The 122,245-nt window shown below is 53.0% G+C and overlaps 4 protein-coding genes and 1 pseudogene across 21 annotated transcripts in view; 3 read left to right on the forward strand and 2 right to left on the reverse strand.

Moving 5' to 3' along the window:
* LOC308241354 (kinesin-like protein KIF7) overlaps positions 1 to 2,367 on the forward strand; it is a 20,707-nt pseudogene extending 18,340 nt beyond the window's left edge. The window contains exon 4 of the transcript in view: positions 1 to 2,367. This exon is cut by the window's left edge and continues 1,039 nt beyond it. The product of the transcript in view is annotated as a kinesin-like protein KIF7 (transcript).
* A 6,903-nt stretch (positions 2,368 to 9,270) lies between these two features.
* On the reverse strand, positions 9,271 to 71,789 carry MAP3K7CL (MAP3K7 C-terminal like). 8 transcript variants are annotated; one of them, XM_080655487.1, is made up of 5 exons: positions 41,176 to 41,340; positions 39,140 to 39,248; positions 28,458 to 28,516; positions 16,652 to 16,767; positions 9,271 to 10,272 (listed from the first exon to the last, which is right to left on the reverse strand). In XM_080655487.1, exons 2-5 carry the CDS (start codon positions 39,207 to 39,209, stop codon positions 10,092 to 10,094), a joined length of 426 nt encoding a protein of 141 aa, XP_080511613.1. In that variant the 5' UTR covers positions 39,210 to 39,248; positions 41,176 to 41,340; the 3' UTR covers positions 9,271 to 10,091. The 8 variants fall into 8 exon arrangements, 1 of the variants encoding a protein (XP_080511613.1); XR_013959893.1 differs by lacking the exons at positions 9,271 to 10,272; positions 16,652 to 16,767; positions 28,458 to 28,516; positions 39,140 to 39,248; positions 41,176 to 41,340 and adding exons at positions 63,798 to 64,320; positions 67,941 to 68,102; positions 70,729 to 70,924; positions 71,459 to 71,789; XR_013959894.1 differs by lacking the exons at positions 9,271 to 10,272; positions 16,652 to 16,767; positions 28,458 to 28,516; positions 39,140 to 39,248; positions 41,176 to 41,340 and adding exons at positions 63,798 to 64,320; positions 67,941 to 68,102; positions 70,729 to 70,901; positions 71,480 to 71,772.
* Positions 71,790 to 71,848: 59 nt separating this feature from the next.
* On the forward strand, positions 71,849 to 86,063 carry CCT8 (chaperonin containing TCP1 subunit 8). The gene is made up of 15 exons (XM_080655290.1): positions 71,849 to 72,005; positions 73,700 to 73,790; positions 74,402 to 74,481; positions 76,419 to 76,568; positions 77,026 to 77,206; positions 77,298 to 77,359; positions 78,395 to 78,532; positions 79,428 to 79,606; positions 80,190 to 80,256; positions 80,331 to 80,418; positions 80,500 to 80,615; positions 81,006 to 81,077; positions 81,154 to 81,318; positions 81,518 to 81,637; positions 84,662 to 86,063. The coding sequence occupies exons 1-15, from the start codon at positions 71,946 to 71,948 to the stop codon at positions 84,737 to 84,739; spliced, it is 1,647 nt and encodes a 548-aa protein (XP_080511416.1). The 5' UTR covers positions 71,849 to 71,945; the 3' UTR covers positions 84,740 to 86,063.
* On the reverse strand, positions 86,036 to 111,427 carry USP16 (ubiquitin specific peptidase 16). 9 transcript variants are annotated; one of them, XM_080655281.1, is made up of 19 exons: positions 111,249 to 111,427; positions 110,453 to 110,657; positions 107,236 to 107,337; positions 105,415 to 105,593; positions 101,972 to 102,075; positions 101,000 to 101,103; positions 99,673 to 99,857; positions 99,091 to 99,186; positions 98,414 to 98,544; positions 98,022 to 98,109; positions 96,817 to 96,895; positions 95,468 to 95,559; positions 95,133 to 95,189; positions 94,122 to 94,298; positions 91,016 to 91,682; positions 89,970 to 90,064; positions 89,329 to 89,415; positions 86,537 to 86,693; positions 86,036 to 86,435 (listed from the first exon to the last, which is right to left on the reverse strand). In XM_080655281.1, the coding sequence occupies exons 3-19, from the start codon at positions 107,294 to 107,296 to the stop codon at positions 86,314 to 86,316; spliced, it is 2,481 nt and encodes an 826-aa protein (XP_080511407.1). In that variant the 5' UTR covers positions 107,297 to 107,337; positions 110,453 to 110,657; positions 111,249 to 111,427; the 3' UTR covers positions 86,036 to 86,313. The 9 variants fall into 9 exon arrangements, with proteins under 9 accessions (XP_080511407.1, XP_080511410.1, XP_080511411.1 ...); XM_080655284.1 differs by having other exon boundaries at positions 99,673 to 99,854; positions 111,249 to 111,390; XM_080655285.1 differs by having other exon boundaries at positions 99,673 to 99,854; positions 110,412 to 110,657; positions 111,249 to 111,390.
* A 145-nt stretch (positions 111,428 to 111,572) lies between these two features.
* RWDD2B (RWD domain containing 2B) lies at positions 111,573 to 119,361 on the forward strand. 2 transcript variants are annotated; one of them, XM_080655292.1, is made up of 5 exons: positions 111,573 to 111,704; positions 115,773 to 115,999; positions 116,079 to 116,146; positions 116,266 to 116,628; positions 117,161 to 119,361. In XM_080655292.1, exons 2-5 carry the CDS (start codon positions 115,793 to 115,795, stop codon positions 117,393 to 117,395), a joined length of 873 nt encoding a protein of 290 aa, XP_080511418.1. In that variant the 5' UTR covers positions 111,573 to 111,704; positions 115,773 to 115,792; the 3' UTR covers positions 117,396 to 119,361. The 2 variants fall into 2 exon arrangements, with proteins under 2 accessions (XP_080511418.1, XP_080511417.1); XM_080655291.1 differs by lacking the exon at positions 111,573 to 111,704 and adding an exon at positions 111,727 to 112,320.
* The last annotated feature ends 2,884 nt before the right edge of the window (positions 119,362 to 122,245 follow it).

Below are 122,245 nucleotides of genomic sequence, written 5' to 3' on the forward strand. Positions count from 1 at the left end.
GCCCCACCGCTGCCACCGCCGTGGCCACCTGGGCGCCGAGTGCACACGCTACTGGCCCGCACTGACGCCGCCTACAGCCTCCTGCAGGCCGAGCCCGGGCTGCCCTGGGCCACTGCCCACAAGGTGTGCGACTGGCTGAGCGCCATCAAGGGCGAGCACAGCGCCCTGAGCTCCGCCTCCGGGCCAGACAGCGGCATCGAGAGCACCACTCAGGGACCCGGTGGCAGAAAGGACGACGAGGGGGCGCTGCTGGCCATGCAGAGCCAGGTGGCCTGCCTGGAGGAGGAGAACCGAGACTTCCTGGCCGCCCTGGAGGACGCCATGGAGCAATACAGACTGCAGAGCGACCGGCTGCGTGAGCAGCAGGAGGACATGGCAGGGCTGCGGCTGGAGCTGCGGCTGGAGCTGGTGCGGCCAGGCTGGGGGGCCCGGGGCTCCTGCAGGGCCTGCCTCCAGGGTCCTTTGTGCCCGGCCTCACACAGCCCCCCTGGCGGGTGCCCACTCCCACGTGCTGGGCATGGTGCCCCCGCGTGCCTTCAGGAGATGAAGTTGGCCCGGAGAACTGGGGAGAGGTGCCCCATGGCGGGGAGGACGAGGAGGACAAGGAGGAGGGGAGGGGGACAGGGAGGAGCCGCCCCGAGGACCCTGCCCCTGCGCAGAAACGGGATCAGCAAGTGCAACCAGAGGGTGGAGGCCCGCCCAGGGAGTCTCCCCGCCCCACCCCCCCAGCAGCAAGGGCCCAGAGCTTCGCCCTGAGGAGCTGGGTGCAGCCGTCCTGGAGCCCAGAGGTGAGCTCGGGGGGACAGTGGCCCAGGGGAGCAAGGCCCAGGCCCAGCAGAAGATCCGGGAACTGGCCATCAACATCTGCATGAAGGAGGGGCTCATCGGTGGCAGCGAGCTGGTCCTCACGGAGAAGGCAGCCCAGGCCCTGAACCGCCAGCACAGCCATCGCATCGGGAGCTGGAGCAGGAGGCCGCGCGGGTGCGGGACCTGGAGGGCAGGGAGCCCAGGCCCGGGCGAGCGGTCCCGGCTGCAGGAGTTCCGCAGGCGGGTGGCTGCGCCCAGAGCCAGGTGCAGGTGCTGAGGGAGAAGAAGCAGGCGACCGAGCAGCTGGCGTCGCTGTCGGCCCAGAGCGAGAAGCGGCTGCGGGAGCTGGAGCGGAACGTGCGCTCATGCGGCAGCAGCAGGGCCAGCTGCAGCGGCGGCTGCGGGAGGAGACGGAGAGGAGCAAGCGGCAGCCCCGGGTCAAGGAGCTGGAGCTGAGGCACGAGCAGCAACAGAAGATCCTGCGCATCAAGACGGAGGAGATCGCGCGTTCCAGAGGAAGTGGCGCAGCGGCAGCAGCGGCTCGGTGTTCACCCTGGAGCAGCAGCAGCAGATCGAGGAGCAGAAGAAGTGGCCGGACCAGGAGATGGAGAAGGTCCCGCAGCAGCGGCGGGCGCAGGAGGAGCGGGGGGAGGGGCTGCGCAAGCGGGCGGCCATCCTGGCCAAGAAGGAGCCCCTGGTGCAGGAGAAGAGGGGGCTGGCGGGCCCTGACCGAGGACGGCGTGCGCGTGTCCAGCCGCTGGAGCCCCTGGAGAGGGAGCTGTCGGAGAAGAGCGGGCAGCTGTGCCGGGGCAGTGCCCAGAGCCGGCAGCAGATCCGCGGGGAGGTCGACGCCTGTGCCAGGAGAAGGACTCGCTGAAGCAGCGCCTGGAGATCGACGGCAAGCTGCGGCAGGGCAGCCTGCTCCCGCCCGAGGAGGAGCGGACGCTGTTCCAGCTGGACGAGGCCATGGAGGCCCTGGATGCGGCCATCGAGTACAGAACGAGGCCATCGCCTCCTGGCGGCGGGTGCTGCGGGCCTCAGCCTCAGCCTCGCTGCTGTCGCAGTGCGAGATGAACCTGTAATTAATGAAAGATCACGTAAGCCTAGTCAGAGCTTTCTAGAATGAACTACAATATCTTTTTAAAACCAGTAACACTTCCTGCACTGCTGAGTCCCATCTTATCAGAAGGGGAGGTGATCTTGTCAGTCCCTCCTCCAGCACAGCCTCCCCCGGGAACCAGCCCTGTCCACAGACAGACAGACAGACGGACGGACGGGCGCTCCTGCCTTCTGTCCCCACAGGGCACGTGCATGGGGGGGAGGAACCGTCGCTCACCTGTGGGTCGTTATCTGTAAGTGTGGAATGAGGGAAAGCACAGGCATGTGGGAGTCAAGTCAGCTTTGAACTTCAGAGTAACTAATTGCTGGTTGGGTGATCATAGATGAGCAAATAAACACAAACTTCAGCAAGACTCGCATAATTGTTCTGGTGTTATTGTATCTACGTGTGTGTGTGCAACTAGAGGCCCGGTGCACGGATTTGCGCACTGGTGGGGGCGTGGCCGGTGGGGATGGGCCCTCTGTGGGAGCACCGCTCATCCCGGTCAGCCAAGCCGCTGTGGACCTGCCCTCTGAGCAGCTGCTCCCCCTGGGGGAGCACATTGACCACCAGGGGGCAGCTCCTGCATTGAGCACCTGCCCCCTGGTGGTCAGTGCGCGTCATAGCGGCTGGTCGGCTGGTCGTTCTGATTGTTCCGCCATTTGGTCGCTGGGCTTTTAATAGATAGTGTCCTCATATTGTTGTATCTAACATGTATACAGTACTGTGCTAGTGTTACTTTATCTGCTTGCCGGAAACCAATCATTCTACCACTGATGGAAGGATGTGGCCAGGAAACTGGGAAGGCTGGTCAACAACCTTAATTGTTTTGATCACTCACTGTTTAGTTGAAACATTGTTAGCTGAAGCAGCCTCCACCTCTGTTTCTCCCATGTAAATTTCTGTTATTGGAATTTCCTGCCTAAAGGTTATGGGCGTATCCCATAGTCTCAATAAAAGGGATTGCAAGGCCAGAGCAAGGGGTAGTCCTCCCACTAGAGGTGGGCTCCCGCCTGGCCCCCAATATTCCCAAATTAATACTTTTCCGAGTCTCTTTTCATTTGTGTGCGGCCTTCTCCAGAACCCGAACCCTGAACCGGAACCCTGAACCACGCGGGACGTGAAAGGGGTTCCCACATCTGCTTGTGTGCACAGCCGTATTTCTGTAACGTCGAGATTAAGGGACCTTACATAGGGAGCAGAGTAACATATGGTATAAGTATTCCCACCTCTTTCCTTATCGTAAATAAGAAAATTCTGTCTATTTCAGTATATATTTACTATGAACTGCCAAATAGAAAACTGGAAAAACCTAAACTTGCAGACGTTAGTGTCTCCCACGCACCCCGTCTTGTCTGGATAACTCGTCATCAGTGTTCGCTTTTTTCTCAACTTGGTAGAGATGCCGTTTTGACACCAGTATTATGGGGGCGGGGGGGGGGGGGGGGTGGCGGGGGGACGCCCACGGGTGAGCGATTCATGATTCCTGCAAAACGTTCCTGGTGTTTTCGCTCCATTATTTACTCAGAGAGACTGATATCCACCTGCTCCACTGGGAAAATGAAGCCGCTGCCCAGACAGACAGACAGACAGACAGACCATCCTGCCCGTCCACAGCCTGGCGCAGGCGAGGGGCGGGGCGAGGCTCCCACAGGCGGGGTCGCAGGCCCTGCCCCTCCACCTCTCTGGGTCTCTCTCCTCCTCCCCCACCCCCTCACCGCTCACACCTCCTGGGGGAGCCAGGTTCCCCGTCCCCCTGCCACTGCCTCCCAGGTGTCGCCATCAGAACGGCGTCGCTCACGTTTGGGGTTTGCATCCTTCACCACTGAACGCAGTCCCCTCGCCCAGGCGTGTTCACTGAGTCACTTCCTGTTCCCCTCACGCCTGGAAACCAGAAACCCCTCCTCCTGGGCCGCGCTCCTCCCTCGGAGGGCTGATAGCATAGAGGAGGCCCAGTCAACCTCCATTTCAATCAGCAACTAAACGTTTAGCACTAGCCCGTCCCGGCAGCTCCAGCCGTGTCTGTGCCCGAAGTCCTTTACGTGGAACCAGACGGTTGGGCCCCGTGTGTGCATTTATCGCAGCGGCAGCGCCGGGCTCCTGCCTTTGCCGCAGCGTCGCCTGGTGGTCAGCGGTGCTACCGGGCAGCTGGCTCCGGAGGCCAGGAACTGTGTCCTCGCCCCCAAGACCCCCACTCTGAGCCCTACACACCCCAGACACCCCGCTCTGAGCTCTACACACCCCAGACACCCTGCTCTGAGCCCTAAACACCCCAGACACCCCACTCTGAGCCCCAAACACCCCGAACACCCCACTCTGAGCCCTAAACACCCCAGACACCCCGCTCTGAGCCCTAAACATCCCGGACACCCTACCCTGGGCCCTAAACACCCCAGACACCCCACTCTGAGCCCTACACACCCCAGACACCCTGCTCTGAGCCCTATACACCCCAGACACCCCGCTCTGAGCCCTATACACCCCAGACACCCCGCTCTGAGCCCTATACACCCCAGACACCCCGCTCTGAGCCCTATACACCCCAGACACCCCGCTCTGAGCCCTAAACACCCCAGACACCCCGCTCTGAGCCCTATACACCCCAGACACCCCGCTCTGAGCCCTAAACACCCCAGACACCCCGCTCTGAGCCCTATACACCCCAGACACCCCGCTCTGAGCCCTACACACCCCAGACACCCCGCTCTGAGCCCTACACACCCCAGACACCCCGCTCTGAGCACTACACCCCGGACACCCCTCTCTGGGCCCTATACACCCCAGACACCCCGCTCTGAGCCCTACACACCACAGACACCCCGCCCTGAGCCCTACACACCCCAGACACCCCGCTCTGAGCCCTAAACACCCCAGACACCCTGCTCTGAGCCCTACACACCCCGGACACCCCTCTCTGGGCCCTAAACACCCCGGACACCCTGCTCTGAGCCCTACACACCCCAGACACCCTGCTCTGAGCCCTATACACCCCAGACACCCCGCTCTGAGCCCCAAACACTCCGGACACCCCGCTCTGGGTCCTATACACCCCGGACACCCCACCTTGAGCCCTAAACACCCCAGACAGCCCGCTCTGAGCCCTAAACACCCCGGACACCCTGCTCTGAGCCCTACACACCCCGGACACCCCTCTCTGGGCCCTAAACACCCCGGACACCCTGCTCTGAGCCCTACACACCCCAGACACCCTGCTCTGAGCCCTATACACCCCAGACACCCCGCTCTGAGCCCCAAACACTCCGGACACCCCGCTCTGGGTCCTATACACCCCGGACACCCCACCTTGAGCCCTAAACACCCCGGACACCCCGCTCTGAGCCCTACACACCCCGGGAGCAGGAGCAGGATGGGGTGTTGAGGACTCGCTCCTTCCTTCCCTCGGGAGCCAACAGCTGTGACGCTCGGCCGGGCCCTGACGTCCGTCCTGAAGACCCAGCTTTAAAGGAGCCGCAGCCCCTGTCGCCAAGGAGCTTCCTGCTCAAAGGGAGCCGGGCGGTCACAGCGGGTGCAGGGGTGTGAGGAGGCCCGCAGGCGAGGTGGGAGGCAGGGGCAGGCACAGAGGCCGGGGCCGCAGCTCGGAGTGACGGCCCCATAGCCGCCGTCGTACACCCGGTGACAGTCACCAATGCTGCTCGCCAGGCGCCAGCCGTGGGCCGCCGGGCAGAGAGAACGGCGTGAGCAAAGCCCGGTGCCCCGCTCTGACGTTCCTCGGGGAACCGAGCCTGCCGGAGGTCACGTGTGCTCTGACCGCGGACAGTCCTCGAGGCTCAGCCTCCCGCTCAGCCTTCCTCAGGCTGGTCCTCTCACCGTCTGCGTCCCTCCGTCCGTCCGTCCGTCCGTCCGTCCGTGCCGGGTGGTCTCACCCCCGCTTCCTGGGAGGCAGGGCTGCACTCTCACCCGCCCACCCGCCAGGCTCTCTCTGCTCATGAGTCCCTTTCCCGTGTCCCCGCCACCCACCATCCCACTGAAATGACACCGAGCCTCGGAGTCCTTCCAATGCCACTCACCCCTCAGCCTGGCTTCCTTGCCCGGGACAGCGGCAACGCCCACACCGGGGGCCCCCCCGGCCAGAACGTACAAACGGGAAACCACTCCTCGCCTTAGGGGCAGGGTGGAGGCAGGGCCAGGTGAGACCGTTCCAGGGGTCCTGCTGCCCAGCTGGTCCTCCCGGGTCTCTGGCTCCGCGCATGAGGCCGGATCCCCGAGCGGCCACCGGGCTCCGGTTCAGCGCCCGCCACCTGGCGAGGGCAGCGCTGGCGCAGGGGCAGGGCAGCCGCTGTCTGTCCCAGGCAAAGGCGGACGGAGGGCCACCCGAGTGGTGGGTCACGTCTGCAGCAGACGGGCTGGGCCCAGGGGCCCGGGTCCCTGGTCAGACGTTATTCTGGTGCTTTTGGGGGGATTCGGAGGTGAGAGAGGATTTAAATCGGGGACTGAGCGCAGCAGGGAGCCCTCCTGAATTCTGACCCCCCGGAAGCGAGGAGGGCTCCTCCGGCCGGAAAGCCGCCGAGTGAGACCAGCCCCTCGGCTCTCAGCGGGAAGGACGCTCCGTCCCGGGTCTCCAGCCTCCGGACCCACCTGGGCATCTTGGAAGCCAGCCTTCCCGCCCTGCGAGCGCCGGCTGTGACGGACAGAGACCCTGCTCCTCGAGAGCCTGAGACAGCGTCCCAGGAACACGGCCACGGAGCCTGCAGAGGAGGGACCTGTCCGAGGAGGAACCTGCCAGAGGGGGAACCTGCAGGAGGGGAACCTGCCTGGAGGGGGAACCTGCCAGAGGGGGAACCTGCCCGGAGGGGGAACTTGCCAGAGGGGGAACCTGTGGGAAAGGGAACCTGCCCCAAAGGAACCTGCCCGGAGGGGGAACCTGTGGGAGGGGGAACCTGCCCGGAGGGGGGACCTGCCCGGAGGGGGAACCTGCAGGAGGGGGAACCTGCCCAGAGGGGGAGCCTGTTCAGAGGGGAACCTGTGGGAGGGGGAACCTGCCCAGAGGGGAACCTGCCCGGAGGGGGACCTGCCAGAGGGGGAACCTGCCCCAGGGGGAACCTGCCCGGAGGGGGAACCTGCCCAGAGGGGGAGCCTGTTCAGAGGGGAACCTGCCCAGAGGGGGAGCCTGTTCAGAGGGGAACCTGTGGGAGGGGGAACCTGCCCAGAGGGGGAACCTGCAGGAGGGGGACCTGCCCAGAGGGGGAACCTGCAGGAGGGGAACCTGCCCTGAGGGGGAACCTGCCCAGAGGGGGACCCTGCCCAGAGGGGGACCTGCCCAGAGGGGGACCCTGCCCAGAGGGGGAACCTGCAGGAGGGGAACCTGCCCTGAGGGGGAACCTGCCCAGAGGGGGAGCCTGTTCAGAGGGGAGCCTGTGGGAGGGGGAACCTGTAGGAGGGGGACCTGCCCAGAGGGGGAACCTGTGGGAGGGGGAACCTGTAGGAGGGGAACCTGCCCAGAGGGGGAACCTGCAGGAGGGGGACCTGCCCAGAGGGGGACCTGCCAGAGGGGGAACCTGCCCAGAGGGGGAACCTGTGGGAGGGGGAACCAGCCCCGAGGGGGACCTGCAGGAGGGGGACCTCACTTTGCTTCAGAACCCTCAGAACCAGGGGCGGCCCCTCCCCAGCCACTAGCTGGGCCGCGGCCATTGGAGCTCTGGGTGGGAGCTGGTCTGCCACTGGCAGCTATTTGCAGCCCGCCCCGCCCCGCCCCCTCCTCGGTCTCCCCTTCCACGCCACAGGACGGGGCGGGATCGGGCTGCAGGTGAGCGAAAACACCTGTGACTAGAAGGAGGCGAACCCCAAGGCCCCGTAGCCCCGCTGGACCGGCGGGTGCTGATAAAACTGCCGGGCGCAGACACTGCATTCATTTCCAGACGCACCTGCCAGACAGCGGCCCGCGGCAAAGTCAGGTCATCGGTGTCTCTCTGAGGAGATCAGGACTGTCCCTGTTGACAGGGCGATTGGGTTTGAATTGAATCTTTTTTTTTTAACCCTCACCTGAGGATGCTTTTCCATTGATTTTCAGAGAAAGCAGAAGAGAGAGGGGAAGACAGAAACATCGATGGGAGAAACACCTCTATCAGCTGCCTCCTGCACGCGCCCCGACCAGGGCCCAGGCCGGGGAGGAGCCTGCAACTGAGGTCCATGCCCTTGACCGGAATCGAACCCGGGACCCTTCAGTCCGCAGGCCGACGCTCTACCCGTTGAGCCACACCAGATAGGGCCAAAGATATATTTAAATACATCATTTCCAAGGGCCTGAATTATACTAACATTGGTAATAGCATTTTACATCTCAGTTGATATTGACTTATTAAAAATACTTTTGTCTCAAAAGTATCTTCAGATCATTTGGCAGTTTCTTTTTTTTAAAATATATTTTATTGATATTTTACAGAGAGGAAGGGAGAGGGATAGAGAGTTAGAAACATCGATGAGAGAGAAACATGGATCAGCTGCCTCCTGCACACCTCCCACTGGGGATGTGCCCGCAACCAAGGTACATGCCCTTGACCGGAATCGAACCCGGGACCCTTCAGTCCGCAGGCCGCCGCTCTATCCACTGAGCCAAACCGGTTAGGGAATCATTTGGCGTTTTCCTTACAGGGCAAAAGAGATTCTTCGTATTAAGCTAAGCAAACCCGTGCAGGATGAGTGGACAGTCACACGTTTTATTAGCTAGAAGGTATCGTTTTAAACCCTCTGTGTAAATGCAAGTTACGCCTTCAAGCAAGATATGGTGGTAAAATTCTGTTTGACGCGACAGACACCAACATGGCTTTGCTAAATGTAGTGATTCCGGTGGACTCTGATGGTCACCGTGGAACAGAGGCGTCAGCGGTGAGGGTCCAGCAAAGACCCTTGTGGGCGTCACAAAGCATCTCAGGGTTTGTCCACACCAGGGGTCCTGTGGCTGGGGGAGCTCTCTTGATTTCACCGATTCGGAAGGGAGAGGCAGAGAGAGACAGAGACATCCATGACGAGAGAGAATCATGGACCGGCTGCCCCCCGCACGCCCCACCCTGGGGATCGCAACCCGGACATGTGCCCTGACCGGGAATGGAACCGTGACCTCCTGGTTCATAGGTCAATGCTCCACCACGGAGCCACACCGGCCGGGCCGCCGTGTTATTCCAATCAGCTCCACCCCGTACGTTTCCCCGGAAATACCATCAGACATGCGTGCATCCGACTCGCTCCAGCCCTGGGTTGCTCACCGAGAAGCCATGGCTTTGCAAGGAAGGGGGTTTGCTGCTCTTTGGCACTGGCCGCCCCCACGCAGAGCAGATTCGGACGAGCGTCACCAACCTGACCCCGAGCTCGAGGTCGGTGAGGAAAGGGACAGGAGGCAGGCGGGCAGTTTTGATCGTGTTTAATGAAAAAGAAGTTACATGAATAGAAATGGACATAAAACAAAGAGATCAATGGGGGGCAGATGGTGGTAAGCAGAACGCGGGAAACTCGCGTTAACCCTGAATTTACGCATATATTTCCATTCCTTATTACTGACCCCGAACGCCTTGTTAAATCCACAACAGAGCAGTGGTCATCATCTTACTGATGTTTTCCTGAGAACTCCCCAACATCATGTCTAAACGATCCCCTTCCGTTCCCTGGGGCCCCCAGAACACACTTGAGGGGGACATGTCCCCGGGGGCCCGTGCGGCGTGAAGAAACGCGCCTTCATCCGCTCGCCTCAGGCCAGCAGCAGGTCGGCACTGCCAGTGAGCTTTGGCACAAACCGCTTCTAACATTTCCACGAAGAAGCACCGATGCTACGCGACCGTTTATTCCGGGTACATCCTCGCCGAGGGGCTGACCCTAAGGACACGAGCACATCCGGGGAGGCCTCTGCTTGGCCACAGGGGAACACTAATGACGTGGATTTAAAAACGTGCAGGCAAACGGCAGAGAGCGTCTGGCTGGCCTGTCTCCTGGCTTAATCCCGCTGGAGTGGAGTCCGTCAATATTCTACTCTGTCCTATCGTCCTAAACGAGAAGAGATACGTTGGGAGCAAACTGTGAAACACACAGACACACAGAGCAGGAGGTGCGTTTAACGTGAAATCTCCCTCCCGGGCGGGCCAGACCCCGCCGTGCCAGCTCAGGGAGAAGGCAGCATGTGGGTGGTGGGGGGACGGTGGGGGGAGGCGGGGGGGCGGGGTGCAGGGGCCGGCCCACGCTAGGACGAGCCCTGCCTCTTCTGGTACTGGATCCGGAGTTTCTCCAGCTGCTCCGCGCACTGGGCCTGCGCCAGCTTCAAGGCGCGGTTCTCCTCCGTCAGCGCCTCGAACTCGCGGGCCAGCTGGGCGGCATCCACCTTCTCCTCCTCCGCCTGCGCCAGCTTAGCAAGGAGCTCCTTCCTGCAGGCGGAGCGGGAGAGCACACGCTGAAATGCACGCATGTAAATGCACACGCACAAATGCACACGCACAAATGCACGCATGTAAATGCACAGAGGAGCCCGCTCTTCCACATCGCACCCTCTGCCCGGCCCGGCCTCCCCAGCCTCAGATCCCTTATTTGTTATATATTTTTAATAGTTTTTTTGGAGAGAGAGGAAGGGGGAAGGATACAGCGGTAGAAACATGGATGAGAGAGACTTTATCCGTCAGCTGCCTCCTGCACGCCCCCCACAGAGGGTCAAGCCTGCAACCCGGGCCGGTGCCCTGACCCGGAATCGAACCGGGAATCGAACCCGTGGCCTCTTGGTTCCTGGCTTGTTGCTCAACCGCAGAGCTACACCGGCCGGGCCCAGGTCGCAGACGCTCTCGGTCCTGGCACCTCTGCTGAGGCACCCAAACCAGAAAACGCTCCCCGAACCCTGCGGCCGTCAGGATTCTGACCTTTTAAGGGTGCAGCAAAGAATGACAACTAGTTGGGGGGACCCAGGAAGCCTGCTTACGATTAAGACGCTGCCCAGTGTCCGTGGCGGAGCGCAGTGCTTACCCTTAGTCTTCCCTCCAAACGCAGGCCCCGGCCTGGTCTCCTTTCCGAGTTGAACAAATCGGCACTAGTTCCTGGACTAAGAATTCCACCTCCTCCCGCAGCTTTCCCTGACCCTCACGTCCATCCTGCAGCCTGGTTTACAAAACAGCGTCTGTCCGTTTTTCGCAGGTAGAGAACCAGGAAGTGGCTCGAGGTCCTGGAGGGACGTGCAGGGACTAACAGCTCAGTTCTCAGTGTCTATAAACAACGCAGTGAGCCCGGCCGGCATGGCTCAGTGGATGAGCGTCGACCTATGAACCTGGAGGTCACGGTTCGATCCCAGTCAAGGGCACATACCTCGGTTGTGGGCTCGATCCCCAGGGCGGGGCGTGCAGGAGACAGCGGTCAGTGATTCTCTCGCATCATTGATGTTTCTCTCTCTCTCCCTCTCCCTTCCTCTCTGAAATCAATAAAAATATATTTTTAAAAAATAAATAAACATATATGATCTTAAAGAAATTGATCAGCGCAGCACAGGACATTAGTCAATAACGTTGTAACAACTATGGAAGGTGCCGGTGGGCACTGGGAATATCGGGGGTGGGGGGAGCCCCTCTGTCAAGTACGTGATCGTCTAGCCCCGTGGTTCCCAACCTTGTTTTGGCCACGCCCACCTAAGCATCTCTAACTTCCTGGTCCCCCACCCACGTAGAATCCTTATGGTTCAACAAGTGACTCCCCTTCACAGGGAGGAAGCCGAAAAGGCCATGAACTTGGTCTAAACAAGCTTCCGAAGAACCTGGCAGCCATGAAAGAGAAAAACAAAAGGACGAAAGGACCGTGGGGGTCCTGAGGAAGACGTCACTAAGAAACTGTTAAAAAAAAAAAATAATAAGCCCTAACCGGTTTGGCTCAGTGGATAGAGCGTCGGCCTGCGGACTCAAGGGTCCCAGGTTCGATTCCGGTCAAGGGCATGTACCTTGGTTGCGGGCACATCCCCAGTAGGAGGTGTGCAAGAGGCAGCTGATCCATGTTTCTCTCTCATCGATGTTTCTAACTCTCTATCCCTCTCCCTTCCTCTCTGTAAAATATCAATAAAAAATATTTTAAAAATAATAATAATATGAAGTGACATGAAAAAATAAAGTTTCAAAACATATAATAGAGAACTGAAATGCATAAATGTCACAATTCTATTTACATGCTGTCTATGAGGCCCTAGAATCACAAGAAATGCAAAGCATTCCCTGTTAACAACTCGTTCTCGAATCGCCCCCCTAAACATCACATTGCCCCCCTGGGGCGTGTGCCCACCTGGGAACCGCTGGTGTGACCAGTACGCTGTGTACCTGACATCATACAGAGCAATGTGCCATGTAAACTGCGATGAAAGGGATATTTTTCAGAAGTTGATTAGTAAAACGTACACAAGTAAGAAACGTGCTCCTGCCGAAACCGGTGTGGCTCAGTGGATAGAGCGTCGGCCTGCGGACTGAAGGGTCCCAGGTTCGATTCCGGTCAAGGGCATGTACCTTGGTTGCGGGCACATCCCCAGTGGGGGGCGTGCAGGAGGCAGCTGATTGATGTCTCTCTCTCATTGATGTTTCTAACTTTCTATCCCTCTCCCTTCCTCTCTGTAAAAAATCAATAAAATATATTTAAAAAAAAAAAAAGAAAGAAACATGCTTCTAAACCCTGCATACGGTCGGGGTCACGTTAGATCATCCAGACCTCCGTTAGCTCATCGTTCCTGGTCCCTGTTCTCCTTCCAGTCAACTGCCCCACAGATAACTCAGGTTAAGGTAGAGTCTTGTTTTCGAATCGCAGGGTTGGGAAGTCCTGGCTTGGGCTGTGGCCGCTGTCCTGCTTCCATGTCCGACTCGTGTACAATCCCTGGAACATCCGCGAGTCGTTTTGACCAGCAGAGAAAATAACTCACAGGTCTTACCACTAAAGGGGATGGTCGGGACTGTCTCGTCTAATCTTCCTGAGCAGAGAATGTCGACAATAATGTCTTCGTTACTAGACTCAGGAGGACTTTATTGATAGGTTTCTAAATTAGTGTGGTGCATTTGCTAAGCAGTTATGCATGTAGTCAATGATCCTGTCAAAACGTCAATCATCTCCAGTCCAAGCCGGTTAATGCAGACTATTTACGCCCGTCCATTAGCGAGTCCTGATTAATCCGACACAGCCAGCGTCTAAGTAAGGAACAAATCAGCTCCACCGGCGGGAGGGAGGCCCCCTGGAGAGCGGCCCCTTCAGGGACCGGCTGTGGGGTAGAGAGCACCCAGATGGATGGACGGACGTCAGCACAGGCCGATTGCACGCATGTGCCCACACAAGACCTTGTACATAGATGCGTGTCTGTCCCAGCATCCCGAAGCGCACACAGCTCGAATGTCCATCCGCAGATGAAATGGATCAATAAGGTCCGGTCTATCCACACAGCGGAATACTATTCAGCAATCAAAAGGAATGAAGTGCGATGCAGGATGCGTGGACGAACCTGCAAACATCGTGCTCCATAAAGAAGCCATTCTCAGCGGGCACGGAGGGTCTGATGGCATCTGGACGTCCGGGGGCGGGGGGGCCCACAGGGGCCGAGGGCAGGGAGCGGTGCCAGGGGCTGGCAGGAGGACGGGGAGCTGCCGGGAGGACGGGGAGCTGCCGGCTGCTCTTTCCCTCCTTTTTCCCTCCCCTTCCCGAGAGGACTCAGCCCTGCCAGTGGAGGGTGCTGCCCCTCTGCGAGCACCCTGAACCCCTGAGCCGCTTTAATTCTGGAACCGTCTCCACCCTGACCTCACACAACGGATCGATCCCTGACCTTCTAAGTCTGTCTTTAAACGGTGTTTCCTGGCCAAGTGGTTCTCCTCTGAATAAGATAAAATGCTCTCTCTGGGGCAAAGGGACCTTTACTAATTGCAAATCTGACGGCAGAGCCGATGGTTGTTTAAAGATGTACATTAAACACTTCCTGTCAAACAGCTCAGGGACAGCTTTCAAGTCAAAAACGTCTATGTCTCACTTCCACGTGTTCCCATTACAGATACAGCACGGTGTGTGAAAACTTACACTAGTTACTAAAAAAGCATGTGCACAGTTCATGTCACTGCATGTGCAATTATATAAAAATATCACATGCAAAAAGCCTAGAAATAAAAAAATTCAGGAATTGTGTAAAGATGTAAGAATGCTTAGTAATTGTTTAAAAAGCTTTCAGTAAAATTGCCCTTTTTGCCCAACTGAAAAGAAAGAAAAATGCCAATAAAAGTAAAAGCAGGCTCTTCTCAGGTGAGTGGTGAATAGGCCAGAAGTAATTATTTAAAGTCTCTCTGTGCTGAGTTTACAATTCTAAAAAAAGTTTTCCTACTCAATACCAGGACTTAGTAGCTACAACCAGCTCCTCCCGGCTCTGCAGTCTCCCAAATGTGACCCCGGGCGACCCCCGCTGGAGACGGGAGGAAGCTCAGCCTAACCCGCAGCGACGCCCCAGGAGCTCCTCTGAGGACCAGGGCCCACGCCCTGTGCCCGCTGACACGCACCAGTCACCGGGGGCACCCTGGGCAGCCACACTTCGGGAAGTGACGGGAAGACACTCTCATCCAAACCATCAGCAAACAAAGCCACTTCCTCAGTGACCCTTGCAGGACCCACTGCCTTGTTATCTCCTAAGGTGTAACCACGCTTCCTGCCCAATAATTTATCTTCGCCTTTACTGCTGATGTCAACTCCGTATTTTAAATACAGACCACAGAAATTCCAGATAAAATGTGTACACAGAGGATGTTACCGTCTCCCATAAGCACTATAAATAACCACTCTAAATCTCACACACACACACAGGAAACACACACACACACACATACTAACACAGTGATACACATTCACACACACACACACACTAACACAGTGATACACACTCACACACACACACTAACACAGTGATACACACACACTAACACAGTGATACACACTCACATACACACTCAGTGATACACACACACACTCACACACACACACATACTAACACAGTCATACACACACACACACACACATACTAACACAGTCATACACACACACTCACACTCACACACACGTACTAACACAGTCATACACACTCACACACACACATACTAACACAGTCATACACACTCACGCACACACGCATACACATACTAACACAGTCACACACACATACTAACACAGTCACACACACACACACTAACACAGTCATGCGCACACACATACTAACACAGTCATACACACACACACATACTAACAGTCATACACACTCACACACACACACATACTAACACAGTCATACACACTCACACACACACACCCTGAGCGCAGCGCCCACTGGGTGGTTGGGATTCGAATCTGCAGGAAGCAGACCTGCAGAGGGTAACTATTGATGGCAACCAGCTACCAAAGTGCCAGAAATAGCCCAGACGGCGTGGCCCAGGGGTTGAGCATCGTCCTATGAACCAGGAGGTCAGGGTTTGATTCCAGGTCAGGGCACAGGCCTGGTTGTGGCTCCATCCCCAGTTGGGGCGTGCAGGAGGCAGCCGATCCATGATTGCCTCTCATCATTGATGTTTCTGTCTCTCCCTCTCCCTTCCTCCCTGAAATCGATAAAAATATACATTCACACACACACACACACACACACACACACACACACACAGTGCCAGAAGTCTCGTTCCTGTGAGCTTTCCTCTCTCGGGAACAGAGCTGATCCCTGATCCCTGCGGAAAGTGGGGCAGGGGCTAGCTAAGCCTTCCTCCGAGGGGGGGCTCGGAGGCAGAGGAGGAGGTGCCAGCGCAGCAGAGGCAGAAGGAGGGGTCAGTGTCCTCGAAGGCGAGGGGTGAGGAGACCCACAGAAGCACGCAGGCCACCTGGAGGTCTGAGTGAGGCCACGGCCTGGGCATGCTTCCCAGGCCAGCCAGCCAGCCATATTGCAGCGCCAAAGGCAGAAGCAGGAATGAAGGAAAAGGAAGTTGAGAGACTTTATGAAAAGGAGTTCGGCCTTCGCCGCACACCCAGCCTGTGACTGAGGAAGGCCTGTGAGGGGCTGCGCTGGGGTTTGGCCAACATTTCTGTGGTTTGGCGGGTTGTGTGGAGCCGGTGCCCAGGCCCCGGGCCACCCGCTCTCCCAGGCTCTGCCTCTGGTAGTCGCCTCTCGCTGGGCGCCACGCAGCCACCGCTCTAAGCAGGAGCAGCGGGAGCAGCGGGAGCAGCGGGAGCAGCGGGAGCAGCGGGAGCAGCGGGAGCAGCGGGAGCAGCGGGAACAGCGGGAGCAGGGTTCCCTCACACACCAGATGCGCCACACGCACGCTGCTGTCCTGGTGGACTTTTTAAATGCAACAGACGAACACATAGACATACAGATCCTTCCAGCTCAGCCTGGTCCCGCCCCCAGCTCAGCATGGCCCAGCCCACTCAGCCTGGCCCCGCCCATCTCAGCCTGGTCCTGCCCCCAGCTCAGCCTGGCCCCGCCCCTCCAGCTCAGCCTGGCCCCGCCCAGCTCAGCCTGGCCCCCCACCCCTCCCAGCTCAGCATGACCCCGCCCAGCTCAGCCTGGCCCCGCCCCTCCAGCTCAGCCTGGCCCCACCCAGCTCAGCCTGGTCCCGCCCCTCCAGCTCAGCATGGTCCTGCCCCCAGCTCAGCATGACCCCGCCCAGCTCAGCCTGGCCCCGCCCCTCCAGCTCAGCCTGGCCCCGCCCAGCTCAGCCTGGCCCCGCCCCTCCAGCTCAGTCTGGCCTCCCCCCAACCCCCTCTCGCCCAGCAGCCGGGACCCATGGCACCTACTTCCTCTCCTCGAGCAGCGCGATCTCCTTGCGGACCTCGTGGTACTCCTCGGCGATCTGGCAGTGCTGCTTGAAGACCTGCATGGACTCCAGGGAGTCATGGCGGGGCGGCAGCGGCTTGGGGAGCAACAACAAGAAATCAGCCCACGTTCTCGCCTCAGAAGAAAGAACCAGCCTCTGCTCTCCGGACGTTCTTAGGGGGTGGGCGTGAGAACAGCAGTGCCAGCAGCATCCTGCTGATTCTAGTGGACGGAACAGAGGTGGAGCGACAGCCCACACGCACCTTCCAGAGCCAGTCACGCATCCCCAGGCCTGAGCCGGAGACCCCACACGTCATTCACCCACGGGCGGTTCCGGGTCTGTTTGCGTGGGCCCGGGCTTTCCGGTCCCGCAGCCCAGGTGGCATCTCCGCTCCCGGAGCAGCCCGACCGGGAAGGCTCTCTGAGAAAGGCACCCGAACTGCAGCGAGGATCCGGGCCAGGGAAGTGTCTGCAAGGACTGGGGGGCCACGCGGAAGACCAGCCCGAGGAGAGGGAAGAGGAGCGGGGAGGCCGAGGACCAGCCCCAGCAGAGGGAGGAGGAGCGGGGAGGCCCAGGACCAGCCCCAGCAGTGGGAGGAGGAGCGGGGAGGCTGAGGACCAGCCCCAGAAGAGGAAGGAGGAGCGGGGAGGCCGAGGACCAGCCCCAGGAGAGGAAGGAGGAGCGGGGAGGCCGAGGACCAGCCCCAGGAGAGGGAGGAGGAGCGGGGAGGCCGAGGAGGGCCGAGTTCCTTCGCTCTCCTCCGTCCACGAGGCGCAGGCGGCATGGCCACCTCACTCCCCAACTCGTGGACAAGCCTCTCTTTCCTGAGGTTATAATTCGGATTTCTAGTTAGCAACAGGTTATTAAAATCGTTATTTTTAGAAACTCCCGTTAGTGGTCTTTTAAAGAGCTTCTTAAATCACCGCTTTCAATTATTTATAGAAAAAACGTTATATGATAGCTGAGAAATAGGAACTCCTTGTTAGCTCTTCTGTCTAACCACGGCCTATGCGTGTGAGCTGTGTCTGACTGGTCGTGTGCTCACCTTTTCTGTGTTGGTAACTTGAGAACGAGTGAACTTACTGCTGCGCCTCTCACTACATTCTGCAAGAACACGGCCTTTTTTGGGGGTCAGAGTTAGGGACCCCACTAGGCACAGTGGACATTCTATACAGTTTATTGTCTGGTTGATGAATGAGATGACCCTCCTCATTTATCCTGAGGCCTCTGAGTAGAGATCTTTTTTTAAAAAATAGGTTTGGAGGAAATGTACCTTCCTGGGGAACATCTGTTGTGTCCTAATTAATGGAAAATCTAATAAAAATTACATTATGGAGCATCTTTCCCTGTCGCCCATGAACACACTCCCAGCATGAGCGTAGGCTGTTGGGACAACCCCTTTCTATCTATGTTATAAAAGGCTGTGGCCCTGATGCCGCAGCGACCAAAGACCGCGTGCGTGGGCAGGGCCACGCAATCTCGCGCACCGGGCTCTAGTACAGCCATAAATTGGAAAGTCGGACCGGGCAGTCCTACAGCACAACTCACCCTGCCAGACAAAGCAAGCTGTCGCCAGAGGAATTCGGAACGCCTGGCCCTCCAAGTCTGCCCTTGAACTCACCAGCTCATCAATTCTCACCTGTTCCACTGGCAAATTACCAGGGATAACAGTGAGGAGAATGAAAGCAATTTACTCTGGGCAGCTGAGCTGCGCGTAAGGGCCCAGGCCTTATAGGGGTAGCATGTTGGGAGGCCTGAGACGCCGTGTATCTGTGTCCTGGCCTCGTGAAACTCGCAGACCACACCCGGCTCAGAGATCATCATCATCGCCACTTCGGTCAGTAACTCGCCACGTGTAGGGGCGTCAGCAGTTACCTATGTGATGGCAAAAGATTCCAGGGCTCTGCAGCAACTCATGTGCACTAGAGGCGACAGACGAGAGCAGCCACAATAAAGGGGGAACTGTCCTTTGCTGCCACAATGTAAAAGGAAAACTGAAAATTAGACATAATTTTCTTAAGAAGAGAAAGGGCCCCCCCCCCCCCGCTTAGCTTTTTATTAACTGGAATTTTTTCACGGGTTCTGCTATATATATACATCCACATGTATGTGCATATATATATATGTAATTTTTAATTGATTTCAGAGAGGAAGGGAGAGGGAGAGATAGAAACATCAATGATGAGAGAGAATCATTGATCGGCTGCCTCTTGCACTCCCCTCACTGGGGATCAAGCCCGCAACCCAGGCCTGTGCCCTTGACCGGAATCAAACCCGGGACCCTTCAGTCTGCAGGCTAATGCTCTATCCACTGAGCCAAACCAGCCAAGGTCCACGGGTTCTTTTTTTATTAGCGCTTCTTAATTGTGGAAAATTCCAAGACGTAATTATGCACAGGTAGTGGGACCCTACTGCTAAGGGTATTGAGGAGAGGGGACGTCTCAGGATATTCCGTGTCCTCGTGTGCCCTTAGCAGCGTGGCCATGCCACTAATACATAATCGTGTTTTAAGGAGTTCCCACAGGCCAATTTTAAAAGCACAGACCAAACACGCTCAGCGCTCCGGGGAGCTCAGGTGCTGGGTCCCCTACGCGCTCCGTCTTCACCCCAACCTGACCCGTAAACGCCGCACTGCACCGCACCGAGGCCTCCCAATCTGCAGGAGAGCCCTGGAGAGCAAGATGGGTTTTCAAAGAGAGGACGGACATTATCTTGCACAACGCACCACGACATGGTAAAATGGTGGTGGGGTTGCGAGGGGCTGGGCAGGGAGGAGTTGCTGTGGAATGGGGAGCGTGTCGGTCTGCAAGACAGAAAGGTCTGCAGACGGCCCACGACAGTGTGATGTGCTCACGCCGCGGAGGGCACACCCAGAAGTGGCACAGGTGGTAGCATTACGATACGTGTTTTTTACCAGAACAAAAAAAGTTAATGCAGCTGGCCGGCGTGGCTCAGCGGTGGAGCGTCAACCTATGAACCAGGAGGTCGTGGTTCGATTTCTAGTCGGGGCACAGGCCTGGGTTGCGGGCTCGATCCCCAGTGGGGGGCGTGCAGGAGGCAGCTGATCAATGACTCTCCCATCATTGGTATTTCTCTCTTTCCCTTCCTTCCTCTCTGAAACCAATAAAATTTAATGCAAAAAAGAATTATCATTAAATCTTCCTGCTACCCAGCCCATCTTCCAAACTCTGCTGCAGGGATGCCCGGCCCGAGGCTCACCTCCTGTGCACCCGACCTTGCTCCCCGGGAACTTGAACATCGGGAGCCAATAACCCCATGGCTGCCGGACAAGCGCAAGCACCTCGGTCAGCAGGACCCGCTGTGCTCAGAAGGCGTCCACATCACCGGACACTCGCTCCAGCCGGGAGACTTACCAAAGAATTTTTAAACACACGTGTTCTTATCCCAGTAGGAATTCTGGTGAATAACAGTAGTAAGATATTTAGGTTTCATGCCTGAAATGCAAAGTAGAACCATGGAGTAATGGAAGGTGATGCTCTGTATGACATGGGACATGCATTGCTTTGTGTATGATGTGTTTGTGTGTATGTATGTGTTTGTGTGTTTATGTGTAGCATCTTAGATCCTCTCTGACAGTGACTCTCTCTTACCTTCTTATAACCCCTCAGAATAGGAGACACTACACTGAGTGGCGATTATGATGATCTCTGAACGCATAATAATCTGGCCACTCAGTGTGTGTATGTGTATATGTATGTATATATATATATATATATATTAGAGGCCCAGTGCATGAATTCGTGCATGGGTGGGGTCCGGCCAGCCTAGCCAGGGGGAGGGGACATGGCCAGTTGGCTGGCCTGCCTGCTGGTCGAACTCCTGGTCAAGAGGACAATTTGCATATTAGCGTTTTATTCTATAGGATAGACACTGAGTGGCCAGATACTTATGCGTTCAGAGGTCATCATCATCTGGCCACTCCGTGTATATGGCCAACAGTGTCCATGGCCAGATTTGCCTGAGGAAACAGATCCTGGAATTCAAGCACCAGAATCAAGTTTCCACTTTGCAAGCAGAGCGACCAGTAAGCTTCGTCATGTGACGTACAGAACACGGGCATGCGGGAGCTAACGGGCCCCGTGCGTTTAAAAGTATCTTAGCAGAAAGCCCGTGGTAAGCGGTTGAAATGGTCGGTTAACTTCGTGGAAGAAGAATTAACACTTTTATTTTTGCTTCGGTTCTCATTGCTTAATTTTAACTATTCTCATCCAAAGAGGTCTTTGTAGTTATTTCCGGGCTGGGAGCGCACGAGCAATAAATAAACTCTCCGCGGGGATGACAATGTCTTGTTGCCTGAGGAGGAGAACAAGTTCTTACTTTCTCCACAATCATGCCCCATCCTCCCACACGCTTGCCTGAAGAGTGAAATGTTGCATCCCAAGGAGGAGGACCCCGAAGATCCTTCACTGGAGGAGGAAGCGGCGGAGGCGCCCCTCAGGGACAAGCGCGCACACCGCGGACCATGGACACTGTGCAGACCCGCCCAGGCCCCGCAGGGCACCTGTTCTCCTCGCACACGTCCGGTTCTAAGAAGGTTAAATTAAGACGTTCTCCTAACGGCGTCTCAAGCCAACTCCGAGACACTTTTCCAAGACACAGCCCGGGGTTTGCATGAGGTCAGAGCCCAGGAGGGCACTTCCTCCTGCCCTCCCCGCCCCCGCCTCCCCAGCTGCTAGGACGAGCTTCCAAGGGCTTTAATTACACGCAGTGGGGTGAGCCCCACCCACTCATCGGACCGATTTAACGAGATGAAGTAACTGAGAAACCGCAGGCTCCCGGCCCAGGAGTGCCAGGCCAGCCATGCCACCCGCGCTGTCCGCCGGCCACGCTGTGGGGCAAGCTCCTCCCGAAATGGCCCCGGTCCCTGGACGGGGCCCCATGGGACAGGCCCCGGCCAAACCTCTCTCCACAGGGCAGAGCCAGCTTAAGCGTTTCCGTTTTCTCCTTGGCTCCTTCAAGTACTACGGGCCCATCCGCCTTGAAAATGTAAGCAGTTAATTCTCCTCTCCGGCTTCCCACACCCGAGATTATATTTAGGAAGCTAAATATTCTATGGTTGCCGAGCAGACTTTGTATTTATTCCTTAATTCTCGATGTTACCTTTCCTTTGCGGGGGAGGGGGCAGAGTGGTTTAAAGTTATGTTGCACTTTATTTTTTTTTTAATGTATTTTTATTGGTTTCAGAGAGGAATGGAGAGGGAGAGAGAGACTGAAACATCAGTGATGAGAGAGAATCATGGATCAGCTGCCTCCTGCACGCCCCCTACTGGGGATCAAGCCATTGACCAGAATCAAACCCGGGACCCGTCAGTCCGCAGGCCGGTGCTCTAGCCACTGAGCAACACTGGCTAGGGCTATGTTGCACTTTAATGACCCCAAATTAACAAGCATAATTTGTTAAAACTAAATGGAAAAAAATACTCAGCACTAATTGCTATATTTGAAAATGCTGTTATCTAGAATTTTAAGTATTTTCAAGCATTTTAAGAACTGACATTTGATAGTATCTACATGATGGTCAACGTCAGCACTAGTAAGTGTGCAGCGTCCCTTATATAACATGGGAACGAAGAATATTTACGTCATTCCTGTTGACATAAGCAATACCAAAGGGTGATAACTCAAGAGCGTCTCAAACTTTTCCTACAAGGCATATCCTACTGACCACTGGGTTTCTCAAGGACAAAAGGTACCATTCTAGAGCTCCAAAGATCTCTATTTTCTCTGTGGTCACAGCAGCCTGAGACACTGTAAGATACCGTTCCACATGTTTGAGAGGGAAAAGCAGCCGTGTCCGCTGGACGGTGGAGAACCCTGGAAGGCTGACTTCCTTTCCGTTTCCTAGCTTCCTGCCCCAGCCAACGGCATCTATTGATGCAAGACCTAAAAGAAGTTTCTGGAGGGACTGCTCGGATAACAGGATATTATGGTCCACAACTCGAGCTGCGCTGTTTATTTGTGGAGGTGACCTCAGCTTCTGGACTGACCAGACACTGTCTGAGGAGAGGCCAGTTCAGTGTGTACCGCGACACCTGCCACTTCTTCTCAGAGTCGACGGGAGCCTTGGGGTGGGAGAGGGAGGGGTGATGCTATTGCTCAATTTGCCTTAAAAAAAAGTCACCTTGTTTTTCAAGTTCCTTAACTTCCTGAAAACAAACCTCTATCCCAACTCCAAACTCCAAAGAGATGCTCCTCTTATTTCACTGGACACATGACCGTGCTTTCTTCAATGCTTCACTCGGTAAGCGATTCATTGGGGAAGAGGATTCACGTGAACTGAGCGACGGTCCTGCCAAGCACTGGGCCAGCGCTGCTCCTCCTCACAGTCGGTCCCCAGCACAGTAACGCGGGCGAGGTACTATCTCCACGCTGCAGCTCAGAGAAGCGAGGCTTAGAGAGAGTAAATAGCGCTCATTCCCCGGATCACAGAACTAGCGGGTGTGGAGCCGAGCGCCAATCCCTGCCAGTCCCGTGCCAAGCCTGCTTCCTGTGATTTCCGTCAGCATCCACTCGTGAGCTTAGCCAATGCCCGATTGTAAAAACAGATTCCGCATTCCAGGGCTAATCGTCAAGACCACGTTGCAGCTGAGCTTTGGAGCGTCCATAGGCCATTCCGTGGTCTCCAAAACATAGCAGCGTTGCTAGATTTGAAGGCAAATTCGGGCCTGACCCCGTTCAATTCCTGTCCCGTCTTTCCAAAGAGAGAGGAGGTCAGCCGTGACCTTTTTCGCACGGAAGGACAGGGGCCTGACGATGCTTCATTCATTCTTAGGAGTGGACATAACGGCCCTGCATGGTCTAAACGTGCTCGCCCCCCCGCAGCCTCTGAGGGGCATGGAGAATTTAGAAACCCATTTCCAGGAAAGGAATCCGCACAAAATAGAACCCAGCTACCACCTGCCCCTGGGCCGAGGCCCGTGGCCCGTAAATGAACGTCGTGAAGGGATGTTCGTTTTCACACCCACCCTGCCCCACACTCTCTTGCCCAACACCCTGCATTAATAGAGACATCAAGAGCAGTGTTGGTCACGGCTATTCTCGCCCGGGGCTGTTTCGGGCGTCTGTGAAAATAGAAGCACCACCAAGTTCATGCTCAAACATGTCCACATTCTTGGCAAAGCAACAGAAAAACGCTGGGGGTCAAATGGTGGTAGAGGATCCACCACATGGATATTTTAGAGCCGCGTTTTGTAAGTGACTACGGAATGTGTACGCTATCGGGAAGTCAGGACAGATTTTAGGAGCTTGTTCTGTGACCACACTATGACAACCTTGCAAACCAGAAACTAAAAAATCGTACATCTATCGAAGCGACGTAAGCTGACCACAGGCTCCGCAGCAGCGTCGGGAAGGAGGAGGGGGAGAGAGAGAAGCATCAGCGTGAGAGAGACATGATTGGCTGCCTCCCGCACACCCCGACCGGGGCTGGGGATCGAACCTGCAACCCAGGTACCTGCCCTTGACCGGGAATTGAACCACAACCCTCTGGTCCAGGGGCCAATGCTTCTAACCACTGAGAAACACCAGCCGGCCCATAAAATGGCTTTGGGTGACCGTGAACTGAAGCAGAAAAGACTGACGGGGACGAGGAGATAGTTGTTATCTTGCCTTCCCAGCCAGAGGCCCAGCAGGAGCACGTGCCGTGTGAGCACGCGGGTGGAAACGCAGGCAGAGCCGGTGTGAAGAGAGAGGAATGGGGGGATGTGTGGGCACCAGGAGGCAGGGGCGGGCAGCAGATCCCGCAGGGGACGAGGAGGAGAGGGAGGCGGGCGCTGGGGGTTCAGGGGACACTCAATAGAACAGAGAAGTCTTCTGACAGCGAATGTGCCTGGTGTGACCCCCATGTCCTGGGAAACCTTCGGCATCTCTACCCCCGACACCGCTCTGCTGAGCGGCTTCCAGCTGGGACAGGGGCAGGGGCAGGGTTAGGCCCGGGCTGGGCTGGGAGGGTGAGGTCCTCCAGGCCACCCGCAGGGCACCGCCAGCGTCCAGGTTTCCAGCTCTGGGCACAGGCTCCGAGGTAAGAACTGGCCGAGAAAGCGGACACCAGCGTGGGTGGCACCGGGCCATCCTTGTTCTTCCTGCCTGCCGAGGGCTCTGGGTCCCCAACTCCAGAGCCTCCAGGGACCAGGCCCAGCCACAGTGGGGACGGCGCTGGGTGCGAGGAGCACCGGGTCTGCTGGGAACTGGAGGTTGCAGCCCCTCCGAGGGCTTTCAGACGCGATTTTTAGAGAAAATACGTGGTGACTGAACAGACATCCACGCACAGGACGTGAGCCTGGGGCAGCCTCGTGATGACCTGTGACCTGTGCAATGACCTGTGACCCACGTAATGACCTCAACCTGTGTAATGACCTCGACCTGTGCAATGACCTGCGGCCTATGCAATGACCTGTGACCTATGTAATGACCTTCAACCCAAGTAATGACCTTGACCTGTGTAATGACCTTGACCTGTGCAGTGACCTCAACCTGTGCAATGACCTGTGACCTGTGCAATGACCTCGTCCTGTGCAATGACCTGTGACCTGTGTAATGACCTGAAACCTTCGTAATGACCCGCAACCTGTGCAATGACCTGTGACCTGTGCAATGACCTTGTCCTGTGCAATGACCTGTGACCTGTGTAATGACCTGAAACCTTTGTAATGACCTGTGACCTGTGCAATGACCTGTGACCTGTGTTGTGACCTGCAACGTGGACGTCTGGCTGAGGCCAGTGCCCAGGCTTTCAGGCTGGACCTTGTCCCAGGGCCGAGCTTGCCCAGAGTCACCCCGTCTTCCAGAGAGAAGCAAGCGCCCTCAGTCGGCGCCTTCCCAACCACTGGGCGCCTTGACCTGGGCGTCTTCGATGGACCCCCCACGACGGTGCTCACGACTTCGTCCTCACGGTCACACCAGACGGGACTCGAAAGGCTTCGCTCAGAGTAACGCTGTTCTGTGGGAAGCCGTCAGAGACCCGGGAAGGTGGGGGGCCGAGCACGGACAGGGACACAGAGGTCGCCTCCTCTGCACCGTCGTTCACTAAGTCACCAGCCCAGCCAGGCCGCTGCGTGGCCCAAAGGGGAGTGGACGCTGTGTGGTCCAGACAAAGGGAGTGGACGCTGCGTGGTCCAGACAAAGGGAGTGGATGCTGCGTGGCCCAGACAAAGGGAGTGGACGCTGTGTGGTCCAGACAAAGGGAGTGGACGCTGTGTGGTCCAGACAAAGGGAGTGGACGCTGTGTGGTCCAGACAAAGGGAGTGGACGCTGCGTGGCCAAAGGGAGTGGACGCTGTGTGGCCCTGACAAAGGGGAGTGGACGTTGTGTGGTCCAGACAAAGGGAGTGGACGCTGCGTGGTCCAGACAAAGGGAGTGGATGCTGCGTGGTCCAGACAAAGGGAGTGGACGCTGCGTGGTCCAGACAAAGGGAGTGGATGCTGCGTGGCCCAGACAAAGGGAGTGGACGCTGTGTGGTCCAGACAAAGGGAGTGGATGCTGCGTGGTCCAGACAAAGGGAGTGGACGCTGCGTGGCCCTGACAAAGGGGAGTGGACGCTGCGTGGTCCAAAGGGGAGTGGACGCTGCGTGGTCCAGACAAAGGGGAGTGGACGCTGCGTGGCCAAAGGGAGTGGACGCTGCGTGGCCCTGACAAAGGGGAGTGGACGCTGCGTGGTCCAAAGGGGAGTGGACGCTGCGTGGTCCAGACAAAGGGGAGTGGACGTTGTGTGGCCAAAGGGAGTGGACGCTGTGTGGCCCTGACAAAGGGGAGTGGACGCTGCGTGGCCAAAGGGAGTGGACGCTGTGTGGCCCTGACAAAGGGGAGTGGACGTTGTGTGGTCCAGACAAAGGGGAGTGGACGCTGCGTGGTCCAGACAAAGGGGAGTGGACGCTGCGTGGCCCTGACAAAGGGGAGTGGACGCTGCGTGGTCCAAAGGGGAGTGGACGCTGCGTGGCCCTGACAAAGGGGAGTGGACGCTGCGTGGCCCTGACAAAGGGGAGTGGACGCTGCGTGGCCAAAGGGAGTGGACGCTGTGTGGCCCTGACAAAGGGGAGTGGACGTTGTGTGGTCCAGACAAAGGGAGTGGACGCTGCGTGGTCCAGACAAAGGGAGTGGACGCTGCGTGGTCCAGACAAAGGGGAGTGGACGCTGCGTGGTCCAGACAAAGGGAGTGGACGCTGCGTGGTCCAGACAAAGGGAGTGGATGCTGCGTGGTCCAGACAAAGGGAGTGGATGCTGCGTGGCCCAGACAAAGGGAGTGGACGCTGTGTGGTCCAGACAAAGGGAGTGGATGCTGCGTGGCCAAAGGGAGTGGACGCTGTGTGGCCCTGACAAAGGGGAGTGGACGCTGTGTGGTCCAGACAAAGGGAGTGGATGCTGCGTGGCCAAAGGGAGTGGACGCTGTGTGGCCCTGACAAAGGGGAGTGGACGTTGCGTGGTCCAGACAAAGGGAGTGGACGCTGCGTGGTCCAGACAAAGGGAGTGGATGCTGCGTGGTCCAGACAAAGGGAGTGGACGCTGCGTGGTCCAGACAAAGGGAGTGGACGCTGCGTGGTCCAGACAAAGGGGAGTGGACGCTGCGTGGTCCAGACAAAGGGAGTGGACGCTGCGTGGTCCAGACAAAGGGAGTGGATGCTGCGTGGCCCAGACAAAGGGAGTGGACGCTGTGTGGTCCAGACAAAGGGAGTGGACGCTGCGTGGTCCAGACAAAGGGAGTGGACGCTGCGTGGTCCAGACAAAGGGAGTGGACGCTGCGTGGTCCAGACAAAGGGAGTGGATGCTGCGTGGTCCAGACAAAGGGAGTGGATGCTGCGTGGCCCAGACAAAGGGGAGTGGACGCTGCGTGGTCCAGACAAAGGGGAGTGGACGCTGCGTGGTCCAGACAAAGGGAGTGGACGCTGCGTGGTCCAGACAAAGGGAGTGGACGCTGCGTGGTCCAGACAAAGGGGAGTGGACGCTGCGTGGTCCAGACAAAGGGAGTGGACGCTGCGTGGTCCAGACAAAGGGAGTGGATGCTGCGTGGCCCAGACAAAGGGAGTGGACGCTGTGTGGTCCAGACAAAGGGAGTGGACGCTGCGTGGTCCAGACAAAGGGAGTGGACGCTGCGTGGTCCAGACAAAGGGAGTGGACGCTGCGTGGTCCAGACAAAGGGAGTGGATGCTGCGTGGTCCAGACAAAGGGAGTGGATGCTGCGTGGCCCAGACAAAGGGGAGTGGACGCTGCGTGGTCCAGACAAAGGGGAGTGGACGCTGCGTGGTCCAGACAAAGGGGAGTGGACGCTGCGTGGTCCAGACAAAGGGGAGTGGATGCTGTGTGGTCCAGACAAAGGGAGTGGATGCTGTGTGGTCCAGACAAAGGGAGTGGATGCTGCGTGGCCCAGACAAAGGGAGTGGACGCTGTGTGGTCCAGACAAAGGGAGTGGACGCTGCGTGGTCCAGACAAAGGGAGTGGACGCTGTGTGGTCCAGACAAAGGGAGTGGACGCTGCGTGGTCCAGACAAAGGGAGTGGATGCTGCGTGGCCCAATGGGGAGTGGACGCTGCATGGTCCAGACAAAGGGAGTGGACGCTTGTGGCCCAACAAAGGTAGTGGACGGCGCGTCCCAGCCCAGGGCCCCTCTTCTCCTCCCCACACCGGAGCCGGCCCCTCTGCACGTCCCGACCGGCTGGTGCTGAGGGCAAAGGCAGGGCCGTGTGCCAGGGCCTGGCCCTCTGTCTGCCTCCCAGCCCGCTGCCCAGCTCTGGGCGGTGAAGCCGAGAAGGAAGGGGGATGCAGGAGAGCCCTCACCTGCAGCTGCTGGTCTAGGTCCGGGAAGAGCAGCGTGGGGTCCTCCGGAGGGGCGCCATCTGCAAGGGAAGATCAGACTTTCACTCTGGACCCTTTCTCCCCAGCGGCTGAGCCATCGGCACCGACGCCCGCTGGTCCATCCCTCTCGCTGGAGACGGACCGGACGCAGCGGACAGCAGCACTGAGGATCAACGCAGACAGAGGGTCCGAGCCAAGGTGGCCGAGACCAGCATTTTGCCAACATCTCTGGCTGTTCTGCAGTGAAGAAGGGCTCTGGCCCTGGCTGGATGCTCAGTGGTTAGTGTCAGCCAGGGTGGGGGAGAGGGGGTTCAGTTCCCGGTCAAGCACGCGTACCTGGGTGGCAGGTTTGATGCCAGGCCCGGAAAAGCAGCCAATCAATGTGTCTCTCTCATATCAATGGTTTTCTCTCTTCCCCTCCCTCCTTCCCTTTCACACTCTCTAAAAAAATCAATTGAAAAAATATCCTCTGATGAGGATTAACACAAAAGAACAGCTCAGCTGGTGCGGCTCCGTGGCTGAGCATCCACCTAGGAACCAGGAGGTCTCGGTTCGATTCCTGGTCAGGGCTCATGCCAGGACTGTGGGCTCCATCCCCAGGGGGGAGCGTGCAGGAGGCAGCTGACCAAGGATTCTCTCTCCTCAATGTTTTTATCTCCCCCCACCTCTCTCTCTCTCTCTCTCTCTCTCACTCTCTAAAAGAACAGAAAAATCAATAAAAACATTTCGGGGGGAAAAAGAATTCACTTTTATAGCCAAGTAAATAGAGATTCCCAGTGTGACCCAGAATCGTCGAAGCTCCGGCAGAAATCTACATCATGATTTAGTCACCGCACACACGAGCCCATGGATGTGACCACGCTGACCATCTTGCAGGCAAGCAACAGCTCAACCTCGAGTTGCTAGGGAAGCCTGATTAGTTGACGTAGAAATAAGGAGAGAATGGTATTTTACAAGCAAAATAAATGTAAGGCTTTGGTTTCAAAGGCGAATCAAGTTGCATTAATCCAAGCAGGAAGTGGCAGCGGCAACGAGAAAACCACAGACAGATGTGAGGAGGCCAGCCAGCCCCGGTGCCTCCCGGGCCATCTGCTGCCTTGGCCCCCGGCCGCCAGCAGCGCCAGGGCCTGGAGCCGCTCGCTGCGCCCCACGGGGACGTGCGGCCTGTTTACGTTCAAACAGTGGCTGTCTTCTCCAACCGGTTTTAAAAATAGGCGGACAGGCTAAAAGCGGAACGGTGAGTCACGGCCGGGCCAGCAGGGAAGAGGGAGGTGACTCAGCCCGGGGACACAGCTGTGCGGACGCTTGGCCGAGCTCGGGGAGACCTTGGCGGGCGGCGCTGGACCGGCTCCTGAGAGCGCGAGCCTGGTCGGCGATGCCGGAAGCCAAGGTGGCCTGTACAGTAGCGACGCCGGAGCCGCCCCCACCCCCGGCCGATGGCCCTTTTTTAAAAAGAAAACCAGCCCAGGTTTGTTTAGAATGTAACAGAATCGGGTGCAAGCACATTTGATTAAAATTTACTTATTTACCTGATTCTCATCATTGACGTTTCTCTCCCTCTCTCCCTCTCCCTTCCTCTCTGAAATCAATAAAAACATTTTTTTAAATTTTTTTATTTACCAAACATTCATTGAATGCCGCGACAAGGGCTCTAGGCTAAATCGGCAAATCGCTTTATCGTGTTTTAACGTATTGAGGAAAGAATTCCTAGGCTTCCTTTTCAAAAGGGTGCAGTGGGCTTGCTAGACATGCCGGCGGGGCGGGGTGGGGGGGGTGGGGGCGGGGGAGAACACCACTGAGGATGAAACTCGACGGAGAGACTTAAAGAGGAGTGTTTACAAGCAGATGGCCGCTGCCTGCAGAGCAGGCGTGATATGACCAAGTCAGCGGCACTTAAAATAGAGCTTGCTTGTTGCACCCGCCACGCCACGTTCCGCCCTGCGCCCAGGACTTTGTCTCAGCCCGCTGAGCAGCTGCCGGCTGTTCTGACCCTTTTTTAAAAAAATATATTTTATTGATTTTTACAGAGAGGAAGGGAGAGGGAGAGAGAGTTAGAAACATCGATTAGAGAGAAACATCGATCAGCTGCCTCCTGCACACCCCCTACTGGGGATGTGCCCGCAACCAAGGTAGGTGCCCTTGACCGGAATCGAACCCGGGACCCTTCAGTCCGCAGGCCGACGCTCTATCCACGGAGCCACACCGGTCAGGGCTGTTCTGTCCCTTAAACAACTGTCCTCGTTGCGTTCCTCCCTGAACCGAGTAAGTGGGGCCGCGGCGTCTGTCACCCGGATCCTGCGGCTCCGCAGTAACTGGACCCGCACGCTGGGAGGCGCCGAGCGGTGTCTGGACCAGCCTCTGGGTGCAGAGGCAGGGGTGTCCCGCCCGGGGCTCTCGCCGCGCCTCTGCCTTCCTCCCTCTGGTCCATGACCCCACGGCACACGCGCTCGGAGCCCCAGCAGTTCCCCCAACCCTGGGAACGGTGTCGTCGGCACCCTCAGCACAGAGAGCACCCTAACACCCCATTCACAAGCAGCTGAGCCTCGGCCAGGAGAGAGCCCGCTGATCGGGCAAATGTACTTCGCAGATAAAAACAAACCCCCCCGAGAAGTCCTCGCTGCTGTGTCCTCGTTTCCTGTTTTACATCCGAGGTGAAAACTCTGCCCAAACCGACCAGGTGTGCACAGCGTCTGCGCCCCTGTTCTGCACGACATCCCGGCCGGACTCCCCCCACGGGGTCCCCACCCCCGGCACAATCGGGGGCCAGGAAACCCAGTCCTCACGGAGGAGACCCCGGGGGAGCCGGCTCAGGGGACAGCCCACCTCCTTCCCTCCCAGCCAGGAGCCTGAGGGCCACCTGCTCCTCCCGCGGGGGCAGCCGCCCGGGGCCTCCCGCACGGGCCCTTCGGCCAGGGGGCCCAGACAGGTGACACGCTCCGCCACAGAGTCTGCAGACCCCACCACCTCTGACCAGGACAGGTGACACGCTCAGCCACAGAGTCTGCAGACCCCACCACCTCTGACCAGGAGCCCCCGCCCCAGGCCCTGCAGCTGGGCCCGAGCTGGTGTCCCGGAGACCGTCCTTCAGGGGCACACACACTCGCCGGATAAGCGAGTGAGGGCCCGGTGCGTGCCCAGGCTCACGCAAACACGTTCCTGGGGCCGTTCGCCTCTGAAGGCCCCGACCACAGCGCGTCACGCAGCGTGCCGTGGACAGGCCTTTCCGGTGGTGAATGTGGAGAATCGACGGGACCTCTCTGAGACACAGTTTTCTCCTCTGCTAAGTGGGCATGACCCTCCCTGTCTCAGGACCAGATACTAGTGAAGGAGTGCAGACATCCATCATTTACCCCACGGCTGGTGCCTAGGAGATAACCAGTAACAATAATAACAGTCAATGCTTAATGTCATCGAGTTTAGTTCCCATTCCCTTTCACCGTGAGTCGGACCAGAAGGGGTAATGGGGGGGGAGTGTCTGCGCCCGCGGCCCGCGGTGGGCTGACGTTACCCTTATTCCTCATCCCGGTAACAGAGAGAACAAGCCCTGCCTCCTCGGCTCCCCGGCCACTGAAGGGGCATTGCCCTGGTCCTGGGGTTCACTCTTTTCATTTAAATCTCAACGTGGAACCGTCTCCCTGGCACTCTCCTATCAGAGCAAACACTTTCTATAGGAAATATGGCCCCAAATTTCACTGATGCGCAAAAGAGCTTCGAGCAGTTTCGTTTTAAACCTAAATGGAGATGAATGTTTTATTTACAGAAATAAAATAAGTGCTGTAAGGCTGCCAACCCACGTTAATAATGTATCCAACGGCTTTTTTTAAAGGTCTGGAGACCTGGCTCCTCCGGAGAGCACCACACCGCTTTGAAACACATCAAAAGCCTTTTTAATCTGCTTCCTGCTCACTAAGCATTAGAGGCGTGAATTCCTTAATGCACACGGGGTTCCAGGTGCATGGAATCAAAGGCACAGACACAGATATAAACAGGCTCCCGGTATGGACAGAGATCGGGATACAGGAGAGACTCGGCATGACCCTTGGCAGACTGCCAGTTCTTCCTCATTAATATTAATGTTAACATCAACCGTCACGTGACCTCAGCCAGCACCTGGCACTATCAGGCCAACAAGGTCGAGGTCAAACAGACGGCGGCGTTCCCCACCGGAACCGGACCTGGCTGGAGGCGGTTTTCCGTTTCTTAGGAACGGTCCTCCGGTCGCCGTCATTGCTGCCATCGTTCTGTGACTTATCCATCTACCCTCTTGTAAGGATATTTTCACTAATTTAGCTTAGCACACACTTGCCCAGAATCACCTACTTCCAAAAGAGTCCCTTGGGAGTCGTTTACCATCAGATAAAATGCGCCCCCACCTCCCTCCTTTCTTCCTCTGACACCTCAGAACGGATCTTCCTCCGTCACTGCCCCCGCCACCTGTGCCCTGCTCCCAGCAGCATGCGTGCTTCTCTCTTACTTTTCTAAATGTTTGTACTGACGCCGGAGAGGAGGGGGGAGGGAGAGACGGAGAGAAGCATCGGTGATGAGGGAGGACCATGGACCGGCTCCTCCTGCACGCCCCACACCGGGGACGAGCCCGCAGCCCGGGCCTGTGCTCTGACGGGAATCGCACCGTCACCGCCTGGCTCACAGGTCGATGCTCAGCCCCGGAGCCCCGCCGGCCCGGCCAGGCTTCTCTTTCATGACGCGGCCCCACCTCCAAACGGGCTGAATCCCTTTCCAATGCTGTTTGTTGGCTGCCACTGGAGGCACGTTACTCCCTCCCTGCGCCCACGGCCCGTCTGTAAAATGGGTGCCACGTCCTGCCCGGTCGGAGAGGCAGGGGAACGGCAGGGCACTCCCCACACCCAGGCCTCGCCCCGGGGACGAGGGTTTCAGTGTTTATGGAACACGTCCTGCTCTTCCTGGCTCAGGTTTGCTTATGCTTTGTGTTTGGAGGGAAAGGGAAGACTGGTTAAAAGACGAAGAGGCCCCTCTTTCACCTGCTGCCCGACTGGCACCGTTCCTGCACTGCCTCCCAGTGCCCTCCCTGCCTCCGAGCCCCAGCGACGTCCACATCTCCCAGAGGCGCTGCACCTGCTCTGCATCACAGACCGCCCCAGCGCTCTCTGCCTTGAGACACCCCGAGGGCGAGTCATGCCGTGCCCTCTTCTGCCACCGCGCCCGCCTCGCCCGCCTCGCCCACCGCGCCCGCCTTGCCCACCTCGCCCACCGCGCCCGCCTCGCCCACCTGAGTCTGGGAGCATAGAAACGAGTAAAGGTCAGACCAGGGACAAGGGGCGCAGGGACACCACAGCCCCCAGCTGGCTAACTGGTCCCTAAATTATCACGGTCACTTGCACTGTGACTCTGTCTTGACGGCGAGTACACGTGTGAGAGGCAGGCAGGTCAGGGACAGCTGAGAACGTACTCTGTGAGAAGCACCCTGGCCACTGCCTCACCTGCACAGGGTTAAAGCGAGTCTTACAACTCTGTCAACCACCTCACACATCTCACCAAACACTGCAGTTCAGCAAAGTGTAGCGACTTAGGCTAAATCATCAAAATTGTGATGGAAAGGTGTCTAGAAGCTGTGCCTTGCTGACGCTAGAGCCTATGTTCTTAATCTCTATCCCAATTCATCTCAGAGAAATATGGAGGAGAAGAGGAGCAGGAGGAGGAGGAGGGGGAGGAGGAGGAGGGGGAGGGGAAGGAGGAGGAGAAAGAAGAGGAGGGGGAAGAGGAGGAGGGGGAGGGGGAGGAGGAAGAGGAGGAGGGGGAGAGGAAGGAAGAAGAGGAGGGGGAGGAGGAGGAGGAGGGGGAGGAAGAAGAGGAGGGGGAAGAGAAGGAGGGGGGGAGGGGGAGGAGGAAGAGGAGGAGGGGGAGAGGGAGGAAGAAGAGGAGGGGAAGGAGGAGGAGGAGGGAGAGGAGGGGGAGGAAGAAGAGGAGGGGAAGGAGGAGGAGGAGGGAGAGGAGGAGGAGGGGGAGGGGAAGGAGGAGGAGAAAGAAGAGGAGGGGGAAGAGGAGGAGGGGGAGGGGGAGGAGGAAGAGGAGGAGGGGGAGAGGAAGGAAGAAGAGGAGGGGGAAGAGAAGGAGGGGGAGGGAGAGGAGGGGGAGGAAGGGGAGGGGGAGGAGGAGGAGGGGGAGGAGGGGAAGGAAGAAGAGGAGGAGGAAGAGGAGGAGGGGAAGGAGGAGGGGGAGGGAAAGGAGGAGGAGGAAGGGGAGAGGGAGGAGGAAGAGGAGGAGGGGGAGGGGGAGGAGGAGGAGGAGGAGAAAGTAGAAAAACAGACCTCACACGGCTGAGGGAATGAGCCCCGTATTATGCTCCTAAGACATGGACAAGTCAGCATTCACAGGCAAAAAGGAGCCCTTTCCTCATGGACTGTTTATCCTCAACAATCAATTCGAGGCCATGAAGTTGCTCCCAAGGCCCACCTTGGCTGCCCCGTCCTGTGGAAGTGTGGGTGCTCCCCTGACCGCGGGCTGTGTCCGCACACGCACTGGAATCCAAAGGGCAGCCAGTGTGAGGAGGGCAGAGCGGCCCGCGTGCCGCACACCCCGACCCGGGAGCCCCAGGGGGCGCCCCCACTATGCGCACGCCAGGCCCTGCGCACGCCAAGTGCAGACGCCGCTTCCATCCGGGCACCTGTTTGAGGAAAGGAGGGCGAACGCCAGCTCCCGCCTGGTGCCGAGTCAGCAGGTGCCCCTTCCTAGAGACAGGAGCCGCGGGTCAGGGCCGTCGCGGGCCCAGCTCCCTGCGCGGCTTCGTTGGGGATGAACCTGTCCCTTTCGGCCATTCACGGTCACAGGAGCACCCGCGTGGGCACCGAGGGAAGGAGGGAGAGGTGACGGGGAGAGGACAGGTAGATGGATGGAAAGACAGAGGAACCAGCCCTCAAAAGACAGGTCTCGGTGGCCATGCTGTTTGCACATATGCTTACATATTATACATGTGTGTACACATGTACAGGTGTGTGCATACATGCACACCATATACACCACATACAAAGTGTCCCCCAGAATGTACACACACTTTCTCAGCTGATAGCTCAGTTTTGAGAATGAAGTGTATTTTAATAAACTGCCTTTAGAATTATTCCAAGTGTGTACCGTTTGGGGGACGCCCTATGGATGACATGCACAGATACGACACTGGCTGAGGCGACAGATGACGCACGTGGACATGCAAGCCTCCCTTGTCACCGCCGTGACACCCCGAGGTCCGGCCAAAGGGTGCGATTCCAGGTGTGAAGTGTCCCTGAGGGCGGCGTGACGCGGGCTCTGCACAGGCGGCCTCCTCACCCTCCCCCTGGAGAAGGCCCCGTGCCTGCCCACACAGCACCCGCCTCACCTGTCCATGCACCACCCCCCTCACCTGTCTACGCACCCCCCCTCCCCTGACCACATACCACCCCCCTCACCTGCCCACACAGCACCCGCCTCACCCCCCTCACCTGTCCATGCACCACCCCCCTCACCTGTCTACGCACCCCCCCTCACCTGTCCACATACCACCCCCCTCACCTGCCCACACAGCACCCGCCTCACCCCGCCTCACCTGTCCATGCACCACCCCCCTCACCTGTCTACGCACCCCCCCTCACCTGTCCACATACCACCCCCCTCACCTGCCCACACAGCACCTGCCTCACCTGCCCACACACCACCCGCCTCACCTGCCCACACAGCACCTGCCTCACCTGTCCATGCACCACCCCCCTCACCTGCCCACACACCACCTGCCTCACCTGTCCATGCACCACCCCCCTCACCTGTCTACGCACCCCCCCTCACCTGTCCACATACCACCCCCCTCACCTGCCCACACACCACCCGCCTCACCTGTCCATGCACCAACCCCCTCACCTGCCCACACAGCACCTGCCTCACCTGCCCACACACCACCCGCCTCACCTGCCCACACAGCACCTGCCTCACCTGTCCATGCACCACCCCCCTCACCTGCCCACACACCACCTGCCTCACCTGTCCATGCACCACCCCCCCTCACCTGTCTACGCACCCCCCCTCACCTGTCCACATACCACCCCCCTCACCTGTCCACACACCACCCGCCTCACCCCCCTCACCTGCCCACACACCACCCGCCTCACCCCGCCTCACCTGTCCATGCACCACCCCCCTCACCTGTCTACGCACCCCCCCTCACCTGTCCACATACCACCCCTCACCTGTCTACGCACCCCCCCTCACCTGTCTACGCACCCCCCCTCACCTGTCTACATACCACCCCCCTCACCTGTCCACACAGCACCCGCCTCACCCCCCTCACCTGCCCACACAGCACCCCCCTCACCTGTCTACACACCCCCCCTCACCTGTCTACACACCACCCCCCTCACCTGTCCACACAGCACCCGCCTCACCCCCCTCACCTGCCCACACAGCACCCGCCTCACCCCCCTCACCTGTCCATGCACCACCCCCCTCACCTGTCTACGCACCCCCCCTCACCTGTCTACACACCACCCCCCTCACCTGCCCACACAGCACCTGCCTCACCTGTCCACACACCATCCCCCTCACCTGCCCACATACCACCTGCCTCACCCCGCCTCACCTGCCCACACAGCACCAGCCTCACCTGTCCATGCACCACCCCCCTCACCTGTCTACGCACCCCCCTCACCTGTCCACATACCACCCCCCTCACCTGCCCACATACCACCTGCCTCACCCCGCCTCACCTGCCCACATAGCACCAGCCTCACCTGTCCACGCACCACCCGCCTCACCTGTCTACACACCACCCCCCCTCACCTGTCTACACACCACCCCCCCTCACCTGCCCACGCACCACCTGCCTCACACCCTCACCTCCCACCCATCACTCCACATGGGAAGTGAGGGGACCGCCCAGCAGCTCAGCGGCAAGAGACGCTGCTAGAGAGACAGCGTATTTTGACGCCCCCCGACCGCCAGCTCTCAACAAACTCGGCGACGACCTGCTTTGTCGGAAAGTTAGCCCACGACCCTCATAACAAAAGAAAGCTGACGTGGGGAAGGAAGAGGAGAGAATGGACTAAAATGACAAACAAATGAGAGACGGGGAAGGTCCCGCCTTTAGAGGCGTCAAGGAAGCCACCCAGCTGGGACCTGACAGAGGTCAGGAGGTCAAGGTCAGCCGGCAGCACCTGCAGGAGCCCGCCCTGAGGTCAAGGTCAGCCAGCACACTGCACAACCGCGGGGGCGCGCAGGGAGGGGGGCGCAGGGAGGGGGCGCAGGGAGGGGGCGCAGGGAGGGGGCGCAGGGAGGGGGGCGCAGGGAGGGGGCGCAGGGAGGGGGCGCAGGGAGGGGGCGCGTGCAGGGGCGCAGGGAGGGGGCGCAGGGAGGGGGCGCAGGGAGGGGGCGCAGGGAGGGGGCGCAGGGAGGGGGGCGCAGGGAGGGGGCGCAGCGAGGGGGGCGCAGCGAGGGGGGCGCAGGGAGGGGGCGCAGGGAGGGGGGCGCAGGGAGGGGGCGCAGGGAGGGGGCGCAGGGAGGGGGCGCAGCGAGGGGGGCGCAGCGAGGGGGGCGCAGGGAGGGGGCGCAGGGAGGGGGCGCAGGGAGGGGGCGCAGGGAGGGGGCGCAGGGACGGGGCGCAGGGAGGGGTCGCAGGGAGGGGTCGCAGGGAGGGGTCGCAGCGAGGGGGGCGCAGGGAGGGGGCGCAGGGAGGGGGCGCAGGGAGGGGGCGCAGGGAGGGGGCGCAGCGAGGGGGGCGCAGGGAGGGGGCGCAGGGAGGGGGGCGCAGGGAGGGGGGCGCAGGGAGGGGGCGCAGCGAGGGGGGCGCAGGGAGGGGGCGCAGGGAGGGGGCGCAGGGACGGGGCGCAGGGAGGGGTCGCAGGGAGGGGTCGCAGGGAGGGGGCGCAGGGAGGGGGGCGCAGGGAGGGGGCGCAGCGAGGGGGGCGCAGGGAGGGGGCGCAGGGAGGGGGCGCAGGGACGGGGCGCAGGGAGGGGGCGCAGGGAGGGGGCGCAGGGAGGGGGCGCAGGGAGGGGGCGCAGGGAGGGGGGCGCAGGGAGGGGGCGCAGGGAGGGGGGCGCAGGGAGGGGGGCGCAGGGAGGGGGCGCAGCGAGGGGGGCGCAGGGAGGGGGCGCAGGGAGGGGGCGCAGGGACGGGGCGCAGGGAGGGGTCGCAGGGAGGGGTCGCAGGGAGGGGTCGCAGCGAGGGGGGCGCAGGGAGGGGGCGCAGGGAGGGGGCGCAGGGAGGGGGCGCAGGGAGGGGGCGCAGCGAGGGGGGCGCAGGGAGGGGGCGCAGGGAGGGGGCGCAGGGAGGGGGCGCAGGGAGGGGGGCGCAGGGAGGGGGCGCAGGGAGGGGGCGCAGCGAGGGGGGCGCAGGGAGGGGGCGCAGGGAGGGGGGCGCAGGGAGGGGGCGCAGGGAGGGGGGCGCAGCGAGGGGGGCGCAGGGAGGGGGCGCAGGGAGGGGGCGCAGGGAGGGGGCGCAGCGAGGGGGGCGCAGGGAGGGGGCGCAGGGAGGGGGCGCAGGGAGGGGGGCGCAGGGAGGGGGCGCAGGGAGGGGGGCGCAGGGAGGGGGCGCAGGGAGGGGGGCGCAGCGAGGGGGGCGCAGGGAGGGGGCGCAGGGAGGGGGCGCAGGGAGGGGGCGCAGGGAGGGGGGCGCAGGGAGGGGGCGCAGGGAGGGGGCGCAGGGAGGGGGCGCAGGGAGGGGGGCGCACCTGAGGCCTGGCCGAGGCTGAAGGCGATGCGCACGGGCCGGTCCGCAGGAACCCTGGCGGTGCTGAGCATGTGGGCGCCGGAGCCTCGGCCTTCCCCCGGGTCTTCCAGCTGCAGGGACAAGAGGCGTCGTCACTCCGAGTCTGCAACCCGCGGGGCCTTGGCGGGGCAGGTGCGGGGGCGGGGGGGGGGGGGAGGGCGTGGGGAGGCGTCGCTCTCTTACTGTGAAGATGCCCCCAGTCCCTGGCCTTCCTTCCCTGCATCCAGTGTCCCCGGCCCCATTTAAAGTCCCTTTTTCTGACACAAAGATGTTGCTTTGGAAACATGCATCTGGAGTGAAATATACTGGACGGTGTCGCAGACTTTCACCCTGACCAGCACAACCTGGCCCCTCGGGGTCTGACAGCTCATTGTTAATCGAGGGGACGGAGAAGTCCTAGGGCACGGGGGGGGGGGGGGCGGGCAGCTGCGCACCCTTAGACGATGTGGTAACGTGGTTTCAAAACAAACTGTAATGATTGTCATTAGACTGGGCTCGCTTCCCGTGCTCGAAGGGCTACGGGGTGTGAATTACTGATCAGGTGGCAAAGGATAAGCACCAGGGAATCCTTTGAAAAAGAACAAGGACTGTTTTTAAAATATCCCATGGGTACACTACGAACCGTCTGTGCGTTAAACACCGGACGCCCTCCCTGTGAACCCGCCAGCATCGCTGAGGTTGCCTGTCTTACCTGCACGACACAAAACAGACACCCTGCAGACACCCTCCCGAGGCTCCGCCTCACCCATTCAATCACCATTTAATTCACAAACCAGAGCGGGCGAATGGGAAAATACCCTACAGACGAGATGGGCTCGGGCGGGCGCGTACCTTTGTTACAGTAAGACGATTCAGCCCAGATACGTCTAAACCAGGATGTGTGATCATTTTTGTTTGCTGGCACCAGGAAAAGATAGTGTTATAAATATCTTTTCTCCTTAAATACATATATTTAACGTCTCTATTTTTAGTCATGTTTCTCCTAAACCCTCTACTTTCCTTCCCATGTAGACAGCGAACCAAAAAACGCTGAAGGGTATTTTAAGGAAAATGTCTCCAAAGACGGCAAAATATAAATCATCGTCCGGCCATCCTCCGCGGGGTTGTGGGAACCACTTCGGCAGAGCATTTTCTCACAGGAAGGGCCCTGAGTCTTTCCCATAACTTTTCTCCACCTAAAAATAGTGCCCAGAACATTGGGTTTTGTTTTCACGATTATTTATAGAGCCAACGCGAAGGCATATATGTGTACGTGTGTACGAGACGTAATGTGCACGGAATCATCCCGCCCGGAATGTGGACAGAAAACGGGCTTTTTCCACCTTGTTCAGCTTTGGGGGCGGGGGCGGGGGGTGGGGGGAGAAACAGCGACTGCTTATCGCCAAGTTAGAACCACGTTTGGCCCATCCATTTCGCACTCCTGATGGCGAGGACTCCGGGGACACCCCACCCCGTCCTCTCAGTTAGAACAGGGGGGGGACACGGAACATCCAGCTTGGAGACAGGCTGGAAGAAACCGCGGTTTCTCTGCCCAGGAGTGTCTCCTCTTAGCCCCGTCTGCTCAGGATCCAGTGTCCTGTGGGCCACCTGCTCCTGGGAATAGAACAGACTCGTCTCCGATTTAACAGAACAAACTGCAAAACCCCCTGGACCTTGTGGCTAAAAGGAAAACGTCACGGTCCGCAAACCACGTTATCACAACGTCTGAGGATGCGCAGCGCGGCTCCCTCCCGGCCGGGGCTCCCGGCGCGCCCTGTACCAGGGAGCACGCCAGCGCTGTGCTTCCGGAGGTGGCAGGGAGGCGGCACACAGGCACCCCGGATTCTCCCCGCACGCACCACGGAGACATCTGTGCCTCCAGGGCGGCGGCCGCCAAGTCGGGACGCGGAATGGAGCACAGGGGCCAGAAGCAGATGTCTCCCCATCCCTCCTGGGCCGGCCGAGCGGGGCCAGGCGGCGTGCCCCGCCCGGTGAGCGGCGGGCACACCTGTTCCTTACCTCACTCGGCGGGGAGTGCGCCCTCGTGTAGTCCAGGGCAGCGCTGCGGGCCGCCGGCGCCTCTGTGCGCAGAGCCCTGCACCTGCCACGGCCACTGGCGGTCTGAACAGCAGTGACAGCTGCCTGCCGCTCCGCTACCTGCTGTCCCAGACCCGTGTCCCCGGGGCCCCCTGTTCCGCTCCCGCTGCCACCCCTCCTGCCCTCGCCTCCCCGACAGCCGGGATGTGGTCATGCTTCTAGAAAAAGCAGGGCGGGCGCAGCCCTCCTCCTGTCAGAGGCATTGATGAACAGCGACGGCGGAGGGGCCAAATGCTCTCATTAGTCCTGGCAAACCTAAAATACAGCAGGCTTGCATCACACGGCAGGAATGTCTTCAGCGTGACCCAATCGGGGCTGGCTGTGCCCGCGGACTGGCACACACCGCCTGACCCCAGTCGGCAGGAATGCCCTCGGGCAGCGCCAGGCACCCAGCCCACTCGCGGCCACGGGCCCACGCTCGGATGGCGACAGCCAGGAGCCCCGTTCAGGAAGCGAGGTTTGAGCCCGGCCGGCGTGGCTCAGGGGCTGAGCGCCGACCTAGGAACCAGGAGGTCACGGTTGGATTCCCGGTCGGGGCACAGGCCCGGGTTGCAGGCTCCATCCCCAGTGGGGGGCGTGCAGGAGGCCGCCCGTCCCTGATTCTCTCTCACCGTCGATGTTCCTCTCTCTCTCCCTCTCCCTTCCTCTCTGAGATCAACAACAAAAACAAATTTTAAAAAACAAACAGACCAGGAGGCCTGCACACCTGTTAGGGAGGCTGAACTCCGGAGCACGACCCGCCCCCTGCTGGGGGGATGTGGGGCAGCAGGAATGCGCGATCCCGGGTGGGGGTGCAGGTGGCACTGACCCTAAGACGCTCCGTGGTTTCTCAGGACCAAACCCTGTGACCGCGGGGCCCAGCGGCCATGCTCCGGCCGCTCCCCCAGAAGAGCTGAACGCGCAGGAGCTCACAGCCCCGCCCGGGAGCCCGCGCCGCGGCCCTCACAACAGCCGCCCCGGAGGCAGCCTGCCCTCCGCGGGTGGCGGGCGCGTCGCCGTGGTCCGTGCGTGCCGGGGAAGATGATTCAGCCGTGGGAAGTGAGCTCTCCAGCCACCAGCAGGCATGGAGGACGCTGGTGAACGTGACTAAGTGAACGAAGCCGGGGTCAAAGGGCTCCACGCTGTTCACCAGTTAACGGCCACGCGTCCAAGACGGAAACCATCCCCACACGCCACGATATGGCGTACAGAGGGATGAGATCCCAGCTGTAGAACGTTCTGGAAAAGGCAAAACTAGGGAGGCAGGAGAAGCTCAGTGGCTGCCAGCGGTCCAGGCAGAGGGACGGAGGGGCGAGCAGGTGGCGTGCAGGGTGTTTTAGGGCCGTGGGACGACTCGGTGTGGTGCGGCAGGGTGGACACGTCACCACACATTTGCCAAAGCCCATGGACTGGACACCCCCAAGCGTGACCCCGCTGTCAGCCTCGGGACGTAGGGGACGGCGGTGAGTCGGCACTGGCTCCGAGGTACCCCGTGCACCGCCCTAACGCAGCGTCCATGATGGGAACATTTGGGGAGGGATGTACGAGAACTCCGACTGCCACGCCCTTTTAACCTGCAAGCCTGGCCATGCGCACTCAGGCTCGGCCGGTGAGGGAGCAGACTTGGCAGGCTCCGTGACCGGTGAACGGAGGCCGCTTCGTGCTGCACCGCAGGCAGCGTCGGCGCGGACCCGGAGAGCGTTCCCAGGGAAACCGCTCTGCGCTGCGCACTGCAGACCCTCCCAGGCATTGTCACCGCGATGGTTTCACTTGGCAGTTCCCATCGCCTCACGGGATGCAGTGTAATTCATCAAAAGCGCCTCATTCACTGTCTCTCCCTCGGTAAAATAACGCCGGCCCGTCGCGTCATCCCTGGTGACAGAGGAGCAAACGGACTCAGACAATCGGGTGACAGCTCTCGCTGTTCCCACCAACCAGACGCGGTCTGTGTGAACGATTTAACGGAACTGTTTCATTAACAAGCCCGGCCCGGCCGGCGTGGCTCAGGGTCGACTGATGAGCCAGGAGGTCAGGGTTCGATTCCCGGTCAGGGCACATGCCTGGGTTGCGGGCTTGGTCCCCAGTGTCAGGGTGGGGGGGGGGGGGGGCGGGCAGGAGGCAGCTGATCCATGATTCTCTCTCATCATGGATGTTTCTCTCCCTCTCCCTTCCTCTCTGAAATCGATAAAAACAAATAAAATTTTAAAAAAAAGCCTGCGCCCTAGCTGGTTTGGCTCAATGGATAGAGCATCGACCTGCAGACTGAAGGGTCCCAGGTTCAATTCCGGCCAAGGGCACATGCCTGGGTTGTGGGCTCGATCCCCAGTAGGCAGCCAGTCAGTGATTCTCTCTCATCATTGATGTTTCTATCTCTCTTTCCCTCTCCCTTCCCCTTTGAAATCAATAAAAACAAATTAAAAAAAAAAAGCCTGGCTCTCGGCTCTTGGCTCGGAGCAGACAAAGGTGTGACTCTCTCCAAAGGCCTCACATCCAGGCTCGTCTGGCACCAGCGTCTTCAGGATAGACCCCGTGGGAGTCAAAGCCGTGCATCTGACATGTGCTGATGAGGAAGCAGATACCACCTCTGCACGGCTCCAAATCGGCTCCCGGGCCCGGCGCCATCGCCATCGCCATCGCCATGGCAGTCAGTGACGGGAGCACCTGGATTCCATGACCACTGGCCCCTCGGAACGGGAAGACCTGGAATGAGTAGCCCTCCCTCCTCCCCCGGGCCCATCTTCCTGATGGAGAGACTGGGGCTTGGGGGCTGACGTGCCTGGCCTGGCCGAGGCCCTAGGGGAGCCGCCCCGGGTCGGAAAGGGGCAGCTGCACACGGGACCCGATGGGAAAGGTCACCTGCCGACACTGTCGGGGCGACTGACAGATTCCGCCCAGAGCTTCACCCGGAGCCCACGCCGGGACGGACCCAGGACTGCCGGGCACGGCTGTGTCCGCACTGCAGCCTCCGGACCGCAGAGACAGCGTCGGAGGCCCAGCAGGTGCAGAGCCACCAAGGAAAAGGTGTCCTTCAAGGACAGTCTGACAAGGAAGAGACAAAAGAAGGCCTCTACACAGGCTAGGTGTGCTCCGTCCAAGTCTATCGTACACGTCCAGGACTCTCAGATACCAGTACTAGCGGATACTCCCACGTCCTCCCATTCCCGGAGGAGCCACGGAGTATCTTCTTGGCCCTTTAGCGAAACGTGTCCGGGAAAGTGACAAGTCTGCACCCCAAGGGGAATCGCTTTCCGGAACCGGAACCAGAAAGAACCTCGTGGCAGTTTGAGAATTCAATGAAATTACAGTCACTCCACCCAGAGAGGCGTGTGTGCGCGTCAGCACATTAGCACGCGGACCGAAGGCTCTGGGAGGAAGCAGGGCGTGTGATCTGGACTGTGTCCTTGTCTCCACAACTAAGGTTCCCTGTGATGCAGGACGTGGTGTGTAATGGGATTGGAGGAGCTTCTCGGAGGCTGAGCCCTAGGCTTGCTTTGAGGGACGGCCTATCAGACCCACAGCAGCTCCTGTACGATGGTGGCCTCAATGAACGAGACTCCGTTTGCTCCAGGCTGGCCTTTCCCAAACCTGCCTCAGTCCTGGCTTCACGCCTTTGACGACGGCCAGGCCCTGCCAGGCAGAGGCTCCACAGAGCTGGGCAGGCCTGCGGTTTCTCCACTTGCACAGTTCACATCCAAACACGCCTCTCCGAGGCAGCGTTTGGAGGAGGGTCTAAAGACGCCTTCTCGGGCTTTAACGTTCGCTCCAGGCTCTGTGACCTGTGCAGCCCGCTGTCTCCGAGGAAGAGGTGTCTCACCCTGGTGACACGGTCAGCAGTGCCAGCACCACCAGGCCCTGCTCTGGAAAGGGCCGTTCACACTTCACGGGCTGCTGCGGGCTCGTGGGCACTGCTCATCTCGGCCCTCCTGGCAGCCACAGAGGAGACGCCTTTGAATGGTTGGGCTCCGACTTTATTGACAAAGACAGGAAACAAGTGGGCGTGATGTGTCCCAACAAAACTTTATTTATTTATTGTCAATCCTCTCTTGAGGACATTTTTTCACTGATTTTTAGAGAGAGTGGAAGAGAGAGGGAAAGACAGAGAGAAACATGGACGTGAGAGAAACACATCGATTGGCTGCCTCCGGCTCGAGCCCTGACCAGGGCCCAGGAAGGGGAGGAGCCTGCAACCCAGGTCCGTGCCCTTGACCGACATTGACCCCAGAGGCCAATGCTCTGTCCACTGAACCACACCATCTGGGGCAAAACTTTATCTACAAACACGAACAGCTGCCTGGATTCAGCCTCTGGCCCGCATTTACCAGCTCCTGCCTCACCCCAACCTGAACAGGGAGGTTAAATGATTTAATACAAGGAAAGTACTTACAATAACAGGGAGGACAATAAGCACTTTATAAGTAAAACTAGTGGCCCGGTGCATGAAATTCGTGCTCATTAAAAGGGGATTAATTAGAGGAAATATTTTAATATTGCTATTTGCCCTTTCTCTATAATAGAAGTGTCAGAGATGAAAGAAAATTAGTAAAATGTATATGAAAATCTCCCTCCTGTCAGAGTCTAGGGCGTACCATGGGACCCAGAGTCAAGTCCCCGCCAACCTGTGCGCGCCTCGAAATCGTGCGAGACCCAGACCTGACCGGCCCACCCCTGTCAAGCCCTGCAGGGCGGGGGGCGCAGCCTCAGGTCCCTTGGCCTGGCCTCAGGTTCCCTGGCCCCGGCGTACGGCGTGATGGCGTGACGGCCATTTGCATAGTGGCTCTTTATTATTTGGGATTATTCTTTCAAAGGGGCAAAAATATAGGGGAAACCATACCCAAAGGCATTCGACACATTAGAAAACCTCAGTTTGAACTATGATTCTGCTTCCAAATGCTGTACAAGTTAGACCAGACACGTCAACCCTCTGCGCCTCAATCTGTCCATCAGGAAGATGGGTCAGCAAACTTTTCTGTAAATATTTTAGGTTTTCCAGGCCATAAGTCTCCCTCACAATTACTCATCTCTGCGATTCCTATTGTTAAACACAGCAATATACACTATATAAGTGGATGGGTGGGCGCCAATAAAATTGCTTTTGTGTAAATATATTTTACTAGAGGCCCAGTGCATGAAATTCGTGCGGGGGGGGGGGTTGTCCCTCAGCCCAGCCTGAACTCTCTCCAATCTGGGACATCCCTCTCACAGTCCAGGATTGCTGGCTCCCAACCGCTCACCTGCCTGCCTGCCTGATTGCCCTTAACTGCTTCTGCCTGCCAGCCTGATTACCCCCTAACCACTCCTCTGCCAGCCTGATCAACACCTAACTGCCCTCCCCTGCCAGCCCGATTGCCCCTAACTGTCCTCCCCTGCAGGCCTGGTTGCCCCCAACTGCCCTCCCCTGCTGGCCTGGTCACTCCTAACTGCCCTCCCCTGCCAGCCTGGTTGCCCCCAACTGCCCTCCCCTGCCGGCCATCTTGTGGTGGCCATCTTGTGTCCACATGGCGGTGGTCATCTTTGACCACATGGGGGAGGCCATCTTGTGTGTTGGAGTGATGGTCAATTTGCATATTACCTCTTTATTATATAGGATTTTTCCATTAAATACTCTCTCTGCTTTGGAGCGGATATTCACTCGTGCATTCCACAGTCACTGGCCAAGCATGCGCGCCGTGTCTACTCTACGAGCAAGACTAGAGGTGCTCGGACACTTGAGGCCTGCACGGTGCACCCATAAAGGGGGGTGGGTGCAGGGCCTCGGCCAGTGGCAGTATCACCAGGCCTGGAGGGCGTGTGAGTGTGCAGCCCCGGCCAGTGGTAGTATCACCAGGCCTGGAGGGCGTGTGAGTGTGCAGCCTTTGTTTCCACCAGTACTTTAGGAGCTCAAGCACCACACCCCAGACCCACCCTCCTCCTGTGCAGAGCTTCCGGGCAAGATGGAGCGTCACTTTTCCCATTTCTAAAACCCTAGGAAGCGCTGACAAAGCGCGGCGGTTGAGTTGTGCTATTTGTGTTTTTGTTGGTTGGCTTTGCTCGCAGGCGCCGACCCGTAAGACGGCAACGGGGCAAGGACTCAACAGGAACACGAGGGCGTGGGCCGGGGGGGCAGGTGAACGCGTGGACGCGGCGATCACGGGCTGAGAGAGCGGAACAAACAACGCAGGGGAAGCAGGGAATCTAAGCAGGTTCCACGCCTCACGGGAGGAGAGAACACAACGGCGCAGTCGTCAGCGGTGTCGGCGTTCCCAGTAACCACACTGGAAACCAGGAGAGGGGCTGTTGACTGTGCCAAAGAAGACGTATTCCCACCTGGAGTGCCCCACCTGGGCACCCTACCGACCGAGCCTGAGGATCAAGGTCTTAGAAAAACATCTACCTCCCGTGTACTGTTCTCAGAAAGCGACGGGAACCGGGAAGAGGGAGTCCTGGGCACAGGCAGCGGTGACTCACCAGAGCGGCTGAAGGGCCCTCCAGGCGGCATGAGGGGGGCCACTGGGTGCCTGGGCAGCAGGAGGGGCAGCCACCTTGGTCCCCACAGAGGCAGGTCGGCGGCCACAGCAGTGGCTCCGGAGGGCTGTCAGGGGATGGACTTCACTGGGCTGAATGGGAGGAGGTTTAGACAGTCAGTCCGCAGAAGAGCAAAGACGAGAACGTGAAACAGAAAGCAAACACACACACACTTGGGCTCCGGGGCAGCGGCCGCAAAGGGACAGTAATGGCGGGGACTCCGCTTGGCTGCGACTGGCATCTGCATGGCCTTGGTGCTGTCAGTGCTGAACGTGGATCTCACTGGAATTCAGGACTGAAGGGGGGGGGTCGGGGGGAGGGGGGAGGGGGGAGGAAGAGGTCCGTGCAGGGAGAAAGGGCCGAATCCCCGTCCTCCAGGGAGGACGGCAACAGGCAGTGGCCCAGACGGGAAAAGCAGGAAGTGGCAATGCAGACCATCCTGGCAAGGACCTGCCTGGAGGGGCGGCCTCTGGAGTGAAGAAGGCGGGAGGGGGGCACCTCCAGCCCAGTGGGGCCGCCTTTTCTGGCCACGCCCACCGGAGCCTCTCTAACATCCTGGTGCCCCTGTGACACAGAATCCTTGTTGTTCAGAAGGTGACTCCCAGTCCCGTGGAGAAAGCCTGGAAGGCCATGAACTTCAAGCTCCCAAAGAACCTGGAAGCCATGGAAGAGAAAAACAAAAGGACGAAAGGTCCCGAGGAAGACGTCACTAAGAAACTGTTAAAAAACAATAATAATGTGAAGTGACGTGAAAAAATAGCAAATAAAGGTTCAAAACATAGAGAACTGAAATGCATAAAGATGCCACAATTCTATTTACATGCTGTCTATGAGGCCCCTAGAACCACAAATGCAAAAACGTCACTGTTCATAACGCATTCTGGAATCGCCCCCTTAAACATCACATTGCCCTCCCACCCCCGGGCGTGTGTCCACGTGGGAACCGCTGCTCCAGTGTGTGAGCGGGTCCAGGGTGTGAGCGGGTCCAGGGTGTGAGCGGGTCCAGTGTGTGAGCTGCTCCAGTGTGTGAGCGGGTCCAGGGTGTGAGCAGGTCCAGTGAGTGAGCGTGTCCAGGGTGTGAGCGGGTCCAGGGTGTGAGCAGGTCCAGTGAGTGAGCGTGTCCAGGGTGTGAGCGGGTCCAGGGTGTGAGCGGGTCCAGTGAGTGAGCGTGTCCAGGGTGTGAGCGGGTCCAGGGTGTGAAGGGTCCAGGGTGTGAGGGGTCCAGGGTGTGAGCGTGTCCAGGGTGTGAGGGGTCCAGGGTGTGAGCGGGTCCAGGGTGTGAGGGGTCCAGGGTGTGAGCGGGTCCAGGGTGTGAGCGGGTCCAGGGTGTGAGCATGTCCAGGGTGTGAGGGGTCCAGGGTGTGAGGGTGTCCAGGGTGTGAGGGGTCCAGGGTGTGAGGGGTCCAGGGTGTGAGCGGGCCCAGGGTGTGAGCGGGCCCAGGGTGTGAGCGGGTCCAGGGTGTGAGCGTGTCCAGGGTGTGAGCGGGCCCAGGGTGTGAGCGGGCCCAGGGTGTGAGCGGGAAGACCTCCAACACAGACCCGCGTGCGGATGCCCTCGACCCAGAGGGGAGGGAGCGAGCATTCGAAGCCGCCACAGTATGCGCTGCTCTCCCGTCCTGTCCTTGGCGGGGGCCACCCTGACCTCCGCCCAGGCCCTCGGTCGGCAGCGGGACTTGGGGCCGGTCAGCTCTGTCCCTTTGCAGATCAGGCCGCTGCTGTCACCGCCTCGGGAGCTGCCCGCGTGGCGCTCCAGACGCCCTTGCTCCTCTTCCGTCGAGCTCCTGGCAGCGTGAGGTATTTCTCCCATCGCTTTAAGGTGGACCCTCCCCGAGGAACCCCTGAGCACAGACAGGAGCACCGCCGGGCCCCCAGCCGGAGCTAAGCGGACCACGGATGAGAGCGTGCAGCGGGGAAGGACACACGGATGCCGGGGGATGCGGACTACGTTAGGAGACATGGGTTTACCGCTCTGGTTAGACCTGGCTGCACGTCAACCTTCGACTCTCCATCTGTTTTTGTGAAGAATTGGTAGCCAAAAAGCCACGGGTTTTTCATGGGGGTTTTTGTTGTTGTTGTTCTGTTAATCCTCACCCCAGGATATTTTTCCATGATTTTTTAGGGAGAGTGGAAGAGAGAGGGAAAGACAGAGAGAAACATCGGTAAGAGAGAGACACATCGATTGGTTGCCTCCTGCACGCACCCTGACCAGGGCCCGGGCCGGGGAGGAGCCTGTGACCGAAGTACGTGCCCTTGACTGGAATCAAACCTGGGACCCTTTGGTCCGCAGGCCGATGCTCTATCCACTGAACCACACCAGCCAGGGCTGAATTTTACTTTTTATCCCAGAGATTCCCTGCTTCGCTTCCTCCTCCCCCTGCGTCTGCCACCCCTGCCCTGCATGTCCCTCCTCACTATACGCAATGATTCTCAGGCATAAAGTAACCCCGAAGCGGCCATTCCTCCAACCACTGTCTCCGCCGTTGGCGATGCTGCTCCCGGGACTGGGCCCTGAGCCTGGGCTCAGACAAGCGCTTCGGAACGTTCTCCGGGTTTGGAGCTTCTCCCTGGACGCTGCTGCGGACGCCTGCTGGTGACGGCGATGGCATCCAACCCACCGCGTACCGACTCGAACCTCTGGATGGAGGATCCGTTTCCGTGTAGCCGGTATTTTCAGACGTTGGGTCCAAGGTCAAGGACACAGAGTGGGGGCTGGCACACCGCTTAGCAAGTCACCTTCTTGTGAAAAAGTCAACACAAAAACGCAGGAACGCGGCCGCGCGTTCCGGGAAGGGCACGGGCAGCCGAGAAACCTTGTCGTCCTGGTTCCAGCTCTCTCGGCCGCGTCCACACCGGCCCCTCTCCTCTGCCGCCGTTCCTCACCGGGAAGGCAGAGCTCTAACACAGGTGCCCTCGCCCGGCGGGCGCGGCTCGGTGCTTGAGCGACGACCTGTGAACCAGGAGGTCACGGTTCGATTCCTGGTTGTGGGCTCGATCCCCAGTGTGGGGTGTACAGGAGGCAGCCGATCCATGATTCTCTCTCATCATTGATGTTTCTTTCTCTCTCTCCTTCTCCCTTCCTCTCTGAAATAAATAAAAACATTTTTTTAAAAATCCTATATAATGAAAGCTCAGCAACTGAAACAGTGGAACAACCACAACAACCAGAAACTGGAATGACCGTGGCCCCTCCCACCGGCCAGCCCTGCCCCCCAGTGGGGACCCCCACCAGGGCAGGCCGGCCAGCCCCCACCCGTGCACTGGGCCTCTATTCTCCTATATAACAAAAGGGCAATATGCAAATTGACCCTAACAGCGGAACGACTGCTCGACCAGTCACGGTGAGGCGCACTGACCACCTCTTGGTCCCTTTCCTGGGCCCAGGCTCCCGTCGCTCGATGGCGAATGGGGAACCGGGGGTGGGTGGCGGCGGGGGGCGGGGCTGGCTGCCGGCAGCCGAGGAAGATGGCCCTGATCGCAGGCCAGGCCTTGGTACCGTACCTGCACACGAATTTCACACACCGGGCCTCTAGTAAATAAACAAATAAGATTCCTTAGAATCTACATCCCTTCCTCTTAGGGGGTGGAGCAGCCCCCGAATGAAAAAAGAATTATCTCAGGACTCCTTCCCTGGTTTTGATTCGGCGAAGAGTCCACGGGTTTGTAAGAAACCAAAAATACACTGGACAGCCATGGGCAGGACAAGAAGGAAGAGAATCCCTCGTCCTCTTCCCCGTGGAGCCCGTTACCAGCGCCACCAACGAGGTTCCCCAAGCCTCTGGGTCACCGGCTGCTCCTGCCCAAGCAGAGCCCATTCGGTCGGTGACACCGGGGGCCCAGGACACCCAGACCATGGCAGGGAGAGATGGTGGTTTGTTCATCCAAACATTTCTCGAATTAAGCCATCACGTCCCAAAATAGCGGCGCAGCATCGCCGCGAGCCTCCTCCTGAAAGCCCGGAATGCGGCCGCGTGTGGAGGGGTCACCCTCGGTGCAGACACGGGTGACTGATGGCCGGGCCTCGGGGACACCTGTCCGCTTCCCGTTTTTAGCCGCGCGGACTCGCCTGCACAGACGCGGTCGATGACAGCCACGTGTGCCAGAGCAGTGGTCGCACTCGGACTAAAGCGGAGCCTCAGATGCGTCCCCTGCTCCTTAAAAATACACTTAAAAGTCGCGGTATCGGCCCCAAGCGAGTGGCTGCCGCGCCTCTCAAGGGAGACACGGGAATAGGGTGTGAGCTCCACAGAGGGCGGCCGTCCACCGGGGCCCCAGCCAAGTGGGAGGAAGGCTTCCTGGAAGAGGCGGCGGATAGACCCGACCTTGTCCTGCGGCAGAGAACCCAGCGAAGGTCGGGGCCTCTCCTCTGCGCTTTTTTTATTATTTTTTTTAGCATGTTTATATTGAATTTTTTTTTAAATCCTCACCCGAGGATATTTTTCCATTGATTTTTAGAGAGAGTGGAAGAGAGAGGGAAAGACAGAGAAACGTTGATGTGAGAGAAACACATCAATTGGTTGCCTCCTGCATATGCCCTGACCAGGGCCCCGACCAGGGCCCCAACCAGGGCCCCAACCAGGGCCAGGGAGGAGCCTGCAACTCAGGTACATGCCCTTGACTGGAATCGAACCCAGGACCCTTTGGTCCACAGGCCGACGCTCTATTCACTGAGCCACGCTGAGTGTGGCTATATTGATTTTTGAGAGAAAGGGAAGGAGAAAGATAGAAACATCAATGAGAGAGAATCATGGACCGGCTGCCTCCTGCAGACCCCCTACTGGGTGGAGACGGATCCCGAAACCCAGGCCTGTGCCCTAACCGAAATCAAACCCATGACCTCCTGGGTCAACGCTCCACCACGTTGCCACATCGGCGGGGCCTCCCGTGAGCTTTGAGAATGCATTACATCCACCAGCAGTTAGGGCTTCATGAACCAGAAGGAGCCTCCCTCGGGTGCACGTGACCGAAATTCGCGTGCAGGTACGGCACCAACTTAATCTCACCGTTTGCCAATTTAAGCCAAGTCACTCAAATTAGACCCGTCTATGCCCAGTGCCCGTCAGGGCCGAGGCCCATGACATGGAAGCTGTTTGTCTATCAGGAAAACATTCCTGCCCACGAAAAAAGGCGTATTGCTTTAGAAGACCTTCGGGACTAACGACAGTGAATTCATACTCTGAATGCTACAATTATGTATATATTCAGAATCTTAAAGAACTCTCTGCAGAGCCCAATTAGCGCGCCTTTAGAATTCTATTCCCAAATTTAGATTCTGAAATTCACAATGAACAAGAATGACATTCCCTTTTTACCAAGAAAAAAAGTAAATGAAGATACAGACAGTATTGTGTACTCCATTTAGGTTTTTCAAACAAAGATTTCAAGAAAATTGTATCTATCCCTGACCTGAGATGTTTCTGACGAGTCTCTTCGGGGACAGGTTAAGAACTAAAGCTCGAGAAGCTTTAAGCAGGTCTCCTGGTTGTGCCCACAAGTGACAATGAATCGGGGCCCCTGGGGTTACATTACAAATACTCAAACCAGAAGACTGCTTTTAAATCACCCCTGGTTGAGCCCCTGGGGAAACTTGTGCATCATTTATACTTACATTTATCTTCTAAAAATGATTTACACTCGTACGTTTCGTTCGTTTTTGATGACAAGATCCCACTGTCATTTACTCGACTCTTCTAAACTCACGTGGCTTAATCACGTGGCTTCATCACGTGGCTTAATCACGTGGCCGCCCAGTACATGTCCAGGTCTGGTCTGGAGTCGTATAGATAAAAGTAAATAACATACCAAGCTCACAAGGCACCGCCACTGCCCAGGGCTGTGCGTGGGACATTAGAGGCATCAGAGAGCCGGCCGGCCGGACGACAGGCCTTCCTGAAGCAAGCACAGGGTGACCACATGGGAGTGAACGGGGAGGGGCCACCCTCGCCTCCCACCCACCCCTCCCTCCCTGAGCCATGACTGTGTCTTCAGTTCCCAGATTCGCTAACCGTTTCTGTATTTGTATTGTTTTACTAGTGGCCCCGTGCACGAAATTCGTGCACATTAAAAGGGGGACCCAGAGTCAAGTCCCCGCCCACCCACATGTGCCTCAAAATCATGTGAGACCCAGACCCGTCTGCCCCCCTCATTGGGGTAGATCCAGACCCGGCCGGTCCCACACTTCTTAAGCCCCGCTGGGCAGGGGGCGCAGCCTCAGGCCCCCATCAAGCCCCGCTGGGCGGGGGGTGTGGCCTGAGTTCCCCCGACCCAGCACTGGGGGTGCACCTTGAGGTCCTCTGTCAAACCCTGCTGGGTGGGGAGCACGGCCTGAGGTCCCCTGTCAAGCCCCGCCAGGCAGCGGGGGGGGACAGCCTCAGGTCCCCTGGCCCGGTGCTGGGGTGGGGGGTGTGGCCTAAGGTCCCCCGGCATGGTGCCAGGGTGGGGGGCACGGCCTGAAGTCCTCTGTCAAGTCCCACCTGGTGGGGGCACAGCCTGAGGTCCCCTGTCAAGCCCTGCCGGGTGGGGGCGTGGCCTGCGGTCCCCTGTCAAGCCTCACGGGGGCGGGGGAGGGTGTAGCCTCAGGTCCCTGCTGATTGCTCATTAAGACTCCTTAAGGGAACTTGGCTTCAGTTGGGGTGCAGTCATCTTTGTGATGGAGTGATGGTCAATTAGCATATTCCTCTTTATTAGATAGGATTGATTTCAGAGAGGAAGGGAAAGCGAGAAACATCCATGATGGGAGAGAATCATGGAACTGCTGCCTCCTGCACGCCCCTCACTGGGGATGAAGCCCACCACCCGGGCAGGGGTCCCGACGGGGAATCGAACCATGACCTCCCGGCTCCTAGTTGACGCTCAGCCCCTGAGCCCCGCCGGCTGGCCCCAGCTGTTTCTTTTTCAGTTTCCACTGACATTCACCTGGATCCCGCCTGTGCCAGGGCTACACCACGGGCTTTACATACAAGGATTCACCTCATCCCCACGACGGTCCTGCGACCAGGGCCAGCTTCCCGGGCCCAGGCACTGGGCCCCGCACCCAGGAGGGCCTCACGCTTGGATCGACAATCTAGTGTCGTCACCTCGAAACTGGGACGGGGGGGGGGGGGGCAGCATGGTCATTTCACCGAAACCTGAACAAGGGGCTCTGCACACGTCGTCACTAGTCCTGCCTGTGAGGTCAGCACTGCCATCACTCCCACTTTACAGACGTGGAAACTGAGGCCAGGGCAGGCGAGTCACTTGCCAGGGTCCAACAGCGAGTCACGGGCGCCAGGACCCAGTGCACACCTCTGTGCCCACCGGGAGCCGTGGGGACCACGTGCTCCACTCCTGCGGGTCCTGCGGTTCCCGCTGGGGTCACTTATTACAGGAATGTTGAGTCCACGCCCGCCTCCTGCGTCGGAGCTGTTTATAGATGCCCGTTGCAGTGGGTGAAGAAAGGGAGGTTTTGCGTTCAGAAATAAGCCGGGTGTGAAAGAACTGCTGAGCTGACTGAAAGACGAGAGGCCGGACGGCCGTGGCCGGGGCTCAGCTATTTAAGTGACAAGCAAGCGAGGTCCCGCTGAGCTGTTCCAGCTCCGGTCCCCAAATTAGAGCTTCTAGGGATGGGCCCAGAGGGCGACGCGAAAAGACCAAGTTAGCAGCCACGGCAATGGCACCGCGGAAGGCACGCGTCTGAGGTGCTCTGCTCGCTGCCTTTTATAGACAGAACCCCGAACAGCCCTGTGCAAGGGGCAACGGAAATAAAAGGCTTGCATCAGCGAGGATCAAACACTAAAATAAAAACCCAGCTTTCCCGAGGGCCATGAGTCAAAGGTCACGTCCCCCGTGGAGAGAAGCACTGCCCTCAGGCTCCTGCACCCCTCCCACCTGCCACGGCGCGTGGTTCCCAGCTTCTGGCCACGCCCCCCGCCCCCCCCCCCCATAAGCATCTCTAACATCCTGGTCCCCCCCGCCCACCCCCGGGAGCATCTCTAACATCCGGCCCCCACCCCCACCGTGAGCATCTCTAACATCCTGGTCCCCCCCGCTCCCCTGTGACACAGAATCCTTGTTCAAAAAGTGACTTCCAGTCACGGGAGGAAGCCTGAAAGGCCATGAACTTGGTCTAAACAAGCTTCCAAAGAACCTGGCAGCCATGGAAGAGAAAAATAAAAGGACGAAAGGACCGTGGGAGTCCTGAGGAAGAAATCACTAAGAAATAGTTAAAAACATAATAATAATATGAAGTGACATGAAAAAATAAAGTTTCAGCCCTAGCTGGTTTGGCTCAGTGGATAGAGCGTCGGCCTGCGGACTGAAGGGTCCCAGGTTCGATTCCGGTCAAGGGCATGTACCTGGGTTGCGGGCATGTCCCCAGTAGGGGGGGTGCAGGAGGCAGCTGATCGATGTTTCTCTCTCATCGATGTTTCTAACGCTCTATCCCTCTCCCTTCCTCTCTATAAAAAATCAATAAAATATATTTTTAAAAAAAGAAAAAATAAAGTTTCAAAACATATAATAGAGAACTGAGATGTATAAATGTCACAATATGTATTTATATGCTGTATTTGAGGCCCCTAGGACCATAAGAAATGCAGAACATTCACTGTTAACAACTCATTCTGGGATCGCCCCCCTTAAACATCACATTGGCCCCCTGGGGCGTGTGCCCCACGTAGGGAACCGCTGATTAAAGGTAACAGTGGGGGTGTCCCTTTGACTAAAACGTAGGCATAAGGACATTGCTTGCCACGTTGTTGGACAAAACAGTACGTCTCTGAACTTCCGTTTCCTCACGTCCACAAAGAGCGAGAACAGCGTTCATCTCATGCAGCAGCCATGGCCACAGACTCGAGCTCAGCCTGGAGAAGAGGCGTTTCCCTGTCAGCCAAGTCATCGCCATTAGCCATGAACAGACCACGCGACAAATGTCTTCACCGACGGACAGCACCCTCCCGAGAACCCACAGTCTGAAGCAGGACCGGCTCACTCACAGCTCCGCACAGCCAGGGCTCCCCGAGTTTCCCTGCTGTTCTCGTACCTCTATGGCCTCCTGGCCTCGCCATGGCTGCCGCGGCCCCACGCACCACAGCCCCACACGCCACCTTCCAAAGGGGGGGGTAGGGTGGGGGAGGAAACCATCCCCGAAGCTCGCAGCGGGTTTCCCCGGAACTGGGTCAATGTGCGAAGGAGGTAGGATGTTTCTGAATCGCGTGGGCCCCTGCTCTACCTGCACAGAGCAGTGCGGGGAGAGGAGACGGCTGCTGCCTTGGCCATGGGCAGTCTCTAGAACAGGGGTGGGCAAACTTTTTGACTCGAGGGCCACAATGGGTTCTTAAACTGGACCGGAGGGCCGGAACAAAAGCATGGATGGAGTGTTTGTGTGAACTAATATAAATTCAAAGTAAACATCAGTACATAAAAGGGTACGGTCTTTTTTTTTTTAATTTCAATAGTTTTATTCATTTCAAACATTTTAACAAGAAGAATGTAAACACTAATTATTATAATTTGAAACTTCAACAAATGGAGGAATCATAGCACAATAACATACCTTCTATTGAAGATGGCAAAGGCAAAATAAAATTGCCTAACAAAGGAAAGGTACAAAAGCCTTTCAAATTAAACTTAAATATAATAAAATAACTTAAAACTAAAACAAATAGAAAAGAACAAAATGTGTAAACAGTAAATTAAACATTTTCTTTAGTGCAACTTCCAAATTATGCCCGGGACGTAGATGTAGATGGCAATGTAGACTGGGTTGAAAGGTTTTTGGTCTTTAAAACATCACCTTCAGTGGGAACAGTGTTGTTGGTCTCCTTTTTAGCTAATGCTCTGACACTGTGCTCTCCAGGGGCGTGTCTCCCTACATCACCACGATAACGTGTCTCCGCATTCCCAGGGTGATGTCGGGGGACGCGTCCGCGGGCATTACAAGGAGCCTCTGGAAGATGGAGAGGTTGTTCCTTCTACTGAATGGGGATATAAATCCGCCCACTCAGAAGAAGGAGCTGCGGCCGTGTTTCCCGACGTTGCCATGTTAACACTGCTGCTGGCGAAGGAGCGGAGGGGAGAGCAAGAGAACCCTCCGCTCTTTCGGCTCCGCGGGCCGGATAGAACAGCCGAACGGGCCGGATCCGGCCCGTGGGCCGTAGTTTGCCCACGGCTGCTCTAGACGGTTCCCTCCTAGTCCTGGGAGCTCACCCTCAGACCACGGCCATTTCCGTAAGCAGAGTGTGTCACATCCCAGAAGGTCAACGCCAGCCCCAAAGCCCACACAGGCCGGCCTCTCTCCTGCCACAGCCACAGCGTGGGGAGGACAGGTCAGAGCAGCAAGGAAGCACCAGGCGGGGCCCTGCGCCAGGAGGGCAGTGTGTGTGGGCTGAGTGTCGACCTATGAACCAGGAAGTCATGACTCAATTCCAGGTCAGGGCACATGCCCAGGTTGCAGGCTGATCCCCAGTGCAGTGGGGGGGGGGGGGGGGGGGGGTGCGTGCAGGAGGCAGCCGATCCACGATTCTCTCTCACCATTGATGTTTCTCTCTCTCTCTCCCTCTCCCTTCCTCTGAAACCGATAAAAATAATCTATAAAAACAGCTCAATCACACACACTCGGGAAGGCCTTTCTCCTCTGAACCAGCCCCGGGGAGAAAGTGAGCAGAATGGGAACGTGAACGTGAGAGACAGGAGCCCAGACCTCCTCGGGGCCACGAGCCAGGGAGCCCTCCGCTCTGACCGCACCTTCCAGGGCGGGTCCCAGGCACCCCGAGGTGAGCGGGGATTCCAAGGCGCAGAGACAGCGTTGGCCTCAGCGTGACCCCCAGCCCGGCAGTGACCGTGGCCTCTGCTGGCCCTCCACGAGGCTGCAGGGCCTGAAACTGAAATCCTAAGTATAGACCAAGGCCACGTCACAGTCAGGAGGAGGCAAGTGACCCCAAGCAAACCTTCTGATGTCCGTTTTTTTTTTTTATCTTTATCTGAGAAGAATCTGAAACCTCCCGCCTCCTCTTTAGAGAGAGAGGATCGTTAATGGCCTGTGAACCGGAGTTTGTTTGTTTTTTAAATTTTTTTAAATATATTTTATTGCTTTTTTACAGAAAGGAAGGGAGAGGGATAGAGAGCTAGAAACATCCATCAGCTGCCTCCTGCACACCTCCCACCGGGGATGTGCCCACAACCAAGGCACATGCCCTTGACCGGAATCGAACCTGGGACCCTTCAGTCCGCAGGCCGACGCTCTATCCACTGAGCCAAACCGGTTAGGGCTGAACCGGAGTTTAAATCCGGAAACACTTCCTCATCAGAAGGCCCCGGTTCTGGTCTTGGAAACTCAACGGAGAGAGAAACCCCTCAGCCCCCGGCCTCAGGGGTGGGTTTCTTTGTTCCTGTGAAATGGAGAGACCTGCTGACAGCATCTCCCACAAGCAGAATTCTGCTCTTCACCGGCATCCTCACCTTGTGGCTCACAAGCCCACAGCTTGGGAAACACGGCGCATAAAGTCAAAGGAGCCACCATCAGGAGTCCCGAGACCCAGCGTGGAAGCCCTGCTCTGCGGGGACACTCCCTGACCCGCGCATCCTCAAGGTTAAACAGAGGTCATAACAGCACCCCACACGAAGTGGAGACACCTGGGTGAGCAGCTGTCACATGGTCCTTGGCCTGCAGGAGGCAAGGCTACATGGTATTCTCATGACCCTCGGAAAACACCGAGGGCGGGTTCAGCATCCCTCCCTCCCGCTGAAACAGAGGGGGTCAGAGCCGCTGGAAAGTGGGCGCTGAGAAATATCACTGACCTTCCACTGACAAGGCCTCAGAAGGAGCGGTGACAGTCTCCCCCAGGAACACGCGTCGCTTCCCGGTTCTCCCGTGCGACCCGAATCAGCAGACGACTCGACACGGGCGCCGCCACGGAGCACCTGGTGGGAGCCCTGGTTTCTGCGGCTTCGCTGGTGGGGAGTGTGGCTGGAGGGCAGTGTGGCTGGAGGAGGAGGGGAGAGCTGTGTGCAGGTCAGCAGGCCCTGGCCGCACGGACACGTGCCAGAGGGCGAGGGCCACACCAGACTCGGGGACTTGGTGCCACAAGAGGAAAGTAAAACACGGCACGGATGTCGTTCTATGGGCGGTACATTAAAATGATAGAGTTTGAGAAGTTGGAGTAAAGAGGGTCTATTTTAAAATGGATTGACCTGTTTCTTTTTACTTGTTTAATGTTGTCTGCTAAAAAACTTTGAAACGACATATACAGCGTGCGTTATAGACAAGGCTGATATTGAAAGAGGAAGACACACACACACACGCACACACACACACGCACACGCACACGCACACGCACACGCGCGAGGGAAAAAGAGTCCCAAGAATGTAACAAACTGAAAAACCGCGGTCCGTGAGGGAGGACATGGGCCTGGCGATTCCAGCTCCACCTACAGAGAGGAAGCCGTAGCGCCAGCTGGTGTGGCTCAGTGGGTAGAGCGTCGGCCTGCAGCCTGGAGGGTCCCGGGTTCGATTCCAGTCCAGGGCACAGGCCTGGGTTGCAGGCTTGATCCCCAGTAGGGGGCGTGCAGGAGGCAGCCGATCCATGATTCTCTCATTATTGATGTTTCTATCTCTCTCTCCCTCTCCCTTCCTCTCTGAAATCAATCAATCAATCTTATTTTTAAAAAGGAAGCCATGGAGATTGCCTTGTCTGTCAGCTGAAAGAGACTGCATCCCTGTGCACTTTATGGATTCTGCTTCGTCACGTGGGACAGAGGGGAGAAAAGCTGACCCACCCACCCTCTCCTCTCGGACAGTAGTTTTTACTCACAAAACGTGTGCTCTCTGGGAAGTGGTTAGGAAGGCGTAGGTTAGGGGATGTGCGCCCTCTGCAGGCTGCTTGGTGACATTTTAAAAGAAAAATAGCCGTGAAGGCGAGGAGGAGTGATGCGGGATGCGGATGAGCGGCCTCTCACGTCGCTGCGTTTTCAGCTGTCCCCACGCACTCACTCAAAAGCAGGGAACAGGCTGATGACGTGGAAGCTATTTCTAGGTCAGGAAAACCCTTTCTTCTTCTTTAAAAGTATCTATTTTATTGATCTCAGAGAGGGAGGGAGGGGAGAGATAGAACATCCATGATGAGAGAATCATGGACCGGCTGCCTCCTGCACGCCCCCCACGGGAATGGAGCCCGTAACCCGGGCCTGTGCCCTGACCGGGAATCGAACCCTGACCTCCTGGGTCATAGGTCGACCACTGAACCACGCCAGCTGGGTTACCCTTTCTCTTTTCTCTCCCTCCCCTCCTTCTTTTTATTATTTTCCTTTATTTTTTTCACTCTTTGAACAACTGAAACACACTTTAAAAAAAAAAATAAACCCTCTATAAACACAAGCCACAAGGTCAAATTCAACGTTGAGATGATGCTGCTTAATTCTCTGCGATATCGTCATGAGGTTAGTGTGTGATCTTACTCCTAAGCCCCACCTCACAGAGCAGGTCAAGAACAGGAGGAGCACACACCTTCGCCCACTGCAGCCCGCACGCCGCAGCCAGCGCGTCGCCTCAGCAGCCCTCGGCCCAGGAGGGGCCGCCCCCCACACGGAGGTCACATGCTGCTTTAGACCTGGACACCCGTCCTCGCTCGTTCCTGGCAGATCTGCAAACAGACAACACACGTCCACCTACATGGTAGCCGAGAGCCTGCTGATACCCACGCGGCTTCTGTCTGCCAAGCGGCAACGCACAGCGGTATTTTCATGGGGAGAGACGAACGGAAGACCCACCGTGGGACCCCAGCAGTGTGAGCAGCTTCTTGATTTAGGGGTGAGCAGTACCTCTGGGGACCCATGTCACGGCCCCTCCCGCCTCCTCAGCTTTCTCTGTCGCCACAAAGGAAGCTAATCACTGGACAGTCGCTGGGGAAGGGGAGTGTTCAGTGTCAGGAGGTGAGAGAAGCAGGACCGCAGAGGGGCTGTGCCTGCCACACAGACACACACACACTCAGACACACTCACATCCTTATAAACACACACACACATGTATACACACACTTATGGAGACTCACACATTCACATCCACATTCAGTCACACAGACACAAACACACACTCAGACACACTCACGTCCTTATAAACACACACGCAGACACGCATGTATACACACACTTATGCACAGACTCATTCATATCCACATTCACAGCCACACGGACACAGACACACACTCAGACACACGTCCTTATAAACACACACACACACACATGTATACACACACTTATGCAGACTCACACATTCACACTGACACACACACACACTCAGACACACTCACGTCCTTCTAACCACGCACATGCACACAAGCATGTATACACACACTTATGCAGACTCACACACATTCACATCCACATTACAGTCACACAGGCACAAAACACACACACTTACACTTTCACACACTTATACACACTCACATACATGCCACATATATGCACACATATATCGATACATACACTCACATGCATGTTCACATATGCTCACACACATGCACACGCTCACATACACACATTCACACACATACTCATACGCAATACACACATATACACGCATTAGCACTCACACAAACACACATGTACACGCACACTTTACCGTGTCACCTGTGCTCATGTCACACATCGGTGGGGCCCAGGCTAAGGCTCCTGTGACGATGGCAAAGCCGGGCTTCGGGAGGCTCAGGGAACAGCATTTGTGTTACGGGATGTATTTCCTATGATCGTTTTTATTATTTGCTGCCTAATTTTTTTTTTATTTTTTTTTAAATATATTTTATTGATTTTTTACAGAGAGGAAGGGAGAGGGATAGAGAGTTAGAAACATCGATGAGAGAGAAACATCGACCAGCTGCCTCCTGCACACCTCCCACTGGGGATGTGCCCGCAACCAAGGTACGTGCCCTTGACCGGAATCGAACCCGGGACCCTTCCGTCCGCAGGCCGACGCTCTATCCACTGAGCCACACCGGTTTCGGCTGCTGCCTAATTTTTTAAAGCCACCCTGATCCCTTTTAGCCTATCAAATAAAACCAGCGTCGTTCCATTAACCTTCGCAGGGTGTGACGTACGTAAAAGGAGCTTCTGAGGAGGGGCTGGAAGAACTCAGAAATCACGTGTCAGTCCTTACACACAGCTCAGCACGTGGTGGAGGCAACGCAGGCCCCCCGCTGCGCTCTCTGCTAACGACACTACACGGCACTGTTTTAGAACAGACACGTGCGGGAGCCCAGAGCGGGGGCGGGTGAATTAGTTGCTCTTTCTGTGCTCACAGTTAAACTTCTCACAGGAGAATGCGTGGAGCTGTGTCTAGTGAAGCTTCACGCCTCAGTTCAGCTGCCGGAGAAATGAAAGCGTCTCTTTACCGAGCGATGAGGACCAGGGACAGGTTCACGGCGCGGCCGGTCCTGACCAAGTCGGGAAATCCAGCACTTCTGGAAGTGTCCTTCACGCCCAGCAGCTCATAACGAAGCTCTGTGCCACTCCGTTAACTTGGGAGGCTAGAGCAGCCGTGGGCAAACTGCGGCCCGCGGGCCGGATGCGGCCCGTTCGGCTGTTCTATCCGGCCCACGGAGCCGAAAGAGCAGAGGGTTCTCTTGCTCTCCCCTCCGCTCCTTTACTTTGAATTTATATTCGTTCACACAAACACTCCATCCATGCTTTTGTTCCGGCCCTCCGGTCCAGTTTAAGAACCCATTGTGGCCCTCGAGTCAAAGAGTTTGCCCACCCCTGGGCTAGAGCAAACCCAGGATTTCCCTCTTGGGCATCAAAGTTTCGTTTTCATTGTAACCTTTACCTGAGCTCAGGTCCGATGTAAAGAAATTCTGTAACTGGTGTCTGATAGCACGGTGGTTAGGAAACGGGCTTTGGCCTCAGCCTGGATAAACCCTTTGGGAGCTGTGTGTCCTGAGACAGATATCCTAACCTCTCTGGGCTCCAGCTTCCTGGCCCAACAATCAGAGTTCATTCATCCGTCGAACACCTAACGGGTGCCAAGCCCTGTTCCAAGAGCTGGAAACATAATGATAACCAATATGTTTGGTCCAAATTCTCAGGAAGATGACATTCTTATTGGTGGAGAGATTTTTTTTTTAATTAGCATGAAAATTTTCAGGGGGTATTCGGTGTTCCGATGGGGACAAAACAGTGGTGTGGAGGAGGGGCTTTACACAGAGTTGTCAGGAAGCCCTCCCTGAGAGATGGGACTTAACCTGGGTCCTGAAGAACGAGGAGGAAGCATCCACGCCCAGCGGGAGGGCACCCGGCCAGGCAGCGGGATGTGGGGGAAGGCGGGAAGGACGTGAGCCCGCGCGCTGAGTGGGAACGAAGCGGGACGTGAGGCCGGGTGGGGGCGGTTGTGCCGGCCGCGGAGGCCCTGGTGCAGTTTGGCTGTAATCCTGAGTCTCCGGGAAGTCGTCGAGGGCTCAGCAGGTGGTTGTGACGACTATCCGAGCCGTCTCGTGAGGCTCAGCACGGGAGCCGGGGCTCGGGGTGAACACTGGACAGGAGGTGCCGGCATCGCTGTGACTGGGTCGCCCTGGCACAGAACACACAGCCCGTCCGAAGACTTCATCTTACGAAACTCAGGTCGAGCTCCTGCAGGGTGGATGGGGGGAGGACGGGCCTGAGCTGAAATGGGAACCAGTCGCCCACCACTCCCTCGAGCCCCGTGGCTCCCACCTGGCTTTGGCCGTGCCCCGCCCTCAGCATCTCTAAAATCCGATGGCCCGCGTCCCGTGACATAGAATTCTTATTCAAAAAGTGACCCCTGCTCACGGGGAGGAAGCCTGAAAGGCCATGAACTTGGTCTACACAAGCTTCCAAGGACATGGCAGCCACGAAAGAGAAAAATAAAAGAATGAAAGGACCGTGGGGTCCTGAGGAAGACGTCACATAGCAATATGAAGTGACATGAAAAAATAGCAAATAAAGTTTCAAAACATACAACAGAGAACTGAAATGCATCCATGTCACAACACCTATTTACATGCTGTCTGTGAGGCCCCTAGCCCAGCCGTGGGCAAACTACGGCCCGCGGGCCGGATCCGGCTGTTCTATCCGGTTCTCTTGCTCTCCCCTCCGCTCCTTTACTTTGAATTTATATTAGTTCACACAAACACTCCATCCATGCTTTTGTTCCGGCCCTCCGGTCCAGTTTAAGAACCCATTGTGGCCCTCAAGTCAAAAAGTTTGCCCACCCCTGCCCTAGACCCACAAGAAACGCAAAAACTTCACTGATTAGTAACTCATTCTCGAATCGCCCCCTTAACGTCAGCTTGCCCTCCTGGGACGGGTGCCCCGTCAGGAACCGCGGGTCTCAAGTTCTCATTGCCGCGGCTGCCTTACTGGGTTCCCTCGTCATCATCACCCGTTAAATGGAGCTCACCCCAGGCCGGCCCCGCTCGCCATTCTTGACCTTTGCCATCCACCGTGACATGGCACCCAGCCATGACATGGCGCCCAATCATCGGGGCGGGAACTCCGGGGCGGCTTCCTTCCAGACAGAGGTGCTCACAGGGATCATTGTTCCTGTGCTGGGACCTCCCTGGCAGGGCTGACTGGCAGCCATTGCTGTTTGCTCTGCCCTGGTGATTCCCTAAGACCCCGCCTCATCCAGTTTACAACCCCACCCAAGCTGGCAGCAACTTTTGCATCTGAATGGCCTGTCCTTGCTCAGGCTAAAATCTCTCCAACAAGCTGCAGCTGGGTCAGGGAGCCCAAACCTAACAATGAAAGGCCCAAGACCAGGCACCAGCACCAGCACCAGCACCAGCAGCAGCCTGCCTTGCTTCACAGCTGGGCCTCGTCTGGGCACCTCCAAACCCCAGACAAAGAGGAGGAATCTGCAGATCTCTCTGGAGCTCCTGCTGGGTGGCCCTAGGCAGTGGCTGACTTTGCACCTCCCTGGAGGCCCAAGAGCCAGTGTACCCAGTGGTCAGTGTCAGACCATCCAGATTACAACCCTTCACATCCATAAGCGACACACTCAAGGGGCAGACTCAGTGAGCACCAAAGCCCCAGTGAAGCAAGGCCTGCTCCATAGGGGTGTCTCCTGCACAGCCGCTCTCCCACTGTAGTCACAGCTGGTCCCCACAGCCAATTGGCTAGAAGGTCAATTCTTCCCAGTGACTCCAACAGCAATCAAGTCTCAACGACAACAAGACTGTGCTCACAGCCCACCAAAGGGGTGCACCTAGAGCTCCCAGCTGAGCCACTGGGCCCTAGAGGACACCTACTACACAAGGCCACGCTACCAACTCAGGAGACATAGCAGCTCTACCCAATACACAGAAACAAACGCAGGGAAGCAGCCAAAATGCAGAGACAAAGAAACATGTCACAAATGAGAGAAATGAAAGAAAGCAAACTACTCGATATAGATTTCAAATCAGTTATAAGGTTACACAAGAATCTTCTAGAAACCTCCAAAAATATGGAAAAGGACCAGTCAGAAATTAAGCATACTCTGACTGAAATACAGAATAATATACAGGATTCATGAGTAAAGTAGAGGATTCTGAGAATCAAATCAATGATTTGAAATACAAGGGAGCAAAAAAACACCCAATCATAAGAGCAAAAAGAAAAAAGAATCCAAAAAGTTGAAGATAGTGTAAGGAGCCTCTGGGACAACTTCAAGCGTACCAACGTCCGAATTATGGAGGTGCCAGAAGTAGAGAGCAAGATACTGAAAACCTATTTGAAGAAATAATGACAGAAAACTCCCCCACCTGGTGAAAGAAATAGACTTACAAGTACAGGAAGCGCACAGAACCCCAAACAAAAGGAATCCAAAGAGGACCACACCAAGACACATCATAATTAAAATGCCAAGAGCAAAAGACAAAGAGAGAATATTAAAAGCAGCAAGAGAAAAACAGTTAATTACCTACAAGGGAGCACCCATACGACTGTCAGCTGATTTCTCAACAGAAACTATGCAGGCCAGAAGGGAGTGGTAAGAATTATTCAAAGTAATGAATAGCAAGAACCTACAACCAAGATTACTCTACCCAGCAAAGCTATCATTCAGAATTGAAGGGCAGATAAAGAGCTTCACAGACAGGAAAAAGCTAAAGGAGTTCATCACCACCAAACCAGTATTATATGAAATGCTGAAGGATATACTTTAAGAAGAGGAAGAAGAAAAAGATAAAAATATGAACAACATGGCAACAAATACATACCTATCAACAATTAAATCTAAAAATCAAAATAAATGAGTAAGAAATCTAATGAACGGAATAAACTGGTAAATAAAATAGAATCAGAGGCATGGAAATGGAATAGACTGACAATTCTCAGAGGGAAGCCGGGTGGAGGGTGGGAATAGATTAAACGAAGATCTTATATGCATACTAGAGGCCTGGTGCATGAAATTCGTGCACTCAGGGGGGGTCCTCAGCCTGGCCTGCACCCTCTCGCAGTCTGGGAGCCCTCGGGGGATGTCCGACTTATGGCTTAGGCCCGTTCCCCTAAGCCAGTGGTCGGCAAACCGCGGCTCGCGAGCCACATGCGGCTCTTTGGCCCCTTGAGTGTGGCTCTTCCACAAAATACCACGGCCTGGGCGAGTCTATTTTGAAGAAGTGGCGTTAGAAGAAGTTTAAGTTTAAAAAATATGGCTCTCAAAAGAAATGTCAATCGTTGTCCTGTTGATGTTTGGCTCTGTTGACTGATGAGTTTGCCGACCACTGCCCTAAGCCATCAGTTGGGGTGTCCTTAGTGCTGCTATGGAGGTGGGAGAAGCTCCGCCGCCTCTGCGCTCGCCAGCCGTGAGCCTGGCTTCTGGCTGAGCGGCGCTCCCCCTGTAGGAGCACAGTGACCACCAGGGGGCAGCTCCTGCATTGAGCATCTGCCCCCTGGTGGTCAGTGCGTGTCATAGCAACCGGTCATTCTGCCGTTCGATTTGCATATTAACCTTTTATTATATAGGATATGTATTACCTGTGGACATAGACAATAGAGTGGTGAAGGCCTGGGTGGGGGTGGGAACCAGGTAGAGGGGGACAGTGGGGGGGAGAAGAGGGACATCTGTAATAATCTCAACAATAAAGATCTCTCTCAAATTATTAAAAAAACAAAATTTACAAAAAGAACCAAGAAATGTTTTTAAAATTAAGTCACTTTTGGTAGAATTTAAATGTATTTGGCATGCTCACTGACCACGTAAAAGGGGCAAGAATCGTTATTTTACTCACGGCCGGTGGTCACCTCACCTGCAATGCACCATCCCCGCAGTGGCCTCACTGAATAGCCCCAATGATGCGTCTCTGGTTCCTCAGGTCTCTGTATGTGTGTCCCTGGCTGTTCTCTGTCACCTGTTGCTACTATCAGTAGGTCTGCGTGTCACCTTTGCACCCACACCTTTCTCGTTTGGGCTGCGTGAGAAATCAGACAGAAAGCTTATGGGTACGAGTGGCATCACCTTACAAGGCTCAGTCCCAAAGGTCCCGAGGAGGGCCTAACAGTCCCCCACACCCCACATGAGAAGAAAGCGCTTGGGTGTGGAGACAGGCATTTTCCTTGCTAACTTCTTTTTCCTTCTCTCCTTGGTAATTTTTTTGGCAAAATGTAAGAGTCATCTTGGATAAGTGACTGTGTATTATTACATTTTTCTAAACATATTCCTTTGTAGCTCTTATTTCTAAATGACTCTCCTCTTTCATCTTGGAAAGTTAATTCCTAATTGTTGTTAGATGGTGTTTTCCTAGATTGTCGAAAATCCCCGTGTGATGATGCAGGCGGGATGAAAGGATCTCCTGGAAAGGATTTCGTAGCCACGACCCTCCTGGGTCAGGGCTCCTGCCTGGCGGGATTTCACCTCCCGCTGCGATTTAGGTGGAGTCAGAAGAGTGAGTGTCTATTAAGGACAGAAAACAGCTGCATCAAATAGCACAGAGACAATGCAACTGCTCCAGCCAACCACATATAAATAGATCCTTTCTTAATCTTATTCCCGAGACTGACTCACCCGAATGAGAATCCCGGCGGAAATCATTTTAATAAGAAATGACCGACACCCGGCCACTAGGGCTCAATGGTTGAGCATCGCCCTGTGAACCAGGTCACTGTTCAATTCCCAGTCAGGGCACATGCCCAGGTTGTAGGCTCCATCCCCAGTAGGGGGCGTGCAGGAGGCAGCCAATCGATGTTTCTCTCTCTCCCTTCCTCTCTCAAATCAATTTTTAAAAATATTAAAAAAGATAACCAAAACATTAACAATAGGGTGCGTGAGGGTGGCAGTGGCTGCTAAGCAGTGAACATGGAGTGTCCTTACACATCCAACCTCCGCAGTAAGTGCTGGCTCATGGGCTGAGAACCTAAAAGAAATCTGGAACCATCTTGTATGAATCAATTGGCAATTTAATTTACGGAGAAAAGTTATACAGTGACCTTTTATTCCTATTGTTTTTAATGGAATCAATGTATGGTGATGTATGGCAGCCTTAAGCTTGCTTTATGCTCTGGTATTGTACTACTTACACTGTGCATTTCTAGCAAAAATTGCCAATTCCTCTTACTAAATTCGTTTTTAAAAAATCACTGTGGCTGTGGCCAGTATGGCTCAGTTGGTTGGAGCATCATCCCGTGCTCAGAAAGGTTATGGGTTTGATCCCTGGTTGGGGGCAACTGATCTGATGTTTCTCTATCACATCAATGTCTCTCTCTCTCTCTCTCTCTCTCTCTCTCTCTCTCTCTCTCAAATCAATAAATATATCCTCAGGTGAAGATTTTCTTTTTAAAGTTAATTTTAAAAATCAATGTGAACTGAGGCTTCTAAACCCATTAATCATCCGCAAACCATCTGTAAATTTATAAACTAGCACTTTAAAAAAATATATTTACACCCCATTCCCTAAAGGATATCACGTGGCTTATAAAAAACATCAATAGGCCCTAACCGGTTTGGCTCAGAGAGCGTCGGCTTGTGGACTGAAGGGTCCCAGGTTCGATTCTGGTCAAGGGCATGGACCTTGGTTGCGGGCACATCCCCAGTAGGAGGTGTGCAGGAGGCAGCTGATCAATGTTTGTCTCTCATCGATGTTTCTAACTCTCTCTCCCTCTCCCTTCTTCTCTCTAAAAAATCAATAAAATATATTAAAAAAAAAAACATCAATAGGATTTTTTTTAAGTTGTGATAGTCTGAGCAAAATAAGAACAAGCAAGAAAAATTATAAAACCAAGTAGCGAGTAACATACGGAAATGTCCCACCATAATCCTGTGTGATTGTGACAGCGGGGCCTCACCTTTGGCTCAATGTTTCCAGAAGTTTGAGAGAAACAAAAGCCCGGCTGGTGTGGCTCAGTGGTCGAATGTTGACCCATGAACCAGGGGGTTAGGGTTCAATTCCGGGTCAGGGCACCTGCCCAGGTTGCAGGCTTGATCCCCAATGCGGGATGTGCAGGAGGCAGCCGATCAATGATTCTCTCTCATCACTGATGTTTCTTTCTCTTCCTCTCTCTAAAATCAATAAAAATATATTTTTAAAAAAAGAGAGAAACAGAAAAGATGTAAGATCATAGAGGCCATAAAATAAAAAGTGGTTAACGGGACACGTTTCCCGCACGGGTCGTATAAAAAAAGATTCCACGCAACGAAATGTTTGACAGCAACAACCACAGGCCTAGAACGGAGACAACTGTCCACTTCACGTGGCTGTCCCTGTCCCCGTCCCCGGAGAGATACCAAAATGCTTGTCAGCCCTAACCAGTTTGGCTCAGCGGACAGTGTCGGCCTGCGGACTGAAGGGTCCCCGATCGATTCCAGTCAAGGGCATGTACCTTGGTTGCAGGCTCCTCCCTAGTGCGGGGTGTGCAGGAGGCAGCTGATCGATGTTTCTAGCTCTCTATCCCTCTCCCTTCCTCTCTGTAAAAAATCAATAAAATATATTTAAAAAACAAAAACAAAAACAAAATGCTTGTCAAACGCGCTTCTCCAAAGACCACGAGCCCAGCTGCACACCTGCACCTGTAACTGGGCTTGACCCAGGGCAGGTTTCTCACCTGAGAGTGCCGCGTGGCATTCAGCCAATTTCCCTCCAACGCCATTTCCTCAATGAGGCTTTGCATGGGGATTGGATGGGATGGTTCGGAGTTATATTCTCAAAGCGGAATTCTGGCCGGGACCGTTTTTTACCTTCCTCACCACCACTCACTGGGGAATCCTCAATCGGCATCTCGGGTAGGAAACAGAAACCATCTGGGTTTATAAGCAGAAAGAGGTTTGTTTGTTTGTTTGTTTAAAAGTATTTTTTTATTGATTTCAGAGCAGAAGGGAGAGGGAGAGGGAGAAGCATCGATGAGAATCATGGATCGGCTGCCTCCTGCCCGGCCCGCACTGGGGGTCGCCACCCCGGCGTGTGCCCGGACCTCCTGGTTCATGGGTCCACGCTTAGCCACGGAGCCACGCCGGCGGGCAGAGCAGCACGTTTTTTTAAAAATATAATTTATTGATTTTTTTACAGAGGAAGGGAGAGGGAGAGAAAGTTTTCATACCAGGAATCAGCAGCTCAGACACCCACACGGGGCGGGGAAGCCAGCTCTGAGGCCGCCGTCCAGGGGCAAATCCCAGGGGCACAGAACCGACCCGCCGTGGGAGCTCCAGCTTCTGTGCGGGGCAGCGAGACCAAGAACGCTCCACCTCTGGGCCCAGAGCCGGAGCCACAGCCGCCCCCCTTGCCGCGCCCCCCGCAGCAGCGATGCGGGAAATGCACCCCGGGGACCAGGCCCGCACCTTCCCCCCTCGCGCAGGCACCTCGGTGTCCGACTGGCTCACATGCCGAACCACACCAGCAGGCCGGGCACCTGGGAGGAAAGGGACCTGCCTCCACCCAGTCGGCGGCTCTGGAGGACGACGTGCAAATTCATCTGAGGCGCAGCCAAGGCCACCGCTCGGAAACAAGGAACCCGACGGACCACGCCCCGCTCCCGCGGAGCCGGAACCGTCGCGAGCGAGCGCGCCACGCCAGGGCGGCCTGCACGTGCGCGGACCCGAAGGCCGCAGGCGCGCCCCGCGCTAGGCCGGGCCGATCGACCTGCTCCGGGATCGTCAGCACGGTCTGGGCGCGGGAACTGCTCCATCTCGCGAGGCTGCCGCCAGCGGCGGGGAGGGGCGGGGCATCCCGAGAGAAGGCGGGGCATGAGCCCGCGCGGCGTTCCCAGGAGGCTGTGCGGCTCTCGCTTCTCCGGGTCGGCGCGTGAACGTCTCCCGCGGCACAGCCATGGCGCTCCACGTCCCCAAAGCCCCCGGCTTCGCGCAGATGCTCAAGGAGGGAGCGAAGGTGAGAGCGCCGGCTGGGGAGAGGGCGGGCGTGGCGGCCGCGGAGGGGAGGGCGGCTGCTCCCGGTCCCGCGGTTGGAGGGAGAGAAGGTTCTAGAAAGGGCGGTGCCCGGGGTGGGGGCGCGTCCGGCCTTGGCGCCTCCGTCCCCCCGCGACCCTGGTTCGCGTCCCACCGCGCGCCTGTCCCCACCCTCCGGGACATCGGCCGGGCGGGCGGCGGGGCCGGGGCCGGCGGGTCCTAGGGCCACGTGGTCCGGGCCCCACGGGACTGGGGATGCCGCGCTCGGCCTGCAGCCCCTCCGATGGGGGTCGGACTGCAAGGTGGCCCTGGAGCTGTGCGCCCGCGGGGACCTGGCCCCCGGCCCGACCCACGCGGCTTTACGGCCGGACCTGGAGTGTCGTCCGGAGCATCACTTTTTAAATGTCCGTGCTCCGCTGACGACCTGGCGCTGGCTGCTTCGTAGTGGCTTCGCTTTTTGCCCCCCGGGTTTCCTGTGGTCAGTTAAGGAAACAGGCAGCGAGGTTCCATTTCAGGGAACAGTTTCGGGGAGCGAGCTTCTTGCAGGCCGGACGCACCGTCGGGACAGCGTGACGGCCGCTGATTTAAACGCGGGGGAAGCGGCCGGAGGCAGGGATAACGGGATCAGACCAGGAGGGGGATGGATCTCGGTGATGGCAGAGCAGACGAAGCGCTGGGCGGTGGAGAGGGACCTGCCGGTGCTGAGTGGGAGGGGCCGCCCGGTTACAGGTGCAGGTGTGCAGGCCGGAGGGGCGCCCGTGGGCACAGACCCTGGAAATGGGGTGTGGCCACGGAGAACCGGGGAGGAAGGAGATGGCGCTCAGAGGGCCTTGTCCCTGAGGAGGAGGAGGGCCTGGTTCTTCGTCAGAGGCGAGAACAGGTGGAGGAGCGAGGGGGCAGGAGGGGAGGCTGAAGACGGCGTCAGGTCAAGGTTGGCTTTGCTTGGGTCACAGTTCCTCTTGCCGACATTACAGCGGCCTCACCGCGGACCCCGGGACAGTGCTGTCAGACTTCCTGCAGGGACCGCCGTCCTGTCCACTGCGGTGTCCGCTCCCACGTGGGGCTACTGGGTGCAGGGACTGGCCCCGCAGGCGGGGAGAGGGGCACGGGCTGAGCTCGGCATGGTGGTTCCCTGGGGCTGCTGTGCTGGGGGAAGCAGCCCTGACGAAGGTGAAGCTGAGGCCACAGTCACCCCCAAGTCTAGAGCATCCAGAATGAAGCAGGGTTCCTCCCGTTCTGGGCGCGACTGGGGAGCCTGTCGGTGGGGCATGGGGGTGGAGGGGCATTGGGAGTCTGCCCTCCAGGCCCTGGGCATTGGGGGCAGGGCCACTAGTGGGACTTCCCAGGGATCCTGAGCTGCTGGCCTCGCTGAGCTCAGGCCCCGACACAGAAACTGCTCCCTCCACTTCCCACTGGTCGTCAGGACGGTGCCTCCACCTGAAGGAGCTCCTGGGCCTTCCCTGCAGAGAGAGGCTGAGAACAGGCCAGGCGCCTAAAGGCCGTGGTCCACCCATTACACCAGTGGGGACTGCGTCATCATGAACACCAGGCAGCGTGCTCTCAGCCTGCGTCTCCTGGTGGTCAGACGGTCCTGAGGGCGGTGCTGTCACTCGACCCCACTGTTCTCTGGGAAGGATCGATCCCGCTTCCTGTTCTAATCAGAAGGTCTGTTCACAGCATTTCTCGGGGTTGGAAGAGGCCGTGTACAGGAACATACAGGCCTGCAAGGAGCTCGCCCAGACCACGCGCACGGCGTACGGACCCAACGGTAATCCCAGGTTCTGCTTTAGGAGGCTCCTCCGCTGGCTGGAGAGCGGCCTACAGGGCGGCGCTGATGTCACCTCCATTCCGCGACACCAGTCAGGTCCCGGGGTTCAATCAGCAGCTCAGGTCACCTTAAGAAAAGTAGGGATCAGACGTTCCTTTCTGTTCTCTGGAGAGGGTGGAAGAACTGTGGGGCTCTGACTGCTAGACAGGAGCTCACGTTCATTGTTACAAGTGCCCCGCGTCTCACACCTGATGTGATTTAAGGGAGGAGATCCCTCGCCTCTTGCCATCCACGGAATCTAATTAATGCAGGTGTATGGGATAAGCAGAAAACTAAACATACTTTTAAGTAGATTCTTTTGTGCATATTAGTATAGTTTATACTTATTGATCAAAAAGGAGATGAGATTGACATTGTCCCAAGTGAACTGGGGAGATGCGAGGGGGAGGTGTGACCTGGGTGTGCGTTGGGGGTCGTGGGAGAGTTGGAGTGGGGTGGGTTCTTCCAGTTGTTTAAGAAATGCATAGGAACAGGTTTTTAACTAGAGTTTCCTGGGTATTTGGAGAAGGATTTGAATGGTAATGGACTTGTTTTTCTAACTTACCTTTGAGGAATGAACAAAATGGTTATCAACCACCTGGAGAAGCTGTTTGTGACAAATGATGCAGCGACTATTTTAAGAGAGCTAGAAGTAAGTTATTTCTTTTAAAAAGCCAAGAACTGTTTTGGTAACTCAAAAGTTAAGATCTTAACCTGGAAGAAATCTTATTTCAGCCCTGGCCGGTCCGGCTCTGTCCGGTGGTTGCACATCGTCCCCTGCTCCAGAAGATCTCGGGTTTGGTCCCATCAGGGTGCTTTCTGAAGGAAACTGATCAGCCCTGGCTGGCTTGCTCAGTGGGTAGAGCATCAGCCTGCAGACTGAAGGGTCCTGGGTTTAGTTCTGGTCAGGGGCACGTACCTTGGTTGCAGGCTCGGTCCCTGTCCTTGGTCAGGGCACATGTGGGAGGCAGCCAATCAGTGTTTCTTTTCTCTCTCTTCCCCTCCCTTCCACTCTCTCTCCAAATCAGTGGAGGCCAGCTGGTGTGCTCAATGGTTGAGCTTCAGCCTGTGAATCCAGGGGTCAGCATTCAATTCCTGGTCAGGGCACATGCTGGTTTTTCGGGCTTGATCCCCAGTAGGGGGTGTGCAGGAAGCAGCCAATCAATCAATGGTACTCTTCTCATCGTGGATGTTTCTATCCCTTCCTCTGAAATCAGTGAAAACATTTGTTTTTTAATGTTAAGTAAATGGAAAAGTGTCCCCAGGTGAGGATTGACAACAACAAGAAGGATGTTTGCTAATCACACAGATGGATCTGTTGTCTGGTTCTGAAGTGTGTGGCACTGAAGTGGCTTATCGAGGCAGGGACACCGATGCTCAGCGGTGGCTTTAAGAAAAGACCACTTGTTTGGCTTGGTGACAGTGAAACAGTGCCATTCTGACGGCACAGCCTGTAGCAGAGATACGCCGCAGGTTCTTGGGACAGTCAGCACTTTAGCACACGCAGGACCGTTCCTTGTCACCGCCTGTCCCAGAGGCTGAGTGACCCTCCGCCAGTGTTCCTGAGCTTGGCTCTTAAAGCCGCATAGCTTAGTCCTTTTAAATGAAAGCCTACAGGTGAGTTAACATTTCTCTCACTTATTAAATGACAATATATTCTTTTTTTTTTTAATATATTTTATTGATATTTTACAGAGAGGAAGGGAGAGGGATAGAGAGCTAGAAACATCCATGAGAGAGAAACATCGATCAGCTGCCTCCTGCACACCTCCTACTGGGAATGTGCCCGCAACCAAGGTACATGCCCTTGACCGGAATCGAACCCGGGACCCTTCAGTCTGCAGGCTGACGATCTATCCACTGAGCCAAACCAGTTTTGGCGACAATATATTCTTAATGTACTGAACAAAACAAGTTTAATTGCACAAGATGCTGGAGGGACTTGTCATTGTGAGTGCCGTGGGCTGTGCTGTTCTCGGGAGTCTTGCGGTTGTGGGGATACGATCCTCCTGATGGGCTCATAGTACTGATTGCTGCGTTTTCTTGCCATCGGTGGTACCCTTTCTCGTTTCTAAAAAAGCATCTGAATCCTAAGGGGGGGAAACACTTAGAATCTTGGTATACTTTTTTGGAAGAAACATTTCTGTTCCCCTTTTTTCAAGTCACAATTGATTCCCTTACATTAAGAATAAACACAGAAAGGGAGACTCATGTCCCACTGAAACGATACCTATTTTAGCTCTCACAAAGCTTTTTTAAAAGGCCTAGACTTAGTGGTGAGAGTCACTTTGTTTTTGACTTAGTGAACATACAGTAACGCTCTGACCTGGTGTGGAGATGTACGTGCTGGCCACTGCAGCTGGAAAGCGTACGCACTTTGAGGTTGTTCCCCTTCACAGTGACCACGTGGGACCAGGGACCAGGGGTGCCTGGTTGTCCCCTCGTGACCACACGGTCTGTCTGTGCAGTGGAGTTACTGGCCCCTGGGAGATGGGAGTTGACTGGTGAAGAAGAAATGGGAATGAATGGCTGTATTGCTTTAAATATCAGGTGCCTTAACTTGCTGTTACACTCAACCCCCTCCACCAGGTGCAGCATCCCGCTGCAAAAATGATCGTGATGGCCTCGCACATGCAAGAGCAAGAGGTTGGAGACGGCACAAACTTCGTGCTGGTGTTTGCCGGCGCCCTGCTGGAGCTGGCGGAGGAGCTCCTGAGGATCGGCCTGTCCGTCTCTGAGGCAAGCGTTCATTTTAGAATCCTAGTCAGTGTGTGTGTGCGCTCACGTGTGTGCTCGTGCATGCACACCCCCACTGCTTCAAAGAGCCATCCGCACAGCTCCAGCGAGCGTGAGCCTTCCTCTGCCAGTGCTGTGGGCCCGCTCTGCAGGCCCCGCCTCGTCCGCACCATAGCCTGTCTGTGAGGCTGATAAAGTGCCCCCTCCATTTCAGGAGCCGGGGGGAGGCCTCAGGCACATCTTGCTCAAGACCTTGTAGCTAATACGTGGCGGTTAGGATTCAGATGTGGCCTCTCGCCCACGGCTGTCCTAACTCGTAGGCTCTGCCATGAATGTTGTTCTGGACGTGTGTTTTGTTATCTCATATTGAAAATGTACATGTTCGTTGGGTCGCCGTAATAAGCTACTTTATGTCAAAATTACGTCTTTTTGAGAACGGTTTTTGCATTTCACATGTAAGGTCATCGAAGGTTATGAAATAGCCTGCAGGAAAGCCCACGAGATTCTTCCTAGTTTGGTTTGTTGTTCTGCAAAAAATCTCCGAGATGTTGATGAAGTGGCGTCTCTGCTGCACACGTCCATCATGAGTAAGCAGTACGGTAACGAAGCCTTTCTGGCCAAGCTCATCGCCCAGGCCTGTGGTGAGTAAAGATCCAAACGCTTGTCTGACGGGACGGAGGTGCTTCCTCTGCCGTCCACGTGCAGCTCCTGATGCGTCCTCTCTCTCAACAGTGTCCATCTTCCCTGAGTCGGGCCATTTCAACGTTGATAACATCAGAGTTTGTAAGATTCTGGTAAGTTTAGAAAATGCGTTTGACGTTACCTAGATAAGTTATTTGTTTTGGGGGGAAATTGTGTTCATCACACCTAAGCCTTGCCTTGGGTTTTGGCACTTAACGCTTTATTATTTATCTTAATCCTCACCTGAGGATATTTTCCCACTGATGTTTAGAGAGAGTAGAAGGGAGAGGGAAAGACAGAGAAACATTGATGTGAGAGAAACTCGTCAATTGGTTGCCTCCTGCACACACCCTGACCAGGGCCCAGGCTGGGGAGGAGCCTACAACCAAGGTACATGCCCTTGACCGGAATCGAACCCAGGACCCTTCGGTCCATAGGCTGACGCTCTATCCACTGAGCCAAACCGGTTAGGGCTACAGTTGTCATTCTTCCATGACAGCTTGAGGGGTGAGAGCGTGCGAAACAAAACACTGACCTTCACGTTCTTTGTATGTGCTGCGTTAGAGCCGCAAGCTTAGGCAGTTTTGAGTGGGGTGGAAGTTGTCCTTTGCTCTGCAATAATAACTTTAATGTTAGCAGTGAAATAAGCATGTGTTTTTACAAAAGTGTCTGCTTGGTACATTAAAGCCACAATCAGTGGTTTGCACGTTGCCATGTGATTGTTGATGGAGCGGAAGTTTTGCCTGCACAAGCACACGTGCCCGCTCTGTGTGTGTGTGTGTGTGAGTGTGCCCATGCTGTTTTCTGACTCCCTCCATGCACTGTCCCCTCCCTATTAAGTGGTGAGCTTGGGAGATCTGAAACGATGCTTGTTCTCTATTCTGCCCCAGTACTGGGGGTGGGTGGATGAGTGGATGGAAGGGTGGGTGATGGGTGGATGGATGAGAACAGTTTTCTGTCTTTGGCTCCTTCCACTGTACTGAAGGCCCTCTCCCCTCCCCCACATCAGTGGCTCCTTCCCACCCATCCCCAGGAGTCAGCCTGCCGTCTGTGTCACTAGCTGAAGAGGGTACTTTTGGTAACTGCAGAGTCAGCATAGCCCAGATGCTACAGGTGAGCTCACGGATGGCTTTGGTGTCGCTCCTCAGGGCTCAGGCGTCAGTTCCTCTTCGGTCCTGCACGGCATGGTTTTCAAGAAGGAAGCGGAAGGGGACGTGACCTCTGTCAAAGACGCGAAGATAGCTGTGTACTCGTGTCCTTTCGACGGCATGATAACCGAGACCAAGGTGCCAGCACCAGGAGAGCTGCGGCTGCCCTCTCAGGCGGCTATAGGATTCTATGTTCTGGGGCAGTTTGCTCTTAACCAGTGACTACTGGGTAATCATTGGAAACCGCAGATGATGTCTGGTTTTTAAAGCCGGGTTTATAGTTGAATATCTAATTCCAATACTGAATATTGAGCTTGAGTCTTTACACAGTGGTGTGGTATAGATGGCCCTTGACCTCTGTAGAAGTTACACACTCAGCAGCAGGGTGCCCACAAGGGAATCCCAGAACTGTGTGCTGTTCATTCTTGCTTTAAAAGGTGATGTTGGGCTTCTGTAGCACCCTAAAAAAACATGCTGATATAATTCAAAATGGATAGGTTTGTTTTTCTTAAACACGTGTTATGTCAGGTTTGAAGTTTATGGGTCACTGCTGACTTCATCCCAGATAGTTGAAATCCGAGTTGCTGATAGGTTCAGAAGTGTAACAGGTTTGGGCGGGGAGTGGTCATCAGTCCATATTTTTATGAAAACGTCTGCTTGGTACAGTAAAGCCTGTCGTCGTTTTGCACGGGGCAGATGATTGTTGGTGTAGTGAAAGAACCACATCGTTACCTCGGTAACTAGTTTGTCAAAGTCCGATGCCAGGACCCTTGCCCAACAAAACATCTAACGTGAGGTGTGTCCAGTCTTTCCGCCAAGGTGCCTGTCAGAGCAGGCGTCCTTTTTGGAACAGGGGAGCTGGGGAACAAGCTGGGTGTCTATGGTAAACATTTCGTGTTCTGCTTCATAATACGTTCACGTGTGTTTTCATGTGCTTTCCAAATCTTTATTTCTTCAGTAGAATGCTCTCTTACGACTTTGAACATCCAAGCAGTGAAATGGTTTTAAAGAGAGTTCCTGCTTGTGTTGCTAGGGAACAGTGCTGATAAAGACTGCTGAGGAGCTGATGAACTTCAGTAAGGGGGAAGAAAACCTGATGGATGCCCAGGTCAGAGCCATCGCTGACACCGGGGCGAATGTCATCGTCACGGGTGGCAAGGTGGCAGACATGGCGCTCCATTACGCCAACAAGTACAACGTCATGCTGGTGAGGTGAGGCCCTTCCTCTGTCCACCTCTGTTAAAGGGCTGTGGATGGTGAGACACTAACACATTCAACACAGCCTGACAGCTGTTCAAAAAAGGGAAGCGTAAGGTATTAAAGAGCAAAAGAACTAACTAATCTTGGGGTGTCATTTGAAGAGAGGGAGGGAAGGGGTTCCAGGCAGAGGCCTGGCACAGTCACCAGAGTGTGGGGTCAGGGCATGAGGCACTGGACAGGTCCTCTACCTTCCCCCCCTTCTCGCACTTGATCTAATGAGCAGGTAAATCCCTGCTCTCTTCCCTGCAAATGTGGCTGCCATAGGAAAGCAGACGTTTTCTACATACCCTCTTGCTTTACAACTGACCCCTCAACGTCGATGGGGACTTGAAGCTCCCCGTTCTAGAATAATGCTTGACCCCCCCCAACCTGAGTCCACCATACAATCCGAACCTTTTCTGAGCTTGAACCTTCGGGTCAAAAATGTGTGGCATGGGGACCAGGGTACAGTTTCCTGCTTAACCTCTGCATTTTTTTCTAGCTGTTGGAATCAAAGCTTCTATTAAGGTCTTTGTTTTTGGGTTTTGTTTTTAAGGCTGAACTCAAAGTGGGACCTCCGGCGGCTGTGTAAGACCGTTGGTGCTACAGCTCTGCCCAGGCTGGTAAGCATTTTGGACACATTAACAAACGGCCGACCCTATTAGTTACTGTTGTTACAGCGGTCGCTTTCTTACAGACGCCTCCTGTGGCCGAAGAAATGGGGCATTGTGACAGTGTTTCCCTCTCAGAAGTGGGGGACACCCAGGTGGTGGTCTTCAAGCATGGTAGGTGGGGAGGGCGCAGTGTCTGCAGCGTGGGTGTTCGTGCCCTTGACCCGTCCCCAAACGTCTGCACTTGATCCACAGAAAAGGAGGACGGGGCCATCTCCACCATCGTGCTCCGAGGCTCCACGGACAACCTGATGGACGACGTGGAGAGGGCGGTCGATGACGCCGTGAACACTTTCAAAGTTCTCACCAGGGTCAGTGCCGAGGCGTCGGGAGGTGGCGCTCGCTGCCGGGCTCAGGCGCAGCGCACAGACTCCTGAGCGTAGGGAGGCCTTCCCGCGGGCGGCTGGTGGGAAGCAGATCCCTGTCCTACCTGAGATCTGGGAGCTGTTCCTGAAGGGGTGGTCGTGGTGGCTTCCATCACAGGCACAGCTCTTGGTGCTCGATCTGCAAAGGTGCACCTGCTCCCATTCATGCTTTCTCCCTCGTCATGTCCCCGACGCCCAGAGCTCTGCATCTGGGTAACAGTTGTGCTTAGAGAGTGAGGAGCAGGTCCTGACCAGCGAGTCGTGGGAGGAGCACGGGAACCCGAGCTCAGAAAACAAAACTCCTGCTCACTGACTGTTCTTTCCTACATGTTACAGGATAAACGTCTCGTGCCTGGAGGTGGAGCAACAGAAATCGAGTTAGCCAAGCAGATCACGTCCTACGGAGAGGTACCGCTTTCTCGGGGGCAGTGGCTTTCCTCCTGCGAGTTGAACAAATCCATTGACGAGCTTGTTTCTGCTGCAGACGTGTCCTGGGCTGGAACAGTACGCCATCAAGAAGTTCGCGGAGGCGTTTGAAGCTATTCCCCGGGCACTATCAGAGAACTCAGGGGTTAAAGCCAACGAAGTCATCTCCAAACTCTATGCAGTACATCAGGAAGGAAATAAAAATGTTGGATTAGATATTGAGGTATTTGGAAAAAACACTGTGAACTTTATTCTGTGAATGCAAAACCTAAAAGTAGAAATACTTGTGTGAAAAGAAAAGGAACGAGAATTGAGTGTTCCTGTTTTATTAATAACCTTTTATAGGGTGTGTAGGCTGGCACTTTTATCCTATAAACATTTCCACATAAAAGAACCTAAATTGAGAACTGCTCTGCCGACAGGCTGAAGTCCCTGCCGTGAAGGACATGCTGGAGGCTGGCGTCCTGGACACGTACCTGGGGAAGTACTGGGCCATCAAACTGGCGACCAACGCCGCTGTCACTGTGCTCAGAGTGGATCAGGTGAGGGGAGGGAGGGTTTGATCTTTAGAAAAACTAATATTCACGGGGCTCAATGGTGTGTGCTCATGGAACTAGGCCGAGCACAGTTCTCTTCTGCTCAAAGGAGCGGCCTCATCTTCGCCTGACAGGTGTAGGAGGGCCAGCAGCAGCGTCTTTATTCTTTATTTTTCCCCCTCAAATGTGTTGTTTTTTTTTTAAATTGATTTTAGAGAGGAAGGGAGAGAGCAATAGAAACATGGATGAGAGAAAATCAATCGGCTGCCTCCTGCACGCCCCCTACTGGGGATTGAGCCCCCAATCCGAGCATGTGCCCTGCCCGGGAATCAAACTGTGACCTGGTTCGTAGATCGATACTCAACCACTGAGCCTTGCCGGCCGGGCCAGTGTTTTTATTCTTAAACTGGAATGGGTCAGACCGATCGGATTTATAGTCATCGTTTTCAGGCCCTTTGTAAAATAGGATGGCGAGGAAGTTCAGGGCAACGGTGGTGAGGAATGAGGCAGGACAGAGGGCAGACAGTGCAGGTCACCAGCTTGTAGGAAATTGATGAGACGGTAGGAACTGCGTGCTTAACTTTTCTGCTGTGACAAATTACCTGTAGAGGGAGGACTAGCAGATTTTAAAGGTGTTAAAAATCATAGTATTGCTCCGCTTTTAAAAATATTTGTGGTAACGACTACTGGGTTCAGAGACAAACCTGAATTCATAATTTTTCAAGGTGTTTGCTAGTAAACTTAATGAAATTTATTTTTCTACAAAATTCTAGAAGTGATTTTACGCAATGAAATACCTATAAGTACTTAATAGGACATTGTAATTGGTGGGAGCACAGCCTAAGTCCATTAAGTGACAATTATGGCAAGTGAGGTGGAAACTAGCAACCTGAACACAGGGACCAGTTGGTGATGTTTACAGGAATGCAGATTGCAGCTCAGTACAAGGAAGCCCTTTCCCCCTCACAAGAGGACCGGAAATGCAGCTGGGTTTTTGTGTAGTAGATTGATGAGTTGGGTGTTTTTATGTTCATGTATTGGGTAGTTTTCATTGAAAATAATGTATTTTCTAGTTTTTAAACAAACATAGCAGAAGCCTAGGGAAATGCTTATTCTAAAAGTTAGCATGTGGCTAAGAATTAAAACTGTCAAAAGTAGAAGGGACGGGGTGGGAGCAGATATTCTAACAGGAAGTTCCTTACCTCAAGACCCTTGGTGACTGTCAGTCATCGCAGCGAGACAGTAGCTGCAGTCGCTGGGTGCCTCGGTCACAAAGGCGCTTTTGGGGCTTGGGTTTCAGCGGGAGCCTGGGCTTCATTAGTTCGTTGTTGTCTGCCTGGTCTGCCCTTGGGAAAACAGGTACCAGCAACCATCTGACCACATTCACCAGTTTGTGTCGCTGCCGTGACTTTGCACCTAATTTTGCGCAGCATATATTCTGGGACGGGACTTGGAAATCCAGTTTTAAGTGCTGGATAATGTAGGAGGGATGGATTGATCTTTGTCAAGTAACAGTCCACAAATGAGCATCACCTAAAACTCGATAAGAATTCAAATTTTGGGGCCCACCCCAAGCTCACTGACTCAGAAACTCTGGAAGGAGGCCCAGCAATGTGTTTTAAAGAAGCCGTGCAGGTGGTTATGAGGCCCAGAAAGTTTGAGAACTGGTCTAGGTACTTTAAAAAAAATCAAGCTACACTTAGATTCTGAAATTATAATTAATGCCTTTAGTTCAATCTGAACTTACCTTCAGTTTGTAAAGTGGTATTCCAAGAATTTAAGATTCCTATTTCTTATGGAAACTTCTGAAAAGAGGTGTGGAACCCATCAGGGGTGAGGGGGTGGTACTGTGCTTGAAACAGAAGCCAAACCCAGAAACATTCCTTAATATAAATTTGGGAAGTAATAACTGTTTCTAGTTTTGAGATTCAGAAATTATGAATTAGAGAGTTCTATTCTGAGGAAACCCAACTAATTTAATTTTAGACTCTCCCAAATTAATTTCAGCCCTAAACTATCACCTCTCTTCTCCCTTTTTTCCATACAAATGCTCCTATGTAATAGAAGGGTAATATGCAAATCGAGCAGTCACTATGATGCACACTGACCACCAGGGGGCAGATGCTCAATGCAGGAACTGCCCCCTGGTGCTCAGTGCACTCCCACAGGGGGAGCGCCGCTCAGCCACAAGCTGGGCTCACGGCTGGCGGCTGGTGAGCGCAGTGGCCCACCTCTGTGGCAGCACTAAGGATGTCCGACTGCAGCTTAGGCCCGCTCCCCGTCAGTCGGACATCCTCTGAGGGCTCGCAGACTGCGAAAGGGCGCAGGCTGGACCGAGGGACCCCCCCCCCCCCCCCCCAGTGCACGAATGTTGTGCAGGGGCCTGTAGTCCTTTAATAATGCTCGATGGCTCTACTTGGGGAACGCTGGGCTAGCACATGGTAGATCAAGCAGAGGCTTCTGGTGTGCTTTTCAGTTACCAGGGAACTGGGTAGGTGAACTTCTGTTCACGACACCCCTCCTGCCGCTGGAGTGGTTCTCAGGCGCACGACTAAAATTTTCAGTGTTGAACTTAGTGTATGTGTTTACCTATCAACCACCTTAGATTCTAATGGCAAAGCTGACAGGTGGACCCAAAGTTCCTAAACCTCAAGGGAATTGTGATAAAGATGGTTGGCAGGACAACACTCGTGTATAAATAGCAAATCGGGTGCCATGTTGATTGGTTCACGCCGGTGGTGCGTGCCAGTCTCTCTCGGCTCCATGGGTGTTGACCTGCAGGTCTTGGAGGGAATGAAAGCCTTCCCTAAGGGATGTGGGTTTTGTTGCGGTTAATGTTGAGGAAAGCAGGGAACTCCTGCTGAGCGCTGACGAAGGTCTGCTGTGGGGGTGAATTTCATGTGCACTGTAAACCCATGGCTTATCGCTAGATGATTGCGTCATCTTCAGCCAGGCCAATAGAAACGGGGTCTTTTTTCCTCCTCCTAAAGGTTGAGTTTGTAAGTATATTCTTGTTGTTTTGTGTTGCAGATCATCATGGCCAAACCAGCCGGTGGGCCCAAGCCTCCCACTGGGAAGAAAGACTGGGATGACGACCAAAATGACTGAGGGGGTTAATTTTTGCTGTAGGTCGTAGTTGTAGTGAATAGGAATTCCTGGGGCTTTTCTTAAGTTAACAAGTGTTTGTGTCCTTGGCTGGACAATGCAGTAAAGGTGTTGTTACCATCAAAGCCTCATTTCTGTTGAACACTCACTGTCCCTGGATCGAAGACTGGACTTTACCTGGTTCACGAAACTGGCTGTGGGAGTGATCAGGGCCTGTCTCCGGTGTGTGCCTGGCCTGCTGCCTGGGGGTGCATGAGTTGTATTGAACGTGGCCGTGCTCCTGTGCTCAGACATGGTCTGCGCTGCTCTCGTGGGCTTGGCCTTGTGAAGAAGGGTTGTGACAGACCAGGAGGCCCAAGACTGAAACGCTGACTGGTCTTTACTGGAAGCCTGTTGCCTCCTGGACTAGATTTTTCAGTGTTTTTATAACTCTGGAAACCCTCAGACTCACAGTAACTTGTGTCATTAGCAGCGAAGGGTTGAGATCCTTATATTCTAGCCGCAAAGTGCAAAGATACTGTGATACAGCTGAGCATGCCCCTCTGACCCGCACAAATTAACCAAGTTTGCTTTCATAAGATCAAAGTTCATTGATTTTTATGGGACGTGTCACGTATGTGTTGGAAAACTTTCAAATTTTATATTGTTTTTGGTGGCTGACAGGGTCCCAGCTAAGCTCTACATGTGTTAAAAGTGATACCTCTTCAGTAACTTCATAGTCCAGGGTTCCTGTCATCAAAGAAATTCCTAGAGAAACTCCCAGGACTGTTGACAGGCTTGGTAAAGGGAATGGACTGGAGGACAGTTTGCAGGCTCCCTCAGCACGCTGGTGTTGAGGGACCTGATGCCTTGGGCCAGTTAATTGCAGTTAGCATGCACGCAGCCGTGCCCACCACGGCATCAGTGTTAAAGACACGCTTCTGCCTGTCACACACCACTGCCAATATCAAATCCCTATGTTCAAAAGTTAATACACACACTGAAGTTCCCTTAGCCCAGCCGTGGGCAAACTACGGCCCGCGGGCCGTATCCGGCCCGTTCGGCTGTTCTATCCGGCCTGCGGAGCCGAAAGAGCAGAGGGTTCTCTTGCTCTCCCCTCCACTCCTTTACTTTGAATTTATATTAGTTCACACAGAATTTATATTAGTTCACACAAACACTCCATCCATGCTTTTGTTCCGGCCCTCCGGTCCAGTTTAAGAACCCATTGTGGCCCTCGAGTCAAAAAGTTTGCCCACCCCTGCCTTAGCCAGTCAGATGTTACCTGGTGGGGTAAGTCAACACCATTTACAATCTCTTTACAAGTAATAAAACAAGTGTTGGGGTGAGTCAGTTTATTGATGTGCTGTAACCACCAGACACATTAACCAGAGAGAGGACTTGATTCAGAATCCGTCCAGAACCTGGAAGCAGGAAGGAACACCATGACGACAGATGACAGGACAAAACCGTGGTCAATCTGCAGGTGTTCCTTCGATCTTTCAGCCCAAGATTTCTCCTGGTGTGGATGTAATTTACCATGAACATGATTTAGTCAGTCTTCACTTGTTTATTATTATTACAGCTGTTATAAAAACTTAAATTCTCTCATAAAACAGGAGGTACGCTTGTGAGTTCAGGACTTTAGCTGTAGGCACAGCTTGCACGTGGCTGTCGCTGATGTGAAACCACTGCCCTTTGGTTGATTCCATTTCAAAATCTGCCGAGGAGATGGAAAATTAAGTGTAAATGGAACAATTCCAGTTCTTCACGTTTTGGTTTGCCACGTGCATGCCAAGTACCAGAACCGAACAGGCTCACCTTGGGGGACTTCGCCGCGGAGAACAAGGTCAGACAGACGACTGTTTGCCGTTCTCGCCTTGGCGTAGGCAGTGTAATGCCCGGACCTCATGGTACCGCTGTGCTCCACGACTCCATACAGCGAGTACAGCACCCTGGTGCTTTCTTCAGCAACGTTCTGTAGAACCGAACAGGACTCACATGTTAGTTCTGTCCCATTTACACAGGAAATGTGGGCAAGACCACTGTGTCCTACACAGAGGTCATCCATGAGGTTGAATCTGACTTTCTCTGCCCACTGAGCCAAGCCCACTCTACCTACAGAGGAGCCACGGCCCTTTCCCAGAGGCCACCCCATGGCATCGCTTCCTGCACAAGTTCCTTCAGGAGAGTTGGGATCAGATAATCCCAAAGACCTCAGCCACTCCTGCTAAAAACTGCCAGTCACATTTCAAAACACCCAAGCCCACTCTTGGCTTCATGAGGGGCTGGCTCTGCCTCTGGAGCCTCCGTCCGTCCAGAGCAGAGGTGGCTCCTCAGAGCCGCCTGTTACAGGCTGGAGGCACGCAGACGGGTGTCTCCAGCTGGGGCCACCGTCAACCACTCGACCAGCACCCGCCCTCCAGTGGTGCTGTGTGTACACCCCGCTCTGATAAGTGCCCTGTTCACTTAATGCTGCTTCACCCCAAATCCAGCCACCCTCCTTGGGGACTGTCCAGACCCTCAGTACCGTCCCTCCCGTTCAAGTTTAGCCTCGTTGTTCGGAGCTGTTCAGGATTCTGACTGAGAGTCTCATCTCCGTGCACAGCTCTTCCAGCCTCACCCGGACTCTAACCTAACAGGACCCTACAGTCCCATTTTCTCCTGCCTCCTTTGGTCTCATTCCCAGATAAAACCTGTCTTCAAGACTCAAAGTGTAACAGAACAGCAGGATTGGGATGACCTGAGAGCTTAGAAATGCAGATGCTCAGACCTCGTGTGGCCTAGTGATTCCCTGGTTGTTCCAATGCCCATTAGCGTTTGAGAACTGAGACCATGAGCATCACAACCTTCCACACGCACCAGCATGGCCACCACATCCAGTTCATCACAAACCCACCCCCACAGCTGCTGTTGGTAGGAAACAGTTATACATGTGGGTGGTACATTCATGAATTCCTCATTAGGTCCTCACTGTGACTGCACAACCCTGTCACTTGTCCTTGGATGTCCTTCACAGAAACTGGCCTCACCTCACCTACACGGCACAGGGCCTGTTCTCCCTGCAGCGCCGTGTCCTCATCTCAGGGTCTCCCCATGTCAAGGATCTTTACCTTTTGTATCTTCAACTTGTACATTTCCCTCTTGACCTCCAACCCTACCTGTCTCCCAGACTTAAAAAAAGAAAAAAAAAAATGTTCAAGGATCTGCCATTTTTCCTTTTCAACCAAGCCTCTTAACGGACCTACCTGCTTTATCCCCAGTATCTCCTGTCTCAACCCTTGGAAGTTACCAGCACTTGAAAAATTTGCCATGATCTCGCTGTTAGTCTCTACTACTTTCCAGTCTTGTTCTCTGATACTCTGATGTCAAGGACATGTGGCCCTTCCCTTAAAACCTGAACGAAGGGCGCTGGCATTTAGGCAGAAGCTGGATTCCTGATGCCCTGTAGTCAAAACTACAGCAAAAGTGGCAGTGGCCTACGAACATACCAATTGCAGTTCACTACCCGCCAGCTCTGAAACCCGCTGCAGGCAGTTTAGATGGGGAAGAGGAATTCCTGTCATTTCAAGTTTCGTGAATAAAGTAAGACTGGATGTACTTGGACTGGCATATTCAACCTGGACACAGACCTTCCACCTGGAGATCACTGACAGCCAGGGCTCTGCGTACATCTCCCAGCTCGAACCACCACCTCGCACGGATTGCCAAGTCCTTCCCAAACGTCTGACACTCTCTGTGCCCCAAACAGAACCCTTTATCAACTCTCTCCACTCGCCCTTCGTGGGTTTCCCACATCACTGTATGGCATTCCGTCTGCCCACACACCCAGTCATTCAGCCAGGCCCTGGAATCTACACTCAGCCCCTTTCTGGGTCACCCTCAGCATTCATGGAAAGGCCTCTGTCTTATCTTGCAGGCCAATGGACCACAAATCTGGTTAATTTTTCTCCTGCCCTAGTTTAAACCCAGCATCCATAGATTGAACTCAACAGCCTTCCAACTAGTCCCCCTGCCTCTAGTAGTTTCTTCCTCGAAGCCCAGCCTCCAGGCCTCAGCCAGAACCCATGTAATACACAGATCTTCAGTGACCTGCTTCTGTGGCTCCACACTGCTCGCCTAATAAAGCCAGGTTCCCAGCTCAGCTCTCCACACTCCCCAGACCTCGCCCTGTGAGCTCCAGAACTGTTTGCACCCCCCATGCCACCTCACATGGCCACCCCACTCGCCACACCAGTCCTACGCTAGTGCTGGCTGAGACGCGTCCACTCAACAGAACCTCCCTGGAACCACCCTGCCCCGTGTGCACCAATCTTACCACTGAGCCTCATTGAACAGGCTGACTGCCCATTAATATGTCTGCTCACCTTTAGTTTTGTGCTCTCAGTTCCCCAGACAACGTCTGCCACAATAATGGGAGTTAAAAAATGTTGAACTGAAATAAAGTTAACGTTCAAAACAATTCATCACAGATCTTGAAAGTCTGAAGGCACAGAAGCCAAAGGTCCACTCTGCTCAGAAATGCTCAACTTCACACTTGGTTGAGCTGCTGCTCTATTTGTGGAAGACGATTTCCCTTTCAAGGATTTTCACAAAAAGAATACTTTACCTACCTTACATTTAGCAGTACAAAAAGGAGCCAAATCTAAGATCTCCGGAAATTTTATGTGTTTGTTGATTTTGCGTAGGTTAAAACCAGCCTGAAAAAGAGGAGCGGGTTTAGGTTCTTGTCCTGCACAAGCTGTGCAAGCTACAGACACTGCAGCCCCACCACCCGACTTCAGTCTCTCACTGACTCTGAGCTGATCGGTGTGGCTACGTGCACCACGCACGCATGCAGGAGAGCTGCTCCTGTGAGGAAACGTTTCTGCTTCGGCCACGAGGAGAGCCACGTTAGACCTGAGGTTCTGATGCTGAAAACCGAGCAGAATGCTCTTCTGAGAAGCACTTGGCCTCCTCCACGGGGGCCAGCTCTAAGGGGGGGCACGTAATTGGTAAACTAAGATTGGTGCAATGCTGACGTCACTAAGAAGAGCGACGTGAACTCTAGTAAACAGGAAGAACTGTGCCTAAACCCTCCTCCTCCTCGACTTGCACCTTAAAACTTTTGTCTTACAAACACATATATATTTACTTCCATATTTCTTTGACGTTAGAATTAAGTAACAGAAAACCAAAGAAAAAGTATTATGTTGAGACATAAAGAAAGCAGGTGTTACATGTTTAAAATACATTTCAGGTAACAAACGGGTACCTGCTGAAATCGCTTCAAATGAAGGGTGAGAACAGGAGGAGCGAGAGAAATTAACATCTGCTTTTTGGCATTGGTGTAAACATGTTTCTTTTCACCTAAAAAAAGGAAAAAAATATATCAGTGTGAACATTTTAGAACTCTAAGGCATTCAGTCTGTGATGAAAAAGCCAAAACTGTACACTTTCTGGAAAGGACCAGGTAAATATTTTAGGCTTTATGGACTAAGGACCAATCAAGGATTTTGTAGGTATTTATACATCAGATAAAACTTACACAGATTTTTACTGATGGAATTCAAAATGTAATGAAGTACGATCAAGTCTACTGAAGAAAACAATGCTATTACTTGTGGAAAGAGAACATTTAATTAACTGGGGTTCCAAGTTAGTGTTTTCTACCATAAAATAACTTTCAAATATTTATGTATGAAAAGCATTTCCCCAGAGACCATACAAAAACAGGCGCAGGCCACATTGGACCTGTAGACTAGTTTGTCAACACCTGCTCTAAACAGAATGGTGGAATCAACAGTTTATTCTGTGTTGACATGTAAATACATGAAAAACTAGACTTGAAAATTAGTTTCAACGATTCTATCTAGCAAGCGTCCTTAAGCATCCACAGTCCCTGTCACACTCCCCCAAGCTCCTCCTCGTCCCTCTGAGGGAGACTAAGAAAGCCTTGCTCCCAGGACCTCGCACTGGGCATGTCCCTTTTGTACCTGAGGAATTATTAAAGTGTGGCTTCCTGGGAGCAAGGAGGTGAGGGCCATCCCAATGCTGGTGGGAAACAGGAATAAGGCAGCCGCCACCACCCGTCAGGGTCCTGCTGTGACCATGCCCGCGGGACGGTTACCCACAGGGGACGTGTCCAAGGGCACACTTGGGAAGTCCTACAATCGAGTTCGGGTGATCCGGCCTCCTATTCGAATACTTAGACGGAGGGGGATTTTCTGACACATCCAAGTCCTGACACAATTAGCAGCAGTGCCCTTCCGATGGCAGGACATGCCCCACACCGAGAGTGCTTTCCGTGAGGGACAGTACCTTTTAGGTTCGCCTTTGGTGCACCGCACTGTCTCCGGGTGCACACCTCACACAGCAGCTTGTTGGCATCTCGGAGCTTCTCATTCTGGGTGAACTGGTATAAGCAGTGCTGGATGGAGCCCTCGTCAGCACTGGACGTGTCCCTGTTCGCAAGGGTACAGAAGGCAGTTTCTGGATCTTGGCCCACACACTCGTACAGCGTGGTCCCGGGAGCAGGGCTGCCATTCACAATCTCCAGATGTATGTCATCAGGGTGAAGAGCAGCATCCAAGTGCAGGTTCCGGAAACCCCTAGAGATGTCCACTTCCCCGCCGCCCCCCGCATCCAGGCAGGCACCGTTCAAACTCCCGGGGTAGTCAGTGGGAGAAGATGACAAAACCTCCAGGTCGTTATCCACACTGACACTTTGCACATCTACGTCCTCTGTGAATTTTTGATGGTCAGATCCATTTTCTATCATTTTCTCTTGGCCATTCAAGTCGTTTTGATTAACACAATATTCTTTACCTATAACTTCCTCTTGAGAGATATGGTCGGATTTAATATCCACGTCTCCCTGAACTGACGCTTCAGCCTCACACTCATGATCTTCAAGATGGTCCAAGGCGCAGACGTCATCATTTAAATGAAGAGCTTTTCCTTGAATTTTTTGTTGCCTTCGTTGGTTCTATGTAAAAATCGTAAAACATTTTTTTAAAAATTGAGAGGAAGAGAAGGAGCGTACATGTACCTCATCAGGTTCTCTTGCTTATTCATCAAAAATAAAGAAGCTGTTGATAGGGAAGAATTTATTCCCAAAACTGATCCTAAGAGTTCCTTTACTATCAGGGATCAAATAAGTTTTGAAGAAAAGTAGGAATAAACTATCAATCAGCAAACAACCGTCACACTAGGGCAAATAAAAATGTGCAGGATGTTGTTCTAAGAGGAGTGCTCTGGACAGAGGAGTACACTGTTATACCCTGTAGTGACTTTACACATGCATGTCAAACTCGCGGCCCAGCCAATGTAATGATATGTAAGAAACGTTTTAATAAAAATTTCATAACTTAATTTTTACAATATCCTGTTATACATAATTATTAATGATGAACTACAACGTTCGCTAATGACTGATGACTATAATCGTGTTGCATTCATTTCCCTTACGCGCAGACACACCATTTCTCTCCACTAATACCCGCAGCGAATATTCTAGCAGCCGATGGCCACGTCCTTAGTCTTGGACTGACTTGTTTGGTGTGCGCAACAGGAAATATTTCGCTTTCGGAGAACAAGAAAAATACGTTTATTTGCGTTACACTTATTTGTGCAGTTATTCAGTGTCTGGTAAGCTAATGTTCAAGAAAAATATTAATTTTTATTAAAATGTTCTATTTTATGTTAACGATGACTCATTTATTTCAGCCCTTTGTATTCAGCATGCCTCTATCGAAATAAACCTACGTCTCTATCGAAATAAACCTACGTTTCTATGAAAACTGAAGCTTTTGTTATTCTGCAGCCCACGTATACTTAAATCTTACTTGGCCCATGTTAGCCTTTGAGTGTGACGTGCTTGCTTTACACACACAACTCAGGCCGGTTTCCCTGAGGAGACAGGACTACTGTGGACAGAGACAGAGGGAAATATTCCGGAAACAAATGTTCCCAAGTCAGGGAAGAAGCAAGGAAGCCTTGTGTACAGAGGGCTGTCCATTTGCAGCCTATTTCCATGCTGAGGGACAAAGGCATTTCATCAAGAGTCCTGCCTGAAGACGGGTCACCATCTGGCTGTAACTAAGGATAGGCCGTGAGGCTACGTGAACAGAGGGCGGAAGGGAGCACAGGACACAAACCATCTCCCAGGTGTCACACCTGAAAGAAAGATGCGACACACAAGATGTATTGTAGAACTGTACCCGAGACCTATATAATTTCATTAACCGATGTCACCTCAGTAAGTTCAATTAGAAAAAATAAAAATGGGGAAAGAACATAAGTGAATACTTTAAATGAAACACAAATGACTCTTAAACAAAAAAATGTGCTGAACTTCACTTATATTAAAATAAGTGGAAAATAGCCCTGGCTGGTTTGGCTCAGAGGATAGAGCTACGGCCTGCAGCCTGAAGGGTCCCAGGTTCAACTCCGGTCCAGGGCACATGCCCAGGTTTTGGGCTTGATCCCCAGTGGGGGGTGTGTGGGAGGCAGCCGATTGGTGATTCTCTCTCATCATTGATGTGTCTCTCTCCCTCTCCCTTCCTCTCTAAAATCAATAAAGTTATATCTATATTTTTTAAAAAGTGGAAAATAAGCTGCACTAAGTTACTATATGCCACCATCAGACAGGCTGAAATCTAGACGTCCGAGAACACACTGCCGTGAGGACAGAGAGAAAAAGCAAGTCTCCGATGCTGCTGGTGGGAATATAAATTGGTACCACCTGCCTGGCTGGTGAGGCTCAGGGGCTGAGCATCGACCTAGGAGCCAGGAGGTCAGCGTTTAATTCCCGGTCAGGGCACAGGCCCGGGTTGCAGGCTCGATCCCCAGTGTGGGGTGTGCAGGAGGCAGCCGATCCATGATTCTCTCTCATCATTGATGTTTCTCTCTCTCTCTCCCTTCCTCTTTCTTAAATCAATAAAAATATTTAAAAAACAAAAACAAATGTTTGTGTCCTAAAATAGAAAGATCAAGAATCTAATAAAGTAGAAACAAAAAGTCCAAAACTGTGTGCATAATTCTAAAAGGAGATAAAACATACTTGTTTTTGATCATGTTTTCCAAAGGAACTCCAGAGAACACATGAGCTTGTGAAGTGGTTAGGAGTATCATAAAAGGATGGGAGTCAAGAGGACTCGTACACATGAAAGTACTTTTAAAGTTTGGATGTCAATGAATAAATAACTCAGAAATGTTCAAAATGCACTAAAACTTGTTTTCAGTTGTCCCTTTTGGTGGCATACACTGGAAGAGATCTCCAGCAGAGAACACTCGGGAACTCCTCGGACCACCAAGTGAAAGAGCTGGCTGTAAGACGAGGCCTGTCCACCACGTCAATCTGACTCACACTCAGCCGTTCAAAACGGGAAACCGGAGGAGTGTGGCCTTCCCCCCAATGGCTCACCTTGGCTTGCTTCTTGGCTTGCTTCTTGGCTTTTTTCTGCAAGTGCTTGCTTATTCCTGACGGAATATCATTTCTCTCTTTCATGTAAGTGTCGTTATCCTTTTCTTCCTCGCTGTCTTTATCTTCATTCTCCATTGTCTTTTTCAGATTTTTATCATTTATACTTTTCTTACCACTCTTAAAATATGGGGGAAAAAGGGCCAAAAATAAAATTTTACATTTGGTGAAGAGACTTCATGCTACATAAATATTTTTCTACTCCTATTCTACAGTAATTGATTTCCCACAATGTTTGAAAATATACCGGGACAAAATTTGTTCATCTCAAATACTAAACAGCACTCTTCGAATCCTGACAAGACAAGCAAACCCACAGTGAGAGAGGTAAGGCCACGTGGAAGGGCGACAGCAGCAGCAGCGCACGGCGTTCGCCAGGCCGCAGCCCGGTGGAGCCTGCCACTTCCCAGTGCGCTTCCCGTCCCGTCCTCTCCATGTCCCAATGTAGGGGTTTCCTTTATTCATTATTTCTTTGTGTGGAAACGACAGTTTTGGGGAAAGAAAATAAATGTGTAAGACTTTAATCACTAAGTAACAGCGATTAAAAGGACCCCTGATTCATACTTAGTTGAATAATGATTTATCCAAAATTCTTAACATGTCTTCCTTTTTCCTACTAGAAACCAGATTCATATGGCTGGTCCCTATTAACACCTGAGGACTTAGGACTGTGAGGGATCTGTGGTTAGTCTTAAATAATGAAAATAAATATAACTTTCAATATGAAGAAAATACATCTTTACATATAAACTAATCAATTTAACTATAAAGAATTCCAAACACAGTCTCCTCTTTTTGTGTAAAAGAAGTTATTTACCCCATTCTCCATTCAACTATTTAAGAAAAATTCTCCACAGGCTAGTGATGTGCACACTTGGAAAAGGTGACAAGGCTCCCCATGAAATGTACAGAGGAAAACGATCTACTTAAATAAAATGAACTCAACAGTCTTACCTGATCATCTAACACTGGCAGAGACAAGTCAAGGAAAGACTCATGAACCAAGGAGACCTTAACCAACCAAAAAAGAAAACGTAAAGGAAGGAAAAGATTCACTGTCGACATCACACAGTAAGATTGGTGGCGGGGCCTCATCTTTGGAAACAGCACTGAGAACTGTGGGTTAGGGAAGCAGAACACGGGAACAACTTCCTCCGATACCAAGAGGCCCCGTGCCAGCAGCGAGTGGCGCCCGTGGCCCCGAGGACGGCTGTGGCGCAGCCTCGGTTTGAAAGCACAGCCGGCAGGCGGGGTCTTGGCAGTGAGTCCCCAGCACGACCGCCACTCACCGTTCTGCACTCGTCACACATGATTGTGCTCGTGAGCTCCCCACCGAAGATGCGGTCCACAAAACTCGGCACTGATTTTCTCTTCTCATAATCTGCATGGGGGAAATGTGTCATTACACTTACAAGATCAAGTGAAGAAGCTACAACTTCTTAACCTCGCTAGCCCTAAAATTCTACTTTTTAATTTCCTATCTCAGACTTGTCTTTCTCTACTCACAAAATTACCATGATTTTATTTGTGCTATAATCAGCGGCATATACTGCACTTTAGAGCACAACAAATGTCACACTGTCACATCTCGGGAGAAAGAAAAAGTTCTCATCCAAGACCTAGTTAGTGGAAAACAGCTGTGCGGGGCAGGGAGACGTTCTGTCATCTGTCTCCACAGAGAAGCGAGCAGACAAGCGAGGCTGGGTCGCTCCCTTCCACGCGGCAGCAAGCTGGGCGACAGTGCACGTGACCTGCTCTGTGGCGGCTACTACTGAGCTCCCTTACACACAGAGAAAAACCTTCAGGAACATGTTCCAGCCAGAACTCTCCTGTTATCCCCTGTGTCCAGAAATACTCCCGATAAATTTAGTGTAAGGGGACATCATTTTACTACCTGGCCACCCCTATTTCTACATAGGTGAAATTTACATACTTTGTTCAAATAGCAGACGTCAATTTATACAGAAACACACGTTGTGACGGATACTGACAGCAGGAGAGAGTCCCTCTGTCACCAGCCAGGCCCTTAGGGGCACCACAGAGGCAAAGAGTTGCTATCTGTTGATTCAAAATTGTGGTTTACAATACAGTAGCCACTGGTCCTGTGGGCATTTAAATCAAATTAAGTAAAATTAAGTAAAAATAAAGATGTGGCTCCTCAGCTCCACCAACCCCATTTCCAGGGCTCAGCACCCAGCGGGGGCGACTGTGGCGACAGGAGGCAGAGAAGAGTCCCGACCTCACAGAGCCCCAAGACAGACCGATGCCAGGTCGCTCACTGCCACACAGCGGTCAGAGCGAGGCTGGCTCCATAGTAATAATCCAGCTCCTGCCAACTCCCACCGACAGTGCTTCACTGATCACTGCTGACTAGGAGTTTAAGCTTTTGAAAATCAAACTATGATGTCATCTTAGCTCTATCTTTGTAAATGTCACTATAACATTGCATAAAAAGAATACGTCAGAAGTTTACTTTTTGTAAAATATCCATCTTTGAAGTACTGAACCATTTTTAAAGGTCAACGGTGATAAAGAGGAAGCATGTTAATAACTGGGTGCAAAGTACACGTGCAGGCATCTGCACCTAAGGGACAGAGGAACTCAACTACAGTGGTTTAGTCAGAAAGTCAAACATTACCTTTAACTTTATTTTTTAGTTCTTCATCCAATTTTTCAGTAGAATTACCAAATGCTTTAAGAATTCCTTTACTCACTCTCTAAAAGTAACAAAATGAATATATGCATACTATTAAATTTAAAATTTTATAATTATTTTCCTTAGAAATATGTGATCAAGTCAAGAAAGTGATCAAGAATTAGCTCTCCAAACTTACTGAATAAAAATTAATATTTCTAAAATCACATTTTCAAAATTAATTCCAGGAGCTAAAAAGAATTATACTTATAAAACCACTAACCCATGGAAAAGGCACTGTCCTATCATTTCAAAAGTTTAACCTACTCAAACCAAAGCTTTCCAAACAGGCCCATCTCCTTTGCAGAGACCACTGAGCTCCGTCCTAGAGGCAGGACGGTCTGAGGAGAGCCACGGGGACAGACTCCAGCCGGACAGCCCGCCCATCACGAGGGGCCTGGAGGCTTCCTACACTCCAGCTCCAGAATCTAGGAGCGAGGCGACGGTAACCGCGTCTACCTCGCAGAATGGCTGTGAAGACTCAGCTATTCGTATAAAATACTAAGCACAGTGGTTGACATAAGAGCAAAATAAATATTAGTTGTTATCACTACATTATTACTATTACTAATTATATTCACATCCCCAAGTACATTACTTTCCATCCTGGCAAGTAACAAAAACTTTAAAATGAGACAAATGTCCCGACTCATACAAAGTGAGTTAATATATAGTAAATCTTCACCAACGACGTCAGTAGATTCTGCGACTTTAAGCAAAAAGACATATCAAAGCCCATGTTACCACCCGCTATTGACAGAGAGAGTTAAGCCCTAAGGCTCATCAGCGTGACAGCAACGCAACACGGACAACACCACGTTGCTCATTCCTCGAGGCCACGGCGCTTCCCCGGCTCGAAAGGCTGGGCAGAGTCCCACTCAGCATCCGCGAGGCGCTGCGGTGGGAACTGGAGCTCGCGGGTGCGGCCCGGACCCAGCACCCCGAAGGACGTGATGCTGGAACGTCACGCAACACAGAGCATCATCTCTAACGCTCGTCATCACTCTGATGACTGAGCCGGACCGAAAAGGCTGGTGCAGAAAACGTCTGCCCGACCCAACGGCCTCAGTAACTACTTTGACTGCTTTAATGCCCCTTAAGATACCAATGACAGGAGTTAGTGAGATGAGGTTATAAAACATGCTGACTTGGTGTTCTTCTGCTCTCATCCCATCCAGTAAGTACCGGAGCAGCTCCTGGCTGTCCTGCTGCTGATAGCCTTTGAAGCGCACTGCTCTACGGAAGAAAGGGAAACAGACAGGGGAAAGTGATGATGAGTCTACTACAACGGGAAACTCTTTTCACAAGGTCTTAGGATCAAATCCCGAATCTTGATGTGCCCTGGTTTCTTAGAATTTCTGTGTAGTCCAACAACACCCTTGGCAGATGTCACTGTCACATAAAGCACATGTTCTTTAATCCAAATGCAACAGCCGATGCGTTCATGTGTGCACTGGGCTGGTTCTCGTGCTACGAATGTTCACGGAATTTCTCAGCATCTGACTTGGGCACTGAAGGCACCCTCAGCGCAGATACTCACTTCTTACAGACCTGGGAGAAGAGCTCCTTCGGCGTCACGACTCCCTTTGAGGTCTCCTGCATCTCACTGAGAAACTGGCTCATGGCCAAAGTCAGAGGGCCCGGAGGCTCAAGGTGAATTTCCAAGGGCTCCTGGAGACGGGAACAAAAATACTCCCATCATCATTCCAATTTAGGAATCGTTTATCTTAGCGAGATGTTAACTAGTTAACCTATGCTGCCAATGTGCCTGAGTTGTCTATTCAAAAGTTCCAAATACACATCAACAGATGTAGAAAGAAAGGTTCTGTCACAGACTATTTTATGAAGAATTGAGTTCTACTGGTTTAGTTTTAGATGATCAGGGACTCAGGATACTTAAGAAGCAAAAGACCTCATGCAAAAGCTAAGGTGGAATTCACGTGGCTACACTTTGGTATGCCCAGGGCCTCACAAACTTCCCAGCATTCCCAAGAAGGAAGCCACACACACGAGCACAGCACGATGCAGCAAAGAAGCAGCAAAGAAATGGGGGGGGCCCTCCTTATACTTCCTGTTGGTCTGAAAGTCACTAACTTGGTAGCCTAAACACAACAAACAAAAATGATGAAAATGAGCATCAATGCTTTAAAGTAACTTAAACTATGGATATTCACAGAGGAAAATTCGTGATTATAAAGAAAATCTTAAAGTACATACTGTTAGTGCCAAGTCAGGCGGTTCAATTTTTACAATGGTTCCAGACATTTTTACTTCCTTCAGTAGTTCTCTAAGCACTGGTGTTTGTGACAAATTCTGGAATGTAGGATGGAAAAGGAAAGTTATCTCAAGACAAATCAACCCCTTCGATCCAAACACAAAGCCACTCCCAACATTGCAATCTCGACTCTCCATCCAGGAAACAAGCAATGGATGCTCTTCTCCCCTCTCCATGCTCATCAGCACTTCAATTCCGGGCACAAGCAGCCCCTGGGAAGGCATTCTCCACCCCCCCACCCCCCGCCTCCACCATGGTTCTCTCAGCCCATGCACCCACTGTTCTGTCCAGGGTTAGCCCGTGCCCCCGCGCCCGCCCCCCCACCGCCCCAAGGGCAAGTCCTGAGGGCAGGGGTCATGTTTGTTTTGAACCCGTCAGCAGTGTTTTACTGACATGCAAAGTAAGTACTTCCTTGAGTTTTCTTTGAAAACATGGGAATAAATTACTTAGGGCGAAAACTCAATACTGGAAGTAACAAATAGGGAGATACTAGATTTTTATAGGAGGAAAATTAACGCTGGCACCTGCATAACTGCATTGAAGAAACACGTGTTCCCCAAATTACTGAGTCCTTTCACAGTTATTTGAGAAGTAAAATTCATGGAAGTTTCTCTAGCCATGTTTTCCTTTTTCTCTCTCTCTTGTTCATTTTTACTCTCCTTTTCTAATTTTTTATTTTCAAGTTCAATGTTACCATTATCTTTTGCTGCTTTAGAAAAAAAAGAAAGAAAAAATGATTTAGCAAAATGTGTAATATAGCCATATCAAATGCAAAGTTACACTGAGGACGGAGTACTAGAGTTTGTGAATTTTACCCACTATCATTATTTGCCACCTGCTTGATTTTAAATGTTTTCTAATAAATATAAGTAAACTACCATTGAGAGAGAAAAACCAGTAAATAAAAAATACTCAAAACTGAGGTGAGCATTAGTCTGACAAATAAAACCAAACAGGATATGCTTTTTAGCAAAAACCCCTTTGTTAATGCACAAAGTTTTCTACAAATGAGCATATCTTACCTTGTACAACTGTAATATAGAGCAATCAAGTAAAGAATGTATACATGAAATAAAACGTGTAATGAATTCAAAAACGCACCCTGAAGTTAGGAACAAACAATTGTGGCTCTGCCAACACTCCTGTGACTGTAAAAACCTGCACAAACTTAAAGCTAAGGATGCATAGCACCCAATCAATTTAATGATGTGTGAAAAGTACCTGAATAGTATCTGGCCTTGTGAAGGACTTACAAGTACTTTACTTTTATATCACCCAAACAAGAGTAAATTCAGTCTAAAGCAGGTCGACTGTGCCCTGGCCGGTGTGGCTCAGTGGACAGAGCGTTAGCCTGTGGACTGAGGGTCTCAGGTTCGATTCCAGTCAAGGGCAACATGCCTGGGTTGGGGGCTCCATCCCCAAAGGGGGATCCATGATTCTCTCTCATCACTGATGTTCCTTTCTCTCTATCCCTCTCCCTTCCTCTCTGAAGTCAATAAAAACATATATAAAAAAGTAATTTAAGTCTTAAAAAAAAATAAAGCAGGTCGACCTTAAGCCCCTGTGCAGGGAGGGTATGGGAACAGGGCGTGACTGCTCATCAGTGAGACCAGACTCTTCATCACAGGGGACTAGGTTATTTCTGATTCCCTTCTAATTCTAACACTTCAGAATTATCTCTATTTTCAGTTTTACATCCTTAAACCAAAAATAGTCTCACAGTTTAAAGTCAATCATAATTAATATTACTCAACTATATGCAATACTGGGTAGTCCAGTACATTATTCAAATATCACAAGATATGTAGGTCAACATCACAGTCTCTATTAAGGAACAAGTGATTCTTTTACCTGATTCTGGAGCTGTAATACGGGCTTGTTTCCTAACGTAATCAACCACCTGACCCAACCGGTTTGAACGACAATACTGCACCTCTTCATCACATAGGTAACACCTGTGTCCCAAAGACCACAGAGGAAAAGTGACACACTAACAAGCAAAAGGGCACAAATCAGGATTCCTGGAATCCGAAGTGTAGAACCATCAGATTATTTTATTAGAGAAAATGAAATTAAAACTTGTGTGTTTTCTTAAAGAAGACTGTCCATGTTAACTCTGGTTTACTATTAATAACATTAGCCCAAATTATGGCTACATACAAATACTGTGAAAAATACCCCAAACAAACATACTAGTAGTACTCGAAATGGCTACTTACAACATTAAAGTCAAAAGTTTTCTCTACGCATATTTCAAAGTACAAACCTACATCATCAAAATTAACAAATCTTATAATCTATCTATAATAATAAAAGCATAATATGCAAATCAACCGAACGGCCGAACAGCGGAATGACCGTCCAGACGACCTTCCGGACGAAGCCAGGGCAGCGAGGGCCGAGGCGGCTGAGGCAGCGAAGGCCTACTCTTGCATGAATTTCTAGTTGTCAGATAACATTCCGTGAACACTGCTGTGTAAGTGGTTTTTAAAGATGTGAAAACTGTCATGTAAATGCACTGCCAACGTTTTACTATACCCTGTTAGGCTGGAGTGTGTTCTTGGTGTCCCAACTGCTAAACTAAAAGCAACCTGCCATACGCTTTACAGTATCACAAGCAAGAGGAAAGGATGAGGGCTCCTAGTGTGCACACGCCCCAGGTGTTGTGCTAGTGCAATACTAAGCAGAAGCTTCTCCTAACACCAGCCTCCAGCCTTCTGCAAGTGGTGGTTTACACAAACAAAAACGTCAACTTCCTCGCTCCTTTAACATCTCAAACACCTCCCTTCTCCAACGACTTCCGGCCAGGAAGCCGAAACTCACCATACACTCCAGTTGTCCAAGCTGAGCACCAGACAGTGGGGCTCGGACCTTGGCGTCAGGTAGTGCTTCAGAGCGTGCTGCTCCTGGGAGTTCCTGCCGCAGCCCTAGGGAACCAGCATCACCAGGGTCAAGGCCACGGAAGTTCACCCAAAGAGGGGGGAATTCATACTCTATAGTGAACAAGTGGCTCGAGAAATTCTGCCTTTCTCACAATTTTGAAAACACAGTGTTAGACTCTGAAGAGTCTCGATGTTGTGGAAACCTAGGCGTGGAGAAAACCAGGAAGAGGGCTCCTTCCCTGTAGCTGCCCCTCCGGACCCCACCAGCCGTGCCAGTGCAGTCGTTCACTGGGGCTAGTTTGGACTCTGTATCGGCTTCCTACATAGTAGTTCCCTAACTTCAACCTCTTTGTTCACATACATATTTTTTCAGTTTAATGTTCATAAAACAAAGCTCTGTTTATGTGCTTAATTCAAAAATTATAAATTACTCTTAAACTCCTAGTCAACAAACCTGACACCCTCTGACCGAACCCGGCTCTCCAGGCTCAGGTCCATCCTCCTCCTGTCCACGTACGTCTACCAGCGAGCACACTCGGCACCTGCCCAGCCAACAGCATCTTGTTCCCGTGATTCCCTTCACGGAATCCTTTCCCGCCACTGCCTCTGCTCAGACCCCACCCAGTCCTCCGATCCCGCTCCAAGGCTACCTCCCTCAGAAGAATTACTATGCTTGTACTCCCAGAGGAAAAAATTATGTTCTTCCAGTGAATACTCTCCTACCAAATATGGTGTAAATTCCTGGTGGCATTCCTTACTTTCTACCTTATATTAAAGTTGCTAATGTTTATGTCCATCCTCCCCTGAACTGTAAATCCTGAAGGCACAAAAAATGAGTTAGTCTTTCTATTATCAAAATTATCTAGAAAAAGGAAAGTCAATAGCATTAATTGAACAAATGAGATTTTTTTTATAGTTCCAAACTCAAACTTTTTCTTTTTCTTCCTTATTGTTGAAAGTATTACAGATGTCCCCCTTTTTCCTCTCACTGACCCCCTCCATCCCACACCCTCCAGGCCTACCACACTGTTCTCTATGCCCATGGGCTATGCACATATGCATATAAATGAGAGGTTTTTACCCACAAGATCTAAAGTCTTATTCGTAAAAGAACATGCATTTCCTGCCTGCAGCGGGTTGAATCACTGCTAAGAAATACACCTGGACCGTGCATCTGCCTGCACCAGGCCAGCTCCCATGGACAGCACTGCAGTGATGGGTCCCGTTTCCAGTGCAGCTAAAAATATACTTTGGAGGAGGACTATTTGTCAGTGGCTTCTAACCCTCTAACTATGATATAAAACACTACTGATTAGTTCATCCCACTCAACATTTAATTCTAAAATGAATTAAATTTGACATTAATTTTGAGAATTAATATCACCATTGCAAATCAACTGAAACGTAAGAATCAAAGAGTTGTCTTAAGACAGCAGCTGAGAATCACAGTGCAAAAGATAACTACAGTGGGATGAAAGTAATAGTTAATATTGACTAGGAATTTAAAGGATAGCAAAATAAATAAAATGTAGAATAAAGTTAAAGTCGCAAAATATATTCCCGCTCACCATATGCGTTTAAGAGGTTCAATGGAAACCTTTCAAGTACAAATAAGTAAATGTGTTCTTTGCTAACCATCTTTAAACACTGTCTGACCATGACGGGACAGCACCATTCACCTCTCAGAAAGGCTGAAGAGAAAACACTGCCTGGACACAGAGGAAGTGCACCCCTCGCACTGCGGCAGGAACATGAAGTGGCACAGCTGAACTGGGGGCAGCGGAGTACCACATGGCCCAGCCACTGGCTCCTGAGCACACTTCCCAGAGAAATGAATTCTGAAAGCCACATAAATACTGGTACACAGCGTTCATAGCAGCTTTATTCATAACTGCCACAAATGGGACCAGCCAGACATCCTGCAAAAGGTGAGCAGTTAAGCAAGCAGCAATACAATTAAACCGCCCACCACCACTCAGCAATAGAACAGACTTACAATACCCAACCCGGATGACTCTTTGGTGATTATGTAAGTGAAAAACCAATCCCAAAATGTTGTGTACTATATGGTCCCATTTATAGAACATTTTTTATTTTTTAATGTTTTTATTGATTTTTAGTGAGAAAGGAAGGGACAGGGAGAGAGAGAAACATTGATGAGAGAGAAACATCATTGATCAGCTGCTTCCTGCATGCCCCCAACTGGGGATCGAGCCCACAACCCGGGCATGTGCCCTGACCGGGAATCAAACCAGTGAGCTCTTGGTTCATGGGTTGAAGCTCAACCACTGAGCCACGCCAGCCAGGCTGTATAGCATTTTTTTTTTAAATACTGACAACAGAGTAACTTTTATTTTATTTACTTATTATTATTTTGTGGTTGTTGCTCATCCTTACCCGAGGATATTTTTCCACTGGTTTTTGAGGAGAGTGGGAGAGAGAGTGAAAGACAGAAACATCGATGAGAGAAACACATCCATTGGTTGCCTCCTGCATGAGCCCTGACCACGGCCGGGCCAAGGAGGGGCCTACAACCAAAGTACATGCCCTTGACCAAAATCGAACTCAGGACCCTTTGGTCCACAGGCTTGACCGGAATCGAACCTGGGACCCTGAGTCCGCAGGCCGACGCTCTATCCGCTAGCCAAACCAGTTAGGGCAATACTGTATTAGTTTTGCTAAAATGTTACCACTGGGAGAAACTGGGCAAAGTGTACAGAGGCATCTCTGTATTATTTCTTACACTGCGTTTGAGTCTGTAATCATCTCAGTAAAATTTCAATTGAAAAACAAAGATCTCGGCCTCATCTTCAAGCTTTATGGCAGGCCTGGCTGGCAGCCCTGTCCCCTAGCCAATACAGGTGACTATGAGACCCTGACCTCTAGTGCGTGCATACCGGGGAGCTGTTCTGCCACTCAGATACCCCCACCCACAAGACCAAGGTACTCCCTTCTCCCAGCTGCCTGCTGACAGCTCACAGCTTGGTCTGTCCATCCTCAGGAATTATCCTGAGAAAGGAAGCTGGCTTGGCTAAGGGTGGCCCCCCACCCCACCTGTCCCAACACCAAGGCAGCCCACATCCAAGGACTGGTCTAAGCACAGGTACCAAGACCACGGCTCATCCTGAGACTAGCTGAGGCCCTGAATGTCTGCCTCTTCGCTCTCCCTCAGCCTAACCCTGCCTCCCTCGGTTTTCCTGGTGAAGACAGTGCAAACACACCCCAGGAAACCACCTACATCTCACAAACCTCAGTCCAGGCACCGGCTCCCGAGGGAACATGGCCTATGGGAGCTGGCAGCCGCTCACCATCCTGTACTCAGGGAGCACCTTCTGAAACAAGCCGAGTTTGTAAAACCCCACAGTGACCAACGTCTAAGCATACCTGATGGCCACATTTAAGACACAGCCAAACTGAAGGGTTTTCTTCTGCTGCTTCTTCAGATTGATCTTTCACTTTATTGTCTGTCTTACAATCTTGGCAAATATTCCATTCCACATTCACTAAAGCCTTTTTCAGAATACCTTGTTCCAATCCTTTTCTAATGTGTCTGCACACAGGTTCTATTAAAACAAACAACACGTGAGTGATGAGATAAAATACAACTTTCTTCAGAGAATCTCAAAGCTTACCTTTCATTTGAACTTCAAATATGAATTTATCCTCGGTACAAACTGTTAGATAATCTGAACAGTAACACTGTGTTTGGTATCTGAATATCAGTTGGTTATGAGAGAAATCTGGAGTTTTGCTGTTTTTGTAGTCCTACATGCATTCACTTCGATGCATTTAACTATTTCCTTTAATTGAGGCCTTTGTCAGATTTATTATCCTCTTTATTTTAAACGTGTGCAGAGAGGTGCTTGCTCAGTCGGCAGGCCCCGTGCTGAGGCAGGTGCCAGGAAACCGGAAGAGCCAAGCTCAGCTCTTCTCACTGAGGAGCTCACACTCTGGCAGGAGAGGCAGAAAAACAAATACGTGTACAGGAATCCCAAAGTACGTTACCGTAGCACAAGGGAGGAGACGCAGCCACTGAAAGTCTCACAACTGTAGACAGTAGATGTGAGCTATGAGCTCATGGTCTTTTTTATCAACGGACTAATCATGCCATTAAAATGTTGAAGACTGTTAAACAACATCCTATATAATAAAAGGCTAATATGCCAATAGACGGAATGGCAGAACTGGAACAACCGAACAACTGGTCACTATGACGTGCGCTGACCACCAGGGGGCGTGCACGGAACACGGCAGGCGTCGGCCGCGGTGGGATGGTGGAGGTGAGCAGGGGCGCCAGACCAAGGCGGGGCGCCGGTCGCTGTCATTGGGGCTCTGGTGGTTACTGAAAATTCTTTGCTCCAGTGCCGCGGTCCTACCCAGGGCTCGCCCCTGCTGCCGACGACAGCCCCGCTCACACCCACTGCCTGCGCCCAGCACTGGCCCCAATCGCTCTGCGCCGTCAACGGGTGCTAGCAGGGCTGGCGCCCTCAGCGTGTGGGAGTGGCGACAGCAGGAGTGGGGCTGCCGGCCGACGGGACTGGGGGGCGGGGGGGGGTTCCATGGCAGGAGGGGCCGGGCGGGGGCGCGGAAGATGGGCCAGGACCTGCCCCTGTGCCTACTGCAGCCTCACGGCCCACAGTTCCTTTCAAGGTGCACGGATTTGTGCACTGTGCCCCTAGTGTACTGGATAAAAACATTAAGTTGAAATGCAAATTACAGCCCTAGCTGGTGTAGCTCAGTGAATAGAGTGTCAACTGTGGACTGAAGGGTCCCAGGTTGGATTTCTTCTGGTCAGGGCATATGCCCGGGTTGCAGGCTTGATCCCCAACCTGAAATCAATTTCTCTCTGAAATCAGTTTTTTAAAAAAGAAATGCAAATTACAGAACAATAATGTACACTTTGATCCCTTTTTAAAAAATTTTTAAAATATATTTTTTATTGATTTCAGAGAGTAAGGGAGAGGGAAAGAGAGAGAAACATCAATGATGAGAGAATCATTGATCGGCTGCCTCCCACTCACCCCCTACTAGGGATCAAGCCCACAATCTGGGCAAGTGCCCTTGACCTGAATCAAACCTGGGACCCTTCAGTCTGCATGCCGACGCTCTATCCACTGAGTTAGGGCGATCCCATTTTTACACATTAAAAAAATGGCCATTTACAGACATAAACATCACTTTAAAGGTTCAATTGGTGAAATATACCTAAAGATTCAGAAGAATCATCAACTGGAACAATTTTTCCCTTTATCCGTTTCTTTCCCATGTTGGCACTTCATGGATTACTTCCTGACACAAAATAACAATCTAGAAAACAAGATAAAGTTGACTTGATAAAAAAAAGGTCATTTATACTTTCTGAGACAGTAATAGAACTCAGCCATAGATAACATTTTACATGTTTATCATACACTATCTATAATAATAAAAGGGTAATATGCTAATTAGACTGGACGTCCTTCCTGACGAAGCTGGGACCTGTGAGCAGCTGGAGGGAAGCCAGCCCAGGTCCCGGGTGCTAGAGGGAAGCTGGTGCTAGCAGCCGGGGGCGGGGGGGGGGGAGGAAGGCTACTCTTGCACGAATTTCGTGCATTAGGCCTCTAGTCATTTATAAAGACCATTCACATATATCATGTAGTTTTCAATAAAAACTCTGAAGTAGAGAGAATAAATAGTACTACACTGGTTTCCTAGCTTACGAAACGGATTCTTAGTCAGGTTAAGAGGTTTTCAATAGCCCTGGCTGGTTTGGCTCAGTGGATGGAGCGTTGGCCTGAGGACTGAAGGGTCCCAGGTTCGATTCCGGTCAAGCGCACATGACTGGGTTGTGGGCCCGATCCCCATTAGGGGGCATGCAGGAGACAGATTTTCTCTCATCACTGATGTTTCTCTCTCTCTCCCTCTCCTTTCCTCTCTGAAATCAATAAAAATACATTTTAAAAAAAAGGTGTTTTTTTTTTTGTAATATATTTTATTGATTTTTTTACAGAGAGGAAGGGAGAGGGAGAGTTAGAAACATCGATGAGAGAGAAACATCAGCTGCCTCCTGCACACTCCCCACTGGGGATGTGCCTGCAATCAAGGTACATGCCCTTGACCAGAATCGAACCTGGGACCCTTCAGTCCGCAGGCTGACACTCTATCCACTGAGCCAAACCGGTTAGGGCAAAAAAGAGGTTTTCAATAAATGTGAAGGTTAGGAGAGAACCCAGGTCTTCTTACACAGACCTGAAGTCTCAGCACGTGACACCATTTGGATTCAACTTCTCACTAAGAACATGTGAAATGCGTGGCACGCAGACAATGTCCTTCCCTTCTAAGTTTCCTTTCTTTCTTTCTTTCTTTTTTTAAAATATATTTTTATTTATTTCAGAGACGAAGGGAGAGGGAGAGAGAGATAGAAACATCAATGATGAGAGAGAATCATTGACCGGCTGCCTCCTGCATGTCCCACACTGGGAATGGAGCCCGTAACACAGGCATGTACCCTGACAGGGAATTGAACTGTGACTTCCTGGTCCACAAATTGATGCTCAACCACTGAGCCATGCTGGCCAGGCTAAGCTTCCTTTTTTAGCTCTAAGGTCTATGCAAATTAAATCAATAATTTCTCTAAGAAAAATTATAAATAATTCTGAAAACAAACTATTAAAGTGAGTTAGAAAATTTGCAAAATAATTACCAGGCCAAAAAGAAACAATGATAGATTGTTCTGCATTTTCCACACCAGGATTTCCTATATGAATACTACCCTATATAGGTATTATACGATAATTTATTATAATTGCATTGTCAAATATTTATATTATAAAGTCAGTTTGGAATACTATGACAAATCTAGCTGCACATCAGCTCTGCACCTTCTTAGGCAACAATGCAAAATTAGTAAATATGAAAAGTACTGAAAGTACATATGGGTCTACATAATTTTAAATAATAGTAATGATTTTGAAAAGTTGCACTTAACATACATTACAATAGCTTAGTGTCAAAATCACTGACTATCTGACCTGGCATGCTTACTAAAATTCTGATTACATTAGTGTAAAGTTAGACTTGGAACATATGTTTTGAAAACACTTCCCAATTAATTCTGCTACTTTAGCTGTCACCATGTCTTGTCTTAGAGCAGTGGTCAGCAAACTGCGGCTCGCGAGCCACATGCAGCTCTTTGGCCCCTTGAGTGTTGCTCTTCCACAAAATACCACGGCCTGGGCGAGTCTATTTTGAAGAAGTGGCAATAGAAGAAGTTTAAGTTTAAAAAATTTGGCTCTCAAAAGAAATTTCAATCGTTGTACTGTTGATATTTGGCTCTGTTGACTAACGAGTTTGCCGACCACTGGCGTAAGGCATTACCCTTACCCAGAAGTTTTGACTTCAGGTTAAAGACATTAGTACATTATTAAAATGTTTTTTAAGTGTTTTTCCCTAAGGCAGTGGTCGGCAAACTCATTAGTCAACAGAGCGGCAAACCGCCGCGGCTCACGAGCCGCAGTTTGCCGACCACTGTCTTAGAGTCTTACAAATATTCCTCTTTTAGCTCTTAATGGGTTAGTGTAATTTTTAAAGGTAAATTCAAAAGGCCTGTATGAAAAATTAGTACCACATCAAGTAATTGTTAACCTTTACAAAGATAATCTAAAATGTAACAAGTTTACAAAGTAAATAAATAAAGAATACAAAGTATATAGGTATATATAATACAAGGTATATTTTATGTATGTTTTCTTGCCCTAAAGATAACATTTAACATAACTTATCTAGAATTGTAGATTTTAGGGGGGAAAAATACCACTCAAGTTCTTGCCTCCAGTCAAACTCCCTCTAACCTGTGCTGCATTCTGGCACCAGAAACATCTTCCCATGATGCCATTTCCATCACATCACTCTTGACTGGAAGCATTTAACAGGCTCCAGTCCACATTCCCGAGCCTGCACTCAGGGCCTTCACAAGTTGTTCCCAATGCTCTGCAACCCTGACCCTCATTACGTCTCAAAAAGAACCAGTGAAGTTTAATCACATGGTGCTTCTGCTCTTCAAAGCCCTTTCATGATCACCATCTCATTGGCGTCTCACAACAACTCTGAACACGGAGCATTTCACTAAAGGGGGAAACTCCACACCAAGATGATGAAGGACCACAGGGCGTCAGAGATGGAACCGAGGGCAGACCGTTCTCTCCCCCCCAGTCCATCCTTGGTGCCCTCCACTCCAAACACCTGCCTCTGACCGCGAGCTGGGGCATCCTCAACCTGGACATGTGCAACTTCTCCCCCTGGGATCTAAAGGTCCGGGAAAAGGAGCGGCTTTAGGCACTGCCTCTGAATTACCTAAAACTGTGTTAGTAGGTCCTCAAGAAACACTTGGTGCCTGGAAATACCTGACGGACTAAGGATGATCACAAGGTGCAGAGGTACATACAAGAGAACGAAGCAACCACGTGGAGAAGGTGGCGTCTGCCCCGTGAAGGCAGCGCTCTCAGAACTGCTTTGAGGGAAACTTGAAGGATGAGCTGTGACTGGACGGTGGCGGTGACGTCAATGCTGCGGAAACAGCCCCAGTAAAGTTTTGACAACTGTACAGGGCATCTAATGAGCCATGGGAAGAGAGCCGTGGGCACCGTCAGCTGTAAAACATCAAGAAATCTTAGTGAGCCCGGCCGGTGCGGCTCAGTGGTTGAGCGCCGACCTATGAACCAGGAGGTCAGGGTTCAATTCCCGGTGAGGGCACAGGCCCAGGTTGCGGGCTGGATCGCCAGTGCAGGGTGTGCAGGAGGCAGCCGATCCATGATTCCCTCTCATCACGGATGCTTCTCTCTCTCCCGCTGCCTTCTTCTCTGAAATCAATAAAAATATATTTCTTAAAAAAGCATGGAAGCGCCTGGACTGCTGTCAGCAGGTCTGGACCGTGGCGCCGAGTTTGGGGTCCGACCCTGGAGCACAGGGTCGCCGAGGTGACGGCCCGCTCCCCCCGCGCCCCAGCCCTCTCCCCGCAACGGCCGCCATCCTCGGGAACCGCGGGCTCCCGGGGCGAGGGGGGAGCCAGCACCCACAACTCATTGGGCAGCGCCTGGAAGTGACAGGACGAGGCCAGCGAGGCCCCGGCGCCGGGCGAGGCCGGGACCCGCGCTCCGAGCGAGGCCGCGGCGCAGAGAGCGAGGCCGGCAGGAGACTCGCGTCCCGGGCGCAGGAGGCCGCGCGGCCAGGCCACGACTCACCCGCGGCGACGGCGCCCATCCCTGCACTCCTCGCGGGCCCCGCACGGCCGGCTCCGTCCTCCTCCCCGTGGCGAATTAGAGGCGACAGAGCGGAAGCCGGAGCGGCCGGACAGCAGCCACTTCCGGTGCGCGGCTCTGCGGTGCGCACGCGCGCGCCTCGAGCCGGAAGTTCAGTCGCCGCGTCCGGAAGGTCTGCTTCCTAGTGAGTTCCGCCGCGGGGCGTGGCTGTGGGTTGTTCACCTGCTGGTTAGCGGGAGCGGCGGCCGCCGGAGGCGCGGTGCCCCTCGCGGCTCCTCAGGCCAACGCGGGGCGTCGGAAGCCCTCCTGAGCTTCGGGGGGTTCCCTGGTTCTGCGCAGTACCCTCTGAGCCCCAGCGCGGCCCGTGTGGACAACCTGCGGTTCCGTCCGTTGGTTCCGGACCCATGGGCGCCGAGCCCCGTGGGGGGAATTAAACAGGTGGGCGCCCCCGGCCCGGTCTGACCCGGAAACACTGAGGCGAGGAGGACGCGGGTGTCCACAGAAACGCGGGCCGGGGACTAAGCGGCGCCTCCCGCACGGCGAGCCAAGGGCATCCTTTCCCGCCGCGGGCCCTGCGGCAGGCGGGTCCCCCTCGCCCGCGCGGCCAGCACGCGGCAGCAGTGTGGCGTCTGCGTGACCGAGCCAGACCCCGCGTGGGCCTTCCGTAGGAGCCAGGATGGGGAGTTCTGGGCCGTGTGAGCCCAGCAGGCACCGCCCGCGTTTCCTCTCCAGCCCTGACTCCTAAAGGTCCGCCCTGCGCCCTGCGCCCGCCACCGGTCCGCATCCTCCTGCCTCGGGCCCGTGCGTGCTGGGCCCTTGTCCGGGAACTCGGCCCAGACCTCCCCGCTGGCGCCTGTCCCCTTCCTGCCTTTTCTTCCCAACAGCCGTCCGCTGGCCGCGTCCTGGCTCCTCCCACGAGCGGGCATCTCCGTGGCGGCAGAGGTTTCTTCGTCCTGTTGTGCATTGTTGTCACTTAGTGCCAAGGACCGCGCTGGACAGTAGGTGCTCCAGAAACACTTGAGTGAGCAGCCCATGGCGGTCCTAGCAGGCTCTGGTAGGGCACTCACTCTGGCGCCGAGCATTGTTTTGTGCAGTTCCCACCCCCTCCACTCGGTCCTCACAGCAGCCCTGTCCTCCCCGCTTTGGAGACTGGGAGGCTGAGGCACGAGAAACGAAGCCACTGGCCTAAGGTCCTGGGTGGCAGACCGGCAGGAGTGCTGCTTCAACCGCTAGTCAGGGACCCGCGTGACCGCCTTTCCTCCAGTAACCACCCACAAGCAGTTTCCTGGAGTCCTCGGCTCCAAAACAGACTAGGAAGGGTATTTTTGGAATTCTAATAAGTCCAGGAATTTTAAACGTTATTTGAAAAGGATTCGATGAAGATGGAATGTGGCCTTGGTATTTAACGAAGTTGAGGGCGGCTACATGACCAGCCAGGTAGAATGCATCTGTGTTGAGAAGCGCTACCATCATTAGGTCTGGAGAAAAATGGTCCAGGGTCAGATAGGTTTGGGGTACAACACATACTAAACCCTCCTCTTAGAAATTCATGGTGCATATTGTGATCTGACAACAAAGGCTGAGAAGCCACATACAAAAAAAAAACAAGTGCCCATATAATTTATTGTCCAAATGCAATCACTTGTGTCTAAGATAAACATTAGATCAGTCAAGACAATAGTCCGACCCTTGGGCACCCTAAAGAAACTGGTTGAACTCCTTGTCATTCTGCACCTCACGAACTTATTTAAGCAGAAAATGCTTCTGTGTAAAATTTCCAGCGTGGCACTGGCACCTGGACTTCAGTTGGAACCACACTGGCATTAGGAATGATGTAGTGTTGTCATCGACTCACACTCTCGGGTGCAGAGAGCCCTCCATGTTTTCCCGATTTGCGTCCAGTTCATCCTAATGAACTCAACACCCCTCCCATTTCAGTCATCCCCATAACCTGTGGTCTGTTTTTGACAGGATCCATTGCAGCTAATGTTCTAAAGGACTTGATAATGGATCATCCAAGGCAGCCTGTGGGGAGTGGATCCACTCAGCATGCGGGCATTTCCTGCTTCTGAGTCTGAAACTAACAGCCAGATGGTGAACCCGGGCAGTTCACTCCATGGGGAGCTGTCGGGGGTCAGCCCGCTTGCCTTCCCCTGTGGAACTCTAGGGACTTTTCCTCTCGGATTGCAACACTGTTGCCCAGGCACCAGTTACAATAACTTTTTTCTAAGCAGGGGATGACAGGGCTGCTGGTGCTCTCTTGCTTGTCTCGATATACATGACGCTGCATACAGTCAATTAATGACAGTGCTGAGCGCAAGTTGATGCAGACATTAGAACCAGACTCCGGGTAGGAAGATCAAAGGGTCTGGAAGGAAATAACACACACTCAACTATGAAGCGATGAAGAGATTGTTCATAAAGGGTCTTTTTACAGAGGAGCGGCCAAGTTCCTTTAGGAACATGACTAGGCCTGAAAGGTCTGCTGGAGATGAGGAACAAGGGCTGCCTGCAGAAGGGGTGGTCTTTAGCCCGTCCCAGCCATTGTCAGAATCCCACCAAAGCAGAGAACCGTGGAAAAGTACGTGGACTCTCTCCTCCCATCCTCCCACTTCCTGCCAGCCCATTGGCTGAACCCGACCACAAGAAAGGCACAGGAGTGGGGTGCTGTGGGCTGTGGAACTCAGCTGTCCAGAGAGGAAAGGGGCCGAAATGGGTTAGGGCACACAGTCGATAGCACCAGGGAAACTAGTCCACATTATGAGCCTCTGGATTAGGCCTTGGTCGTTGGGGCTGTGAGGCAGGGACAGGTTCCGGGCTATGTGATTTTTCTGTGCTCTCCTGCCTCACAGACCCCTCCTCTCTCCCCATTATGCCTCCCACTTGGCTTGTCTAAGTCTCACCCTTCCTTCAGGGCTCAGCTCAGCTCCTGTGGCCTTTGCCCAAAGTTTCCTGGTGGCCCATTTTATTGATTGTGCCCTCATCTCACTCCCCATGCCTGTAATATTTATACTGATCATTTAACACTAAGTCCTTTTATCTTCATTGTTCTAGATCTTATTAATGTCCTGATCCTCAAACTAAATAGAAGGCTCTCCCTCGCTGGTTTGGCTCAGTGGATAGAGCCTCGGCCTGTGGACTGAAGGGTCCTGGGTTTGATTCCAGTCAAGAGCACATGCTCAGATTTTGGCTCCATCCCCAGTGGGGGGCATGCAAGAAGCAGCCAATCAATGATTCTCATCATTGATGTTTCTATCTCTCCCTTTCTCTCTGAGATCAATAAAAATATATTAAATAAGTAAGTAAATAAATAGAAAGCTCCAGGAAGGAAGGATGGGTGAAACTCTACATATAGTAGCTGCTTGATAAAACTTTACCAAAGAGGAGAAAGAATTCCCCAAGGATACCACTAACATAAATAATGGTGTTTGCCTTCACTGAGTAAATTCTCTTTGAGAAGGTAAGCCTTATTTTCCTCTAGAGCAGTGAATCTCAACCTTTTTAATGCCGTGACCCTTTAATACAGTTCCTCATGTTGTGGTGACTCCCAACCATAAAATTATTTTCATTACTACTTCATAACTGTAATTTTGCTACTGTTATGAATTGTAATGTAAATATCTGTGTTTTCCAATGGTCTTAGGGGACCCTGCTAGTGGTTCTCAACCTGTGGGTCACCATCTTTGAGAGCGTGGCTGTCAATTAGCATATTTCCTCCTTATTGGCTGTGGGTGCCGCCATCTTTGTGACAGTGTGAGGGTCAATTTGCATATTCCCTCTTTATTAGATAGGATTATACCAGCATATATTTTCCATGTATGTTTATGTATAATGTTCAAAATTTTTTTGGATGTGAAACACCAAATACGCTTTGCCTTGGATTGGGGACTTCGGTAGATAGGGGAAGAGCCTACCATCAGGAAACTATATCTTAATTTTTTTCTCTTGTATTTGAATTTTCCAACCTTGTACTTTTTTAGTGTTGACAGGGGTTACTTGAGCTGTGGAATAATTAGCAGCTTTTATTTTCCCTTTTCCCCGTCTCCTGCTTTTAAAACTAATATATTTAATATTAAGATAAAATCATCGTAGAATTAGCTCTACTTACTCTCTTCATTCTAGGTTTCCATGGTAACCTGTCTTAGCCTCTTTCCTGGCTCTGTCATTGATGTGGGTTTTGATTACATTATTCAATTAACTTTTATGAAGTAGATCAAGATGCCAGATCAACTATCTCGATACGTAGGAATCGGTGTGTGGTTATTATTAGAGTTTATTGATCTCACTGGATTCTTCCATATTAACATTACATCTATTACTACATATTACAAGACATTAAAAAGTAGAATGGAGAACAATACTCTGATTAAATTTCACATTTTCTGAAGAAATCAAATACTTTTTAAATAAGTAACCTTAATCTATTGAATTAAGGATACTAATCTAATAAGTACTCTTAATCCTAAGATTGTATGTGTTAATTGTCTCTTATTCTTACCTCCTTAGAAACTTACAGATATCCAAAAATGGTTGAGATTGAACAGGCTGAGGCCCAGCTCTCTGAGTTAGACCTGCTGGCCAGCATGTTCCCTGGTGAGAATGAGCTCACAGTGAATGACCAGCTCGCTGTAGCAGAACTAAAAGATTGCATTGAAAAGGGCACGATGGAGGGCCGATCTTCAAAAGTGTACTTTACTATCAACATGAACCTGGACATGTCTGCGGACACAGTGGTAATTCAGCTTTGCTTTTGGGAGAATTGAAACACATCAAGACTTAACGCTGAGGGCATTTTCCTTCTCTTTTGATCAGGTGGTGTTTTCTCTGGGCTGTATTCTTCCCTTTGAATACCCTACAGTTCTGCCTGAAATCACTGTCAGGTGTGTTACAGGAACTGGCTAGCTATTAAGGTCAAAATTAATCGGAGAATAATAGCAATTCTTGAGTTTGTTTTGTGTTCCAAGAAAATTGATTTAATGTTTTATCCCATATAAACCAGGTCAGTATTACTAAGTAGATCCCAGCAGACTCAGCTGAACACAGATCTGACCACATACCTGCAGAGGAATTGCCTCGGAGACGTCTGTATACTGAATGCCACCGACTGGGTTAGAGAACACGCCTCTGGCTATGTCAGCAGAGACCCCATCCCTCCCCCCATTCCAGGAAGTACAGTCCAGCCCGTCCATGTCATTCTCACGAGACTCTGGATCTGTAGCCATCACATCTACAGCAAATGCAAACGAAAGGACATCCTGCAGTGGGCGAAGGAGCTTGCCCTGTCTGGGTTTAGCATGCCTGGGAAGCCAGGCGTTGTCTGTGTGGAAGGCCCCCACGGTGCTTGCGAAGAATTCTGGTCAAGGTGGGTGCACTCTCACAAACTCTGTGTGCTGTGCCAATAATCGCAGTTCTCAACTAGATCCTAGAGATGTAAAATAAGCATCTCTGGGTGGTGTCTTAAGGGAATTCAGTCTCAAGTCAATGGACAAAGTAGGACTCACACGTGGTCACATCACTTCCCTCATCGGACACAGTGCACATGGGAGGGTTCTGTAAAGATGTTGAATCAAGGCCCTCCATTCCCATGGATCTGATTCTTCCTCATCGTAAGCTGTATATTTCCTGTGAAGCTCGGGAATTTCTAATCCTCTCACTTCTCTACTGGTACCCTAAATGAGTTTCTCAGGGGTCCCTTTTGGGAGTTTGAGAATCAGCACTTTCTGTATCAGTGATAATCCAACAAATAACTTTGGGGACAGGATTATGACCAGAATCACATTTGACTAAAATAAATCCCTGAGATAGATTTCTTCCTTTCTAGGAAAATAATGTTTTCAGTGTTCTAGAATGCACAACACAGTTTCAAATTTTCTACTTTGAAAATTTCTTTTCAGACTCAAAAAATTAAACTGGAAGAGAATTTTGATTCGCCATCGAGAAGACATTCCTTTGGATGGTACAAATGATGAAATGGAAAGATGGAGAAAATTTTCAGTTTTTGAAGAAAAAGTGTTCAGTGTTAGTGGAGCCAGAGGAAACCACATGGACTTTGGTCAACTGTATCAATTTTTAAATGCCAGTGGATGTGGGGATGTTTTCCAGATGTTCTTTGGCGTGGAAGGACAGTAGCTGAGCAGAGGAGTCATTGAAAGTATTGTGTCACTGTTGGCCATTTGGTTTTTTACCCCCTCTTTCTTGAAAGATTAAGTAATTTTCCTTTAGTCCATTCTAGAATGTTAGGGGTAAAAAAAGAGAAAAAGTAGCATAGCTGAAGTGCATCTGTTAAAAATATGTCCTGGCCAAAACCGGTTTGGCTCAGTGGATAGAGCGTCGGCCTGCGGACTGAAGGGTCCCGGGTTCGATTCCGGTCAAGGGCATGTACCTTGATTGCAGGCACATCCCCAGTGGGAGGTGTACGGGAGGCAGCTGATCGATGTTTCTCCCTCATCGATGTTTCTAGCTCTCTATCCCTCTCCCTTCCTCTCTGTGAAATATCAATAAAATATATATAAAAAAAAAATATGTCCTGATTGAAAACAGAACTGAGTCTTAGTTTATAATCTTAAAATTATTGACAGAAATACCTTGGCATATCTACCCATTTTGAAAGAGGAATTAATTTGCCTTGAGTTAGATAATATTGGTAGTCCAACTTGCCCCCCATTCTCTAACCCCTGCCTTTACCTGCCTCCATGAGTTCTCCCAGCCTCTTGAAGCTCAGGTGGCCTGGGGATAGGGCTTTGGCTGTGGGTTACCTGGTAAAACTTTTGCTTTCCTGGTAAACATGATTGACACAGCGAGAGCACCCCTTCCCCCTCTTTCTGCTGCAACACCAAGGCCGATGGTTGAAGCTGCAGTAGCCCCTCAAGTTCGAGGGCAGGAAGGCCAGGAGAACCACAGAGATGCCAGCGCCTGTGGTGAGCTACTGACCCAGCACCAGCCCCTGCCTTGCTGTAGACAGCTTATCCATCTATATAAAAGGCTAATATGCAAAGTGTCCCCTCAGGAGTTCGACTGGGAGTTGGATCACTCGCTATGATGTGCACTGACCACCAGGGGGTGGCATGGAATGAAGGAAGCCCCAGCTGGCCCTGATCGACGGCCAGGCCTAGGGACCCTACACAGGCCTCTAGTTAAGAAATAAAAACAATCTTATTTATATTTCTGTGCCACTTACTAGCAGTGGAAAGCTGTTTTGCCAAATAAATATTTTGAAAGCTTTAGTTTTTAATCTACCCCAACCATTTGATACACAAATACATGAAGTATTTCTTAAGTAGAGTTTGCAGCTCATATATATTTTTGTATACTTAATGCTCTGTTCCTCAGTTCACCTCACAGAAGGGTAAGGCATGAACTGAGCTCAATCTCTTTTAAAAAAATGTTTTTATTGATTTCAGAGAGAGGAAAGGAGAGGGAGAGAGAAATAGAAACATTAGTAATGAGAGAATCATTTATTGGCTGCCTCCTGCATGCCCCACACTGGGGATCGAGCCAGAAACCCAGACATGTGCCCTGACCGGAATTGAACCATGACCTCCTGGATCATAGGTTGATGCTCAACCATTGAGCCACACCAGCCAGGCTGTACATTATTTTAATAAAAAATACACTGCTATGTACAAATATACAGATCTCAAGTGTAACAAAAAACATATATTAGTTTTCTTCCTTGAGACAAACCTGTCAAATGTAGACATTGGATATTGACAGAGTGACAAAGAGAATACAGATGTTCCAACCTCATGATTAGTAAATTCTTTTGAAAATGGGTGACAGTTCTAATCAGCAAAAAAGAAAACAGCAAGTTAGATGGTCCTACCTACAGTAATGTAAGAGACACAATAAAAGCTGTAAGAAACTAGTTAAATGTTAGAGCAAAATGGCTTCCTTAGACTTTAAAAATGAATATATATTTAATATAAAGATCCTTAAATGTAAAACTATTCAATATGTATATTCATTCCACAATGACAATTTTTCTATGTATTATTCTGATAATATGTCTTGAACTGGAATCATCTATGAAGAAAGTGTTATTCTTAAAAGAAACTATTAATGCCAAATCAAATTATGATTAAAAGTTAAAAATCTATAGAAAACAGTGTGAGCAGAAAACATTGGCTACATGTACACTTTTATTTATAAAAGTAATTGCTATACAAACAATAGTATTCTTTTTTAAGTATGTTTTTATTGATTTTTAGAGAGAGGAAGGGAGAGTGATAGAGAAACATCATTGATTGGATTGGCTGCCTCTAGCACTCCCGCAACCAGAGATCCAGGGCAAAACACGGGCATGTGCCCTGACCCGGAATTGAACTGGTTCCTAGGTCAACATTCAACCACTGAGCCACACTAGGTGCGCAACAATAGTATTATTAGTTTTTAATTTTTTATACATATATTTTTTAATTGATTTCAGAAAGGAAAGGGGAGGGGAGAGAGTTAGAAACATCAATGAGAATCATTGATCGACTGCTTCCTGCAGGCCCCTACTGGGGATCGAGCCTGAAACCCGGCATGTGACCTTGACTAGAATTCAACCTGGGATCCTTCTGTCCACAGGCCAAGCTCGATCCACTGAGCCAAACCAGCTAGGGCAACAGTATTTTTAAGCAAAACAAAATTCAAAAATTTTAATAATCCGGCAGAGAAACCAAGATGGCAGCATAGGTTAGCACCTAAACTACTGCCTCGCACAACAATTTGAAAACTACAACTAAAAGACAGAACGGACATCATCCAGAACCACAGGAAGGCTGGCTGAGTGGAAATTCTACAACTAGAAGGAAAGAGAAAAGCTCATGGAGAATCAGAGGAGTGGCAAAGGGCTGAGGTACGGAGACGCGCGCAGAGAGGAAGGGCGGCTGAGTGCCTGGCTGACTTTCTCTGGCGGGAGGGGGAAGGAAGCCCCCAACTGCACTGAACCCCAGTTCCAGGCGAAACCCCGTGGACCCAGGCTCATACAGGGGTAGTCTGGACTGTCAGAGAGAAAGGCACACGGAGACTCAGGGGAGCCGCAGCAGGCAGGGGTCTGGAGGTGCGCGCGTGTGCGAGTGCTCGCAGAGAAGACTGCAGAGGTTGCCGCAGGCTTTCCCTAGCGGAAGGGAGTCGGAAGCTCCTGACTGCACTGAACCCCAGTTCCGACTGCACTGAACCCCAGTTCCAGGCAAGCCCCTGGGGACCCACACTCTTACGGGGGGAATCTGGACTGTCAGGCGGAAACGGGGGAGCCGCGGAAGGCAGAGGTCTGGAGGCGCGTGCGCGCAAGCAATGGCAGGGCTGACGGGAAGCCAAGACTGTCTGCTCCACCCTGAGACTCCGCCCCATCCAAGCTGAGTGCAGAGGCTTTTGCAATTTTGCAAGTCTGATCCTATAAGGCTGTCTCCAGCACCGAACATCTCCCAGCATAGACACAGCTGATCCTCACAGCCAACTGGCCTGGAGGTCAATTCCTCCCAGTGATACCAACAACAATCAAGGCTTAACTACAAAAGACTACACACAGTCCACAAACGAGTGCACCAAGAGTGTCCACCTCAGGTTAACTGGGGAGGCCGACCCACTGGGCCCTATAGGAAACCTAGCACACAAAGCTACCCTACCAACTCAGGGAATCAGCAAAAATGCAGAGACAAAGAAACATCACAAATGAAAGAAATGGAGGAAAGCAAATGACTGGATATAGAATTCAAAACCACGGTTATAAGGCTTTTCAAGAATATCCTAGAAAAGGCTGATAAATATAATGAGACCCTCGAAGATATGAAAAAGGACCAACTAGAAATTAAACATACACTGACTGAAATAAAAAATAATATACAGAGATCCAACAGCAGACTAGAGGAATGTAAGAATCAAGTCAAAGATTTGAAATACAAAGAAGCAAGAAACACTCAACCGGAAAAGCAAAAAGAAAAAAGAATCCAAAAAGTTGAAGACAGTGTAAGAAGCCTCTGGGACAACTTCAAACGTACCAACATCAGAATTATGGGGGTGCCAGAAGAAGAGAGAGAGCAAGATACTGAAAACCTATTTGAAGAAATAATGACTGAAAATTTCCCCCACCTGGTGAAAGAAATAGACTTACAAGTCCAGGAAGTGCACAGAACCCCAAACAAAAGGAATCCAAAGAGGACCACACCAAGACACATCATAATTAAAATGCCAAGAGCAAAAGACAAAGAGAGAATATTAAAAGCAGCAAGAGAAAAACAGTTAATTACCTACAAGGGAGCACCCATATGATTGTCAACTGATTTCTCAACAGAAACTATGCAGGCCAGACGGGATTGGCAAGAAATATTCAAAGTGATGAATAGCAAGAACCTACAACCAAGATTACTCTACCCAGCAAAGTTATCATTCAGAATGGAAGGTCAGATAAAGAGCTTCACAGATAAGAAAAAGCTAAAAGAGTTCATCACCACCAAACCAGTATTATATGAAATGCTGAAAGGTATTCTTTAAGAAGAGGAAGAAGAAAAAAGTAAAGATAAAAATTATGAACAACAAATACATATCTATCAACAAGTGAACCTAAAAATCAAGTGAATTAAAAATCTGAGGAACAAAATAAACTGGTGAATATAATAGAATCAGGGGCATAGAAAGGGAGTGGACTGATAATTCTCGGGGAAAGGAGTATGGGGGGTGTGGGAAGAGACTGGACAAAAATCGTACACCTATGGATGAGGACAGTGGCGGGGAGGTAAGGGCAGAGGGTGGGGTGGGAACCAGGTGGAGGGGAGCTATGGGGGGAAAAAGGAGAAACAATTGTAATAATCTGAACAATAAAGATTTATTAAATTAAAAAAAAATTGTAACAATCCCACAAATCCAGATCCATTGAACTTGAAAAGTGAAAGCCAATCTTATCATCTGCATCATTTTATTAATTTGATAAAATACATTAAAAACTTATTACTTTCAGTGTTTATATAAGAGCAGCTGTTACAGAGCTTTATCTGTTTAAG

The sequence above is a fragment of the Plecotus auritus genome, assembly GCF_963455305.1.
Source record: "Plecotus auritus genome assembly, chromosome: 2".
Taxonomy (NCBI): Eukaryota; Metazoa; Chordata; class Mammalia; order Chiroptera; family Vespertilionidae; genus Plecotus; species Plecotus auritus.

Coding starts and splice junctions, on each gene's coding strand:
- MAP3K7CL (XM_080655487.1), bottom strand. CDS start 39,209: ATGCTCAGCACCGCCAGGGTTCCTGCGGACCGGCCCGTGCGCATCGCC. Junction 28,517..39,139: donor CAGCCTCGGCCAGGCCTCAG/GTGCGCCCCCCT, acceptor CTTCCCTTGCAG/ATGGCGCCCCTCCGGAGGAC. Junction 16,768..28,457: donor ACCTAGACCAGCAGCTGCAG/GTGAGGGCTCTC, acceptor TTGCTCCCCAAG/CCGCTGCCGCCCCGCCATGA.
- CCT8 (XM_080655290.1), top strand. CDS start 71,946: ATGGCGCTCCACGTCCCCAAAGCCCCCGGCTTCGCGCAGATGCTCAAG. Junction 80,419..80,499: donor GGTGGTGGTCTTCAAGCATG/GTAGGTGGGGAG, acceptor CTTGATCCACAG/AAAAGGAGGACGGGGCCATC. Junction 81,319..81,517: donor ATGTTGGATTAGATATTGAG/GTATTTGGAAAA, acceptor CTCTGCCGACAG/GCTGAAGTCCCTGCCGTGAA.
- USP16 (XM_080655281.1), bottom strand. CDS start 107,296: ATGGGAAAGAAACGGATAAAGGGAAAAATTGTTCCAGTTGATGATTCT. Junction 105,594..107,235: donor TGATTCTTCTGAATCTTTAG/GTATATTTCACC, acceptor TTGTTTTAATAG/AACCTGTGTGCAGACACATT. Junction 86,436..86,536: donor CCGCGGCGAAGTCCCCCAAG/GTGAGCCTGTTC, acceptor TCTCCTCGGCAG/ATTTTGAAATGGAATCAACC.
- RWDD2B (XM_080655291.1), top strand. CDS start 112,299: ATGGCGGTCCTAGCAGGCTCTG. Junction 116,000..116,078: donor ACATGTCTGCGGACACAGTG/GTAATTCAGCTT, acceptor TCTTTTGATCAG/GTGGTGTTTTCTCTGGGCTG. Junction 116,147..116,265: donor CTGCCTGAAATCACTGTCAG/GTGTGTTACAGG, acceptor CATATAAACCAG/GTCAGTATTACTAAGTAGAT.